The sequence below is a fragment of the Dromaius novaehollandiae genome, chromosome 1 (genome assembly GCF_036370855.1).
Source record: "Dromaius novaehollandiae isolate bDroNov1 chromosome 1, bDroNov1.hap1, whole genome shotgun sequence".
In the NCBI taxonomy this organism is placed as follows: Eukaryota; Metazoa; Chordata; class Aves; order Casuariiformes; family Dromaiidae; genus Dromaius; species Dromaius novaehollandiae.
The window spans coordinates 37,237,246-37,362,106 of record NC_088098.1 but is presented as its reverse complement, the minus strand read 5'-3'; the positions used below and the strand labels follow the sequence as shown (position 1 = coordinate 37,362,106).

Here is a 124,861-nt window from a genome sequence, read left to right as displayed (position 1 = left end):
TTAATGTACTTTAATTGATGTTTTAAACATATGAAAGTATCCTCCTTAGTAATTCTAGATTTCAGTCTTTGCAGCTACACATGGGTCATTCTTGACTACCAGCATGATTGTAAAGTCTCCTAAATTTGATTAAGCCTCAAAATAGATTTTGATACCTTTGATATGTACTATCTGATATTCTCACCTACTCACCTCACAGAAAAATATTTTAGAATCACTTTAAGGTTTTTTTTCCTCAATGCATTGGTGCTATTTTAAATGTGTCTCTGCCAGTAAAGCCTATCTTGCTTAGTAGTACTGATCCCATTGGCACGCATCTCAGAAGGAATAAAAGCATTATAGCTAGTCAGGTTTTGAATTACTTATGTAACATTTAATTATGTTGTATGCTGCAGAGGAGCATTGTAGAGGACGGCCATGGCTAGAGGTGGCTGCTACATTCTTGTGAGAAAAGTGTTAACCCGACCGCTCACTTCCAACTCTGAGCTCAAAAGGAGTTACATGACTGCGATGTCTTGAGTGAAAATCCTCACTCAAAACAGGAAGATTTCAGCCCTGTTGGTCTAAGATTCTCAATCACAGAACCATATTATTTAATGTAACTTGTTCATAAAATAAGCCCAGAGCACTGGGCAGCAAAGGTTAAACCATCAAAACATCCCAATAGAAAACTCATTCATACAGCAGACAACAAGTAATTACAGAGGTAGTATCCCTTTCCAATATGACCAATGACTGAAAAGAAGATTTCAGCTTTTAGTTCATTTGAATTCCTTTATTCCTTAGAGAAGAAAATTAATTAACCACATTTTGATCACAATTATCCTCCTTGAGATTCTGGAACTGCGATAAGTGGATGACCTACGTCTCGTTTGTTCTCTTTAAAACTTAACTTTTGATGTGGGATGGGGGCAATGAACCATTTTTGCCACTATATAGCTTTAAGGCTTTTCACAAAATAAAATTTAACTGACAATAAAGGAAGCGTGTTCCTAATTAAAATAATATTGATTCAGCATATGGTATTTTGCCTTTGGTTCTCACTTTTTATTAGCAAAGTTGTCACTTTTCTCTTTAGTGCCACCTTGTGGGTCAGCCAGTTATAAAAACATACTGGTCTCTTCCAGCTGTACTAAAAATAGTCAGGATCTGGCATTCAGAAAGTCGTGGTGGGGGGGAGGTTTTAAGGGAAAAAAAAAACAAAAACAAAAACAAAAAAAAACCCTCACAATAATGAACAGAGAAAATGTTTGCTATACATTTATAATAGGTATGCAAGAAGACAGAACAATCTTTGGAAATGAAAGTAATGGCATCTACACACACACACACACACAAAAAATCAATGTTCATTTACAGGATAATCATCAAACTTATCTTGGAAAACATAAGTGGCAAGCTCTGGCTTGTGTGACTTTTGCCAGAAGAAAAATGCTCCTGCATCTTAGTGCCATTAGTTTTCAACAGCCTTCCATGAGAAGTGAAGCTAGGTGATTGTAAACTCCCACTAATCCCACTTTCAGAAAAGATGAATGATCAGATTCAGCATCACAGGACGCTTACTTGTGAAAGTCAGGCTGGATTTGTACACGGCAGCTTCAGATTCTGCTGAAGATAAAGCACAGAGAGTTAAAAATATATATAAAAAATTAACAGCATTGGGGGACATACGTACTGCAAAGAATGTTCAAATCGAGACTTGGCTGGAGTAGTGTCACAAGACTTGTTCTCTAACACAGCACTATAATGCAGCTGCCACCTAACCCTGCACAACCGAGCAAATGTGTCCTCAGACGTTAACGGGAGGAGCTGTGGACAGTGGAATTATGTTCAGTTTGTCTTCTTGAAAGGAGTAGGGAGAATGCTTCCGATGTTTCTAATTTTTAAATAACCCTCTTTTTTACTTTTATTAATGCCAGCTGCAAGAAGGCAATTTTTTGTATGTTTCAACCCCCCCCAACAACATAACATCATCTTTATTTTATTCCACATACACATTGAAAGCAACAAGCCATTCTAAGCTTTCAAGTTCTGTTTTAGCTAGCCAGATCCCTTGTGTTCTCTCTTATTAAATACAGATTTTTAGAGGGAAATAAGTAATCCCAGGAAGTCTCTTCAGCTAAATCAAGTAGCCCTATATCAGATAGCCTTGATGGTGAGAAGAGGGGTCATTTTAAATGGTAGCTCTTAAGTTTTACTAAAATTGGACTTCATCCTTACGACATGTAATCAGAGTGTGCGAGAGAGAATATAAGGCAGAAGAAAATGTGGTTTGCCATGGTCAGATCTAGCTATTATTTAGATGGAAGGAGACAGGGGAGCTGCACAGGATCATGTGCCACACCAGAAGCTGAAGTTCAGTGAAGTTCAGTGAGATTTCCCAAAGATGTACAGCCTGGTAAACTCCCCTGCATCTTCACCCTACCACCAAGTCCATGCCTGCAGTTTGTCTGGGTCTTGGCTAAGTTCAAATAGCATAAGTTCAGCTCAAGCAAACAGAATAAAGTAGGAAAGATGGTCTAACGGGCAGCTCATTAGTCTGGGCTGCAAACAACTCTGTGGCTGACTCCCCAGCACAGCCACAGCCTTCTCCCGTAACCTTGGTATTCCCACTCCCCATTTGCTAGTTTTATCCCTCCAGACAGTGATGTCTTTGAGGAAAAGAGCTGTTAAGGTGTTCAGATGCCACACGCCATAGAAGTACCAAAATAGCAGCGGCTGCCGTAGCTGGTCACACTAAGGTTTGCTTTGAGCTGACCGGCTGCCCGCTCCAAAGCATGGTTGGACAAACTTTTCTCTCCTGAAAAGACCAGACATGAAAATGTGGCTGCAATCAGGTTGAGGGAAGGAAGGCACACAAATGAGAGAGCCTGAACCCTGTGTCCATGTCTCAGCAGCTGCCGAGGATACCACTATTGCAGCATTAGAGTGGGGAAATACTGTTGCAGAGGTAAACCCTTAAACCTGCAGAGGTACCTAAGCTAGCTGATACCAAAACTTAATAAAGATATATCAGCCATGAGAAGGTCCAGAACCAAATAGTTTGCTGAGAGACAGCCATCTCCTCATGGCACTGTTGTGCAGCGGTTATCCTTATCACACCTTCCCCACGTTTCCCCCCCAAACCTTCACGTAGCCCAGACTATGTGCATATTTCCTAGCATCAAAATACATGCACTAGCAATCTGCCCCTCTGAAAGTTGTACTTACTGTACCAAGGAGTAGCCACGTTCTTAAAAATGGGCTTTGTTTTTTTAAGCCTGTAAAATTCTCAAACACTGCAAAAGCATCAACTACAGTTTAAGTGGGGAGAATAAGTGCAATGGCACAGTGCAAACACACTGAGGACAAACAGCAACATGATATCCAAGACTGCAACCGTTGTTCATACAATAAGTCCTCATGTTGTTTTTTCTGAAGTAATTAACAGAACAGGGCTCCAATTTCTGCTAGGGATTTTTAGCCTCTGCTGCTGTAGGAATAACGTACATGTACCAAAAGCTGCGCTTCTGCTAGACCCGGCTCCCTACCAACTAATCCAGCTGCACCAGCCTCAGCCCTCCCTGGGCAGCAGCCTGGGCAGCTAACACACAGCTGTGGGCATGGCTACCGGCTCTCTAAATCTGGCTGGTAACTTAGGGCAGAACCGCTGGCTTTCCACATTTCCAGGTTTGTAGGAATCCAACCATCCTGCCTGCTCCGCTTTGCAGAGAGACATTTCCTGAAGTACCTCCTTTCCTGGAGAAATTACCTAGTTTGCTTTTGAAAACTTACATACCTAAGTAATATTACATGTCCAGGTTTTTGTTCCCACTTGAAATGAGAGGTCTCCAGAGCACAGAAAATTCCAATTTTAACACTGTACTTAACCTGAAGTTTCCCAGACTACAACATAGAGAAGATGGACAGTGTCACCCTGCTTCAATAAATATCAGAGCCTTTCCTTTGCAACACTTTTAGTTACACCAAATGGTAAATATCTGTACACCTACACAGCATAGCACCACCTGGAAGAGCTGTGATCCAGCTGGGTTGAAGGGGATTAGCTGCTTTAAATACCATGCTGCTCAGGCTGCTCCAGCATGTTTTTCAGCAAAATCAACTGAGGCCAAGTGCCACACAGGTGCTACACCATGCTGCCATTAGCACTAGCCTCAGGGTCCCCACGCAGCGCCGAGCCGTGCTGCACAGATGAACCCCAGCCAGTTTTCTGCAAAAGCCTGTTGCACAAAGTCTTCAAACCAAGCATCCCCATCCCATGCAGCCTTGTCCACCCACATGCCTTGGGAGGGCCAGTCCCCATGTTTTCCTCCCCAGTTGCTTTTTGCACAGCTCCTGTCCGCCCGCATGGCTGCAGCCTCCCCCTGGCAGCCCGCAGCCGCAGCACCAGCTGCCCCGGCAGCATCTCTGACGGCTGCTGGCTCAGGTCTGCAGCTCGTTCTCGGCGAGGTGGGTGATTAAAGCCGCACGCTAACCCTCCCGGCGACGTGGACAGGCACGGCGTGCTCGCTGCACCCCTGTAATTAAGAGCAGCAGCAGCACGAGGGTATCGTCCCACATGCAGACCAGCACCAAGCAGCCCAGGTGCCGGTGGGTTTTGCAGACACGTCTTTACTAACAGCGGGGGGGGCGAGGTTTTGGACCCAGCTCTTTTTATGAATATCCTTTTGCGCTGCCCTCCTCCCCAAACCTGACGCTTTCTGCTCCAGCCGCTTCATCCTGCTTTAACTCCCCTGTCAATCCCCAGGCGTCTCGCCTCGGTTTTAGTCTCTGTTCCTCGGGCTCCTCATCACAGCATCAGTCTCCTGGAACACTTTCCTGCTGAAAATCACGGCGTGACATTTACAAAGAAGATTTTTATATGAGATTTCCGATAAGGTGTCAGAGCTCACCGTGAGGGTCTAATCTTCGTACAAGTAAAATTTTGCAAAACAAAGATTGTTTTTGTAGTTTTGATTCTGGAATGCATCACAGCAGAGGACGGTTTAAAAATCAGCAGAAAACACCACTCAGTTGTAAAGCTTCTCAGAATTAACTTTCTCAAAAAAATATTTTTAAGGCTGACAAATCATGCACAAGGCCTTTTCCCAAAGGAGAATTTTTCTTGGATTCATTTAGCAATTGAAGGTTGTGTCATATGTCACTGGAAAGGTAATTTTTCCTAGTTTATGAAAAATGCCTTGAATTTGACTTTGCTGTCACAAGGGAATAATGATATCTATACAGGTAATAAACTGGCACACAGAGATTGTTGTTGGTAGCTTTGCAAGAAGTATTCACCTTAATAAAGGATGATACGAAGTAACAGGGTGAATTAATATCAAATATGTAATTTATTTATACAGTGCCTACCTGACTCAGGTTTCCAGCATTTTTAATATTCTTTTAAAAATTAATAGTTAAGGCATAACAAACACAAGATCATTTTAGAGGAGCTAACGTACAGCTCTGTAAACACAGTTAGTGATGACTATTAATGTTCTCTTTTGTCTTTCAGATAGAAAATCAAAGCTATTTAGATTAAAGGATGTGTATAAAATCAATGTATGTTGATAAGGTGTGCACATTAATGATAATGTTTGCAAATATTCTTTGTAACTTGTGTATATAATCTTCTCTTTCTGCATAGACAGCCACATTAGCTGGGATTGTGTGAGGAGCTCCTTAAATTATTTTTTCCTTTATTTTCTTTAACTTATTAATTTTTAAGCCTGCATAGCAGAAGTTTAGGGGAGGCAGTAGCTATGCAGGTGCCACGGCAGTGTGATTAGACGGGTAGGATGTACCTATACAGCACATTTGGCGTGGACTGCGGCCAGGACTTGAGCCCAGGAAGCCTCCCGGCTCGCAGTGGCGTGTCCGAATTCGAACATGGATGGGCAGGCACTGCCGCAGGGCTGCCACAGGCCGGGTGCTCCCCTGCCGCAGGCTGGGTGCTCGCTATGCCGAAAATGGGTACATTAGAGCACAAACGCAGGCTGAGGCTCAGCCCAAATGCACAGTGAAGGCTTAACTCTAGCTTAGGAGTTGACTATCAAAAACCTGTATAATGTACTGCATGTGTAACCTTGGTTAATGACAGCTGCATTAGAGATTTAACAATCTAAAAAGAAGGAAGAAGAAACTGGTGATTTTTTTTTTTTAATATCACTCCATTCAGCGTGTCTACACTTGCACCCACATAGTCTATTTAAAGCTAGTTAGAGAATTAACCATGCAACCACTATTGTTTTCATATGGAGTTGTCTAGCTAAACCTTGTAGCTGCCTCTAAAAGCCTCAGCCTCAGTATTTGTCATGTTTAGCTGTGGTCTCTGCTCTATCCTGACATAAAACTTCCCGCACTCTGACTTGCAAGCAGATCACTCAGTAGAGGCCAGGGACCTACTTCTCATGTAGAGTAACTGTCCCCAGGACCCCTCTATGAACCTGGAAGGGATGGAAATAAAGCGAGAAGTCCTCCTGCCCATGGTAAGCCATCGGGTCAGAAGGAACCTTAACTGTCCTAAGTGTCCATCCTGAGAAATCATGTTGACAGAATCAAAACGGAGGACATACAAGGTTAATTGCTCAAGGATTTGAGCTTTGTTGGCTCCTAGCAGTGACCCCATAGCATGTAATTACCAGGGCTATACATAGACCGGTGATAGGGCTGTAGCTCTCCAGAGCAGGAGCATCCCAGCAGGTTAGGGGGAGGGCTTCAGCCACCACATTTAGAAGCTAAACACATCACATACCCTTATTTACATTAAGAACCTGATTTTTCAGCTTCTGCATGGGCAGAGGCCCCTTTTACTTCAAAGGAAATGTTTCCCAAATAAAAACTATCAGAATGGATCTACTGGAAAGCCTTTTTCATAGGAATAATTCTACCTCAAGGAAACCATGAAAGGTCTATTTATCTGTGGTCTTATGTAGGCAACCATTACTGAAAATATCTGAAATACAGTATGCATTTTTCTGTGGGATATTCAGAAACAACGAGCTGCCTTCCAATGTCATCAACAAAGTTTGAAAATTTTATTTCTGGGATAACCAAGAATGCTCTGTTGTCTCCCAGACTTGAGCCTGGATTCACCAGCGAAATACGGCATCTTACTTGAAAAGATACCACTTTAAAAGATACAGTTTGACAGGAAAGTTGAATTGGCCTTTCTTTCCTTGGCAAGGTGCCTAATGAGGTACCGAAGAAAGGGATACACCTGTTTAGAAGCCAGCTGAGCCAAAAGACTTTTTGCAGAAATAGAAGGGGATGCTCAATAAGAACGAGAACTTGAATCTTTATTGTCAGGAACTTGACTGTGTGCCAGGAACCGGGGCACCACGGGAAAGTCACAGCTGCATAAGCAATGCCAGATCTAATGCATACCACAGACTGCAGTTTATTTTATTGTTATCTTCTCATATTATCTCCAAAAACTGAAGATAAACATAACAGTCATAATCTAAAAGAGTATTTCACCCAGTGCCAAGTACTGAAAATGTAATGATGTAAATGATTTCTTGCTCAATAACAATTAATTAAGGAAATTACGCAAAAAGATATCTTCTCAGGCAGAATATGATCAACACAGTGAAAACCAAGCATCCTTTTGGAGGCATCCTGTTGACAGTAATCCTGAACACCACAGCTTACTGTGTAAGACTTGTCATTTACACAAAAGTCTCTGTATTCAGTTGCAGATTTGTCCATCATGTGTTAATACGTATCCCTATGGCAGACTTAAAAGTTCAAAATCAGTTTGAGCTTTACCAGTGGCTTCAAAAGGAGCGGTCATGCACACAACTTTATACACATACAGATAATGACGTTTAAGGTGGGCGCAGATGCACGCATCACACATATACTTTAAATATTTTATTAAAAAAGAATTAAGCAAAAATATTAACTATTATGTCCATTTTCCCAAGACTGCAGAGAACAGGTTAAAGTGAAAACAAAATCATTATGTGTCTTTCTTCACAAACCAGGACATGATAAACATTATACAACATCATAAAACTCTCTGTGGGCAAAGCAAATGCATGAAACTGTTGTAATGATAATTGTATTTAGCATTCAGTTACAATTTGTGTGCTTCTTACTCTGAGTACAAAGTATAAATGGATTTTCTGGGGAGGAGGAGGAAGAAGGGAGAGTCAGACTGTGTTGGATTTAGTATATATAAAGCATTTAATATAAAGTGATTCCAGTCCTGACCGAGACATCTGGGAGCTACTATATGCATGAATATAAATTAATAATACTAAGCAAAAAAGAAGCAAACCAGTGGTAATATTCACTTTTCTCTTCATGAATTGAAGTATTTCCTCTCCTGCACCTTTGTATTTGGTCCTTCATACATTTTTTCTGACTGAGCGGATTATCCATTTCCATTAATTTTCTAATTTTATCTGTCAAATATACTCTCCAATTTCCTTAACTTTTTAATAAGACAATCTACATGAAAATACATCTCACTGGAAATCGCTTCTGGAGGATGCTATAATAAATGCTTGCCAGGCATATTACGTGAAAATGGCTTTGTTTATTTCTCAGTGTAAACCGTCACAATTAAGATATTACAAATTAGAAGGTAATTCATGTCCTGTGCTCCCTGAGTTCCTGCGAAGGAGCTCTTACCCAACTCTGTGTAACTCTTTAGTTCCCCCTAAACACAGTATCTGTCATTTTTTTCCTGAAGCAAGCTATTATATATTGACCACAGAAAAAAAATTTACATGACAAGTATTTCCCCCTCCCCCAACAGGGTTGAACTTTATTAGTCTTTGCTGATGGTCTTCTCGAAAGGATGAGGAATGTGTGATCAGCAACTGCTCTAAGGAAACTAGACAGCAGTTTTGATATTTAACCAAATTGCACAAGATACCCTCTACCTCCGTGAGCAGGTTTCCCATTGGTGCTTTTTCCATTAGCTGTCACCATCCCGGACACGTGAGCCAGCCATCGATTAGCGTCTCGAAAGGGCTAGCTGAAGAGTTTAGGATGGACAACTTCTGAATTGAGCTGGTTTGGAAATCCAAAACAAGGGTTACACAATTCATACAGAGTGCAGCAGTAATGAGCTGCAGAGTGCCAGAAGCTGGGCTGAGCCACCCTTGAACACTGGAAGGGGCAAGTGACGCCAGCTAAGGCTTTCTGTAGAGCTAGCTAGTCCCAAACTTTCTTGGGCTAGAAGAGACTTCTTATAAGCAGATTGCCATAATGTTCCACTGGGGATTAGTTTTGTAGGTTTGGTCTTAATTACGGGAGGAGAAGGGTGTGAATCATGCAACTGGACCAGGTGAGCTGGGCCAGGAAGTCAGCTAGCTCGGTATTTAGTCTCATCAATAAGGAGCAAAGGACAAAACTGTCCTCAGCAAGACCAGCTCCCAGGGCAGGTGTTGGCAAAATGAACAACATCCTATGGAGAGCAAATACTGCTCATTAGAGCAGTCTGCCAAAGTTTTATGTGCCTCTGACACCGACAAAACATGTGGACTTCGCTCTACCTCTGTGACTCCAATCCACTGAGCTGGAAAAAAAAATGATAGTAAGCTTATTTTACTCCCTTGGGGAATTCTCAGAAGAAAAGTCCAGCTATATTGGCATCCTTTAAAAATAATACTTTGGTGTTATAAACTACTTCAGGAACCTGAAGATTTGAGCCAAATCCGATATTATGAAGACTTCTACAACACCCACACCCACCTACCCTTTTCTCTGCTTGATATAGTGACTGCAAAGCAGCGTAGGAAGATAGAAATAACTGCTATTTATTTTGCTCACTCTTAATTGAATGAACTTTTCTTTTTTTTCTCTCTCTTTCAAGTAAGTCTGTTATGATTCTGAGATATGATAGGCTACTTTTACACTTCAAACGATCTTACTAGTTCATTTTTTTCCCCTTGGTAATATATATTACACAAGTAATGTGCATCACAATAGCAGGCAATTCTCTGTTTCTTTACTAGGTTAAAGAATGATACACATTTTCAATTTTTTTTCAATGAATGTTAGAAAATGACAGCTATATTTGTTTTTTACCATGTAAAATGAATGATAATGGTTCACCAGCTGGTTTATTTGTTTTTCCTCTATTCACACTATGCTATTTTAGTTGTAAAATAGTGGTATTGGGGAACCTGCTGTTTTAGCTTTAAAGAACTATGCTTTTCTATAACAAATCCTTTTCCTTTGAAATTTTAAAATATATAAATAAATAATGATAACATCTAAGAGGAAACTTTTACAAGGGGCTTGAATCAATGGATGGTTATCCTAACTATTCCTTATAGAGCTCCAAGAGTGACAATACAGAGATGAGATGCTCTGCAGGGCTGACAGGATTACAAAGAAGTTGCTCATCATTCTGCACATAAGTAGAGACAATTAAAAGGAGCTAAATGTGTTTCTTTTATTTTTAAGAAATGGCTTAGAATTGCCCACAGTTCTCTGTCATTGCCTTAATTGTGGTCAAAATGGTCTAAAAGGTTTCAGTTGTTAAAGAAAAAAAATCTAAGTAACATTTTAAGCCAGCTGTACTATATAATAACCTGTGGGGTGAGAAAAGAGGGCATGACAAGACTGAGGAGGGACATTACAGTTACTTGCCAAAAACTCTCCCTGCATAAACAGTTGTGTTTCTGCTTTTCATATCACAAAACCAAAAGTTACTTTTCTTCAGCAGTTGCCTCAGAATAGGCTTTGATGTCAAAGAAGGTAAAATAACTCAGCCTAAGGTCAAAACCATGTATTTGTCGTGATATTGTTACTGTCAGCTTAGCAATGTTATTGTCTCTGTGGCAATAGCTCTCTGATCTGGATATCCAAAAGGGAATTTAAGTGCAGTCTAAGCACTTACTTAAACTCAGACCTGTGATGCTGAAAGCCTGGCTGTCACAGGTATCTTCCTGAAGAATATTCAGACCTGTATCTCCCAAAATAAATTATAACATAGCACTCTCTCCTTGAATATGGAGATGTGGCTTTGAATTCCCCAGAAAGCAAAGAGGGTTGAATCTGTTTCGCACATCTTGGCTGAAGGCTTTACCCACTCAGGTGTGAAATGCAGGGCAGTCCTTCTGTTTTTTAAGAAAAAAATGATTGAAAGAGAGGTGTGATACAAGACACATACCATTTGGACTCTCCTGTCCTCCAAATTTCTTTACTAGCTAGCTCCACATTCTGACCTGTTTCTTATGCTGTCTCTTGTAGATTTGGAGCTTTTGCCCTTTTTTTGTCATGGAGGAACCTGAGCATCTATCCAAAGCATTTGTGTGCATTGACATTTGCAAAGGTGGAAGGATTAGCTGTTGTGTATTAGGTTCTCAGAAATTCCCGGTCCAATGATGGTATTTTTTTCCTTTCCTGTTTACCACTTAGCACAAAGTTGTTACGCATAAATTTATGCCAATTCCTTAGCATTTACATGAATTAAAATTTGGTCAACAGCACTGATCACTGTTTACCAGCAAAGTTTTCATTAGTCTTCCCCCTTTTCAGCTGACAATAGTTCAGCTTAAAAAAGTGAAGTCAGCTCTATGCTCAGTACTGAATATGAAGGATAGTCTGAACAACAAACTCAGACTGGATTTCTCGAACATTGAATTTCAGGCTCAAATGGAAATTCTAGCTAAAGAAATAAAAGCATAGGGATTACTCTGTAAGTCTGAGGTCACAGCAATAGTGTTTAAGTGATGGTGTAAACATAAGAAGTCATGTATTAACATGCAAAAAGTATACTATTAGAAGTAAGAGATGCTCTGAAAAATATACCTGCCACTGAAACATCATGTTTCACTGTTTAAAATATGGTTTCTAGCCTATAAAGTAACTTTTTAGAACTTGTATAATAAAGGTTCCACATTCACATTTCACATATTGACAACTGTCAGATCAGATCTGCTAAAGTCATGAAGAAAACTTATCTTTTGCTAATGGGCAATCCTGCAAAGTCAGTCTTGGAACAAAAAGCTGGCTTCTTCTGACTTAATGCATCAGCAGTGATAAGAGCACTGCAGTGTGAACTCAGGCAGCTTTTCTGCGGGCAAAGCATGAATCAGAGCAACTCTTGCTCACACTTCCATGGTGATGGTGGCTCTTCAGAGGTAACAGAATGAAAAAGTAGTAAATACGTATTTTAGTTGGGAGTCATCATTTATGACTGAATACACAAGCAGAGAAGGTCAGCAACTTACGTTATTCCGTTTGTTCAAAGCGATCTTTCACAACACAGACAAAACGTTTAAAGATTTGCTAGAGCACTCATATAGCTCTAAGCCTGCTTATTCAGATAAGCACTTCTGCTAGAAAAGCCAGACCTGCACCATGGAGGGCAGGACTGCAGCGAGAAGGGACAGAGCACAGGGGCAGCCTATCTGACACAGGTCAACAACTATGGCCACATGTCTCCAGATCCTACCTCCCCAACGCCAACTCACAGGGGCTTCCCCATTTCAGATGTCTTCTCCTCTCCTGAAGTCTTAGCAAGTCATTTAGGGCAGCTGAGGCTTTGGAAACAGGCTTCCTATAGGCCCTATGATGTGCAGGGCCTGGCAGGACTGAAAGGCACAGCTGGCATCCAAGAAGAAGCATCTTGGCAGATGCTGAAAACTTTTTAGGATACCACAGTGAAAACCACCAGCCCGTTCTGCTGTAGTGCAAAAGGCAAGACCTGTCTGTGAGAAAGCAAACTCCACAGGTTTCAGCTTCCACTGCTCTTGTTTTCTTCAGTCAAATAACCAAATTCAACCGAGAGCAGATCTGAGCTAAACAACAGCTGATTCTCAGAGTCTGATTCTCATAAATGTTTAAGGACACTTTGTACCACTCTGCCAGCATAAAGAGGCCCTGTAGACTTAGTAAACTATTTCTGCATCCGCTGTAATGCTTCTGATATTACTTGTGTGGTGTAAAGCAGCATTCATATAAATAAGAAACCCTAAAATACAGACTTTCCCTAAAATACTGAAAATTTCTATAGAGAAAAAAGAAAGTACTTAACAATGATACCCTCCTACAAAATAATTCCACAGCTATGCAATTACCTTATCACTTACTATAAAAAATAGTACCACAGTTGTATCAGTAATTAGTAAGTCTAAGCATGAGTAAAATATATTAGAGCAAAGAGTCATTAGTATGCGTGTCTTGTGCAAAGGTTCGCCTGAGTTTGGTGAAGCAGGGGAATGGGTTTCATCTTCAATCAATTTAAAGATTATGGGGGTTTTGCCTACTTTAATTCTTAAGTAAGAGACAGTGAACAGTGGTGAAAGCAGTAAAGTTAACTACACACTGGGAGAAGCACATCCCTAGTAACAATCTTCTTTTATGCTTCCAACTTTCTAGGACATGTTGCCTGCACAGGGGGCACAGAGGTTTTTTTTTTTTTTTTTTGCTGGGGAGCAGCAGGAAAACCTCCATCAGCCATTATCAATAGTAAAGCCTACACTATGGCTTGACGGGTAGGATTCTCACGGAAATAATGGCTGTCAGTCGAGAAATATGTGCTAGAACCTGTGCTCGCAAAAACACTTTTTCACAGTCATAGGCTGGATTCCAGTTTCCTCAGGGACAGGCATAAAGAGGGAATGAAATGGGATACGCAAAGGGCCAGATTCTCAGTTACGCCGAGACCACTTTTGACCTTGCCAGAGCAAAAAAAAGGGCATTAAAAGGAGTGCCAATTTGGCACTTATCCCATTCGGGTCTCCCGTATGTTACCAAAGCAGAGTAAGAAGTATTTAAGGGAGTATTGCCCAGACCTGCCAGTGCTGCTCTGCCTCCACAGCCTCTGCAGAGGGTGTAGGGGCTGCCCCGAAGCCCGGATCCTGCACCGGACTGCCGGGGGGGGAGCAGCCTGCTTCTCCCACGGACCGCGAGCAGGGGCTCGGGGCGATCAGCCGTGGCGGGCAGGAGCTCACGTCTGGGAGCACCCTTAATCTGAACGGATGGACCTGAAACCACAGAATTAAGAGACCGGAGAATCAGATTCGAGATCTAAATTCCAGTCACGCTCCCAGTCCAAATTAGCCATAGCGGCTACTACACACATGTAATAATTGAAGAAGAGGCTGCAAAATATAAAGGTGTGTGATTTTTATATGTGCCATTTTAAAAGCCAGCGATAGTCACACACTGAGGAAAATGCTGCATTTTATGAGTCATCAGCCCCCTTTATGAGATACATTTTGGACTATATATCACTGTTTTGCCAGGGAATGTATTTCAACAAGATTAATTAGCTAATGTTTGTAAAACATTTTGAAACTAGCAAGCACCATATAAAAGTGAACTATTATTATTGTTATTTATTATAAGAGAGATGCAAATCCTCTCTAAATGTTGACTAAAGCCTTGCAATTTTTATGGTCACAACTTTGTCAAAAAGATTTTTATCTTCCTAGCAGCAATGTGCTACCAAAGATGTTGAGCCTTAAATCAACAGCTGTTATACCTCAAGCAAGTTATGAATTTTCCTTGATTTACAGCAGTTGGGTTTTTTTATTTCTCTTGTTAGGGGAATGGAGAGAGAAGTGTGTGTTCATGCAAACAAGTAACATAAGGCCAAGGGTTCTTCAAAAAAACAGCCACATGAGCTCATAGCGAGGCTGTTCAGTCCACTTCTAGGCACTCAGTGACTGACCTGCTTTTCATCACACAGAGGAGCTAGCATTTCCCGCCGAGCACACCAGGAGCTGCTCAAGCAGCGTGCAGCCCCCACCAATGGGTCACTAATTTACTCTCTAATTTTGGATGGAGGATCCTCCGTTCAGAGACACACTGGTTTGCTTTTGTTTGGTTTTTTTTCTGTCTCTAGCTACCTGTTTGTTTGTTTTAGATCCGGGCCCATCATCCAGGGAGAACTGTGCAAATCCTGAGAGAGTCTCGATTATTCAGTTGAGTCCTGGAAGGGAGAGGGCCCCTCCTCCAGGTGTCCCTGGGGCCCACCAATTATCCCACAGCGTGAGAACCCCTCACACCTTTCCAAATCCGGGGGACTTGCATTTTTATACCCTCTTAAAGTGATGCAAACAATGGCACCACGTAAAAGGCGAGGAGGAATCTAACCCCACGGGTACATTACCTTGGATTTGAATACGAACAGGATTAGGACCCTCCTTCTTTCAGATTCTTCTTTGCAGTGTTATCACGGGCAATATGTTGGCTGGAAACTGAGGCCGCTTGCCTGAACAACAACTTTTCTCTCCACGAATGCTATGGGAAATGCAGCTGGAGAAAAACAGAGGATGAAATCTGTGGTGTTCATCCATTAAGGTCACAGGGAGAGGCGTTCTGAGAAATGCTGACTCTCTTGTAGGGGAGTTTGGAACATTTTCCACACGTGTGCAAACTATACTTGCGAATATGCACCAAGGAATGTATATACTTGAACTGGGGAAGTCTGAAAACACTGGATTTTATGTATCTATCTGCAATGTGGCATTGTTTTCAAGGCAATCACACATGTTCTTTTCTATCCTGGCTGTTTTTCTATATAGCAAACATTTCTGGCCAGCAGTTCACTTTAAGGACATAAGCGGAGAACTCATCCAGATTATTACTATAAAAGGTGTGTTCATTGAGAGTGCCACATCTGTTCCGAAAGCCAGCCAATTCCACCATCTTATCAGACAGTGAAATATGTATTTTCTCCTTTTCGGACATCCAGCGTTGGGAGGCTGTGTACAGCCCTCCCTTCCTCTGCCTGCCCTCACAACGCATGGGCCCATCAGGTCCCAGCAAGGAGCACAGCCCTGCACCATAGGGAATTTATCCTTCACAGACTCATGCTCCCCTGGATCCCAACCCAAAGCTCAGCAAATCTTAATAAGGCCTCCACCCTGATGCAAGTTACAGTTACATATGGCAGGTTATTGCAATGATTATTTTGGGCCAGATCCTGGCCATTTCTTCATGTGGCTGACCCCAGCTAAGCGCAGGTATAGGACAGAGCAGAAGAAGTTTGAAAACCTCCTGGAGTGTCCATAAGGCTCTATAATGTCGTGGAGCAAGCAGCTGTCCTTTGTGGGGGAAAGGAAAGTGGCAGTAATAGACACTGCAATCTCGTGGGGATCCCGCTTGCTTCAACCACCCCACACTACAAACTCCTCACCCACAGAGGTCCCTTCTACAGATTCCCAGATTTGGTCCCTAAACAAGCTTCAAAGCATACATACAATAAATGTGTACTTCAAAACTGTATTCCCATACATACTTCACCTGCCTATCGTAGCACTTGTATTTCAGGACAGATATATTATTTTTCTTAAAATAGGCACCTTTTAATTAAATCCTGCAGTAAATAATGATATTCATGCTCCATGGTTGTCAAATATTTCATTAAAATCAAACTAAAATAAATACTTTTTTTTAAATGTTGTATTTTTTTCTGAGCTTGCATTTAAGTCCACAGCCATACAGACAGTCATGAATATTTCTCTCTGACATGTATTTGGCTGAGAGGGTAATATTTTGCTCTGAGTGTTTCCCACTAAACATTGTGACAAAGTTATGTTGATGCTGCACTGCAATTGGATGTTTAAACTGAAATTTAAAAACTGCTTGAACATGCATATCTTTATGATTCACTAGATCGTGCCGTGAAAGCCTCTGTATCTCAGTTAGTATTCTGTTGAATTCACAGCTACCTTAAATTTGTAGACACTGCTATCTTAGCAGGAGAATCACCCATTACATTGAGATGATTGAGGAACTATTTCTGGGTTTTACAGAGATTAACAGGACTTTACTTCCCACTATTGGAAATGCTTCTGCAACATGCTGTGCATTGACAACTGAATAAGACTGACAGACACAAGAAATTGCCATGTCCCATCAGATGTTCATTGGATTTTTACAAGTAAACGACTTCTCAGAAAGCTGCTGGGTAATGCTGTATTGAAGTAGTTACTGTGAGTACCAGAAAAGAGTGTTAACCAAGCAATCTGTGTATGCGCAGAGTATTGGTTCTGGGAGCTCTAAGGGAATGCAGCCACTCCAATATGTCTTAAGAGCCAGAGCATGCAGTTCCCACCCCAAAAATCCAGCCGTGCAGGGTAGTGTCAGGTCACGGCTTCCTTTCCTCTGTATTCCCATCACCTCATTCAAGTTTATGGTAGTTTAAAAAATGGGAATGAGTTTGGTAGACTCAAAACCTAGACTCTGAAGGCAGACTCTTGTCTTATATCATCAGATATTCTGTATTTAACACCGCAGTCATGTGGGGATTAGAAGAAAGGTTTGCTGCACTGGACAGGCATGCATGGTTAATTCATCTGTGAAGACAGCCTCTCTCACTGAATCCAGTCTTGTCAAATGTGCACTGAACGAGTCCTTGTACCATCAGTGCACATCTCTTCTTTCTTCTTGCTACATGCTTAATGCATCTCAGCAGGGCCTTGTAGGAGGAAGAATACAAGCAAGAATCACAATAACATCTTTAAAAACCTTCTTTAAATAATTCTAAAAACACTAGTGCTGTACATAAGTAGTACCTGCACATGATGTGTCATGCGGTCGGGATTCTTGATCTGTATCTGCTGCAGAGAAGTCTTACACTGAAGGCACCAGCTCTTCTTCCAAAGAGCTTGTGGGACTCTGAGCAGAGACACTGGCCCAAATCAAGATGATCCTGGCACCCTCTCCTCCCTAATCACATGACTTCCCATTAACCCTGGGCTTGGAGGTTGGTTTATTGCACTCACAGACATGGGCCCCAGCAGCCTGCTTAGATTCACACCTGCCTGTGCAGTTCTTTCCTCCTCGTTGCTCCTGATCTCCAGCATCAGCACCGATACCCGATTGGAGCACAGGGAAGGGAAAGCAGGGAAGAGTCCCTGTGCCTCACCTCACTGTTCCTCCTGGACCTTGGAGGGGTCAGGGTACATTTTGTACAAGGAGAAGATGAGAGAGCTGGATTTATTCAGCCTTAGGAAGAGACTGCTAAACGTGGATCTTCTTGCTTTCTTCGGCTACCTAATAGAGAGTGTATAGCGAGGACTGAGACAGACTCTTCCCAGGGAAAGGATGAGAAGCAAGAGGTACAAGTGGCAACACAGGAAATCTCAATTAGAGATTAAGACAAAAATTTTCACCATAAGGGCAGTCAAGCATTGGACCAGGTTGCCCAGAGAGGTTATGGCATAGGTACTCAAAAGTTATACCATCAACAGAGGTACTCAAAGCTTAACTGGACAAGGTCCTGAGCAATCTGATTTCAGTGAACCTGCTTTGAACTAGGGCCTGGAGCAGATGACCTCCAGAAGTCCCTTCCTCACTCCATGAGTCTACAATTCTACGATTACAGGTGACTTAGCTGCAGCAAATAGCAGTTTCTTAAGTGCCTTTCTCTTATTTCAATTCAGAAGTCAGCCTAACCCCCCGGTTCAACTCTGACCATCAAGGGCACTGAGCTAAGGAGTGGTGTTGCATGTGGTGAAGAGCTTGAATAATTTAAACAGGTTTCAAGCCCCAAATTGGAGTTCTGACCTGGGTTTAATATCTGATGAGGACGTGCCTCACCAAGCACGCTGCGCTTGTGCTGATAAAGGTTTGCATGCATTTATGCTACAGCTATCTATCTATCAAAAGAGTTATGTGGCAATTTAATGCTTTATGGCAAGTGGCTGATAGCAAATGAAGCAATCAAAAACCACCAAATATTCTGCTAGGCAGTAGCAGGGAAGAGGTACACGGGTCCTGTGTATCATTATCCCCTTCACTGATTTTTGGGGTGTTCTTTCTACCGTTTCTGTCTTCACAGCACAAACACACTCCTCTTCCTACTATTTACTTGTTTAGATATCATTGCACTGTCACAGCACTTGACTCTAACAAAATTAGAAAAGCAACCTTGTTCCTATGAATGACACGGCACTAGTACAACCTCCTTCTGCCGAGAAAACTGACCTTACTTCCTATTCTTGTGATCTGAAACTCAGCAAAGCATGCAGAGACAAGTCATTGTTTCCTTTCAATGGCACACCACTGGAACAAAAGACCAAGCATTCATTATGCTTAGTAGCAAATGCACCTATCCATGATGAAATAAACAGCAATTTACTCAATAAATTGCACAGATTAATGGAAAACCTCAAAACAAATGTGAGTGGTCTTGGTGGGGAAACAAAAATTGAGAAATCATATTGCCTTTGGCTACTTTAAATCAATCAGCATCAGTTGAAAAATATATGCAAATATCATTTAAGTAAATTCATCCTTCTCCACTAAAATCTGTCAGTCACAACAACAATGAACATGACTGGTCAACTAAATTTTGAATTCTGAGTACATTTTGTACTAATTATAGTATTTTATTATGTCATCAAGTGAAGGAAAACTGTCAATGTTCTCAATAATTGTGTACACAATAAATGCCTTGGAGATTGTTGCCATGAGTATTATCTGTCAAGCAAATAACAGTGCCTCAATTATTGTTTTCTTTCAGCAAATATAGAATCAACCCACAAAGAGTGACAGCGGAACAACACTGGCACCCTTATAACTCTGTAACACTGCCAAGGAATTATATAGCCAAATACCCAGATGGTGTGAATCAACAGAGCTCTACTGACTTCTCTAGAAGTAGCCCGCTTTAGACCATCTGAAGACCTGGTCCATGGAAATTACCAGTAGCTCTTCCAGTCAGTACACGGATATGGCGTTGCCCGCTGCAGTTTCGGTGTTCCAGGCGCTCCCAGTCTTAGCACAGGTCTCTCTCCAATCTGATGTTTTCCGTGCCAGCATGAACCATAACACACTGAAACACTCTCGGCTGCCATGTGGGAAAAAAATAGTCAGTCTCCAGACTAGAGAAAAGATTAGTACCAGAAATACGCAAAAAAAAAAAAAAAAAAGAAACCTGAAGGTGAATAAAATGATCCTTTTTTTTTTTCTATTAAAACTAGTATCTCTTAATTTCTAAACCACGTGTCAAGACTTTCTGGACATGAAACAGCTCTGCTACTATGTTTTATTCAATCAAGATTTCAGAGAAAAAAAATATTGTGGCTTTCACATTTACTGCAAGAAAGCAACATGCACTTTAAACCACGCTATAGGATGTTTTTTCTGACACTCTGTCTCAGTTTTCTCCTTCAGAATTTCTCTCCTTTAAGTATCTGGGAAAGGAATTTCAGATTTCAGCCCCTTAATATTATCTGGTTTGGGGATTCTAGTTCAGAAGTTGATTGCTGTGCATTTATTGCAAGAAATGGACTAAGAAGGGAACAGCATTCAAGAAAAAAGTGCAGCTTCCTGATTTCTGCAGATCTATACAGACATATACCTTTATCCTCATTTATGAGGACTGCTAGTAGCCCTGATATGGCTTTAAATTCCATACATTTTTAGGATCTTTTTGGCTCTCTTATATGCATGATAACTTCTTTCACAAAGTATTCATTTTTGATCAAGTTTTACTTGTGAAGAGAGATGTGCTTCTAAAAGCAGGATCCTCTTTTTTCAGTAAATTCCTCTATCTATCTTCTGCGTATGTAGATTATTGTAGAATAAGTTAGCTTTAACAGAGTGACTCCCTACTGAAATATGTTCATAAAAGGAAAAGTGCTGGCCCCTTTCCTGCTGTCAGCTGTAATAGGATTTTATGAATGCCTGGTGAATCTGATGCCCACACATTCGACAAATTTGTGAGATGCCTTTGAAATATTCTGTCTGAGTAACTATCAGTATCTTAAAGAACCACTGTTGTCTATTTCAGCAGCTTTCTGTCATGTTATAATTAATGAATTTTTGTGCTGATTAATTTTTTCTGTATTCATTAAAATGATACAATCAAGTCATTTGGGCCAAATACCTAATAACAGTTTTTTGTTAGGGAGTATGGTCTTTAATTTTCTTACTACTGAATAATCACAGGGGGAAAAAAATCAAATAAGAGGTTGTTTACCTGAAAAATTGCCCAGAATAGCTATTTCACTTGAAATTTATATCCTTCCTTAATCCTAAATAACTTCCAAAAGTCTTAATTTAGGGAGAAGGTAAACAATGGAATTATGCCTATGTAACTTTGTTTGTGTGTACGACCTATTTGGGTCTATTTTGGACCCCTAATGATGTATTTAAATTTCTGACCTTAAACAATTCAAGAGAAACCAGCAGAAACAAGAGCCAAGGATGGACGGCTGGGGACCAGCTCTGTGGAAAAGGCCCTGGGGATCCTAGTGGGCAGTGAGCCGGCAGCGTGCCCTGGCCATGGTGAAGGCCAACAGCATCTTGGGCTGCATGAACAGGAGCAGGGCAAGTAGACTGAGGGAAAAGATCATTCCCTTTGTCCAGCACCTGTTAGACCATATCTAGAATACTGCTTCTGCTTTGGGGCCCCCCAGCACAGGAAAGGCATCCATAAACCGAAATAAGTTCAGCGGAGGGCCACCACAATGGTCAGTGCTGGAGCACTTGCCCTGTGAGGAGAAGCTGAGGGAGCTGGGCTTGTTCAGCCTGTAGAAGGGACAACTTCCGGGGGGGACCTGACAGCAGCCCGCCAGTACCTACAAGGAGGTCATCAGGGAGATGGAGCCAGTCTCTTTGCAGTGGTGCATGGCAGGAGGATGAGACAATGGGCATAAGCTGAGACAAGAGAGGTTCAGAGTAGTTATAAAAACCTTTTCCCCATGAGGACAGCCGAGCAGGTTGCCCAGAGTAGTTGTGAAGTCTCTATCCTCGGAAGTTTTGAAGACCTCATTGTGGATCTGTATCCCTGAGCGACCTGGTCAGACCTCACAGCTGACCTTGCTTTGGGCTAGACACCTCCTGAGGTACCTTCCAGCCTGAATTATCCTGTAATCCTATATGCATCAGCAAGGAAATACACTACATAATATAATCCTTTTGTGACTGGGGCAATATTAAGTCAATGATGCCCTTCTATCCCATAAGACATGTATTGTTGTTTTAACTCTTACAGGCATATCATAAAGCATATTTAGATAGATCTTGGAAATAAACTGAAAAATTCATCATTTTTTGATTGTGAAAGTTACAAAACATGAGCCCAGCATATCTGAGAAAGATGAAATATTGCTTCACTAACATGATGATTTGTGCCAGAGCAAGAGTTTGGTTGTGGAAGAACCTCACAGAATTTCATACATGCTTTCACTTAGTGGTCCATCTACAGCTAAATACCTCATCCAAACATAGAGAACATATAGAAACACAGAGAACATGAATTAAGTATGGATACCTCGGATATTTAGACTGTAAATTTCAGGTACAGAAATTTTGGCACAATGGGATCATTGTTTCTTGATTGCATTTTTAAAGAATTATCACCAAACATATATTAATTATTAATTATTAATTATTAGCATTCTGTGATATTGCTACTAATTATTATTAGCTGATCAGAATCTGAACTTTTTAGCTGTCCCTTACCAGAACCATGGGAAGAACCCTGAACCTCAACTTCACCAACTAAAGAGAAAATATGCAGATCTATGTAACCATAGTGTAAGACCATCCCATTACTCTCCCTACAAAATCATGAAGTACAAGCTATTGGAAGCCAAGATACATGTGTTAGCTAATATTAGCAGTTTCATTTCTCAGAAAAAAAGTTTGAAAAAAATGTAAAAATACCTTATCCTGAAGCGACAAAAAAAAACCCAATTTGTAATAAAAAACAGTCTTCTCAGGTTCTGGACATGTCAAAAATAGTCAGATGCTCAGCATTCCCAGCCCTAACTGCTAATGGGATAAATCTAAAACCACTTTGTTGATTAATTAACTTATCCATGCTTTTCAAAATTAAGAAATCAAATAAAGATAAACATGTAATTTTCTTTTCTTCCATGCTTCAGCTCCCAAAACTGCTAAGAGCAGGTATGCTACAAACAGCCTCAAATGATATAAAAGGTACAGTGGATAAATACAGACAGAAAGATATCATTTAAATACTGTTTTCTATTTGTTTAAAAAAAGAAGAAGGAAATGTGAATGCAGAGGTATAAAACAGAAGGTGAATAGAGCTTTGTCCCAGAGATGTGTGACCACAGAAATCTCGCTGAAATTATTTCTGGATGGATAAGGAGCAAAGTACTGATGGCACCCTCCAGAGCCCACTTACTAACTCACAAATGGTGCTTCCTCTGCCATTCACTTCCAGGATAAACATATAAAGTCACCTGCCTCCCCAAATCCCGACAGTCTTAGGGTCTCCTTGCCCTGAAGAGACTCAGGCCAATACTGCTGCAGGAGTCCTGACCAGCGAGTCTGCAGGGATGTGGGCAAAGGAATAGGGGAGCTGAGCCACCCTCAGCCAAAAAGGGAGAGCTGCGGTACTGAATGGGCGAGGTAAGCATTTCACGTCAGCATCTGGGAGCTGGATACTCAAAAAGTAGCCATGCGGTGCCCAGCTTTTAAACATCTAAGTCCCTGAGTAGTCATGCCCACTACTGATAAGTAATACATATCCTACTGCTTACATTTTGTACTTAAATCACAGAGATCCTAATGTGGCACACGAGAGTTCAAATGATGCACTGCATTTTCTGAGGGACCAGAAAGGAAGGGGAATTACGGGGACAAAGTATCTGATCATACATTAATAGATATTCAAACAGAATTGGTTTAAATGTGAAAATCTAGCTGAAGAAATCTTTACCCACTTAATTTGGAGAGGATGTTGATAAGTGTTGTCAGTTTATTCTGCAGGGTCCCGTTGGCCATTTCTTCTCTTCCCCAGAAGCCTCCATTAACCAGTGGTGGTCCTCAAAGCATCTCCCTACTTTAGGGAGATCCCGTTGCTATTAAAGGCATCTTCCTGTCTAACACGCAGAGGACAAATCTGAGGCATGGTTTTGTTTGCCTGAAGCTGAGACTGCTTTTTTTTCAGTGTAAGATAAAGATACAACTATTTCACATCAGTAGTCACTATAGGGAACAGAAATTAGTTCAGATTCCTTTGGGAATTGTCTAAACCTAAGCCTATCAGCCGCAGGGTATTTGGACATCCTAGCTTAAAGCAGCCTTGGGATTTCATGTGGTTTATAAAGTTAGGTAACTTGAGAGCACTTGTGGAATCAGGGTAGCCTAAAACACTTATTCTTTCCTCCCTCTGACATCTGTTAGTGTGGACAGTACTCAGTCTGTTTCAGAACTGTGCACAGATTTGCAACAATATTTGTGGTTTTCAAAGAAATGGCATTAAAAATGATGCTCAGAAACAGTTTTACCTCTTGTCACATATAAAAGGTAACATAAAATTATAGGATTAATACCTAATGTGAAATTGTACCTGCATTATCTGCTTGTAAAAGAAATCAGGTCCTCCAACTATTTCATTATGGGGTCTCATCAAAAGACCTACCACCCAGTGTGAATTGACTCCCTAAATCTGTCCATGGAGGCAGCTTCAATCTGCGGCTGAAGTAACACCCTAACACCCCGCTGTCTGGGTAGATCCCTTAGTCCAGAGCCTCGCTACCATTTCTCTTTGCTTTTTCGTAGTGATCGTGCTCCAAGACCTCACTGCACTGGTAACCACAAGCGCAGAAAAGCAACAGAGAGCACTGTATAGGATGACAGAAAGCTGGATGCAGACAGGATAGCAGAAAGAAATGAATCTGATAGGCACGGGCTCAGCGTGCCAGCAGCTCAGCCGCAGTTTCTGCAGGCATGGCATGCCCTGGACACCAAGCTGACACCTAAAAGGAGAGTGATGCTGCCGCTTGGGAGATTTCTGACTCCCCAGCTGGGCTGGTTGTGAGACGGGCTCTCACAGCTCACACTAGCACTGTGCTAGGTCTGGAGAGAAGCAGGATTGCAGGCACCAACAGGGAAATGCCCGGTGAGCAAAGGGGCGGTTGAGCAGACATTTTGGGAGAGAAGGTAAGGGAGGTCCCAGATCATCACTAGATTTAGGCATCTATTTCTACACAAGTCCTTTTGCGGCTCTAGCCTGTGACTGCCTGAGTGAGTGATCTGTAGCACATTCTTGATGTCATTAATGATTAGATGGGCTTGTGCCAAGTTAATGCATTTGTCAGCCACTGGGTACTACTGTCTTCTTAGAAAGCTGGAAAAAATGCAAACAAACAGTCTCCATGTATGACATTTTTATAGTTTATCACAGCATTATCGTAATAGCTGAAATAATACTAAGAAAAATAAGGAAGAACCTTAGTACATCTGCTCAGTTTCTGTTTGTGCATCCAATTATGAGAACAATATTCCTGAAATGGAAAACTGTCACCGACAGGTACATCACTGTGCACTGGAGGCAGCGACCTCCAGTCCATGTGGATGGTTGCTGTGCCACAGCAATGGCAGGTGGCCCAAGACCTTACAGTCCTTGACCTGCCATATGGGACTCATTCATATGCTCAAGCCCTTGGCTGAATAGGGTCAGATTATTCAGAAAATGGCATGATCAAGCCCTACAGAAATCAATGTCCAAATCACCTTTACCAGCCGTCCTTCTTCACCCACTTCTTCACAGAAAGACGGTCACTCCATAAGTGAATCGACACCTCTTCTCTTTCCATCAATGAACATAACATACAGGCAGAATTTCACATAGGTAATGTGCTTCATGCCATTCCCTTAATAAGTGCAGACCACTTAATTGGAGAGTTTAAAGGGTCAAGTAATTGAAGTGAGTTTATCAAAGTAAAGGCACAGAAATTTCAATTAATGATGCTTGGCATCATACGAATTGCTCCTTTTCTGAAATACATACTAAAAAGTGTCTTCAAAGGAATTATTTGACAGTTTCATTTTATACATTTCTGTAATTATAGCCCCTAGACTTATCTCTCAACCTGCTTTATTTCCATTCACAAAAAAAGGTTGTAGAGCTTTTATTTTCTGCAGAGAAACAGAGTTTATATTTCAGTTTATTCTGACAGAACAAGAATCAGGACATGTCTAGTAAACAGTACAAAAGAGCCTTGGTTTTTGTCTGGGGAGGGGAGGAAGTTCCACTTCCTAAGCAGTGACAGTTATAGACCACACAAATATATTGACTCTGGAGACATTATAGAGTGTACATCTTACTTGTCAGATACAGGTAACTGCCTGCTTCTTCATGCACACATAAATCTTAAAATGTTCACTTTTAGCAAAAGAAAATAATCTTGCTTACAGCGCAGGTGGGTTGTGGTAGCCTAAAGTAATCTGCAAAGCAGAAAACGTCTCAGTATTAAGTCTTTCATTATCCCGTGTATGTGCACAGTTTACAATATGGACTAAATGCAGAAATATTTATTATAGTTTTATAATTGTACTTTTAGTATTTGGTTCACTGACATGAGGTTTAGAAGCTGTCCTTGTTTCTCAGTATTGCATTTAATAAAATGTACTCTCAAGTACAATACTGAGATCAAATAATGCTGAATGATCTGAGATGTTCAGACACTTGTGTCTGGCTCTCTGTACGCTACACAAAATTGCCAGAGTGTATTTACAAGACAGAAAGAGAGCATCTCAAAGGAGCTACTCTCACATTTTCTAACAACACTGCAGATTTGTTACAAGCTGAAACCTTCCATGCTTGATACTTTTTGAAGAATTGTAAAAATAAGCAAACAAGTTTAGTAATGACAAATGTTGCCTTCCAAATTCCAGTCATATTTGTTCTTGGTTACAGTGATTTCTACCAAAAAAAACCCCACAAACCTTTTGGAGTTATTTAGACACTTATCATTTTTAAGACTTAGAAATAAAGACTGGAATAAAGCCAGTCACTTGAATTGTGGAGATGTCCATTCCAAGTATATCTTTTATAGTGATCACTGCTGACTTGTCGTCAAGATCTATTGGCCTTCTCTAGTTTCTTTACTGCTGAAAAATAATTCTATTTTTCTGTACTTATCCTGATCCTTTTATAAGCTTTCTGCTTTTGTTTGCAGTATTATTTAACTTGTTCTCTTAAATAAATCTAGAGGAATCTTGGCCTCAAAATCACAATGACAATTTTATCTCCTTTATCATCTTTTCAGCTGGAATATATGCTTTCAGACCCAGTGAGTCAAATTCCCAAGTTTCCTATGACACATTGAACCATAAGTTCTTGATGAATTTCTTTGCTGGTAAGTTAAAAAAAAAAAAAAAAAAAAAAAAAAAAAAAAAAAACCTTTAATGTACTCTGTCTGATAGGTATTCAGAGAATAGTGAGTGTGTGTGCTTACTCAACTCAGAACCAGTCTAAAAAGGGAACGTGAAACGCATTAAGCGGTTTCCAGTCTTTATATCTGAGTCGGACGGCTCCTGATTAATGACCAGTTGCCAAAAGGCCTCTGCTTTTGCACTTGCAAAATGACAGTGAGTAGGTAGGTGTCTAAGCATCTGACTGCTGCTGCAATAGAAGGAATGACTGCCTTCGAATCCAAGTTCTAAATCACTAAACAGTTAAGTCCTGAAAACATTCAATGAATGAGAAAAAGCATGAGTACATGGCAAGCAGACACTGTGGCAGAGCATTGATGCAGATTGAGATTCCTGCAATGTAGATTCCATTTGAATGTTTAAAAATGAGACATTTCAAATTTGTTGTAAGACAAATCCATGCTTGGAAATTGCTGTTTGCCAAATACAAAGCGTACCTTCAGCCTCTGCCTAGATTTTCTTTTAAATTAATGGAATACATTAAGAAAAAGAGAAAAAGAAATAAATTCTTAGAGGCAAAAAACAGTGCATCCAGAATGCTCTTAAAATTTAAAGATAACACACAAAAACAAAATCACAGAAATTGTAGCAGGGCACAACAGCAGAAACTCAGAACTCATCTTAGAAAAATTTATCAAACATGGTATCTCCTTCCACACAAATGTATCCGCTCCTCCTGAGAGGTGTCCTGTGTCACTAATCTGGACCACCTTGTTCAGCAGTATCAGTGAAGGAGACATCCTCTTTGACAAGCCAGCTGCACTCTTGACAACACTGCATCAATGAACATAATTTCCTCAATCTACTTTAAACATTTTTATACCCGTATTTATATTTGGGCACCGCACAGAGAATGCAAACGAACGATTCCTCCGTGGGGAGGTGCTGAGACTTGCATACATCAGCTTGTAGGTCTGGAAGAGCATGCTGGAGACAGCGCTCACAGATCTCCTGCCAGACCTTCCAGCAAACAGTGTCAGGCGTGCGGCTGCTGGTCTCCTTAGCCTGTGGATACTCATCTGAGGTTGATCTTCCACAACGGCAGGAATGCAGTGGCTGATAAGGTGTGCGTTTGTCCGTGCCGTAACCCTGCAGGATGTCCAACCAGCGCTGAGGCAGCCTTCAGGACCAGCCCCCTTGTGCATGGCAAATGCAGCCCCAGGTACAGTGAAACCTCTCGCCAGGGCATGTGGGATTTCATATGCTCACAAATGCCCAGCCAGGCTGTATCAGGCTGTTCACAAGGTGCTTATAGAGAGTACAGTGTGCTCACCCATGCCCACCAAAGGCTGTAAAAGCACAACCGTCTAGGCTTATCCACACAGCCATGCCCGCATCTTCCTGACCCAGCTCACTACTGACTCCTGGCTCCCCTGTGCTTTCAGGATTAGGAAGGCTTCTCCTGGTCAGATTTTGCACTGGAGGTTTCAAAAACTGAAAATGTGGGAGGTGATATCAGTGGGGAGGGGGGGGGGTGAAGAGTGGACATTCATACTGATGAAATTTTATAATATTATTGCATTTTGTTCCACACTCCAAAATGCTCTGATTTTATTGGAGGGCTCTGGGCATGAAGCAGCAACAGATACAAAACATCTTACCTTTGATATATTTGTTAAACAAGATCTGTTTGGGATATTGTCCACAACCCAGAAAAATCTCCAAAGATTTCTGAAGAGCAAACGGAGACACTCTGGAGTTTTTAAGGTCCTTTGAGGCAGAAATAAGGTGCAACCTGGCGTATGACAGTGGAGCCCAATGATTAGGCCACTGCAAGAGGAACAACTTGGGTTTCACAGGCTGCTTACACTTTTCACTTTACCCAATCTTTGCATGAAATGTAGTCTGCTACCCCCCATCTTCCATGCAAGTAGGTGGGGAATAGCAGTCAGGTAACACATCAAAGTTGGAACACTATCAAAAAGGCACATACAGATTTTTCTCTTCCTTCAAAAATTTGCAAACCCAGGCAATGACAACGTCTCCCCAGGAGGTTATGAAACAGACTACAGCCATTAGCACAACTTGAATAGACTCCAGGTAAGTTTGGGATAAACAAAAAATACAGATTTGGACCCAAAGAGAGAAAATAGGCAGCAGGAGTTCAGGTGCAAAGAGATATGAAGAAAGGGAGTTCAGCTACGACGATCCAAAGGTACACCACCCGCCGTGCCTCACTTCTACATGGAGATCGACCCACAGCAGCTGCTATCCTTTTCTCTGGCTACAGCTGACTACTTATAACAGTTCGTTATAATAATTCCCTGCTGCTCCACATGGATTTTATCAGCTTTTATATTTTCCTCCAAAACATCACTTTTAATTCATCTGTTTCACTAACATTACGATTTGCAGCAAGCGGTTTAGTTTTGATCTTGGGATTTCTTACAGTCTTAACTCCTCATGCTTCCCCAAATATAGATTTAGTTCTACAATTAAATAAATACATAAGGAGTTCAGCATGTGGTCTGGGGATCATATTGCCACAAGACTATATTTAAAGACAACAAGTAATCACAGAAATCGTCTTTTCCCTTTGAAACAAATTATTTTCTCAGTGCTTTTCAACACAGCAAAGATCTAGCACACTGTACTTTTTTATTTAACATGAATAAGGAATATCCAAACAACGTGATCTGCCTATGTTAACTATGCTTTTTAACAACATATGATTTTAGAGGGCATTTTCATCCCTTCCTTCTCTCCTGTATTTTTTAACAGTCACGTTTAAGACTAGCACCAACTTTACTTCAGTAATAGACAGATACCTCTACTTACTACATTGGTAAGTAAATGAGAGTTCCACTGAGTGGTAGGAAATTGATGTGAAATACCATCTGACATGTTTATAGCAGCATTTAATTATTTAATCAATTTAATAACAGAATATTTAAACCAGCACCACAGAAATCACTGGGCATAACCAATTCAGTCTATAAATCAGACATTTTGCTCTTCTATTTTCATTCTTCAATTACATTCTAAAAACTAATCAGCAACACTTGATGAGAATGTAGGATGTAGACAGGCTATAATATGTGAAGCAATCAGATCTTCACAAGAAAATTAATTTATACAGCCACTGTTACTCTCAAACTCACACATTCAGATTTGCACACACAACCAAGCAAACAGCTCTAAGAGTATTGCTAATTGTGATTATGGCCAAATGTCATAAAACACATTTCACAAAATTCAAGGTAGTAATATCTGTGCTCATTCTCTTATCTTTTTTTTTTTTAATTTTCTTTGGCATTATCTTTGTGAAATCTTCAGGTAGGCTTTTGTTTGTTTTTGTTCTTGATTTGTGCACAAAATAATTGTCTTGTATGCCAGTATTGTTACTGAGTTTATCTGAACTTCATTAAAACCCTCTGTTAATCTTTGAATTGAATAGAATGCAAGTCAAAATGACTAATGGTGATTCTCATGAGACACAATGAGACACTTCAGTGCAAAAAGTAATAATAATAAAACTTTTAAAGAATATTCCATCAAAACTAAATTTCTCCCATTATATATCCTCATTTCAACAGGCTAAAATTCTTACTTTCAGAAAAGCAAGCAATTCTGGCACTGGAAAACCCTGTTATGTGTTACGATCACCTCTCTGTGTTTATCAGGTGTTGCCTTTCTGAAGCCTCCAGATGCTTTCTCATGCTCATGGTAGCTGCTCCTCACAGCTCCCTCCAGCACTAGCAGGAGTCGGGGACTCTTGCAAGTGGACTGGACCTCCTGGAGCAGAAATCAGTCTGGCAGACACTGGCCCGGAAACTGGGGTTGGGAGAGTTCAGGCAGCCTAGAAGAAAGCCTTTTCCAAAAAGGGAAACTGTAATTGAAGCTTTTTTTCAGAGAGCCATTAAAATCGGCATATGAAAGACAATATTACATACAAGGCACCCTATGCTGTCCTTGGCACTTCAGGACACACACTTAATGAGCTGAATTAGGAGTTGAAGGATTGTCTGGATTACTTAAATTTTAGTGAGAACTTCAGGAGCGGAGTGCTTCTTGAGTAACTGCTTTGGGCTGGCTCTCTCAGAAGTTTAATATGAGGAGCTGCAGAACAGCTGTTCAGTGTGGAATTAGGCAGGAATACTTAAATCTCTGTATCCTAAATAAGAACTAGATTTCTCCTTTGCATGGCCTTGCTACATTGAAGCAGGGAGGGGGTGGTCACAGCGGTATAAACTCACTCCAGTACATCAGAAACTGCTGGACTGAAGCACTCACAGCACACCTGAATATAAAAGAATTGTCTGGCTAAGGCTGGGAGCAGTCATTTGCATGCATGAACCATACGGCCACTGCTCCAGGTAAAAAGAGAAAACAGTTATACCAGGAAGGACATTGCATCAACCATCCAGACCCCCTCTGCCTCACCAGGTAAGAGCAGGGTCCAGGCTCAGCTCTCCTCAGACCTGCCCACCAGAGAGGGCAGGAGGGTGACCCCGGGGTGGTGGAAAGTGTAACCTCCAGCGGTGCCCACAGCGGTGCTTGAGTGTTCACTCTCAGTACAAAGACTAAGAACTCGCAAGGCTACGGCCCGGAGAAAAGGTCTGCATGCCGTTGTGTGGGGAGCAGAGGTGCCTGACGCACGCATGCCCCCAACTCCCTCCTGTAACTCGTCCACGTTGCACAACTTCCACCCCTGCAGGGACTCCAGGAGAGCAGGACTCAGGGGGTTTCGGATGCCCACCAACACAAGATCCTCCACATTCTGCTTTTGAATGCTGGCCTAGTCCCCTGGCTCACCAAAACATGTCTCATCTTCAATTTATCATTGCTGTACAAAAGTGAAGGAAGCATTTACCTTGCAATCGGCTGATTGAAAAACAAAAAGCCACATCATTCATCAATTTTGTATTTTGTATTCCAGCATAGCTTGAATTGCAAGAAATCCAATTACCCAGACACTTCTGTGGCTGTCTTTATTGGAGTATATCTCTCTGACTTCCTATTTGCCATTAAGAAAAAGAAAATGGAGGGACACACTAATATTCTGTGAGTACAAGGAAAAAAGGTAAGAAACAAAGTTACTAGCACTCCCGTGAAGCAACAAGTGCAGCAACAAATCATTCTCAACAGATGTGAGAAAAATGCAGCTTCTTTCCATAAATATGTCTATACAAGTTACATACAATAAAGTGGGAAGGAGAATAAACGAATAGATGCGTTGCCAGAAAAGTCGTGTAAAGAGCACAACTGTCTGGCAGGCACTGGTAAATGACATTCGGCAGCACGGTCATTATTACCAGAGCTCAGCAAGATGCCCTGCCTTCCGTGCTCACGCGCCTCCCATTTTGGCTGGTATTATTGACATTTCCAAAGCAGTCAGAGGTATAGATAAAGCCTGGCTAGTAGATAGGTCCCGTTCCAAGAAATACCTGCTTTGCCGAGCATTTTCTCTCAGCGGGCATTTCCAGCAAGGCCTTCTCAGCATCAAACATTGCTCTCCCATCATTTGGCGGCCAGTAGTTCATTGTCCTCCACAGGACAACGCAAGGCCCCTGTGTTCAGTGTCAGGGAAAAAAGGACAGAAGTCTCTTGTAATACCAGCCAGATCACATCTATCCTTGTGGCTATGTTGTAATACATGTAGATTATTTGTTAAGAGGTAATCAGTTTTTATAACCACATTTATAACAAGTGTTGAAGCACCTACAGCAGAGAATCAAGACCGCTTTTTTCATTTTATGAGTGTGCAAATGAAAAGGAATACATTTGGAATTTGAATTTACAATCTCTGCAATAAAGTTATTTTGTTTTTAGTTTTGGCTAAGCTCAAAAGAGGATGCAGCACAGCCAACCTAACTTACTAAAAAACTTCTCCACTTAATTAATGACAAGCAGAATGGCTGCAAGTGATAAATCATCCAAAGCCAGGAATGCAGACTGAAGTCTGACATGGTGTCTCTGCTTCACACCATTAAGCTTTTTGTCACAGCTTTGGGGGTTAGAGGCAGAGCATCAGTCTTAGCTTTAAAACAGGAAATATGTCTCATCCTTAGCATTGTTTCAGTTTAGCCTTTATATTTAACTGTAGATTACGATTACCCTTCTTATGCAGAGAGTTTATTACAGTTTTCATTTTCTCTTGTTTACATTTTTGTATCAATTCTTTCCTACCAATCTGCAATTTAGATGCTGCTCAATGACACTAATGTTAATGGCATATATTACGCTTCTGTTCCACAACAATGCATGTTTTTTAAAAACATAAAGTGCCCATTTTGCAGATGCTCTGACAGTCTCATACTCTTATCCCTGCCTCCACTCTGCAGTAATATGAAACCCTGACTTATCCATAAGGGATGACAAGAGACCAAAAATATGTAAATGATTTCCATCCAAAGTCTCCTGTCACTACCTCACAGCTCAGAGGAGAGGTGGTTATCCACAGTCCTGTCGATGCAAGCAAACAGCATCCAAAGACCTAAACAAAACAAAACTGCCAAACGTGGAAGAGCAGATGTCGCCAAGAGGAATTATTCGCCAACTTATCATTAGGGAACTGTCCAGTGTCATGATGCCGTTAGAGATCGCAGCCGGATTGCAGAGCAGATAAGCTGCAGACAGCATATCTATCTTGGCAGCTTAACATTCAAGCAAAACCAGGTGGGGAGTGCTGCCATGTTTTCAAGAATAAAGACATTCAGATCCTCCTCACTCAACCTGCATTGAGTGTTTTTCTTAAAGGGGCCAATGAAAATACACAGCTGCCAATCCCACTGCCTTTTATACACTAGAGTAGAGCTTTGTCAGGCACACACAAAGCTTTTCTGAGAATTTGAGGAAGTCATTTCAGGAAAGATCTTCATTTCATGGAATTTTTTTAAATCTCCACATGAGGCCAATACAAAGGGTCTACCCAGTGCTTGCTACAGACAACAGCGGGAGCAAACGTTGCTCTATCAGACTACTAATAACAGGAGAGCTTCTGTTGTTCTGACTGCAGACCTACCAGTTTGGATCTGGTCATTCTGAGGAAGTTTTCAGAGCCTGTTCCAAGGAAAATGGATGCTTACCTTTACTGTTCTTTATCTGGAAAAGTAAATTCTTGCCTTCTCAAACCAGAGTGGTCAAAACTTCTTGTTGAGCTTTTTGTTCCTTCACAGAAACTTGAGTTTCCAGATAAGCTCATGGAGAAGGGCACAAGAGGGAGATGTTGAGGGCTGTTATGAGGAGAGATGTGCCAATAGTTTTGTTAAAAAGTTTTTCATCAGAAACTTAAACTCCTAAAAATTGAAATATTTTGTATACAAGCCATTAAAATAAAAAAAAATCCATCCTTCTGCCCATTCCTTTCACAATCTCTCTCTTTTTTGTCACATCTTTTCAATACAGGCTACACAGACCCCTCCACTTCTTCCCTCCTGATGCTCATCAGAATAAGCAGGTGCACTAGAGACAGACTCATCCCTTGGGAGAGCAGGTGGGATTCAGTTTTCCTACTGCTGAATCTGAGAAACAAAAAGTTTGCTTTATGCCATTTGCACATGTCACAACTAACTAACAGGGGTAATTTGGCTAATATTAGTAATTTAGTCTCTTAGAAATATGAAAAATTTCTTCCCCCATGAGGGAAACCAGTGGAATCCATCAGCGGTCCAACCTGTGAAGTATAATAACACTGTGGGGAAAGTGGTACAGAGTGTATGCACTGACCAAAGGCTTGGTCTCATCTCTCAGGAATGAAATAAAAGACCCGTGCTGTGCCCACACTGACCATGTCAGGCAGGAGAAATACTATTTACTGGTTTATTGTTTTGGTTGCAGATCTTCCAAAACGTTGCTCAAAGTACGAACAGCAGCCCACATGCATTCATAAAAGGCTTGACTCAGTTTCTGTCTTTGCAACTGTCTGCAGCTTCAAAGCACTAAACTACTGATTTTACAGTAGTTTTACTTTGCACTAAATTGGCCCCCTTCATCCACCCAAATCTCTTCTTCTTTTTTTGTTATTAGTTTTGAGTTTTATGAAGCCCATTACAGGAAATAATTAAAGGGATCCTATTTTAAGGTTATTCTGGATATAAGTAACTGGCAGATTTTTATTTCTTTCTAAATACAACTCAATTCCTCCCCCTATAACAGCGGTAAAAATTTTTACTGCCCCGCATTTTTTCAACACTCCATTTTTTCTTACAAAACTGGCAAAGGCAAAGACAGGAAAGTGATATAATCTGGTCCGCCCACCACAGCAAGATATAAACACTTGATTGTGTCCTACAGCCAGGGCTATTTTAAGCTTTAACTATATGAGTCGTCCTTGCTCATTAGCCATATACTACTGAAGTGCAACAAAAGTAAGTGATTCATTGCTGACACATGGCATTTCATGAGCAGTCATTAATTAGCAAAGTAGCACTTGGATATAAATTGGTGAAGAGCATCAGCAAATGGAACCTTAATCAGGGTCTCCCTTAACCCTTCTCTTCTTACCAGCCTCAATGGCTTTCAAAGCGGCTTCCCGTTGAAACGCAGCACTTCCCCACAACAGCAGAGCATTCCCTGTCAGCATCTCCAGGCGGGTAAAGCAGAACTACTCCAATGTTGAACCTGGATCTATGCTGATTTACACCAGCCAGAGGGGGAAAAAATACCGCCCAGGAATTTCTTTCCTGAAATGCAGAAGATGAAATTTGTCCCTAGTCAGAGAGCCTGCAAAAGGCCTTTGAATCACTTAAGTTTGCGCGCTGAGGTGGAAGTATTGCACTGTGTCAGCATGTTCCATGCACTTCTCTGTTGCTCCCAAATACATCTGAAGACTGGCAAACACTTTCGTTCCACAACACTTAATGTATTTGCAATTTTGACATAAAGTGCATTCAGTTCAATTGGAGGGAATAAGTAGAAGGCTTCATAATCCACTACAGCTTTGGTTCAAGGCATAAAAGCAAGAGCACAAGAAGAGGACGACAAAGCTTTGTAGTCCCTTCCTGGCTGGTAAATTAGGCATTTATCCACATGCCAGATTACAACACTAAAGAATGTCATTTACTTGAAAGCACTACCCTTTATAGGTATATTTTCAGAGAACTTCATAAATTCATGCAGTGATTTCCATGTATTGCTGTAGTGCAACTACCCTTCGTAGGAGACACATTTACAGGAGTTACGTAAAACCTATGCTGCTTTCAGCATAGGCTGATTACATATTCAGGATATATTTGTGGATTCCTAGCGCTGCTGGCTATTAAACCAAAGGAGTATAAGAATCAAATTCTCTTTTGAAAGTTACTGTTATTTTTCTCAGCTGGAGTATCAATTTAGCATTTTAGGGGAACTGCTTTCCTTTTAGAGTGAAGCTGTGAAGAGAAATTTCACTGGTAGGTGACTGAGAGCCATTTATTCATCATGCAGCAGCTATGTGAAGTTCTATCATAGACAGAGTTGTTAGACAGCAGATCCAGACTACCCCCTTCTTCGAATGGCCCTACAGGCTCTGCAGGAACACACCTGAAATATTACACCTACTTCACTCGTGAAGATATTTTAGAGAAAACTTACGCTATAGAAAGTCTCGGGGAGATTGTTAAGAGGAGTCATGTGAGGAGATGGCATTCCTTTGAAAGAAACTAGAAGTTCCCCTAAAACAACAACAAACAGGAGAGAGCTTCTAATTTGAGTAGGGACTTCTGATGATTCCCATCCTGAGCCTACCTATATATACTACAGTATTATTCTAGACTCACAGGGGAAAGCAGAAAATCTTTACAGATGTCGCAGAAATATATTAAGTCCACAGAGAAAGAAAACTTGTATTTGTTATTTAAGAAATGACAATTGTAATGTTAGGGTTGCAAATGCAACCCTGCATGATGAGGCATATATAACAGAAATACTCAAACAGGGACACGTAATAAACAACAGCTAAGAGGTTAGGCCAGCGAGAGCCCTGCGTACAGGTCAGGGGAGAAGGCCAAGCCTCGCCTGACAAGAAGCACTGCAAGGTAGGGTCAGAGGTGGTGAGATTTAGCTCCATTAGCTAGACCAATCCAGATGCAAAGCAAGGCTTAGCATTCAGCATGCCACGTGGGTATTTTTTTAATTAACTGGCCCTGCCTGCAGGTCTCCAGGGTTCTATAAGGAAACACAAAACCTTTACCCTCAGGAAACCAGTTAAGGTCTTGTTCCTAACACTGCCATCAGGTGGCTGCGTGAGGCCCTTCGTAGCCTTCTTGGTGGAGGGCAGGGTAGTTTCAAGGCAGCTTCACAAAGACAGCTGCTAACCGCACAACTGTAGGCACTGATCGGAAATCTCAAGGCTGAGGCCAACAATCTAATAAACGCAAAGAAAAACACTTCGCCTTTAATGCTGGCTCAACTGAGAATAAAGGTGAAGTTTTTTTGTACTGCTGGGCATGGATTCAAATTGAGCTTTCTCCCACTGTTACTTTTCTTTCCTGAATCGCGTCACAGTGCGACTGTTCTTCCACGGATCAAGAGAACACACTGGCCTCCACTGCTAACTCACCACGATCCCTTGCAAAAGCCAAAGCTAAATTAATTAATTCATTAATTCATTAATCCATTCCACATTAAATAAAAATAATTAATTCCACATTAAATAAAACAAATACATTGCCACTTGATATAGTCTGAGAGGCACTGAAGGCATGAATAAAGGAAGTGATCATTAGTCTTACTGCTAAAAAAGACCAGAGGTATCATCAGGTCACTAACTATTTAGACACAGTAATAAACAATATAGCATTCAGTAGACATCGTACTAGATCCATTCTAAAGTTTGCACTGAAATTTTAACTAACAGCTAATTTAAACCACTGTGTTTTCTGCACAGGACATAGTGTAGCCTTTTTAAATTAATAGCAGTTATGCTGTATACTGAGTAAAATTTCATGCATGTACATCACAAAGTCTATTAGTCTATGAATGCATCATTTAAGATCATCCTCAGAACAGCTCTAAGAATGTTTATACCATTCAGATAAGCAAACCAATTACAAATTTTTAGAGGTAACACCTGACTTTAGTATATGGGTTTATTCTAAATCATACTGGTAGATAATATTTGCATTTTGTTCTATTTTATTTATTTCTGTGACATAAGAAGAGACATTTTATAAAATAAAGACCAGTGAAATTCAGTACTGTTCACTGCTGATTTTTTTCCACAGAAAGTGTAATCAATCTGTGATTAAGACTAAGCATAGATCACAGTTCAAAAGGTATTCTTCTGCGAGTATGTAAGGATGTTTTGCTGAACATACATAAGGAGGAGATGTCAAATATCCTGCCATAAGGTTACGCCAATCTCTATTTGAGACTCAGATGAAACGTCATGTAGAAGCCAAGTCCCACACCTGTTTGCTGCAGAATTTCTGTGCTTTCTTTTGAAGGATCAGCTGCAGTTCAACATAGGAGACCGGAGACAGGACTACGGGAATGTCAAGTCTGCTCCAGTGCTTTTATGGCTCTGTGAAAATCCTTAACGAAAAGCTTCCATAAGCACATTGGCTTATCCTGTCATAAACTAGTCTTCAAACATATGCACACACTAAACCTCAAACATCCTTCTATTCTGTCCTGGTTGCTTGCTAGCCCGTTCTGGCAAAGGCATGGAAGGATAGTCCTGTATTTAATGATCTACCAGAGAACTTCAGCTCCATTCCTGTTTCTGTTGCAAACATCGCATGTGACCTTAGGGAACTCATTTACTCTGTCTGTGCTTCCGTTCCATATCTTTGAGACTGGAACACAACATCCCACACCAACATCTGGGGACTATAGCCACTTAAATGCTGCATATATTATGCATATAAACAAGAAACAGGGAATGTGTAGATATGAGTTTGTATGTGGTTTCAGTTAATAATGAATTATTCATTGCTTTAAAAACATGGTGTGTTTTAATAAAACACAAGAAGTGTAAGTTTTAGGTAAAGCAGGGTATGTGAATATGATCACCTTTTTTCCTTGTTCTTCTTGCATGGTAAATTTATCACTTTAAGATTCAGTCATCGGTATGATTAAATACTGTAAGTTGTAAAGCTAAGCATTGCAACGTTATTTTTCTTTCTTGACTTTTGCACAGCAATAGTACTGCTGCATTAAAAGGTAATATGTTGAAATGGCCATTAGTGTGATAGTATGATTGAGCTACAACAGCAGTGTGCTAATGCTTGGAGGTGATTTTAGCAAGAGGCCTGAATGCAGCCTTGATTTAGGATTTCTTTGCATTTTAGGGTTGTGTTTTTGTCACGAAATATACTTGGGCAGCCTTTTCTCTCCGGTAAATGTGTGTGGTCTGTGTGTCTGTCTGCAGCAGTTAGATCATAGCTGAGCAGGTCACCAGTGATCTAGCTCTCTGTCAGAAGTCCTACTGAAGGCAGTAACTCACAGGGAGTCTGCTTCTCAGAAGATCAAGTAAAACTAAGAGGAAAGCTGCCTGTATCTAAACATGGCATATATCAAAATGCGTAAGCCATTATGGCCACACTCCTGAAGTTTGTTGATAATAAATAAAAACAGACAGATAGATAAATATCTCTGGAACAGTCACACTCTGATTTCAAGAAAAACAGCTGTAAAGGACAATTTTTTTTACAAAACAATGCTTTGAAAGGTATGAACACGCACACCTATGCTGAAAACCTATGCCAAACTTCTTGCATTTCTTGACGACATGGCTTCTGCCATGTGGAAGGTAATATGATGCATTAGCTCTGCCCTCAGCCCTGTCTCGAACATGGTGAACTATGCAGTTACTCAGCCTAACTGACCCAGAAGTTACAGCATGTAGGCAAGAAGATTGAAAATATGAAACAGGATGAAATCCCAGCATGGGAAAAACTGTGCAAAGAAAGAGTTCTGTCTCTGGCATGTTCCTAACAGCTACATCTTAGCTAAGGATTGTGAATTTTAAAAGGAGAAGCACAGCTACTATGTAATCAAATCAGAGGAAACCCAGAAGAAAGAAAATATGACACCAGCCCTGTTACATTATAGAGATATCTATTTTATTCCTCTGAAGGAAAGCTGGAGTCTCTCAATGCATAAAGTATTTTTTAACTCTCTTAGAGACAACTGATTTTGATTATACAGAGCTCTCCTGGGCATATGTATTGTTTCTCTTCTTTATTTTTGATGTTTATATTCTTATTTTCATCTATGATATAGGAACTAATGTTCTGAGAAGCCAGACTTGCCACCGAGGGTCTATATATTTACTGGCCATATCCCAAGAAACTAGCATATATTCCCCCAGTCTCATATTTAAGAGAAAATGAGCATGTGTTGTAATTCATTTGCCCATTTTGGCTCTTTCTTGTTTGCTTATTTTTATGACATTGTTTTGTTAAAAGAAAAAAAAGGTAACTACACACTTCCAGCACTAAATTATCTGCTATCCATTTGCATCTACATTGTATAGCTACAAATATGTCTTCCTCTTCCTTTTGGGTTTCAGATTTTATCTTCGCATAACATCTGTACATTCTGAATTCAAGATATAACATGACCTTTATTTCCCAAGTCTGCTGTGACCTCTGGGATAGAACCAACAAACTTTTCTTCATGAAAGCAAATTCTGATGCTAATAGGCCTGGATATACCAATTGGATGAATATACCAATTGGATGACTCACGTAAGTGAAGTGAAAAGAAGTAGCGCTCAATCAGGCTCATTTTATGAGTTCACAAAGAAAAAGCTTAAAACCAAAACTGTACACATGCAAATGAGCACAATCAACAGATTAGATTCCATGTTTCAGGAAATGTCTGGATCCGACTATCCATAAGACATGATAGTCTGTAAAATTAACAAACCCGTAGATCCACTGACAAGTACTGACCACTGTTCCACAAAAAAAGTGACTGATGTTCATCAGAACATTTACAAAATTTATTGGCTAATCCTTACAATTTCAAAACAGATGCTAAATCTTTACCCAATACTCTGAATTCCATAATCCAGGACATTATAAATCTGGATCAGCTGGCTATTTTAAAACATAAAGGGGAACAATGGTATGTCAAAGTGTTATTTTCCAGTGATAAGAGAGTAGGAAAATATAATAGCAGGATGAATGGGCTGTGTGGGAAGAAGATACAACACATTGAGCCAGCTGCCCCATCAATGCTAAAAATGCAGGGCATCAAATTTAAAGAAGAGGCAGCAGAAAAAAAACATCGTAAAGGATTTAAATGGTACAGTCCAGAAGCCATTTCATTAATGGTTTTGAATTTTCCACATTTCCTTTTGCCAAAGGTTATGACTTTAAAAAAAAAATCAAAATCATTTATGAAGCCATTATTAAAGCATTTCACTTCTTGAAAACTGCTTTTCATGGGTATCTTTTTTTTTTTTTATTAGAGCATAAATATGCCAATACAATTTCATTAAAGGCATAATGAAAGACATTACCAGCAACAGTAGGAAATGGGTTCATTGAAAATCTGCAAAATGAGAACTGTCGGTATTCCTCTGGCTTTCCTGATACCACTTCAGGCTTTGGACTAGTTTCTCAAGGGAAAAAGCAGATAAAATGAATAAATGAGTTCCCCCCTAGCTATATGATAAGTCTATTACATGGCTCTACGACTATGTGCTTTCTAGGAATGGACAAGGCACGTGGCAAAGCTGAAGGCACCTACCTCTTCTGATTTAGACTGGGTAGAACTCAAGCCAAAAAAAGGGCTCCGATTTTGGGCAGCCTCTTGGTACCTTCCTCCTTCCCTGGCGCTGCTCTTTAAGGGGTGGTCACAGAGGCACTTATGCGAAGGCGAGGAGCGCACCAGGGTAGGGTCCTGGAGTCAGCGAAGGAAAGGGGGTTAATGTGGGACAGCGGACTTGAAACACTGCCTGGGGAGGTTGCTGCTCTGCCCGCTGGAGAGGCAGAGCTGCACGGAACTCCCTGCTCTGCCTGCTGCGCCCTGGGGTGCTCTTCAGGACCACTCCGCGCCTGGCCTGTTTCTCCTGCTCTCTCCCTGAGGATCCGCTGCTGGCCATGAGCAGAGACTAGATATCTGGCCGTTCTTAATGTCTTATGACCCTGTGACTCAGGAAGGCAGATTTTATTTTTTCTGCCTCTGAATCCAGAATCCACAGGGTGCAGCAAAAGCGGCACAGAATTGTAACTCCGGAGAACGCGTTTAAAATCACCGCTGTGGAATCTACCACATTTCAGAGGTCTTGTTTTGATCAAAACGGTCTTTAATTCTTGACAAACTACCTCCTCCTCTGAACATACTCCTTCTCCCTACTTCTGCAAAGTCCTGAGGAGGAACCATTCTAAGATTTTCAACCATGATGAATAAAACTACAGTAGGGGTACACTTGTTATTACCAACAGAAGAAAATGAGAGGAGAAGAATGGAACACATATTAGTTCACTATTCCCTTAGAAAAAATAGCTCCAGCCTGTCTCCCCCATATAGATTATTACCTCAAGGATTGTCTTCATTAAAGAATACTCCAAGTGTAAACAAGGAAGCCTGTATTTCTTCAACACTGAAAAGCACATTTTGTCTGTGCTCTGTAGAAAGGTTTAGCTGAATTCTTCATCAGAAGCCCACTTGTAACCTAAGGAAAATCAAGCAAGAAAGAAAACAGCAGACAAACAAACAAAATGTCTTTCTGCCGTCTTTCACACTGTACTTTTTATTTATCACTCACCAGATTTTTAAAACTTACCGTATGATTGCACCACAAAAAGCCATGCAGAACTAAAATTTTGTAACATTAGAGATACATAGCTCCAAAAAAGGCTCATGAAGAAAAATGTTTTTACAGCATTTTCTGAAAATCCACATAATTGGATAGCTTCTGCAGCAGGGCTGCATCTTTCCCTGCTGGGACTGCACAGACATCTTCCAGCAAGGAATTACTTAGTGCCTGGCAGTGGGACTAGCAATATTCTCTCCCTGTGTCATCATCATGACTGAGATTGGACACGGCACTGGTGTTGACACGTCTCAGATTTGAACTCCTACAGACTGCAGGCAGGCAGTTTTTGTGTTTGAATTCATTCATGGAAAGTGCATTTTGGGATGGTTTAGGGTTTCCTTTATGAAAGTTTTCTATTACCACTTACCATGAAATATACAGGCATTGCCTCAGCGCTGGCCAGACTGTTAAAGAATTGACTGTTCTTTTTCCTCAGTCTTAAAAGTAGACCTATTTTCCAGAGCTTTTCTGGTCACATGCAGACAGGCTATTAAATGAAACTGGAGTGTCGACCTGTAGAGCAACCAAAGAGAGAAATTGTGCATTTAGACTGGGAATTCTTGAAAGAGACTTCAGAATTGTTAGAAAATGGTATTGAAACAGAGCTTAGTCAAAAAATACTGCCTCGTTGAGCCTGAAATGTGTCACTCAGTGCATCTCAAGCTTTTGTGTAATGCAAGACAGCCCTCTGAGATTACTATTCCTGACTCTGGCACATCTGCCCCAGGCTGGAGATGCTGGAAGCTGTGTGGTCCCTAGCCCTGAGCCAGGCTGCCAGTGGACCCACCCCAGAGTCCCGTCTGGTGCAAGTTGCCAGCAGCTGCTCAGAGAAATTGGCATTCCTGTCCATTTCCACCAGAGGTAGCCGCAACGGTGACAAGAGCATCAGTCTCACTGAACTGAAGTGCCCTGTCCTGGGAGTTTCTCATTTGCCAGAAATTTCAAAAACAGAAGAATGCTTCTACCCCAAATAACACTGAAATCAAACCTGAAAAGGGGGGGCAAGGAGGTATTACTTCATATTATGGAAACTTTTCTTTTAGGTCAGCTCTTCTCCAGAGTGACAAATGATTCCACAAGTACCTGTGGTTTGACAACGTACCCTTTGCCTGGCCCAGAAAGTGCCGCACTGTCTTTCAGTTCCACCTTGCTTCCCTCCTCCAGGGACCTGGCCGCCTCATGAGCTTCCAGCATGTCATAAAATCAGTCTTAGCTATTCTGAATTAGTTTGGACATAACGCATTTCAATTAAACAAGGCTTCAAATAATGTATTTCAAACCATAGCCATCGAACACTGCAATGAGTGAAAATGGCTGGGAAGAATGATGGAAATCTATTGGGGGAATTTCTCCTGCAAGGTAAATCAACAGAAGGAAGGCCGTTAGACACTTTTACACTGCATAATCAGTTAGCACTGCTAGGATCCCCTGATGAGGGCAGGCATTTAGTGGGTGCTGCAGTTGAGATCATTCCTCATCACCTACAACAGCTGCAACAGCCTCTTGCTGGCAGCAGGTTCCTGTAACCCAAGGGGAACACAGTGGACACAAGAGGAAGAGCAGCAGCAGATTACGAAATCACGGTGCGTAGAGCTCCTGCCCTCTCCCCAGGGTCTGACAGCCACCAGTGAAAGCTCCCTCCCCACAACCAGAAGATGCAGTTAATAATCTCCAAGTCCCTGTCCCACTGATGAGAGGGCTCTTTTGGAAGCAGGCACCCAAAGCCTAACCTTGATCTAAGGACCATCCATGGATTTTAGATGAAACAACCATTGGGTAAAACAGCAATAGTCAGAGAGGGGAACAACCGGGTGATGCTAGCAGGGAATCCCCAGCAGCCCTCTCCCTTCCCGACACATCTCCCTCCTGAAATGCAGCATAACAAGGCATCACTCCACTGCTGGCTCCTTATTTCAATGCCAGCTTCCAGTCCCTTTGGCCCCCAGGCTTCTCCCCAGTGGCCTCCCCAGGGGGGTCTCTCCTGCTATCTCACCCCTTGCTCCTGGTTTCTCTGGGAGCAGAAGAAGCCACTCACAATGGACATATGCATCCTGAGTCCACAGGAGAAGTATCTGCATGCAACACCACAGCCTGAGATTTCAAAGCAGAAGTTTTTTCTGCATCAGAGGTGAAGCAAAGCTTTGGAGGCTTTTCGTGGTGCAAGATCCCCCACTAACTGCGAAGTGAGGGATGAGTGGGAGCTAGGTCCAAGTCTTTCACCAACATAAGCCAAAACGAAACCTCCGCCAAAATATTCCAGATCCATGATATCATTTACCCATATTTGAAAACTACTCACACTTCACGGCATTTGACCCATGTCTCTCTTTACAACAGAGACTTTCCTTCTTTCACATCAATACATTTTACTTTGTCAGTGTTCTGTTGTCAGTAAGGACATTGCTTCAAGCTGTTATGAAACACATTCGTAAAACATATGTCCCATACATAAACATGTATAAATACAGTGGGACTAAAAGCTGCCCTATTATATTAATACTGTTGAAAACACACACGTATCTATACATACTCTGTGTGTGTGTGTGTGTGTGTGTGTGTGTGTGTGTGTGTGTGTGTGTGTGTGTTGTCTGTGTAGCTGATTGATACAGCTAGAGTATGGGCAAAACCCAGGCTGCTGCTGTCCACTGCTGCAAAACTCCCTGTGGATTCAACTTAAATAGAACTTCATTTTTTATATAACAGCAGATTTATAGGTATTCTAGCTGAGATTTTGAAGGTCACGAAGAGAATTTGGCATCCAAATTCCATACGCAACTTCAAAAATTTTTGCTTTGCCTTTGCAAATGTATGTGTGTGTAGTCAGCTGCACTAATGAGTTGTCATATACAACTGCAGCTTGCTATCAAATTATCATTTATTAGCATGTACACATTTGTATGTACCTTATTTATGGAGATGTTTTCCCAAGAAGCCCATTACTGGGTGTAAATGTACACCTCCCTTCCTGGCACTTTAGCCCTCATCTTGTTGTACCTGTTATACACTCCCTCAGAAAAAAAAAGAATTATAGCCTTTTCCCAGATTTCCCCTGGAGCAATATCCAAAATATACTGTTCATTTTATCCCTCATGAAATCTTGAAATAAAACAAGCAAACCCCTCAGATGAACTCTCCAGGCCAAGCGGATTTAGCTAAATTTGCCACAGTCCTTTGTGGAGCTGCTGTTCCAGGGAAAGCAGCAGGTCTTGATCCTGGGCTCTAACAGATGGCCCCAACAATCTGACAGTAATCGCATCTGACATGTGTTGTTTCAATGATCTCTCTAACTCTCGGAGAAGTATGCAAGCATTGCATACCGTGTGCTGCTTCAGATTGTTATTTTTGGCATGCTTCTGATGGCATATGTTACGATGAACCATTCACAACATCTTACATTTTCATCATAAAATAAAGGGAGAAAAAAAAACAGAATAAGTCCAGATTATCATTTACCTTGTTCCCAAGGTAACGTGCTCTTTGCATATGGGCCAATTTCACAGAAATAAAAACTCAAACTGCATTTTGAGCTGTATTTCAGGAAGTGGAGTCCAGGGGATAGTGGAGAGAGACAAGTTGATGGAAATATTTATGGCCTGGCTCTCAGAGTGCTTCACTGCGACACATAATCAGAGTTTTCCACAATATGCATTAAATGGTGACAGTCTACAATCTGAGTGGCACCTGGTGATTAGGTACAGCAGCTAGCTCTGACATGTGGAATCAGAAGGGACTGAGAGTTTCTTTAAGGAGGAGCTTTCCTGCTAATTGCAGAGGTAATGAGTAGTTCCCCCTTCAACCCCAGAGGAATTTTTTTTAAGGAACTTGTTATTTTACCCATTGCCAGGTTTAACAAAACAGGATTTCAGGCAGTGCAATGCTTTCAACTGCAAGAAGCAAAATCTAGTTAAAGCAGAAACATCAATGATTTTCACTGAGTGCAAGTCATAGAAATGTCTTAGCATCATAAACTACCGTTGATTGCTTTTTTCACAAACAAGCTGCTGCCAAATAGAAGACAGAAAGCAACAGGGAAACCCATCTCAGCTGCTTTCCTCCTCAATTTGTAGTTACACCCCCTACCATTTTTCCCCTTAAAAGCTTATCTAGCTCCTCATAAAATTATTTATTGTTATTGCTATGCTAGGTTGTTCATTCAGCCAGTGAAGGACAGACTCTGACAGCACTCACGCCCTACCCCGCAGGCCCTCCTTACCTCTCCTTGACTTCAACTGATGCCTTTTCCTCCGGCGTCTCACCTAGAGACAGAGAAGCAGGAGCTCTCACGTATCCGCCATTGCCCCTTCAGCATTTCTCTGTCTTTTTAATCACCTCTTCTCCAAAGAAGCAGGGACTCTAGTTAGTGAATCTAATGGGGGCCTTAAGTGGTGAGGTGTGAAAAGGCTACAGCACTGAAAGAGAGGTGAAAAAAATCACATTTTGGGGTTATGTTTAAAAGAAGAAAGCCAAACATGTTCCAGCATACCTTTGAATTTTCCTCTGCAACATGGAGGGGAACCTTGGTTCATCAGAGTTTGTAACAAAGGTGTCTAAGCTTGAACACACAAAACTACAGTATTCACACCTGCAACATTGGAGAAAAGACATTGCAGGAGTAATAACCACCAAAACTGGCCACATCTCTTTCACCCTGACCTCAGCCCATGAGAGGGGCTTAGAAAAAAATGGAACTGAGAATGGAGAGTCCCATCCACACGATGGGGAGAAGAACGGCTGACTACAGCATCCTGAAAACCCGCTGGGGAAAGGTAGGGGGAAAGCAGGGGACAGCAGAGCAGATGAGGTCTTCCGCAAAAGCACCTGAGTGGGGAAGGACCCAGCGTGATGGCGCGGAAGCCATAAGCAAACTTAGGCTCTTTTGCTAAAGGGCAGACAGCACAAGACTTGAACTTTCACCTCCACCCCACCGTAACACATTTAGGGAGAGACAAAGTCAATGCCTATGCCGACATCTCCACTTAGCAGCTCTCAGGATATTTATACATATCCATTCACACCTCTCTCTAAGACAGCTCGGATTACTAAAGCAGGACAGGAGGCAACCAGCCTACTTTGGAGGAAAGAAAAAGGGGAAGCTTTCCAGCTTCAGCAGCAGTGGGACAGGTGGAGGGGCTGCCTTCAGGGGAGGTTGCTAAGGACAAGTCGGGCAGACCTCCAGTGTCTGCTGGCAGGGAGCTGAGTCCAAGAAGCCTTGGAAGCGCCCCAAACCCCCAGGCACCCCCCCACCCCACTGCCCCAGGCAGTGCCTGCAGGGGTGCTTCCAGGCAAGGCCAGCGACCGACCCTGCACCTGAGCATGACCAGCACTCAGGAAGGGGCCAGAGCTGCTCTTCAGTCCCTTGAGAGGTCCAGTCCCATAGTCCGCATGCAGAGGACAGCTAATGCAACGTGACAGGCTTAGTCCCCTCCGTGCAGCGCAGCAGGACAGCAGCAGCCAGCCCTGGGGACGTGGGCTGCTGTCTGGCTGGCAGAATATGAAGAGGGGCAGTGTCAAAATTATAGAGAGGGAGCAGAGCTCCTTCAGGCACTGTTTTCCCCGAGGGATTTCGCAGTCTCCCTTCCTGTGTGCCTGATCCCAGGCCATATCTGTCCCCATTCCCCACCACTGCTGGGGCACTGGGAAGGGGGTTGCACATGCCCTCCTGTACCACCCGGTGTTGTACCTCTCCGGTGCCTTGTCTTGAGTTTGAACGCCGTAAGAAAGTGGTTTTTCGACTACAGCATCTCCCCTGGCTAGAACTGAAGTGCAGTTGGCTACTTCTCCCCATCCCAGCTCCATCTGTCAGAGGTCTAGGCTATCTCGCTAGATCTAATGTGTATTCATATCTATGTACAGAAGGGTATATGCACTCCTTGTGCCTTTCAGCATCATTACATTCTTCTCACAGACCTTTTTGCACTTATCATTTGGCAACCCTCATTTGCCTGTTGCCAGGAATTTGCCCCTTCCCCTCGAAACACACACAGCGCCTCTACCATAAATTTCAAATAATCTGAGAGTATGTTTTTCAAAATCTACATCCTATCTCAGTCACTAATAAGTGACTAATATAATAAGTCACTAATAAGGTAAAAGAGGCCACATTTTGCAAAGTATTCCATTTGCAGTGCACAGTAAAACTCAGTGGAAAAAGCCAAAATCTACCTGTAATTCTAACTCACAGAGTAAAAAAATGAGGGGATTTAGGACAGTCTCTTGAACTACACAGCCACTATCTTATCTGTGGCAAATGTGCACTGCTTGCAGTTCAGAGATGTCCTTTATGGAGCAACCTAAACTTTTAGGTTTCATTTGTTAAGTGTTTTATTTATCACAGCAAGTGTTCTTAAGAGAAAACATTTTCATCTTCAGGACCAGTGTAGTTTGTTTTCTTTCTTCTTCCTTCTTTTTCTTTTCTTTCTACAACATCTCTCTTCTTTTCTTTGCCTTTCCTTCCCTGCATGTCCCAGCACAGCAACCCCTTCCAAACCTTCAGATAAAACACTCAGCAATAAAACAAGTAGCACTGACATTGGGTGAAACCAAGGAGTGTGAAGGTGGCACTTCATTGAGATGAACGGGGTGGAAAGGTTCACACTTTTCTGCTAAGGCTATCTGCAGACTCAGACAGACAACATTAGGCTAATTACATGGTGGGAAGATTTTCTTGGCAAACAAAAGGGTTAGAAATTCACTCATTTTAACAAAAGCTTAGATTTGGTACTCTATGACTCAGTCATGCCAGTCTTGTTATTTCATCAAATAGCTTGGATCTTGGACACAGGGAAGATATTTTACATGCAATTACATGGAAAAACTGCACTTTAAGCTAAATTAACTTTTCCACATAGCTCCTATCCATGTTCTCATCTTTACAAGTTAGTATTCATTTAAGAGCAGTTCTAGTCTGAGAATTATCTCTGCAAAAAATAGCATGGTCAGAATCCATAGCTACAATTTCTCCACAGACTTCCAGATCAACTCACTTCAATTTAAAAGTCAAAAAAAAAAAAAATCATTTCTTTTTCCCAGACTGCTTGTCCTGCAAATTCATCCTGGAATCTAAAATTCAAAAAACACTATTTTAGCATTGGTTTTCCGCTATCTCAGGAATCATAACTGATAAGGATCTAAAATGTATTCAGGAGTTTTAACTGTCTTAGAGAAAAGAGGTGAAATCAAACTATGTTTCTCCCTACCAGTAAGGCTTCATCTTGTACCCTCCAGTTTATGATGCAAAGAGCCATAATTTGGGGGAGAGACGAGCCTTTCCTCACCACAGAGTGGTGACTGGGAAACCTCCGGGAGATGCTGGGCTCCACTCTCAGGCAGGAGACGGCACTGATCTAAATTGTCTTACACCTTTGGTGAGTTCTGCACCCAGCTGGATCCTGTATTTTGGGGCAAGAGGGAGGGAACTTTCCCTGTCTGTGTAGTAAAAGCAACAGATCACATGCTTCTAATTTTGTGAAATTAGTCCTCCAGGTTCCAACAGAGAACACCAACTCGATCATAGCTTTCAGAAGACTTGCTCAGGGAAATACCTAATTGGAAATCAGAGTCAGACTATTCCTGACAATGGTACCTTTGGGTTTTTACAGAGATCTAGGCACTGGGAAATGCCAGAGTCAAACACTGCTGCACTTTAAGAGTTCAAATATCTCTAGGGGGTAAGCAGTAAAGGAGCTGGCATTTTCCATGCTTTTGGACTTAGGTGTCTACACTTTGCCTAAATTACACTTTCAGTCCCTATATCTTGGCACTGACCCTTAGATTCAGGGAAAGATTTGATGGAGACATGGATGCTACCATCTGGCTACCACTTTAACTAATTCTTGCAAGGACAGAATATTGACAGCCTGACATCGTATCTGATACTGGTGACAGTAAGGTCAACAGTAAGTACCTCTCCATCCCATAATGAGACTAATATTTTACTCAGTGCCTGGTGAAGGCTAGCAAGCAGGCAAGATTAGGCTGGTGGAAGATGAAACTATTATTGGGAGAAGCAATCAAGGAACATTAAAAACAACCTTTGGATAGAAGGAGCATTACTGTGGTTTGCAACCTGAAGGTCTAGTTTGATGCCCAGCCAGCACCTGACAATCATGTAGCTGCATTAGCTAGCATGGGGTCTCTCAACACCAGCTGGTCAAGAGCTTGCAAAAGACTGTCCATCACATTTATTACCTCCTGATTACTCTATTTACAACACGCTCTACCCAGGGAGTCCCCTGGAATCCCCTGGACAAGCTGGGGCTGAATGCAGCAATTTGTTCTGTGCAGGCTCCTACTGTGAGCACAAGCCCTGGGCGCTCAAGGATCTGCACTGGTGAGCTGTTAGTTTTCACCTATAATTACCAAAATGGCTTGGGATCTGCTTGTCTGAGACACACTTGTCTCCCCAGGTGATCAGACTGTCACAGTGGCACTCAGGGGATGAGCACACGCTGTTGCCTTGCCAATTTAAGGAAGAGAAGGAGCTGCTTGCAATGATTTTGCTGAAGAAGCCTCTAAGCTTTGAGATATTTACCTTTAACAGAAAGGTAAAAATCTCTGGAACTTCTTGACTTTTCCAAGTACTCCATAAAATCTAACAAAGCTTTTGCATTGATGATCGCAGAGGTAAAGAGAGGGCATACAATCAGTATTTGAGAATAGGAGAGATTATTGTTCATCTACCTTTCGCTATTCTTCACTTCCGTTTGTATATAAAAAGGACACCTCTGGATTATGCACCCAAATCATCAAAAATGAGGGGCTGTATCTTTTTGGAGAACTTTAAGGAAAAGAGAGGGGAGGACGGGAATGCAGGTCACCAGTAGAAACAAATCAAATGAATGTCAAGATTTGCACTGGCAAAGAAGGGAGTTTGCATTTCAGACTGGGCCATAAGAGCCCTCTGCATTTTCAATTAACAAAAAAACTAATGATCTACTATTTCCAAACAACCCACCTGCACTATTCAGATCAAACACCCAAGCTATCAGCACTGTGAGAACAAAAAATGTAGCCTGAGTTTAATTTTAATTTGGTTCATTTTTCTTTTGGAAAGCATCACATCATCTTAGCTTCAGGTTCCCTTTGCTGAACTCTCTACTTGATTTACATTCATGTGCCACTATAACTGCTATCAAATTTGCTCACACCATCTCCTTGTAGACCCTGAGAGCTGAGCATAGCAAGTTAATGTTGGTATTTTAATGCCTTGAGAAAGAGAATTAAAAGCTGTTCTCTTGGCACCAAATTAACCCCTAGTTTGTTTGAATATAAAGTACATGGCAAAGGGTGAATCCCTCCAGCCTTATCAGATGGGTGAAACACTGCCCAAACATACAGGGACAGAGATAACCAGGTATTTACATAAAAACGTGGGAATACAGAACAAGGTGGAAGAATGGGCTGAATGATGGAGTACAAGCATACCCACCACCTATGGGCAATTACTATTCAACAGGAATGGTCACATTTGTCCTGTGTAATGGATGAACAGCAGATTAACTGACCATGTTTTGAAACTGATTTGGGAACAGATCCTTGAAATTAGGTGAAGTCTGCATAATGAGGTCAAAGAGACTGAGAATATGAGTTTATCTGCTCCAGATAAGAATTTTCTGAAGTCATACTTCAACCACAAAGCCAGCACCCTCAGACCAGCGCAGAGTAACTTGGTCTGGATTCTTGCATTTGACACCTAAAGAGCTGAGAAAGTTCTTCTGATGCTTGTCCACAGTGGGATGATCTACACAGGATTTCTTAGCTGAGCTGCAGGGGCTGTTAGACTCTGACTCAGTCTGCAGAGACTGAGCACCTCAGAAATGTTGAATTCTGATAGGAAGAAGCCAGAAACAGGCTTACAGCACTAAGTTGAATGAGCTACAAGTTGCTGCCTTCTCTTGCAAAATTGTATTCCTCCATGCATAAGTTTGTTTTAATGCTTTAGTCCACTTATGGGAGATTAGAAGAGAACTTAGACTCTCAGTTAGGAACAAAGCTCAGTGATTAATGCCTCAAATGTAATTAAGCAACAGCATGAAAGATGGTTCATACAAGAAAACATCAAGCAGACACAGTTGTGGGTCCTACCACAGAAATTAGATGTGATCTGCAGTATTATCCACATCTGGCTTAGAAGGAGACGGCAAAGCTTCCGATGGCATTATTATTACAACAAATCAGCATTTGTGAAATATACTGACCATAGAACTACAGAATGGTTGAGTTTGGAAGGGATCTGTGGAGATCTGCTCAAAGCCAGGTCAACTACAGCAGGTTGCTTAGGATTATCTCCAGTCAGGTTTTGAGTATCTCCAAGGATGGAGCTACTCTCTATCCAGCCAGCCACCGAATCACAGCTCTTACCTATGCAGGGTCAGCGAGTGCTGTGCTGAAGTCTGGGGGAGTCCACCTGAGAGGGGAGGACAGAAGGAAAGCCCCAGTGCCGCCCTCTGCACGAATGTAAAACCCTGCCTCTCTTCCTCTTTCCTTCCTAACCAGACTAGATGGAGTGCTAAAACCACACTCATCCTTTGTGCAAATATTGCTGTACTCGATGGTTTCAGGATACCAAAATTGGAAGAGCTTCAATCACCCATCACTAGCCTGCACAGAGGTAAAGGGCCCAGCTTGAACAGGCTAAATTTCTGCTGCAGGCTACCTGCGCATCTCTCAGACTGCAGCCAGCCTGTAGCAGTGCGTCTTCCCACTCTGTAACTGATGTGCAGAGCGGTTTCTGCCCTAACATGCCAGTGCGGCAAATATCTGCCTGGCCTTGCCTGGAGAGAATGACTCATCTCCAAGGACTTCTACCAGGAGAGACCCCATGTGTGCAGCAAAATGATTAAAACTGCTTATTATTGTCAGTGGTTTCCTTGGGTTAATAACTCCCTCCTTAATACAGTGGATGTAATTTTTTTCTACATTATATAAATAATGTCTGTCTACTTATCTATTGAAGTCCCTATCTGGCCCCTCATCACCATCCTTTCTGTGCTGTAATTTTAACATTATTAATGGTTATCCATCCTCTGTGAAGTAAAGTAATCTTGACTATACCAGTTAATCAATACTTGGACAAATGAACTGAGCTTTTCCCTGGGCTAGGACAAGTAATTGTAATTATGAGATGTGATCAGCTGGTGAAGTACAATTACTAATAGATGCATCTGGCAGAAAAGTGAAGTTTTAAATATCTATCAAAAGACTGTTGTTTCACAGAGACAGTATTTCTTTAAGTCTAGTTAAGCACTTGTCTAAAACCATTAGCTTTAGCTAACCAGTATCATCCTTCGGAGGAATGACAAGTGAGAGTCTAATGGACTGAACATGGAGAACCCTTGCTGGCACCATTGTCCATCTGTCCATCTGAGCACTGAGCAGAAGGCACTGCATTCGCAACAAGGTCACAGAGTATCAAAGGGAAAACATCAGAAGGCAGAGTGGATAAGGACCTAAGAAAACACTATCAGATTGTAATTTACTACAAGTCTTGAACATTTCGCGGCATCTGCTAGTCAGTATGGGTTAGTTACGTAATCCTTGCTCTGCTTTCTGCATGAGAACCTCACATGCAACTTTACAGAACCTTGGGTAGCAACTAGACATAGGAGACCACAGAAAAATCTGCCTGGAAAATAATCTGGCCTCTTTTTAATTTACACATACATACATACACACACACACTGAAAAAATAAAATTTCAACGGTATTATTGCCTAACTGAGGAGCCAAACACAAGATTAATTACAGCAAATGGTAATTTAAACACAGAAGGGAAGGAGGGCAACAAGATATCCACTTGTTTGTTTGTTTTAATCTTCTTTAAAAATCTAGGAGACGTTAGGGCTTGTTTTGGGCATTACAGATCCCAGCATTGGGAAATACCAGATAGCGAAGGACATGTGCAGGCTGAATGCACTTAGTCAAATGTGTGAAAGCAGATGTATTGTCTGTCATCTTACCACAAAACATTTTTCAGAAATCAGCAAGAAATAAAGGTACTTTCTGTAGTAGCAAATATGAAGCTATCTTCTGAAAGGGAAATACGAGTTACCTTTCATTATGTTGTAGTGCCCTAGGCAACTGAAAATACAGATGCAATAGAGAATCACTGGGAATAAATGCTGTCTAAGAGAGTGAGAGAGAGTGCCAGGGAGACTGGACCTGGAGCAGTCATTCTCTTGAACGCGGTGCTGCTGGAAAGGGAACATTTCCACTGGCACCACTTGCTTACCAACAGAGAGGAAACATTTTTTCCCAGTTTGGTTTCCTTTAAATTCCTGAGTTTCTACTTTCTACTGAGTGTAACAGAATGAAACCACAGAGAAAGCAGCTGTAGCTCCCTTACAACAACGGCTATGTGCAAATTCTGCCCCAGATTTATTTTAAGACAGCATGGGGGCCACTGTGATCTACACTTGTTAGCTCAAAGAGTTACCAAATTGCAAAGGATCATCACAGCATGGTCATCCTTTTGGCAGATCCCTCCTGCTCCTCCATACACCATTTATTTCAGGAACACCCAAAACAGCAGGCTTCACAGACTACAGTCAAGGTTTGCCTGAAGCTCACTAAGGTCAGAAGGATATGGAGCGAGATCCATCTGACCAAATGCAGACACCTATACTGTGGGCAGCTACATCTGAGCTAACTACCCAGAGCTAACTTTCTGGAGAGAAGCACTCATGGGTTATATTTTGTTTCATCCTAAAGTAAACATTCAATAGGTCGAATTTGTCCCGAATATCCTGTATTTACTTCTGTATTCCCAAGAATATGCTGCACTTCTCTGTTTTACAGATCTCTCAAGGAGCAGATTAATTGTACCACTGCAAATCCCAGGCAGGAAGACAGTACACCTGGCTTGCCCAGCAAACCCAGGGCCAGTCTACTGCTTCCAGAAAGAGCACCAGTAAAATCATCCAGAGACCTCAGCAGAAATTTCACTGAGCAGCTTCCTCTATACCAGTGTCTTTGAGGGAGGTAGTACTGCAATTGGCTATCTTTCCTGTTACACATGGAGGGTTCTTCTCCTGTGTACAGGAAGAGGTACTGATAGCTCAGGATTTATAAGGAGCTAACAGGAAAGGCATTTTTCATGTTAGCATCCTACACACGCTATCACTGGGTCACTCCAACTCTCCTCTTACTGATGTTCCTAAAACTCTCTCCTCTACCAAAGTATGCTAGGCTGTTTTTTGTCTACCCTTCTGTCCCCCTTTTGTTATACTCTATAGGAAAAAAGGCAAAAACTCTCTCTGCAGAGTTCCCCTTAGTGTCAACAGGAACTGTGGGCAGGTAGAAGGCAGAAAGCGGCCAGCAGGTGCTGTGAAATTCATGCTCTGCTTTCGTTCTATGACTGATGAGTCCCACTCCCAGCAAGACAGGCCCCTTCCCTTGCCCACCTTGTGTTCTGAGCAACATCTTATATTTCAGCATCCACGCCAACTGCTGTTGCTGCCATCAGTTTAAATGGACTGAAAGCAATTTTAGCATTAACTTTATACTTGTTGTTTATGGTGAGCATAATGGGTACACTCAGATTCTTCCATGAACTGACAGTCTCATCACTACCTAGCACACGTTGCCACAACAGGTAATTGCTGCTACTGATTTCTAGTTTTTCTGTATTTTACCTACATAATTTGAAATAAGACTCGTAAATCCTCAACTACGTAAGGTGCTGCCCTTAATAATACATTCCATTGTAGCCATCTCCTTCTTCCACCCAAGCCATTGCCTCTCACTGGACTTTAAAAACTCTAGTAAATTTATACAGTATATACTTTGGGACAGGGATTACCCTTTTACAACATATTTGTCCTGAATCTCCTACCAAGTGGCCTTGATAAGCTCTAATGTATCACAAAGAGCCAATATTAACAAGTGGTTAATTGCACTCTCCTGGAAGGACATTCCCAGAGTTTTCCTCATTCAAGCACTTTGATCCCGTTAGCAAAAGTGTATGCAGCCAGGGCAGGCCCACAAACATTTCCAGATTAAAAAATGAAACTCCTTATAGTCCAAGGGATTCCTATGCTCAATAAAACTGGGGTTAAAGGCAGAGAAATGTCATCCTGTCTTGTAAAGCAGCTTAGCACATTTACCAAATGCCTCTGGGAGAAGCATCCCGTTTTCATCAGAGCTTTATGTGGCCAATTCAGCTGTAACAGTTCTAGCTACTTTACCATTGACAATTTGACAAGGGAATTCAACCAGGAAATGTTTTGTGAATTCTCTTCACAAACCTGGACAGGGAAAACATTAAATAGAAATTGAAAATTGAGTTCCATTGGCATTTTTTCCTTCAGGCCTATTTTCCCAGGAAATTTAACTTCACTTTTAGAGGGGTGTTCCAATAATTCACTGGAAAGATAACACTTGCTGCATATCCCCTCCTTTCAGCCTTAAACAGCCAGGATTTATACAGTTATTTTTATTCTTTTCAGATACTTCAGCCTTGCCTGTTTATAAAATGTAAGAAGTAGACAGATAATTGTACTATTTCACTAGTAAACAGGGAGCTGAATATGAAACTGAGCTCAGAATTGGAAACCCTGTCAGAGTGTTGGTGAATCATTGTATGAAACAAATTGTTCACTTTCTGTTCAGTCCATTAGCTACAAGGATGGAAAGAATTGCTCTCACAACGCATAATGCTGCAATTTCCTATATTCACTTAGCACTTCTCCTTCCCCTTCTGCAAATCAGAGGCATTACATTTGAGATTTAATTCACTCCCTCTAACCAGGTTCTCATTTCCAACTCAGACAAACCCAAGCTATTGCTTTGTGAAAACGCAACAGCTTTTACATAGCATTCATGAATACAGTGCTCTCCCTCTCCTTTGGAAATAAGGTAATGGCAGGAAAACACAGAATTATATAGAGCTCTCTGTGCCTATTCAGCTGAAAACAGCCTCTGTTTTGATTCTCCTGAGTTTTTTGAGAGATGACGTATCAAAGCTGAATTCACACGAACCCCATGTCATTAGTATGCCTGATTGTGTGCTCAGGTTGCAATGAGAAAATCAATACTTGCCTCCAGTTACCACACAGTTGCCCATGCCTTGTCCTCATGCTTTCAAGAAGTCTGTGTGATCCTTTGACATTTTTAATAGTCCCCAAGTACCAGGCTTCCTAAGCAAGCTATTTAAAGTAATTCTGTCTCTGAAATAGGGCAAGGAATACTTTTTTATTACAACCGAGAGCCCTAACTATCCTGGAGCACTTCACTTCAGCAACAAGACAAAGCATATTATCCTGGAAAGAACTGTGTGTAACCACAGTATTTGACTCATGAGACTGCCACTAGGCTGCCTCTCTCTGCATGGCGAGTCCTGGGTGGAAATAGCCCTGGTGTATGCAACAGTGAGAGCTCAAACATCAGTCTTGATCCACTGTTTGCTGCCACTGGTCTCAGAGAGTGGAGATTGCTAGACCGGACAGCTGAGAATGACCAGCTCCACAGTTCCTGCAGGATGACTGCAATGGGAGGGAGGTCCGGAAAAGATGGTCCTACTGTCTGTGTGGTACTTACAGGCATGATGCTCTGCTTTTTTTTTTTTTTTTCTTCCAAGCAGAAGCCAGGTATAAGAAGGAAGGGTATGAAAGGAGAGCTATGAAATAAAATACTCGGCACTCTCCTACTTCTCTGTACTTCCTTTCCTGCATACCTGCCAGCATATGCAATTAATCCAGCTACACAAACACCGGCAGACAAATCCTGAGGAGCTGCTCTGCAAAAAGCAAGCCACAGAAGTGAGACAAACAGTGGTTATTTGAGGCTACAGGGATGCTACAAGAGCTCTCCTCTGGGACCATGGTCATTTCTTAACTTCTGCCCCATCACATAATATAGCTCAAAAGATTTTTCCCTTGGCTGTATTAACTGTGTTGACCAACACTGTGAGAAAGCAATGAGACACCAGAAAAGATCAGACTTTGTTGCCTCGGCATTTTCTTTTGTGCACAGCATTTTTATTCTAGAAATAATGTTGCAAAAGAGGCTTTTAAAAAATGTCTGCAAATGAAATAAGAAGCAGGCCTTGCAGGCCAGACTCACAGCTATAGCTTCTGCTCTAGCAGACATGGATCTGTTTCAGAAAAGAGAGGCTGAAGTGAGATGTGGAGGTAAAATGTAGTCCTTTTTAGTCCCGCAACTATGAAATCTATTTCAAGCTAGTTCTAATTGAACTGATGGGCACTGGCGATCAGATGCCTCTTGGAACATGTGCTGTTCTTGCAGCAGTAGAGGTTTTGACTCCTCAGTACTCCTCTGATGCAAGAAGCTTGCTCCTTCATAACTTTACCTATGATATCAATCAGATGTTATCATCAAAAGGGAATTCAACCAAATTTATCCTCCCAAACAAATTTTGCTAAGGTGGCAAATCCATTGTGTGCATAACTTAAACTCATTTACCAGTAATCGGCCTCATTAACATCTCTGAATTTAGCAATTTCCTACAAGGCAGGATGCAGCAGAAGGGTAGCATTTCAGGTGTATTCCTCAATTGTCAAACCCTTGGAAAAGACCGTGTCGCTTTTTCAGCATTCCTCTGGTTCCATGCAAAGTAGCAAGAGTGGGTAGAGTGTGCGGTGGCAACAAGAAAAGCTTGAGGCAAAAAGGTGCCAGAACATCAACCATTCCATAATTAATAATCCGCATTATAACCATCATGGAAAAATAAAAATAAAATAGTAACACAGTTCAAAAGGTATTTTGAAAAAGAAACAGAAAACAAATGTGATTTAATATGGAATAAAAGTGATTTGATTTGTGCCATGCTGGTCTCAAGTCAACCACTTTGTCTCCTGTGGGGGAGCAGAGCTGTTTGGCTCTGGAGCGCTTTATTGTTGCTCTGTTATCAGGATCGTATTCATGCTGGATCTCTTGCAGAGGCCAGTGATGTAGGCGTATTTGGTTTGTGTTTCAGGCCATGTGCCAGTTGAACAGGGACTGAAATCCACCTCCTGCAGCTTTGCAAACTTAATTGTTTTCTTCTAAAGTTGGACTGTGGCAACAGCTGCTTTTTCCTCATTATTTTTTCTGAACATTTGAAATTTATGACTACATTAAAAAATGTCCATCTGAATATCCATCACCACTTGCACTTTAAAGCACATGACTATGTAACTGATTTCACATTATTCCACCTGAACTGTCCACTCCAGGCCAAATCTCAAGAAGATGTCACCACTTATTTTTAGTTTCATCTTAACATCTCAGCTGCTGGCAAAGAAATATGAATTCTTATTCTAAGGTGTTGGAGGACCTTTTTAAAGTGAAGACAGTTGTGAAATGATCTGAATAGGCATTATTGAATTCTGATTGTTTTGTATTTACCTACCATTTCTCCACATACCAGATACAAAATGAAACAATGCAAAATTCATGCAGCATTTCAACTTGGGAGAACATGATTTAATCTCCAAGCTCAGTTAATTTATAGGAAATTGCCAATAAGGATGCCAAGGACATCTCTACAGCCCTCACTATATCAACTAGAGGCATTCCTTACTAATAAATATTTGCAAGTATAACCAAAACATCTCTCTCAGCTCCACGTCTCAAATGTACTTTAAAGCCCAGAAGAGGAATCTGTCACTGTTGACCTGTTCTTCACTGAGAAGGCAGGAATTTGTGAAATATCTCCAGAGATTAAGTGATTGATACCACAGAGCACAGCCATTATATAACAACACCAGAATTACTCCCCTTGGCAATACAACCTCTTAACAGGAGGGATAAAACAAAATCAAACAAAGGGAACTGGGGAGCAGCTCCTGAAACAAAACCAAATTATTTTGAAATATGATAATGATTTCTACAGAGATTGAAGGGAATCTGCTGTATTTCTGAAAAGGTATAGACGTTTTCCTGCTGAAACAAGAAGAAAAGTGACCTGGACGGAGAAAAAGCTGATTTCCTAAATGAACAAGCATTGCATCAATCTTTATCTGGTCCTTGAAGTGATACCTGGATGGGACAGCAGGTGTGGTTCCCAAGATCCCTGGCCAGCTACAATGGGGAGCTGAACCAAAGCTCCCTTCTGGAGCATAAAAGAGGGTTTCTTTCCCTTGGAACCAGAGGGAGTTAGGGAGAATAGACTGCTCTGTGCCTGGATGTCACCAAGATATGAGGCTGACGTGTGGCTTGAGCACTCACTCAGGCTCTGGAGCTTGAAAGAACTCCAGGTTCTCCAGACTGTAGAAGGGAGCACAGCTTTCCTGAAGGCCAAAACACTGGCTCAGATAGGATGAAATATATTGAAATATAGGATTTCAATTTTGTTTATAATGTCAAGCAGCTTTAAACCTTGTTTACAAAAAGGACAAATGCTGGTTGCTCACTGTCAGTCTCCAGCTTTTGGGTAGCTGTAACAAGCAGGTAAGTTACACACAGGGTTCTCTCAGATATAAGGCCTATGAACTTAAAGCTCAACCTAAAATAGAGCAGTGTAGTCAATATTTAAGGCTACACTCAGACTATGGATAATTTTCATTCCCTAAGGGGAGATGGAAAGATGAAGAGCCACTCTTTAGGGTTTGTCAAAGACCAAAAGAACAGGCAGAGGTACAGGTGCTGGAGGAAGGCACCACCGTGATGGCTGATCACAAGTACTGCTTTTACAAGCTGGCTTGAGCCCATGGCGAATCCTTTTTTGGCAGCTGGTATAAGGGACTTCAAGATGTTGTATAGCCTGTTCCCTGGACTCACGACAGTACCAACTGCGCTAACACCATTCTGGAGAGAGATTTGTCTAAACTGTTCTCTAAAATATGACAGTCTCTACTGTCTCCCTAGGCAATCTACTCTCCAGTTTCACTGTCCTCGCTGTTACATAACAATCCTCCCTTCCTGCAATTTTAGTCCATTACTTCTTGAGGCTGGAGAACAGCTTGTTCCTTCTGTTTTGCAGCTATTTCTAGGTGTTTGAAAATGGTTATCATGTCTCCCCTCAGCCTTCTCTTCTCCAAACTAAGCAATCCCAGCTCACCAGTTCATCAGGCAGAAGCCAAGCTGCTGCTGGCTGGTGATAGCTTTCAGTAACTGCTGACTGGGCTGGATTTATACCAGCAGCCCTACATGTGAAAGCTTCCACCAGGTTTAGCTCTCTGAGCCAGGCTCTCCTTTCAAAGACGTGAAAATTTTTCTGTGATCCATTACAGGACATTGGTAAATGGACATTACAGTACAGTAAATTTCTAGAATGTACTCCATCGCAATAGGATATCATAACTAGAGGAAAGAAAAAGACACCTTATTTCTTGAAAGTTTGTTGAAAGACTAAACTTAAAACAGACTTCTAAACAGGTCTCAAGAAGCAGAGAGAGAAAACACAATATATTGTGTTAACACTGTCTCCACTTCATCCTCTACCAAATAAATGAAATGAAATGCAGGAACCATGTCTTGGTTTGCAAATGAAACTCGGTATTTGTATTTGCTGCAATGTTTCAGAGTGCTGTTTTTCATTTTAGACTTTGCATGGTAGTAAACACTGCAATGCTTTACATTCATTAAGCTTGGGCCCATTTACTCGGTGCAGGCAAAGCAAGGGCATATATCTCAGACCCATAAAACATCGGTTCAGAATTACACAGGAAATAAATGAGCCTAAGCCAGAAGTCCAATTTCCAGAGTCCAGCTCACTAAAGCTAAACAAGCACCTTAGATAAATATGGTCTGTTTTAAATGAAACGTTAGTGTAATTTGATAACTGTCAATAATTCCCTCATTATGCCTAAATGAGCTTGTCATCCAAGGAGATTGCTGCATGGCTGATCTTAATTTGCTAATAAAAACTGCAGAGAAGAATTTCAGCTAAGTTGGAACTATTTGATTCATAAAAGTGCAGCAGTGCACTTTTTAAAGCATTCTTTCTGAGTCCTGGCTCCTGACTGGCTGAAGCCCAAAACAAGTTTGCTCTGTTAGCCTGTAAGAACGCAGCTTCACTATATAAGAACAATGAGCAATTTTCTCTCTAAATCACTATTATTCCTTAGCCCATTATATTTAATTTATTTTTAATCATGTTGTATAATAGAAATAAAATCATTGGATTAAGCATATATCTAGCAGCAGGAGCCCATTATCCTTTGACAATGTTCTGTTTCATTGACATTATATCTTCATTGTAGACAGTTTCCTTGCCATCATTAGTCCTAAAATGACTATTGGATTGCAAGGGTTTCTCCCTAATCCATAATAAGATTTACTTGTTAACAGTACGAAACAAAACAAAGATATGCTTCTATTGTTTTACTGCTGTGGAATCCTTATTTCAAGCTATTCAGAAAAAGAGAATAAATCCAGATAATGTAAGTATTAAAAGCTTTCCTGTGTAATTCTGATTCAAGGGAAAACTCAGTAATTTTGTAAGCTTTGTATCTTTGTTTCTCTTTGTGACTTTATTTTACTTAAGTAAGCAATAGTACTCCATCAGTTCTTGAACCAAGTAAGATCTACTATTCTTTGTGCAATGATTTTTCAGACTAGATACAGCAAATCTTGGTAAAGTCCATTTTCTCCAGAAGGAGCTACAAGAGGTTTATTAGACTCCATGGGAAGAAAGAGGAAGAAACTTCTATACCAAGGTTGCCAGCAACTCTTCTGTGATAAGTGCTAGTTAACGGAGTAAACACTAACATCAGGAAGTTAAAAAAACTCTTTCAGCATGCTGATCCCCACGGGATAATTCAACAGCTCTTCATTTGTACCAAGGGCAGTCACAGTTAAATCTAAAACTAGATTTTCCACACTGTATTAACGGCAGCATTAGAATGCAGCAGGGACCATCTACAGAAAAGAGCGTTTCCTGTTATCTCATAGTTATCTTTGAGGAGGTGGCAGATTTCCCTATGAAAATTACCCTTACAGATTGCCTCTTATTTAAGGATGTGCTGATACTATCAGGTGGTGCTCTTTTTATGTTGAAACTGCTAGCAACACTTTGGAGTATCTGCATAACTATTTCAGCTGGGAGAACAGCTTCAATAGATATCTATTTTCCACACATGTAGACAAGCTATGACACTTTCACCCATACTGACAGGATCTGCATAAGTCATGTGGTTTCCATTAACAAGGGTCCCTACAATATAGTCAACTCTCTATTATCTGGACTAATAGGAGAATGGAATAATCCAGATAAAGGAAAGACATGCATAATTACTGCTTCCAGATAAGAGCTAGCTCAAATATTTCTGCACTACACTCCCCAGACAGAGCTCGTACTTCTGTCAGAGCTCGCTAACTCAGAGTTTATTAACACAGGCATTACCTGCACCCATCTGGCACAAGCTAGGCAGCTTGGGTGTCTACATGATTTAATCACCCCACAAGTAATCTACTGACTGATAATCATCTTGGCTATAATTAAATAACAACTTCCATATTCACCCTTTTATATGTGCTGATACTGATAAAGTGTAGACCCAGTCATGCATGCTCATGTCAAGGTTGAACGTGGCATAACAAAGAAAGGCAAATTATGCATGAAATGCAAGAGGAGTACCCTCAAAAGACAAGTGATACGAAAAGGCATACAATGATGTAGAAGGGCTTTATGTTCACATCTAACAACCTGGAGTAACAAAAGCATTTCCACTCTTATTCCCAGACAAATGCTGTGGAGTAAGCATACTCAGGATTATCACAGGTCAGAGGTACTATACATATGAACTAGAGCTACCCTTTCTGCAGGAATTGCCAGAGGTTTTATATTGTTTTGCAATTACTCATCCACTTTGAATATTTGTCAGTTGTGAGTCTCTCAATCTGTAATTTCCATAGACCTTCTAATGCTGATACATAGCCTTCCTGATCTTAGCATTGTATGTTGTATATAACATTGTATATAGTATTGTATAACATTGTATGTAAATTGTATTGCTCAATCACAAGAAACTCTCAGTTCTGTTACAGATGTATGGCAAAACATTGCCTTTACCACTGTAGAAAGAAATACAGATTCTCTTACAAAGAAAATGGAAAATTCTGCAAATATTTTTTCTGGACTCTTATGGGAGGAAAGGGTTTACAAAGAAATAAACTCAGACTCTTAATGAAATAAGCAACACCATTTCTTATATATTACATTGAAGCAAATCATCTCCTTAAGGAAACAAAACCATTGCCAGGCAAGTTTTTAATCGTGTACTTGTACATGACATTGTGTTGAGGAATTGCTGGTTATATACTGCCACATTCCATGTTGCGTTTATGAATTAGCATTGCCTTAGTTTGTTTGCACATTACAATTAGACAGAGCTACATAATGACGCAAGCCACAGGCCAAGCTGTAAAGGGAAAATTGATGCATTTGAAAAGTTAGCCATACCATGTGATGTTACTAGACCGGCTACAGAAAGAGCAGCAGACAGTAAGTCACAGTACCACAAATGTCAAATTCCTAAATATCTGTTCATTTTGCTTAAAGCATCACATACAGTGTTTAGATCGCTCCGGAGATCCTGAACAACATTTTCTATACTCCTGGTATCTTTCAGAATCTCAATGCTCTGTGTGTACGGATTGAAATACACAGAAAAGGGACGATTGATTGATTTGGCAAAGTCCCTGAAAGAAAAAAGAAAATTAATACCTCTTTTTTCTACCACTAAAGAAGAGAAAATTAGATTTTGGAGTCAAGGGAAATAATTTACCTCATCTTCTCTTTGGCTTCTTCAAAACTTTCTGAAACAAAGTAAGCTTCCTGAAAAGTGGTGATAAGGCATTCTTGCAAACAGGTTGTCTTTGGATCAAATGTTTTCACGTTGGCCTTGTCGGAGAGAGCATGCTGCAAAATACATTACAATATCTTTCAAACCGTATTTTGATATCCCTTAGTATCTATACAGTTGCATACAGCTTTTATTTCGTTGTGCTGTATGTCTGACGTTAGTTGGTAGCCTCATTTGTTTAACACACAGTGATCTTTCAGTGTGAATAGAATAAATCACTTGCTACTTAAGAAATCTTTTTTTCAGACACTGTCATTTTTTCCCCAAAATAATTATTAAAAAAATCAAGAGCAGATTAGAAAGGTACCTGCCATGCAGGCATCTAGACCTACATCTTCAGCTGGAAAAAAGTCATAAAATAACCATTCCTGAAAAATGATCTACACAACTACAAATATGTATGTCCCCAAAATATCACTTAACTGTCAGAATTGATGATCATCTTGGTAGAGCAACTGAGTGTGACCAAACCATTCACATAATCTGTGCATCACATTTTCAGGCCAAATTCAAATGCTATTTTCCTGACATTGAGTTTAAGAGTGAAACTATGTATCTGAAAATCCATTAAACAATGCCTATGGATTGTGTGCTGATGAAATGTATTACCCTTCTACCACATTCACCCGAACAATAATGCTCCGTATAATACAGTAAGGAAAAAAGAACTAAATAAGCTGGCACAGATATGTACAGAGTAGATGTTAGGAAGACAAGGAATCAAGTATTGCTACCCAGAGAAGAGATTTTGGATTAGCCTTACTCTTTATGTGACTGGCATAAGCCGCTAAAAAGGACACAGAGGTCTCAAAGCTAAAAACTAAGCACTGAGACATTTTACAACAAAATCTTTTTCTAGCTCCCCCTTCCACTCGGAGTTTATGGTACTTGTATTAGTTTTTGGATCTACCTTAACCTTTAGAGCACAGGTATTTTCATTCTCAGTGCTCTGACAGAAGTACAACCATAGAAAGTGAGCGTATTTAAGTCCACTTCCTTTAGTCCCCTAATATCTATCCATATCAAGGATGTGTGTGAGAAGCATGGAGAAATGACATGGGGGGAGCAGATCCCTGAGATATGAAGGTGCCTCTTATTTCTTTATTTTCTTTTTGGGTGGACATTCTTTGGAGCAGAGCAGTACCTTTAGGCATTCGCCCCATCTTTTATCTGAGTTGTTCATTCCTAAATCTCTGTGAAAGACTCTGAAAATATCACACCAGCTCTCAACCTGCAGTCTCCAAATAACACAACATAAAACTGGAACAAGAATCTCTTCTTCCCACTTTATCTCTCTCCAAAAATAAATACATGAAAAATTAATACATGGAAACTTAAAATGTTGGGGAATTAACTTCCTTCAGTACATGTAACTGTTCCTTTTCACTAAGTTGACTGTTTCTAGATACCTATCAGTTAAACAGGTTTAAAAGCAAAACATTCAAAAAATGGCCTATCTTAACCAGCATCCTCTTACAAATGGACTGCAGAACAGGCTCACCTTATCTGGTCCCCATCTATATCTTTGTTGCCATCATCTCCTTGCAGAGCCCTAATGTGCTTGAGTGCCTGTAAATTTAGGCATTTACCTCCTTCCATTGAACTGAATTTGCTTTTCTTGACTGGGAATTATAATAGGTTTCCTGGGAGGTTAACCATGGATAAAAACATCTGCTTTTAAGGTGACTTTTTACTTCCAGGTGGGGCCTGATGCCTCAAGTGTCTAAAGCACTAAGTTTTAAAACTCTGAAAGGATTCAGGAAAGCCCTGTGCAGGGAATCAACAGAATGCTCCTGACGAAGCTTTCTGTGGAACTGAATCAGTAGCTTACTAAGTCTGGCTCATGAACCCTTTTCTGTATGCGACAGCTTCAAAAGAAAGGGTGAGGTTGTTCTCCTCTCCTCTTCTCCTCCACTCATAAATGGCTTCTGATGGTACAAGCCCACTCCTTGAACAGAAGGAGGGGACTGAAAGCTAGAGAGTTGAGAAGAGGATTGAGCCTGTGGCTCCCACTTCATGAACAAGTGCTGTAATCACTGAGCCTGTTCATAAAAGGGGAGAGTTTAAAGGGAAGCAGAAAGATAATTCTTTGTTATATCACACTGGATGTGCTCTGAGAAAGCACTTCCAGTTATTCTTCTCAGCTTCTCAGTTTAGTTTACACCTGAGCAGAGCTGCTGCCTCACAGCAACTCTGCAGAGAATGGGATGTGCAGACACCAGGCAAGAGCACGCCTTCAGAGTTAGGTGACACCCAATCAGTTACTCTTAGCATCACAGTTTGGGACTGAAGTGCCTAAATTCTGCTGAACTCCCACCTGAGATGCTTATATCCCTCCTTGGATACAGCTTCTGGGCTTAGATCAATTAGGCATTACAATGGTGACCACTGCAATGCTAAGTATCTTTGCAAGATGGAGGTTTGAAATTGTGCAGCCTGGCATCCGTTAAGTGCACTACTGAGTTGATATGGTGACACCAGCAATGCCAGGATTCAGCATCAAGGCTGTAGCCAAATGTTCAGAGAGACCATAAACTCTCTAGTTTGAACTAGGATGGTCAGGACACTGACCCAAAGCAGAACTAGAGTGTTTTTCAGAAACATCACAGTGCTATGAAATGTTAGTCCTTGGGTACTGTAGGGGCATTGTGAAGTAAAGAATATCAAAGAAAAGCTTTGTCTGCTCAGTCCAAAAGCTGTTAAGCTCAGATCTGTATTTTTTTTTTAACAAACGCTATTCACTTATGTTTTGTTTGGATGTGTATCTTTACTGAACTCAAATGCGTAAATATCTAATATGGATTTCTCCCTCCTAAACCTCTTTACTCATCCACCTTCATGAGATGTCAAGGCTAATGTTCATATGGATCACAGTTTTCAGTCAAATAGAACATCTCACCATCTTGTGGAGTTAGGGTAATAACCGTCTTTAATAGTCCATTTACATAAGTTTCAATGCCTGTGCTAACACAGTTTAAGCAACAAGAGCTTGGAGTGAAACTTCCAAACTGATCTTCACTGATTCCCAGGAAAAGCAGTAATATTGGACAATGGGACAGCTCAAGAAAAAGACAATCCCCATTTAAAAATTGCTTTAAAAAAGCAAAACCTTCAGTTAGCAGGTGGGAAACCTGAGATGAGTTATAAATACTGCACTCTCTGGGGAGAACAGGGGTGTGGGCAGAATAAGAACACAGGTGAGAAATTGCCTGTATGCCAGTAGTGATTTTATTGCCTTGCTATTCTGTTGGAGAATTCAAGAGTCTTGAAAAAATATGCTCTTAAATGGCTTTCTGCTTATCTCTAACATAAGATATTTCCAGATTTGTGAGCTGATGCTACCACAAATTTTGCATGTTATCAGTGTAACTTTATATATTGTTTAGAGAAATAGGAAGAGACTCTCCAGTTAAAAGGAGCAGCAAAATGAGCATCTAGCACCATGAGTTTTCTCCATCGTCTTCATCCTCTTCAGAAAACAAACCCAAAACTTGTATTTGAATCCATTGCCTTATCTTTTTGGTTATAAAAAGGGATAGGCTAATCTTGCTTATTCTTAACATCAAATATCATTAAAACAAGACATGACTGGATATTGTATTTGATTTAAAAAGGAATACAAAAAATTTTGAAGTCTGACTCTCTGCTAAATATAGAAGCATGTAACAGGGACATATGATTTGATCTACAGCCACCTGAAGTTGACAGGAAGGCTCCTTTAATGAAAGGGTTCAAGAGAGCACCATATAAAGTAAATGGATTAAAGTTTCCAAAGACATTTGGACTGCCTTTCAGAAATAATTTTAGTAATTGAAATGTACATTATTTCTACCTTATCTCTAAGCCCCAAATATATACTGTGTAAGAGCGTTAGCTAGAGTTAACCTGACTATATTAGGGAGAATATTTTATAACTACTTACTATATTATTCCTTCCCCACCAGGCTTCATTTTTAATCTTATCCTTCTCCTTACTTTGTTGTGCTTTCTGCACTTTGTTTGATGCTTCCACAGCATGCACATCAGGATTTGTATCTTTCAGTACCTGAAATTCTAACTCTAAATACCGAGTGGGGAAAAAAACTTCAAGGAAATCCTATACTAATAGGCTGGTCACTTTATTTCCCTAGCTTTTAGTTCTCCATTGATAAAGCTGTTGGCCAGATTTGCAGGGTGGAGTAGTGTAACATAGAAATAGGGATGACTGAACAAGCCATTCACTCATCTAAAAGGCCCAAATACTGCTGGCTACTTCCACCCTGCATATAATGCTACTCAGTTATTTCTAGGTGTTATATGTAAAACTGGGCACTGTTTTGTTTCCTGTGAATACTGTGACACTGAAAAGAGAATTGATGTGGAGGGCAACTGAAGAAAGAGCTTTTCTTCTTGCTGACAAAAGCATAGTAATATCAAATGTCTGTAAAGTCAGGGCAAAAAAAATCAAGACTGAAACAAGATCTACCTTCCTAGTGTTAAGGATAAATAAATATTTGAATGGTTTCACAGAGGACACTGTGGCCCCACCATCACTGTTATCTTAAGAATAGCAGTAGTTATTTCTGAAAGGACTTTTGCTCTGTCTCCTATGAGAATTACAGGGGTGGTACATATGGGGGTCAGACTTCATGGTCATGCAATCCAAGTTCCCTATTCATCCCCATTCATCACAGAAATAGCTGGTATTGTTCTCATAATGTTCAGAGCAATTGCTGCTTCCCATTAGCATCTCTGTTACAATCAGGATATTGATATCATCAGGATCTCAACTACAGACTACTACATTAGCATTATCTTTCAGACACCTGCAGGTCAAAGAAGAAATTTTCCCTCCCAATGGGTGCTAGGAGATAAGGGCAGAAATAAGAAAGGTTGCTTTCCAGTAAAACATCAGAAACTGGCAATGGCTAGACACAAGATAGGAGACGTTGTGTCTCTACTGGTTGTGCACCAGTGTTATGAGGTGCCCAGATGCACCTGGCTGATGTATTTTGTTTCCATGAAGCACACTGACTGTCAGATTTGTGGTCTAGAAAGAGCTTCTACTTGGTCAGATTAGCAGAAACTTCAGTAATTTTGGCGGAGGAGGATTCCTTACCTTCTTTTCTACTCTGGAGCACAGAGCTTCCACAAAGACCAGTGGCCATTTTTCACCTTATCAATTCCTTCACAGAGACTACGGGTACTTGTAGTATGGTGCTGTTCTGTGCCTGCAGCACACAAGTGCTTAATCTCTCAAGAACTGAAATGTTTTAGTCTAACTTAAGTCCCTGTGCTCAGTACATGCAAGGTCTGGGTGAAATTTAATAGTCTGTGATATACAAGAGGTGAAACCAGATGATCTAATAGTCCCTTCTGGCTTAACATCTATGAAATATATATGTATGTAAGAGAAGCATATAATATTATTGATTTATGGCAAAATTATTATGATATATGGTCTTACCTTTGAAGCAGATCAATATAGCACATTAATGTGCACATTATATAATTTTTATTGTTGCTTTTCAAAAGGATTATGCTTTGTCTTTATACCCTGGGATTATTGCTGAGTGAAGAAATCAGATTTGGGATCACAGCTAAGATTGCTGTGTGGGAACAAAATATGCATACTTGATAAGAATAATGTGTTTGTTTGTGACATGGATGGTATAAGATTTATTAGGTTGTTGAGTATTCATTTCCTTGCTTTTATGCCTTTAGATTTTGTAAATGACATAATAGGCATTTTCAGGGTCATCGCTTAACAACTGTAACTGTTAGTTCAAATGAAAGGCCTGGGTCCCTGCTGAACCATGCACAGACTTTGGGGCTCAGCATTGAATGTTGTTGGGACAGAAGAAAACAAGTGAGACATGTTCATGTCATTGTGTTTAACCATCTTTGCACTTTGGGGACAAAATATTGCCAGGCTGTTACAGCAAAATGCTTCTGTGGCTGAAGTATGTACTCAATTGAGAAAAACTGTAATGCAATCAAAGAAAAGATATCCGAGAAAGTCCTTTTCTGTGACCTTTTTCCCACTACTTCTTTTAATTCCCTTCTGCAAGCTTACTAATAAAAGCATAGCAATTTGACTAATGAGCTTCAGCCTGAACGTTCTCAATTAAAGGTGAAACAAACACCAAAAAGAGACTGAGATACTACTGATAAAGTGCTAAGTGGAGCTGGTTACACAGATATATAGCAGATTTACTGCAAAACAGTTTGTAAACACTATTCTATATATGCTTTCTGAACCCAAATGTTTAAATGAAAAGCCACCAAGAGCTCATTTGGGTCCCAGAACATAGTATTCCTTCATCTCCTTCCCCTTCCCTCCTATCTTGCCAACAGAGATGCACTACTTCTCAAAATATTACACTTGTGGCAAAATACCTTTGCTTGTTTCTTATATTCTTCAGGCAGAAAAAGAGGCACAGAATATTCCACTACAACTACTAACTCAATGCACTTTTGTCTTTTTAAGAATAGAGCTCTATGTACTGTTACTTAGGCATACACTTTAAGTTTAGCATGAGCTTAGATGCATGCCTGCATTTTAAATATGATTAATCTACTGAATCAGTATCTTCATAAATACTGTTCTATACCTAATCCACTGAAATACACTGGATTATCCACAAAAAAAATCAGGTCTTATTTCAAAACAAATTTTTGCCTATATTCAGAATAAGTGTTTTTCTTCTAAACAAAGTATCCAGAATCTAGGACATCAAAATCACCTTACCTACTAGAATCTATGAGTTTTAAGATTAAGAGGCCTCCATTCACAAAAAATGCAAGCATCTCATAGGGTACTTACTTTTTAAAATTCAAATAGAAATAAGTTTTGTAATTTATAGCTGCTGTGGTATTTCAGTCCTTACAAATCCATTTCATGCTTCAGGTGCCAGCTGATTTTTCAAAATTCAAAGTTTTCAGGTCAATATCATATTTTAAAAGTAAGGTTTTTATCTTGAGAACTATTTTAATAGTTATTCAAAAATCAAACTATTTACATCCTACTATTATTTTGTTATGATTAAAAGTAAATTGTTTCTGCTTAAAGGGCATATCAACCCACATACCTTTAGTTCTCCAATAGAAGACAGAAGTCCTGCCCCGTAAGCACGTAGTTGTCCTTCTTGCTTGCAAAGGCCAAATTCAATAGTAAAAAAATAGCACTGTAAAACATATAGGTATAGAGTTACATACATTGCAGTTGCAAACAAGCACTTGAGCAATGACAACTGGTTCCATATTCACTTGATTGCCCTACTTCTCCAGAATTTCATGTTTTTTAAATAAATTCAGATGAAGGATGTTATTACTGCTAAGTATTTTAAATGCCATGTTCTTCAGTAAAGGAGGTTTGCACAAACAATGTGAGATTCTGCTTTTTGCTTGGCACCTGCAGAGTTCACAAGAACAGCCAGCTAGGAACAGACAAGCAAGGTCATTTAGGTGTCCAAGGTGCAGATAGTAATCTGCAGAGATTTTTGAAACCTTCTGAAATAGATGATATGCCTTAAAAGAAAATCCTACACAGTCCTTGTCTGCCTCTCTAGGAACCTCTGAAGATGTGCAACTCAGTTCAGAGCACTCAACTGTAAGCAGATGGTGATGTTGCTTTGAGTTTGGCATGTGTTTAAGTGCCAGCATAGCAGTACTGCATTGAACTTTGCTGTATTCAACTAATGAAGTTAAATGTTAGGGGACCTTGAGCAGCACAGTTATTCCAGTATCCACTAAATGCAAAAGCAAAGATGACAACCATTTCTGTTCCTATGTTACTCAACTTTTGTTATGACACATTAAGATTGTTTTTGTTAGATCAAACAGATCAGATTAAGCCAGTAACTATTTCTACACATAAAGCTTTTAGGAAGCTAATTTCTGACTTCTACAAAAATATCACATGTATATTTATGTTTATTACATTATCTGACAATTTCAGTATTTGTGCAAAGGGACATAACTCCACTGAAATTAAGAGCTGTATGTCTTCACATGAAATATGAATTTAGACTACAGTTTCAATTAAGTATGGAACAGCTACTGTGGGTGAAGCTTATATGTGCTTTTAGGATAAGCAACCCAGAATTTGATACTTAGTCTGAAGTTTTTCTGAATATCTTGAGAACTTTATTTTGTTTTTGCCATTTCCACCTTCTCCTAAAACTTCCACTCTTTTAGGCTGAGTATCAGACTAAATGCAAAAGAATAGAAATTAACAGCTCTTTAAAGTTCAGCAAATGTTTAGAAATTGAGAACTAATTAATTTTTCTTTCTCATAAATAAGTTCCTGTAGGGCCACTGATTTATGCAGCATGGCACTATGTAGAAATGTGTGATAAAAAAGAATGAAAACATGAACTTTGTGTCTGATCCAAACCTGCTGAAGTCAACTGGGAAGAAGGGAAGATTCCAATGACTTTAGACGTTTTGAGTCAGGTTCCACTATAGGAGTCAAAGGCACAGATATCCACAGGAGGAGGTGAAAGCACAGGATTGTCAAATAAGAGATTGAAGTTCTACCTCTGACCTTGCCATTAACTTGCATAAGTCAAGCTGGGATAATTTTTTTTATTAGGTGCAAGCAGCTGATGTCACCAATTAGAGGAAAACCAAGGCAACTGGTTTCCAAAAAAGCTGTCTCAGGAACTTTAGCCAGATACGCAAATGACACAGAAGTCTAACGTAGGACTTGAATGAAGCTGAGACACCTACCACTAAGAAGAGTACAAACTTAGCTTTCCTGCCTAAACATTTTGACAGAAAAACCTTTAAGGGAGATATACTCCTGGTTCTGTACATGCCGCCACCATCAAAAAACAGCTCAGCTTTATGCCTAAATCCTACTAGCCACTTTGAACTAGCCCCCTCCCTCTCCACTCTCCTAGAAGGATGGAACTAATAGATATGCTCTGAACACAAACAACCTGACAGACATACAACAGGACTGGGCTGCTCATAAAACCTGGGGATCACAGTCATTTTCATTCTTGAAATGAACAAACTGCTAAAACGGGGAATCTGGTGTTTGCCTATCATAGAAGATCTGTAAGAGTGGCCATATGATGTAGGATACCTTTACTCTAGACGTCCCTCAGCTTGAGGAAGATCAAACCAATGCCATGCTGTTCCCAGGAGAATGTTCCATTCAGCATTTAAAGCCAGTGGAGGGAAGCAAGAAAAACACCCTCTACTTCTCTGAAGATGTGCACTAACACGGAAAGGAGAGGTAAAAGGGAGAGAGCTAACACTAGCACGAGAGAGCTGTCTCTGCAGCCCAGAGGTAGGGTGTTCACAAGAGAGATGGAGACCTGGATTTCACTTCACCTTGGTGGATAAACCGGGGATAGAGAGATCTTTCTACTAATGTTGCAAGAATTACTACTATTATTATAATAAACAGGATTCATATTTATAAGCATATACTTGCTGATGAGAAACTACCTTTAGCATTGGTAAAGACTTGCATTCTCAGTATAACTAATTTAAATAAAATACATACAAAATGACCAGACGGTAAAACACACGTCTGCCTACTACTAACTTGCAGTATTAAGCTACAGTCTTCAGAAAAGCCCTTCAAATGAAAAGTTGATTTTTTGATAAATTTACTGTATGCAACAACTACAATATCTGTATTTTAAGAGAACTCTACTTAGCTAAGAAAACGAGATAGCTCACCCAATGCTGCCATCTTCAGATCATTAGTCAGTAATACATGATTTCCCCCTCACACGCACATACATACACACACGCACAGAAGGCCTGGTGCATTATGAGGCTCAGCAGGCTGTGGAAAACTATTCTTTCAAGTCTACATGCACTGAAGCATATTGATAAGGAGCTTAAATATTAACTATATAGAGCCACATTTTATAGGCTAGAGGCATAAATACCTGCTATGTGTCTCTCTGTATGGTAAATTACAGTAACTGTAGTATTCTATATTATATACAGGATAAGTGCCACTGCAGTTGGAATGACTGAATGAAGACATGCTATTCAGAAGAAAAAAATTAAAAGCCTTTTCTGAAGGTAAATAGCTGATTATTACATGTAGGGTGGTAAATACAGGCAAAATTGGGGAATGCAGGCTCTCATGTTCTGATTTTCAATCTTTGACCTGTCTCTGGCTACTAGGTAGCCTAAAACCTTCTGCTCCTATTTACCACATCATAATACGCAACGTAAAGAAACATAAATACATTAGAAATGCATTAGTGGCCATTAAGAAGCGCCAGGACTATGCTAAATACAACAATGTTGTCAGCTTTTTCACGGTACGCTCTTTCAAGAACTCGTCTCTGCTTCCCCTTCTTTTTAGCTCTTCTCACCCTTAAAAAAAGATTATGATTATACAGGGGAACAAATGAAGTCTTGATGCCTCCATTCACTGTATATATCTACAGCAGCAATGAAAACAATACTGTTGAATGCTCCACAGTAGCTCTCAGCTAGCAAAGAGACATATTCCTAAGTAGTTGATGAGATCCAGTTCTCACTGAAATCGACAGGAACAATACTATTCAAATCTATGGATAGTAAATCAAAGTGTAAAATACAGGACAGAGAAAAAGAAAGTTTAACGTCTTAAAACATGGAGACAGCAGCTTCCTGTGGAAATGACCATTTCAAATAGCAAGCCACAAGAACAGCAGGATGATGCGAAGTAGTAGAAAAGGTATCTTTCCACACTGTATTAATTTAGTGGTTCTTGAAAAGTGTTCTACTAAAATGCCTTTTTGTTACTCAAATCAGCAAAATAAGAAGGGGTATCAAAGGACCAAAATGAAAGGATTTAAAATAATTTTTAAGCAAGAGACACTGGTATAATGATCAAGACTGTGTCAGGAGCACAAGACGGCGGGATATGATTCTAGTATATTTCTCTTATCTAGCTGAGGTACATGAAAGATAATTTACAGTCATTCTCATGAAACACTGTCTACATGGGTTCAGAAATGATTAAATAGATGGATCCATGGAAGAAAAACCCATTAAGGACTCTTAAACACAAATATACGAGATATACGAGATGTCTGCCTCCAAAGTCCCCCAGTCACTGGTACCTAAAGCAGTATACTAGAAAATATCACCATTCTATAGTTTTAGTCCTACACTGTCCTCCAGGAATCTGCAGTTTGCCATTGTGAGAAAGAAGGTACTGGGGTAGTTGGTCTGACCCAGCATACATGCTATTATGAGAAGAGTCAGATCACTGATCATGCCCCAGCAAACTCCAAGCCTATTCTCCAGGGTAAACAAGATGTCCCTTCTTCATGTTCAGGCACTGTCTTGCATTATAAACTGGACTATCAAAAAAAAAAAACCAAAAACAAAAACAAAAAAACAAACAAAAAAAGTATTCAAGCATATTTAGAAATTTTTCAAAGACAGGAAAATGGCCTGATGAGCTCAATTCTCTTCATCAGATTGGTTTATAAGCCTTTGAACTTTGAACTCACTCCTAATACCATTTTGCAGTTGGTAACTTCCTTCTTCAGATCTATGCAAAGAGCTGGTTCAAGGTTTTGGGTGACAACACTGCAGACTCAATACTTCAAAAAGGGTCTGTGCAAGTCTGTAAAAAGGGTTTTCATCCCATTCCCTTTTGCAGTTTTTCTGATGGTATAGCTTAGGCACTGATATTTGTGTTCACTCGGCAATTTTCAGCATGATGTATAACATGAGATTTCATCTGTTCTCTATAACCACTTTATAAACACATTTTGAGGATGAATCCTGAAAACACTGACCATATCAAAAGCTGATTCACTTGCACTCTCTGTCACAAGGCGGAAGAAGGAGGGACTGGGCAGCTGCATAACTACAACCATATCATGTGGACAGGAATATTCACCAGGAACCACTAGCAGGATGGGAGTACAGCCCCAAGCTGACATACTACAGTAGCAGGAACAATTACTTTATGAATAAATGAATAAATGAATAAAATTAGTTCCAAGAAAGACAATAAAATTACTGATGCATGTAAATACTTGCAAAACCAGGGCCACAGAAATATCCATAAAGAAACGTCTTTAAATTCTATTAGATTTTTTCCAAGAATATTTGAATGGACTGTTCCTAATTCAGATGTGTGCAACATGTTCAAAAATATGCAAAGATTAATTTCTTTTACTTTAGAGGAGGAGGAGAGCTTTGATATGTTAGCTTTAAAATTACTGACCTAGAGACTAAATCTCTCATACAGTTGTAATTTTTTTGTAACAAGACAGTTATAAACAACAAAAAAGACTATAAAAAACCTTTTATTGTTATTTAATCCTAAGAATTAATGAACTAAAGGTGTTTTTTTCCCCTGTAAAGTCATTCAAATTCCAAACAAATGTTGTCTCAAAGATATCTGTGATTTTGTGCTTTCTTTCTTATTCAGACCTGGCAGAAATAAATTTATGAATAATTGGGCATTTTTTTCAATCTCAAAGATATCAATAGCCACCAAAAAAAGCTGCTGGCATTTCATATTTGACTGAATTATTCAAAATTCACAGTCTGTTGAGTAGTATCAGGAATCACCCACTACAAGAAACAGATATAACACAGGTTACCCAGGCAACTAGCCAATACAGCCCAGTGCTGGGAGTCCAAACATCAAATGCCAGCTATTTGACAGCTATTCATGCGGGAACCTTATTGCATAGAAACGCAGGGAGATTTTTGAACAACAAATAAATCTAATGATGAGCTTGTGAATAGTTCAAAAGCAGAAAAGAAGTAAAATTCAATAGATAAGTCTTTCATTATAGATGATTCACCTGCCCTCCACAAAGGGAGTGACCCTATTCACAGCCAACAGTATTTCCAAATAAGAAAACAAAGTTTAATTTTAAGAGTTGCCTTCTTTAAGTATTTTGTTTAGTTTACCACTTCGAAGCATACTTAGACTTACTGAAATTAGATTTCCTTCAGAGATTTCAAAGTAAATATCTTTAACAATGTTCTCCTTTTTCTCCTCATCTGACTGCTTGGCATTCAGACCTTTCACTAAAGGTGAATGCTTGGAACAAAATCTTTTTTATAAACAGAAGCGTGAGTAGATGTGCTGCTGCTTGTTAGAGCACTCTGAGGTAGAAGCACACCAGCCTTCACATTTCTGTTGACAGCCGCAGCACACAGTACCACTGCATGCAAATTCCCCTAATGCAGAAGCTTGACATGTTCAGAGAAAGCATGCAGTTCAATGAGCACAGTGGGGCTTCACCTCTTGTGAGTACTTTGAAACAGTATGTTTCTTTTTTCAGGAGCTTCTGGAGAAAATCTCATAAAGCTAACCGAAGTAAAATGATCATCCTGAGTTTGCAAAGAAGGAGAAACCATAGCTCAAAGAACACAGACTGAACAGCACTATCAATAAGGAGTTAATTCTACTACTGGAGACCCTATCCAACACAAGACAACATGTATCACAGCTGCCTATCTTGCAGATGCAATCCATCCTCTGGAATAAGAATGGGAGAAGTCTTCTGCTACTACCCGTGTGTCTCTTGAGGGACTGTGTCTTCCTTCTGTCCATTCTCACATAAAGAAGGCCCTCCTGACACTCTGAGGAGAGGGCAGAAAGGAAGATGGAGCTCTTCTGGGACCTTCTTGCTACTGACCCTCCAAAAGAAGTTAGTTCTCACAGAATGAGAGACATGTATGAATTACTCCTGGATAATCTTAAATCAGGCTTGCTCTGCACAAAGATGATATCTATCTATCCCTCTCACTCCATCTCAGTTGAAAAGCTTGAAGATCCTTATTGTGTAATTGTCTCCAGCTGCAAGATCAGGAATCTCAACACTTAGCAGCCTGTTACACAGAAAGACTTCCTGCTTGTTTTCCATCAAGGCAACAATTCCCCACCTCCAAAACTAAATGGTCACACAGAAGGTAGCAAAGGTCACTCCCGTAACAGCACAGGTATTCATCTTCCTTCATACAGAAAGAAAAAGAACTCCTTATTTTTTCTTTCAACATAATTAACTAATAGTGCTGCAACTTAATATGTAGCTAAGGAGAAGAGACCATTGAAAGAATTCTATGAACCGCTTCTTAGATCATTTGTTAAACACCAGGTGTTGAAGCCTTAATGCTTTACCCTTCCTATTGCGCTTCCCTGTCATTTGACTCTTCTCTTGAACAACTTCTAAAACCTGGGGTTTTAAGGTTTATTAATTTCATATGGAGTTATTAAGAACAAATGATGTGCAATAATGAACCATTCCCTTTCCAATTTATTTTACAATGTGCAACATGAATTCATGTTCAGCGCTCCCTACAGTAGCTGGAGGGAACATTTGCTCATTTCTTTTTCAAGCTGTTGCTTCAAATTTCAGCTGTCTAGAGCTTTCACACAGTTAACTCAAGAGGCAGAGTCAGGTCTTTTGATGTGTTTGCTAGGACTCCAAAAGATGGGATTCTCTGAATGTCAAGCTAAAAAGAAAAAAAGAAGTTGGGTAAACATATGTCACTGCTGTCCATCCACACTCTTCAGTCTATGCTGCCTCATGTGACACACTTGACCCACCATTATCCTTTGCAATTCACAGGCTGTAAGTAGGCAATGTCTTTAGGGCACTGCCATCTCTGTTTCCCAAGTATTTGAGCTGCTAGTGCATCAAACGAGGACTTTGTGATAACCAAACCTATCAAAGCAAGAACATCCCTGATCGTATGTGGTATGTCGGCGTGGGCTTGCACCCCAGAGTGCTCCCTTAGCATTCTGACTTACACTGCAGCTTGGACAGTACAACTCCTCTAGCAGAAAGCAGGGACCCAAACACTGAAAAGGTTGGCATGGCCCAAGTCAGGGCAGAATTTAGAACATTTGATGGAGAGTCATCGATCCTAGGATTGCTGTCCAATTCTGAATGGCAATGCTTATAGAATAGCTAGAGAATGGACAAGGGCAACTTAAGACACTTTTCTCCCTATTGACATTCAGAGCCAATGTCTCCACAAAGCCTAGACCAGTCCCCAAGACCTGCTTCCCACAATTACCAGACCTCAGGACTGATCCAAAATAGTTCCCCCCTCTCTAAACAGGCCTACTCCCACCCTCCAGCACACACCCTGAAAAGGAGACTCAGAAGAAAGAGCATAAGATTGGCACACTCCCTGAACTATTAAGAAAGGCCCTTTAGACAGGGAACAGTCCATCCTTTTTTACATACTGGAATGTTGTAACTGAACTGCCCAAGGGGAAAACTGACGCCAGAGTCTCCTCTGCTTTTCCCAAGAAAAGCTCTCCATAGACTGGTAAGATAAATCTACAGATTCATAAGGAGCAAAGCTGCAGCAACTACAGTACAGACAATCCTCATATTATAAACAGAGTTTACTCAATCACTGCCCTAAGTCAGGCCCACCTAATTGCCCGGTCAATTACTGCATATGGCAATTGTACTGCAGGGAGTGAGGCAGAAGAGTTGCTGAGCCTGCTGAGTGCCTCCTGTAACACTTTAGCTGAGGAGGGGAGTAGGAGGTTCTTGAGTACATGATCTGCAGCATAAGTCCTAATTTATCTGCTAATGAGGAGAAACCACATCCTCACAAAGGGGAGTAGCCTTTAGGGATTGGAAAAATTTCAGAACATTTGCAAGCTCTGAAACCGTGAAGGCAGAAACAGACTGAGGACATGGTGACACACTATACCTGGCCAATGCGCTCTTTAAACTTCCAATTCAAGGAAAAACATGCAGTCATATCCATTTGAATACTGATTTTTAAGAAGCAAAAAAAGGGAGGACTTCATTCCAAGAATAACAGCATCCACACCAATTTTCTAAACATTAAAAAATATTAACTTCTTGCATCTATTTAATGAAAACTTATTTAATAATTGGATAGTTAAGACTTATTTTCAACTGCATTTGAACTCAATTATTTTAATCACCTAAATGTAAAGGGACTCCCAAAACATTTTGTGGCTCTTGATGCATTTACTTAACCTGTCTTGAAAAAAAAAAAAAAACAGTAGGCAGCAGCACAAAAGTGTAAGTTCTGTTCATTTCAAGCTGAAGGACAGATGAAAAGTAAATCAGGGAATTTTAGATATCTGTTATTTGTACTACTTAAAATATATCCAAACTGAAGATGTTTTTCACAGCCCCAAACAAATTTTTTCAAGCATAGTTGAGCATCTGAGCATCTCCTTGTATCTCAATGATTTTCAGCAGTGAGGACATGTAAAAAGAATCTATCATACATACAGATTACTCGTGTGAGTCAGCACTGGATTACCTTCCAGAGGTCTGTAATCACACCGCAAATGATACAAATATGTACTCAGCAAGTTCCTCATTGCATAGACAAAAATCCAAGCAATTTAGAAGTGATTGTGGTCTAGGAGTGACTTACCAAATGCAAAAGTCACTCTGAAATGATCATTAATGATCAAACACCCACTAATATATAACACTTCTGTCCTCAAATATGGCCTAATAATATGCACCTGTTCATAAGCTAACAAATTTCTTCAAAGTTGAACAGTTAATCCTATAAAGGTCTTTACATTCTAGAAATGTAAAATGTCTCATTAAACCATAATTTTAGACACTTCTATATAGCCAAATTATATATTTGTAACCATTATGGCTTACCAATTCAAGGTAGTGAGGAAAAAATCTTTAGAAGGAAAATACCTTTTATTGGAAAAGAAGGATAATCCGAGAGTACCCACTCCTTCCCTCATGTCTTTAAAAAGCTCTGAGACAAAACTGCTTTATCTAGCAATATTAGTAGACATGATATTTATGAATGCTACAGCGGTGATCTGCAGATAGCTCTCTATAATATATAAAATATAAAGCTAACACTCACAAATTGAAACAAAGTTATCTTGTCAAAACTAATGCTTTCTCTGATGCAAAACCAAAATCCCCAACCAAGCCTGAACCTAAAGAACAGACTGATTTTTTTTCCAGACTATGCCTGAAATTGAGCCATCATTTTGATGATCTGTTGATTTTGCACAACAACAGTTTGCAGTCACAGCTGGAATCAAGCCAAAGAGAACCAAAATTATCTGATGCAAGGCCCTTCACCATAAAGTTTTCTCAGCTTCAACAATGCACTCAGATTTAGAGGAAAGATTGCTGTGGTCCAATTGACATTTGCTTTAACTTTCCAAAATCATAAAAAAATCAAAAAAGCCTTTATATAATAGCATCAGAAGACCTGCCAGCTCTAAGAAGTAGCTAACAGAATCTGTCATATGCTGTACCATGTGAGTTTGGTTTGAAAGGCATGGAGAGAGAGATACTTGCAAAGTCACATGTGTTCTCTGGAGTTGATTTTTTTCCCTGCAGAAACCCATATTCCCAAATAACAGTTTTTGGCAAATAAAGGATTAACATTAATTTTGCAGCAATGAATTCTATTTTCATTTGCATGTGTACAACTATAAAGACTTTAAGGAGATTGCATACATGGAAATGAAGGCAGAATGTAGCCCCCAGACCTAAACTCACTGAAAGCAATGGCAAACCTCCCCTTGGCTTTCTGTGGTGTCAGGATTGGCCCTATAAATATATAATTAAGCTATACATACAAATTTGTTATGGCAGATCACCCAAAAATATGTCAATTAAAAATTTATGAGAGCATATTCCATCCAGCACTTTGATGCCACTTGATAGAAAGACAACAACAGACACAAGAACCACTTCAAAAGCTGTAGCACTAAGTAATTAAGCCCTAGGCATAGTTAGCTCTTTATGAACATCAGCCATATTTTGTCTCACTTCCATACTTTTATCTATGCATACAAAGAGGATACCCAGGAACGTGCTGGGTGAGAAACTCAGACTGAACCCATGTGACATGTTTAGTCCACGAGACAGTTTTTAAAGCAATTTAGATTAATGCACAGTTGTGAATACTAAGTTAGGATATTTTCAGCTGTGCGCAGACATGAATTTTTAGACTCCTTCCATATGATGATGATGATTTTGGGCATATGCATATCAGATAGAAGTATGATTGTTCTTTCTGGAAGCAAAATTATTTACTGAAATAATGCAGACCAGAAAAAGATGAGTATGTGGTTTCAGAACTTTTCTCTTTACACATAATTAGCTTGGTTTCTGCTTGAAAACAGAATCTCCTGGAATTCTTCTCAAGATGGACCCACCACCCCCAGAAAGGAGGGCTGGGTGTGTAAGCCTGCATATACAGATGCACTGTGCAGTGCAGCAGGGTGCAAATATTCCTGAGCTAGAGGAATCTGAAGCTCCACACGTCCTAGCCAGGGAACAAGGTAGCTGTATTCACGCGGGGCTGTGCCTGAGTTGAACCCTGCCAAGAGAGTTCATTGTGGTCTACCCCATATGCAGTCACTGAAACTCTCTTTCCACAGCACTCCTCAGGCTGCTCTGGCTCCATGAAGAGCATGGATAACGCTAATCCCCTTCTCTCTGCACGCACCTTTTCTCATTCCTAAGTGAGAATAAGACATCAGTGAAATGAGTTGCCATGTGCCAAATTCCTTCACTTCCCCATGTACCTGTGTGCTGCTACTGAAAGATCTCCCATCAGTTGCACAAATGACTCAAATAACGACCACCCTACGTCACAGAATCTTACAGATTTACATAAACAGGCATAATACAAAAAGCAAGGACACTGCCTTATAAAATTTACTTTGTAAATTTGCTTTGACAGCTATATACTCCTTTGAGAATACTTTTTAATGTAATGTGGGATGTACTATAGTATACAAATAAAGCCTTAATAGCATGAGACCTCCACAGCTGAGCTGTATATCCATATGCTTTACAAGCAAGTTTTACGTTATGTGTTATCACCAAAGCAAAACTTAGAAGCGTAACAACGTCACTATGAACCATATCTACACAGAACCTAGGATTATCTCTCTCCTTCAACATATATGAGGGCACAAGGGGAGTCAGGAAGAACAGCAGCAATATACTCAGAACCTTTCTCTGCTGCTTTTTTCCTGTTTTCTTAATTTAAACCTTTATTTCTGTAACTTGTGTGCTTTTTTTGTAGGTATCACCTGAAGCATCTCTGAACATCCATGCAACTGTTGTTCATTGGATGCTTTTCCCCGAGTCCTTTTTTGTACCAGCTATATACGGTCTATAAAAGAGAATGTTTAACCCTTTTCATTAGTGTATCTCCTAGTCTAGCTCAAAAGAAAAAATGAATATGCAAAAAATCCCTATCAAGATTCACAGACTCCTTCCACCTATTCTTCAACTTATCTCAGCTGGACCCAACAATGAAATGGTAGACGCTTGTTACTTCTGTGCATTCCTATCTTCTACAAATTCTTCCTGGGCTATTTTTTTGAGGATCACTTTTCTTACCGGTGTGGCAGAATGCACATTCAGAATGCAAGCTACTGAACTACTAGCAAAGATTACTATTGCAAAATCTGCAATTTCTTAATGAAAATGGAGTTGTTTCTGAAAATAAACAAACATAATTAAACTGCCAGTACTGTACGAAACTCGCACAGTTCTCTTGTTAACCTGCATGTCAAAATGTATTACTTGCATGTATGCAAATATGCATTTGCAGTACAATAACTTCCTGGATTATGATTTTCGGAAACGTAACACTGTTAAGAAACAGAAATAATTCCAGTGTCTGGTTGTAATTTTTCATTAGAAGCTTTTTCAACATCTCTAACTACTACGGGTTTGATTTTCACAAACTGAAAACTGTTTAAAAGGAGATAAATTATTTCTACAGTGATATTTCTAATTCCTCCCCTGCTCCCAATTAAGTCAAATTAGTCCTCTCTTACATCTGCCTTCCTCTTTACACAGCTGGGCCCAGCTACACAAACATATAAACATGTTCCAAAACATCATTGTTTCTAGTTATTTGTGGGTGCAAAATTTTGCCTGGTAGAGCAACCTGAGATCCCTCAAGAAGCAAGTCACTGACCTGAGCTACTGCTAGAATGCAGCACTGAGAGTCCTACTATGCATCCTCGTAACAACAGATGAACTTTTGCTCACACTCTTGAGTGGCATAGTAAGAAGTGTGAATATTTCCAGATGTAGCACAACTCCTATGCTGACCTTCGAAACTAGTTAGGAGGTTTGTCTTTAAAGACATTCTGCAAATCAGTATTTTATATCATCTCTCTACAAATAATAAAAGTCAATTGCAACAGCAGTGGTCTAATTCCCCGTCTTTGTTCCAGTGACTGACACAAGATTTCTCCGCTATCTAAGTTACTTCTCTTCCCCTCACACAATGTGCAGAAGCAGAATCACCCTTTTGGACCTTCTGCTGATCAGAAGCTGCAGAAACCCATATCCTTGAATAGCAATGTTTATCAATGAAGATGAATCCTTCTCCCCACCTGCTCCTGTACACAGCCTATTTCCCCCATTCCTAAGCAGCAAACCATGACAGCTCGACAACATCACGGCACTTCTGCCATACAAGTGTGAGAAGAGTTTAGCCTTTAAGAGATATACGCTCCCACTTCTATCACAAATACACTCAAAACAGGCTGCAATCTTAGCGCTGCTCTTTACCAAAAGTCACATTTAGGGTTGGAATAGCTTGCTAATCCCACTCCCCACCTGCTGATCCAGATATTCTCATTCTTTTTCTTTTCCCATTCTAATGCAAAGTGGAAAAGGTTCAGAGAAGAAATATAGCATGATCAAAGTTACAGAGCATCTTCCATATGAGGAACAACCAAGTAAACTAGTGCTTTTCAATCCAGAAAAAGAGACAATAAGGAGGGGAAATAAACCAATTTATAAATTCATGATAACACAGAGAAAAGTGTGTAGAGATGAACTGCTCATTCTCTCTTCAAATACAAAACTAAGGGGTATCAGAAAAAGCTAGAAGGAATCAAGTTCAAAACAAAAGAAGATCGCTTCTCAGACAGTGAATTGTTGAGCCATGGAACTCTTTGCCAAAGAATATTGCAGGTACTAAAAATTTACATGTCTTCAAAGATAAACAACTTTCACTGAAGAGAAATCCGCTTAGGGTTACTAAGTATATTGTAAATACTAAGTACCACATTAGGAAAGAATCAGATATGCTCACTCTGTCCTTACATGGTTCCTAAGCAGGTACTTATGACCACAGCTGGAAACAAGGCACCAGCCATTTGGCCTGACGTGTACAGCAGCTCACATGTAATCCAAATCTAGAAACAGACTGTCCTCATCCAGAACAAGGGCCTCAGCAAACTTTCACAGTTCCCATACAAACACTGAGCAATCGCTCTCATCTCATCAGCAGAAGCCTTTAAATTCTCCTTGCACTACCTATGGAGCACTAGCTTATTTTGAAATAGTGCAGGAGTTGTTTGTATCTGAGCAACAGAACTAGATAGGCATTGCTGCTACCACTTTGTTCTTGTGCCTTGCACCTCTGACATGATGACCATGATAATGCATTCCTAGGAAATACCACTTATGATAAAATATTAAATACTGGTCCCTGGAATCCACAAGTTTTTTTCCCCCTTTAATCTCATTCTGTGATATATGTGCTGTCTTTTCTGCTCACCTATTCGATTATGCATACTGTAGGATGGACTTGACATCATGGGCTTCAACCGGTTTATCAAAACGGACTGCCGCAATCAGTGCTTGCAAACTGGGTTCCATTATCTGTTACATATTTTTTTAGAGCGTTATGCAGAGCAAACCCACAAGTTAGAGCATGCTTTTAGAGCACCAGTTGAGTGTGGTCAGAAACACCTCAGCAATCAAAGGAAAAACATTTAGATTCATAACAAGCTTGAATTGCATTTAGAAAACCTCATCATATGCAATTCCTCCAAATTCAGAAGCAATCAACTATCACAGTTTCCCGCATAGGCTAGCAAAAACAGGACAAATTGCTTGATTTCTATTGCCCTGCGCAAAATACCAGAATAAACATTACCAGGAGAGAGGAAAAGGTGACAATTTTTCAGATCTGGAGGGCTGAAGGCTTAAATGTAACTTCCAGTAAGAAACAATTGGAAAACAATTAGTGGGAATAATTAGTCCCTAATGGTCAAATACCTAGGTGGAATGATTTGGTGATAAACTGCATACAAACCAGACATTGCCCTAACCTCCTCTTTTCTGAAGCATCACCAGTTAGTTTGCCCCATTTAATTTTATATACACACCCTATACTTACTGCCTTGCAAAGGGACAGCCTAAGCAGCTCTGACAGAAATCAGCAGAGGCTGGGAGTCATTCCTGCCATTAGCAAGAGAGACAGGACCCCACTTACCAACTTGCAGCCCTACAAAGACCACTGCTCTTTGGCTCTCAAGTCCACAAATTACAAGGTGATATTGAAATATAAACCAAGGTATACTTTTTGGACAATTTTCCCGACAAAACCTTGCCTTATGTGCTCTTAAGTGTGGTGTAAATCACATATTATATTAATTAGTTGAAGAACTTCATGTCAAGTCATCCCCACAGCGCATAGTTTGATAGGTAGGCAGAAAAGACAGCTTTTATTCTAGTATTATTTGAAAGTAGAAAAACCAGGCACCTTCAGAAAACCAAACCAAAATATCAACCCAAAAGCCTTTTTAGAAAATCAGAGTAGCACAAGACATCATGATCATGATAATAGTTAGCACCCCAGACATATAAGCCCAATGTATTTCCTCAATTAGTAACTGCATTGTACCATAATACAAGCAACAAAATGGACTGTGTAATTATTTTCTCTTGTTCCAGTAATTTATATCTCAGTCACTTGTTTTCTGCATCTTCTCTCTTTCTTGAGAAGGTCTCCTACTACCCTCAAACATTGTAAAGGGAACAGCATCTCTCAGAAAACACTGTAAAGATAGTCTTTTAGCTCTTCCAATATTCCATTTCTCATGGAAAGAATGCTTATGTCAAAGAGGAAAAGAAGGCACTTCCTTCCCCTTGCTCCTGACTACCAGACTCATACACCAAGGTGAGGTGAGCTCATATCCTGCTTCTCAGCCCTCTCCCCCTACAGCTCTGCTTTCTCCCCCCAGCTGGCCAGCACTAGGGTCTCTGCAATGCTCTCCCACTTACGTCTGTGCCCTCCGTGGGGTTGCACAGATGTGACTAATTGCAACTTAGCAAACAAATCTGGTCTGCCCAGGGGCCAGACTCCAGCTTGCCCTGCATCCACTGTGTGAGCTCAGCAGAGACAAAAACATCAGCAGGTTTCCTTTACAGCTCAGGACTGAATGCACACAACGAGCAGATCTATTGAGGCAGATACACAGTAGCTTTTGAAAGCAGAATCGAGCAAAAGATTAGGAAGTCACCTGTAATAATTCTTCTTCCCTCTCTAGTCTGAATTCCTAAGAGGTGTTTTCCTCTCTTCCTAAAGCCATTGTCATCTCTGTAATGGCTCAGCTGTTAATGTCACTATCTTTTTAAACAGGTCAGGATAATGGGATGCTTGTTCGGGGCATATTGCCGCAAGCTCATTAATATGCATGTTCTGTCAGTTCATTTGTTTCTATATTTACTTTGAAGTTGCCTAGCTGGAAGCTGCATTGGTTTTCTTTGTTAGACTCTTGGCTGGCATTTTTCAGCTCACTGGGTCTCCATGTTCTTTACCTAGGTGGAAATGCGACAGAATCCTGCAAAAACCAGTTAATAGCAACTCAGCTACCATTTGATGCCCAGCTGAATGAATTCCTTGGCCTCCTCAGCCTCACTGCTTAGAGACATTTGTTCCACTTGCCCTCAAGTTAGTTTTGTTGACATAACAAGTTTTAGGGCCAGTAACATCTCTGTATTTGTCAAGTACCTGCCTCAGGGGAGTCTAGACCCTCGTTGTGCCTCTATGCAAAACAACATCTGGGTTACTGTAAGGCTCTCTCTAAACGTCTCTTCCACCTGAAAGAGCTATTTCCAGCATGGGAGGAGAAATCGAATTTGACTCAGATATCAAATTCTCAGGGTGTTAAGGGAAAGTGATTCAGCTGTCTTGTTTTATTTTTGACTTTATGATTCAGGAACAGTTCATTGTTCAGATGACAGAGTCAGTCATAATTGGCATTTTTGTGAAGGGAGGGGTGAAAGCATTTATATAATGTTCAGAGGTCACTTTATATTAACATCTCTCCCCAAATAGAGCAGTCCCAACATTGTCCTCTGCAAGAGGCTCGTGTCATTTAAGGGTCTTTTGGAGTGAAAGACTTGGACATATTGTTTTCCTCAAAATACCTACAGGAATAGTCTGTTAGCTAGTTCTTCTCTGGAGGCTGCAGGTCATGACAAGGTAGGTCTGCTTCCCACCAAGTCCCTTCCTAGCAAATATGAAAACAGACACAACACCTTTCATGATTTCTACACAGAAACAACACTTTCCTCTCAGCAAACAGCCATTAGAAAGCCAAGCAACACATCCTGAAACATGTGAGAGGAAGTGGCCATGAGCAAGACATCAAGTCTGTTTGATTAAACAGAGGCCTTTTTGTTTAAATGAATTGGTGGGCTCTTCTGGAGGGCTATAGAGGAAAAAAAAAAAGAAGTAAATGAACAGGTACAGAGCAGAGTAGAACTCATTCTTCAGCAGATGGGACTCTAACTCACTGCTAAGCTAGTGCATCAATACTATGACAGTGTAATGGATCTTGTTTTGAATTTGCCTTCAATACTGGGAAAAAGTTATTTGCAACCCTTAAAATCACCACTGCAGTTCTCATATGTAGGAAAGCAATAACATCCTGGTAACCAATTCTTCTGCTGGATCTCACAGGATTTTTCAATCAGTGTAAATATTTAAATATTGAGTTGCTTTTTAAATATAACCTTGTTTATGATATTATTTGCAGTATTAGTTTAAACAGGATACACAGAATGAAGCATAGAGTAAGTTAAAACAAAACAACTGAACAGAGCAAGCAGTATAGATCAGAGGTCACCAATCTATGTGATGATGCAAAGGACAGAAGATGAGCTGTGTGAAATGGCAATACAGCAGGGCTGACAGGTGGGCAGAAGCTGGGAGTCCTGGCAGCTTGACAGGGTCCTTCAGTGGAACCTGAGAGTCCCTGACACAACAGGCAAGAAAGCTCCAGTTGGGTGGTTAGTAGCATCTAACATCTTCAATATGCAGCCTCATGCTGTTCTCACTGACTTTCTACTCCCGTATGTTTCGTTTGATGAAACACAAAATCCAGCTCACAACCACTGGCTAGATTTATTGCTGCATGGCCTTTGTTTATATATTCTCCAAGAGAAGCAGGATCAAGGGTGCAACATCTCAAAATCCAGCACACGCTACAATACAATGAGCATCTGCAAAACAGATAAGTGAGTACTGAAATAGCAGTGCTATGAGCCAAAGTGGCTTCCTGTGGAGGAGTTTAGAGTGTAGAGCTGAGAGCACACACCAAAGATGTTTTCTTCCAAAAGTACCTCAGTTACTTGTTTTCAGCACCCTGAAGTAGACAAAATCCATCTCAACAACCCTTGGGAATTGGATGGCTACAGCACATAAATAGTTAAACTGACTACCTGAAGACTGGTGTGTTCAGCTTTGCTCTTATTAAAGACACTGAAGAAATGCCTAAAGCTCTGTGACTGTCACATCACAGTCATCTGCAACCTGAAAATTAAGTCAGACCTGGTAAGACAATGTATGGCACTTCATTAACTGAAGAGGAAGACAGGGATAACAGAAAGCATGCCAAAAAAGATTTTTGACTCACAGTGGCTAACTTCTGAACATCTTCATCAGATGCTCCCAGTGAAGCAAGTCCTATCTCTTGTGAAAACTGGGCAAATTTGGGATCAGCAAGTAGAGGTACGTGTCCCAAGAGTTCATGGCATGTATCCCTAGGAGAATGGAAATGAGAAGAACATCATTATAGAAATAAATCTAAACATTCCATAATCAATTTAACATAAGCCGTTTTACATGGTTTGACCTTACTTTAAAAGTCTTACATCTTTTTTGCAGTACAGCTGTTCTTCCCTGTATACAATTCTATAGAAACACATTTGTTTCTATTAAATGGGTTATATGTCACTTAACCCCACCTATTCCATGACTTTCCCATCATTTCCAGATTGACTGGGAAGGCCTGATCACTGCTGTCTTCCAGGCTTTGTCCATGAAGACTGAACTGCCCAAAGGAAAGTAAGCTGTCTCACAAGTACAATTTTCAGCGATTCTCTCCACGTGAACCAAGTTCAAAATCCAACAAACACACTCTTCCTCTTCTCCATTCCCCACTCTGCACTTGGATACAGCTCCATAACCATAAATACTGCCTTAAATTTCTGATATGCAGATGACAAAATGTAAAAGGTATCTGTGTGCTTCATTTCTAGTTTAATCCCAACTTCCTACTGTAATTATTAGTTACTTGTGTTATGCAGTACAGTTTTCACCAAGCAGATTTCAGAAAAAGTAAAGAACCTGGATCATTTCAGAAGGAAGTGCCTGGTATCTTAGTAATGAAAACTATCTACTGTCCACACCTGTGCGTGCATTATTAGCCACAACAAAGTGCAAATGTAAGTCTATAAAACAAACAAACAAACAGAAGCGCACATGCATCATCTACAAAAAGCTCTCAAACAATTCTGAAAGTTTCCCTATATTTGCTCACAGAAAATAATGGACTTGGTAGTAACTTTCACTTTAAAAATCTGATCTGACATTTCCTTTGCTTTTGTCTTTCCAAAGACATTTCTCTCTCTCTTTTTTTTTTAAGCTGTAAACAAAAGTTTTAAAGGCAGGGAGAAAACATCAAGTTTTCTGCCTTCTACCCAAAATCATCCAAATTGTCTTTTACAAAGTATTTTTGTTCTAAAAGACAAAGAATCTGACACTTCAGATAAATTATGAACAGAAAAACAACTTGCTATATAATTTAATGCCTCCTATTATCACCCACTACTCTTCACCAAGAAATCTGCGCCAACTGTTTCTAGGTAGATAGTAATTCCTGACCGCATGCAAAAGAGCATTAGCATTTTTGGCAATCCTAATTCGCCTCACCAAAAGTTTATCAAATACAGTTGCAGTATTGTACAGTTACATACAAGTCTCTCTTCCCAGCCCAGATGGCCTCACTGACAGGAGCTTACCAACATTTGCTCATATTAAATTCACACCTCTCAGTGAGACAGGCACAGCTCTGAAGTTGTGCATGGTATGTTTGAATTAAGCACACGTATGACTAATACACTCTACAGTAGAGAGGAATTACCAAATCTAATTTTTCTTGTGTTTATATAGCAATCTTTCCTAGATGTAGGCACTCCCCAAAGCAGCTGACAAGTTACACAAGGACTTCTGGGTAACATGATTGAACAAACATTTTTCATGGAGGTTGACTTGAGACAGTTGTAGCAACATAGACTGTGCACTCAAATTCACTGTGCACTAGTCAACATCTATGTTGACTAACTAGAAATGTTAACTAACATTTCTAGTCAACATCTATGAAGCATGTTTGATATTTACACCTGGCCAGAAACAATGAGATATTATAGTGACATTAGGAAAAGTATTTTTATCTGTTTTCCACTGGTAAAGCTTGTCCCTCTTTCTGAAAGTAAGATCTTCCTTCCCTTGTTGCTGTATCACTGCATGTTCCTTCAGAGCACGGCAACTGCCTGAACTCTTCTTTCCTGTTTTTCTTCAAAAATAGCTGGCAAGAAGTCTTTTATGATCTCTACACCCCTTTGCTCAAAGATGCTCTTAGTCTAGCAAGATGACCAAAGTTCCCTATCAGAGGACCCATACCTTCGTACTCCCTTCCTAACTGGAGCTCAGCTGTAAAAAATTGGCTTGCTCTGCATCCACCTCTTTGTTCAGGAGATGGTTTGCACCACTCGAGTGGATAATAATCAAAGGTTATGACTCTTCTTTATTAATCCGGTTCCAGTCACAACAATCTCTTCCATCACCTCCTGGAAGATTTAGCTCACTAATGACACAAAGGACAGTAGGGAAATTGAGTCTGCAGTCTGGTAGATACACTCAGAAAATTCCCAGTACCAAACAGAATTCACTAGATGAACCCAATTCCCCTGACCATCACCTTCCAACACAGAAATGGGCCACAAAGCTACTCAGTGCAGAGCTTTAACTCCACTTCCCATCCTCACTGGAGAAATCAACACTGGTTGCTGTCTGAACGCTTTACCTATGCCGCACTGCAACAATGCAGATATATTTAAGGTCACTTTATACCAGTAGTTCAGATGAGCATAAAGAAGATATAGTGGGACCGACTTCAAGTTCCTGGCTTCACATAAGCATACTTGGCTTCAGGCAGGCTTCTACAGCTGCATCACTATTATTGATATCTGAGGTAGCGTCTACATCTATATCCACTTGTGCTGCAGTCATAACTCCCAGAAACACATAGAGCAAAGATGGGGTATTCCTAGGTCTGCACTGGGACACAGGCTCTTGGCATCACTTCCACCCATGCACACAGAAGAGAACAGACAAAGGCTTGTCCTATTGACTTGTCTATCTTAGCAAGGAGAGGAGGATGAGCAGGCAGAAGATATTTCTCTTCTGTCTTTAGCTTACTGTTTTTTCTATAAAAGCTAGAAATAGTAATATTTTGAATGTGTAGTTATAGAGAGGTGACTTTGAAATAAAAAGTAAATGAACAACAAACTTCCAGACAGAACCAGCACTGGGGATTGTCACAGAAGTCTCTTAGATTTTCCTGCCAGTCTGGCCCTTTATAGATAGTCTAAACAACATAATTCTTTGCTTAACTACCAGGCTTGATTCTTTTGTTTTATTTTATTCAGAAAATAATTAAGTTCCTTTAATTTATTCACACACATTGCTCAAAGAAAATAAGATTTTCGTAATGCATTTTTCACAGCAAAAGATTTTTTTTGTTGTAAATTAGTTAGTAGAACAGAGGAAATCTATGTAGTTCTGTGAATGTAGTAGAAACATAATGAAACCCAGGAAGAAATGTTTTTAAATGCATATAGTAGCGATAGAGATCAAGCAAAGTGAACTCCCTAATTGTATCCAGCTCTATAGTCTGGGTGTTAAGTCTGATGGAAAGCCCATTGAAGTCAATGAGAGTCTTTTTATCAGGTTTATATCACTGAAATGCAACATTCACGGATCCAGGACCTGTAGCAAACCTCATTATGTCACCATACATAAGCTAACAGATCTCAAGGCATTGCAGCTACTACAGAGGATGAAGAAATGCCCCCACTCAAGTCAGTGATAGTTTTGCCATTGACTACAACAAAGCCAGGATTTCACCCTGCATTTCTGGCAATGCTTACTAGATGCAATATATTAGGAAAAATCACACACAATTTAAAAGGGCTTTTCAAAAATTTCCTATTGTGTTCATTGTAGCGAGCATACATTATTTCATTTATGTAATTTTTGAACAAGTTGGTCTGTGGGAAGAGAGCAACGTTATTAGAGAATGACAACATAATTTCTGTATTAGTCATATTTAGAACTGTTAAGACCATAATCTTCATTTTTAAGTTCAGTCCAAATAAGGAACAAGAATCTTCATTTTAATTCAACCACTATTACTATACAGTGACTTGTAATACACCATGACCAGAAAGGTTATTAAAAAAAAAAAAAAAAAAGAGTTGCAGCTATTACTAAACATCAGCTATGATACACTGCATAATTCTGAGTGTAAGCAGTATCCTGAAAAATAGAGGCCACAAATACATGAATCAATGAACCATACAACATCAGCAAAAGCATACACACACTTGATTGTTTCCTGGAACATGTTCCTTCCTTTGTTTCTGTTGGTGTTATATACCTAAATCCCTTATCAATACATGGAAATATTGCCCTAGTTTATATTAAGTTAATGAATGTCATCATCCCTCTGCTGAGCATCAGCAGGTGCTGCAAACTGGGACATTGGCTTCCCACTAGAGAGAGAATTATTAGTGCAAAGCCTGGTACTTCTTAAGTATAATTTCTTTAGCTAAAATATCTACAGATCTCTTCAGACAGACCAGAAGAGGTCCAACATCACACTTCCAAACACTTTTTTCAGGATTCTACATTTTAGCAATTTTGCCTAATAATTGGTGAGATTAAAGTTCTAATTACAGAGATGACAGGAGTGAATTCCTTCAGTGACTGCAACCAGTTTCCCAACAGAAACAATGCATTACAAAAACAGCCTCACAACACTTCAGCAAAGACTTTGCCTTGCTCACACGCTGAAGAAAAAAGTAGATATGTGTATAACAGCACCACCTGGTGACTCCTGCTAGAATAATATGTTAAAGCATTGTTGGAAACAGCTTAATATGCAGTTCCGTTCAACCTTTTATATCCAAAAATGTTATTGCATATTTTCTACAGTCTATTCATGAAATCAAAGTAAGGTATGTGTCCAAATGTTTACAGGATTGGAGCTGAATATATATGTATGTGTATATATATGTATATATATGTGTGTACACATATATGCATATAAAATATATAAACCCTTTTTGTGAATTTTGGCAAAAATAAAACACACCAAAATAGCACTAGCTGAATAAACAGCAGCTACCATTTCATGCTGATGGTCTGATGACTGATTCACTGCATAAACACCACTCCTGTGGTTTACAAGATCAGCAGATGCCTTTGGTGAAAATACCTCCATACTACCTGACTGTCATGTATTGTTCCGTTATTATTGTACAGAGCACACCCCATATAACACAAGGCAAAGAACAAAACTGCTTGGATTTTTTCCCACTTTTCATCAAGAGCCCAAATGCCAAAATATTTCATCCAAAACTTGAAATATTCTGTTTTGGAAAAGCTACAATGCAGTCCCATGAAAGTCGTAGTTAAATGTTTCTTATTTCCATTATGTTCTATATCACAGGCTTCATATCTAACATCCTCTTTGGGCAAGACAGTACCTCATGACTTGCTTGTGTTGTATCATGGGAAACAAATAGAGTTCAGCTAGTGAATGTGGCCCAAAAGAGAATGGAGACTTAAGAAGACCAAACTATAATTCTGAAAGCAATTTTTTTTAAGGAATTCAGGTTTTCTTTGTTTTGTTTTTTAATTTATTTCCCCACCAGTAATTAAGATTTTAGACACTTTTTCAAAATGTTTATTGTAGAATGGGGGAAAACCCATTTTCCACTGAAAAACAACTCAGAATTTTTTGACCCATCATATAAATAACAGTCATTTAAGTATAAAGTCCAAGAAAAAGCTTTTGGATGAAATTCTGGCCCCATCAAAGCGAAGGGTTTTGTCACTGACTTCAGTGTAAATAGATTTCTGCCTTTGTGGGAAGGCACCTCTTCTCAATATTAGCAAGTACAATTGGGTCTTTAAAGAATCCAGTGAGCATATTTTTTAATAATGAAGCTAGTACAGAAACTTACGGTTCTGGTGTGTAGAGAGGATCTGAGCCATGTCGTATATACTGAGTACAGTGAAAAACTCTATATGCTAGTCCAGCTAAAAAATCTCGGGGAGACAGGTATCCAGCAACTGGTCTCACTGTGAAGCCAGACCTTTCTGAAGTGAAGGAGATAATGAAAGACCATATTATGACCATATTAAGTATCTCTATATCAATTTCTGAGGACAGGTAATGATCTGCAGTTAATTATTCAATCAGAAGCATGACACCAAAAATAGATCTTCTTGGCTGAAGATGACCATACGTAATTTTCACCTACTATGAGTACAAGAACTGTTCAGCATTGCTAGCATATGTTTAGTAAAAACAGCTGGAGGTAATTAAAAGGTTTTTTTTTAATAACTTCATCTAGAAAAGAAGGTAAGGGTATGCATAAGTGATGCTCTCAAATCACCAAGTATCTGACTTTCACATCTAGTACCAAACAGGAGAGAAGTTTCCAAAACAAGATGACTTCTGTAAAAATATTGCAAACTAAGAGAACAGAATAGGATTAAACCAAATATGTCATAAGTTTTACAGACAAAATACTGCCCTGTGACAGTAAAATACTGACTTTTGTATTTGAGATTCTCATTTAAATATATAACAAAGTATCCCTTTGTCAGATTAGTCCCAGTAGGGAATTACTTCAGACTCAGTGACTTTGAAAAGGACATTTCTCTCCCAAATTCATTCTTTACTCCTTCAGGTATTTACAGGAAAATGCTCCAAGTTTCTCCCCCACAGACTGTTGTATTTAGTCTGAAAACATACTTCTGAAAGAAGTAAGATTTTTTTTTAGCTTCTAGTTAGGGAAAAAGAATCTATATACTTTGGCATCGTTCCTTAGAGACCAGAATATAACATATGAGGGACCCAGAAGGACACAACCAAACTCAAAGAGTTGTAAGTAAATGCAGGTGATCATAAACAAGAATTAAGGATAAAGCAGGGAATGCAGAAAGCAAACCTTTCATTACAAATTGTGTGTGTTTTTTAGTTAAAAATTTTCGATGCACATTCAGGACAAAAAATTTTGCCAGTTTTTTTCATAACACTAGGAGTATAAATATCTTTTTTTCCCACACATACATATTCATAATATTTTAGTTCTGAGCTCCTGGAATTTGTCCAAGAGGATTAAGGCACAAGTGCATGCATTGGAAAGGACCCTTGGGGAGAAGAAGCAATCTGAACGCTGACAGCTTGCCTCTCCAGGGTTAAAACCAGCAGGTTCATGTCTGCCACTTCTCCTTCCTTATGAAATAAAGTTTGACTACATATGAGAAGGAAGGGCGCTTTTGCATTTTCAAACTTGAATAGGTAATATCCTGATCCCTTAAAAATGACATGAAAGAAAAGTGCCAGATCAGCTATGGAGTGCCATTGAGATTTTTTTCAACATACAAATACAATAAACAGCTTCATGATGTTTTGGGCACTTAGGAAAGCCTCATGTTTAGTAAGGGCACACTTTATGTACAACAACGTGCCAAACCTGCTCTCTTTTAAAAATTTCATTATCTACATATTTTATTCCTCCTTTTAACTGTCTGGATATTTGTTATCTAGACATTTATTCCTCCTTTTAACTGTCTGGATATTTGGGAGACGCACACTATGGTAATTGGAAGAGCAGAACTAGTTTGGTTCTTTCTTTTGATCATACTGAAAAACTTTTCTCCTTGTGCAGGATAATATCATGTGATATGTGACTGGCTGCATAATTCCTCTCGCCTCCATACTACATACATGCGACTATCTATCTCAACTGAACAAATTCTTTCCCATGGATAACATTAAAAAAAAAAAAAAGGCACTTTGGTCTAAACCAAAGCCCACTGGCAATACTGGGAGTCCTTTTCTTCTATGCACTTTGTATTTATTAATAATGGAAAAGAGTGTTTTCATGAAACCATATCTATTGATGAACCAAAATGTCTTACCTTTCAGAAAAATAGAAACATCTTCCAGTTGAGGCACATTATCCTCTCTATATCCACAGTACTTGGTCAGCAGAGGAAAGTTTTTTAAATATTCACGACAAGCATGGGTGGGATAAAGTTTACTGAGTTCCCTAAATACCACCCCCCATGTTTTAATTTCTTCAGCTGTGTACTCCACTCTGGGAATGGGTTGACCACTGTAAAAAATAAAATAATACAAAAATATATTTGAACACAACCAGATTCTAGACTGACCTTAGATGGAAAAATATCTATAAAAAGTGTTATTTAAATAAAGACCAATGAGCCTACTAAAACTGATTATTAAAATTTAAAAAAATAACTATATGCTTTTTCCTAGAATTTCCTCTTGATGATATCTATATTGTATAATTACATTTATTTCCTAAGAATTTAATTTATTTCTCATTAAAAAACAAGATTATTTCTTAATTTTTGTACATATAGTAGAAAGATGGACTTCTCATATCATACAGTGTTTTTATATCAGAGTAATATTTCTGTTTGTTACCACTGGTGCCTTTGCAAACAAGCAGCTCCAGATCCTGCTGCACTCTGAGATGCATATTCAATAAAACCATCTGTAGTCCTGTGCATTCTTTAAAATACAAAATATTATGCACAGAGCATCATTACCTAGCATTTTACAAAGTGAATATTAGGTAATTACATAGATGTTTACAATGTCTGGATCCAATTAAAAATACGTATTTATTGTTCAAACTCCTGTTTAAATTTGAAGATACGTTCAGAACCCCAGAAAGGGATTAACAGGATTCTGCTCTGCTGCCGCAGGGGTGGCAACTCCGACACTCCCAGCTCACTGCTGCAGCTTCTTCCCCCAGCTCCTCAGGCCCAGACACCAGACTCAGGCAGCTGGGCTGCTGAACAGGGTTTGGGGCCCAGGGGGAGCCCAGAGCAGCAGGAGAGCTGCAGCTTGTCGCTGAGCGGCGTCTCCTTCCCAGCTATCACCCAGTTCGTCCTCCTACCTCCATCATATGACGCAAAGAGAATGAACCCTTATGTCACATGTAATTGCAGTCCCTATATGCATGTGAGAAGAGCCTCTGCCCTACCTAAATTTGTGGTTGTCCCCTTGTCTTTACTGAGAACTATTTAAACCCCTTGCCTTTCACTATATCAAAGTATTTTGATCCATGGAAGTATCTGTCAGTCAAAGGCTACTTTGTATGAAGTACTCATGCTTGTTAAATATTCACTGAACATTCAATACATTAAATCTTCTTGTTCCCCTTCAGCCATTCTTTTGCAGTCATGACAAGAATTGCAACACATAAGCGAAGCATTTCTCACCAACAGAAGCTGCAGTGGGTCTATCTGCATTGTGTGGTGGAAGTCAAACCTTCTTATCTTGTACTTGTCTTCATCTCTACACTCTATCAACCTTAAGTTGCCTGTCTGTTTGTGGAAAGCATAACACAGCTATTCTAAATTATATTATACACAAGTGGACACCGGGCAGCTGTCCCACTCACATGGGGCTGCCAAAACACTGTGCAGTAGCCATGTCCCTTTTCCTTAGACCTGACCTCTTCTATGGATATTGCCAGTATGGGTCAGCACAGGCCCAGGAAAGCTGAAGAAATCTGTGCACCAGTGGGAAAATTCAACTTACTATTTAGCCTGCTGCTAGAAAGGTATAAACAAGAGGAGGCATCTGAAGCTCATTCACTGTTCACCAGCAGGTATATAACCTAATTATTGTTTCAATTAATTCACTTGGTACTGAAATAAGGTTCAACAGGCATGTATTCCTTAACAGAACTTATGCCTAGGAAAGCTGATCTTATTTCCAGCCCACCATGATATTGCTTTCTTTATCCAGAAGATCAAGAGAGCCAGACTTCAGAGGGGACCCATACCATTCTCACTCAGCTCTACAAAACGCCATTTCCTCCTACTCAAAGTTAGACCCACCCTGTGCTCAAACATCCAGTAATTCACATGAATGGACAGCCTGCATATCCAGTGTTCTTTCAACTGAATAAGATGACTCTCCAGGCTAACCTACCTTGAATTTTTATTTCCCCTTATTAAAATAGGATCTTTCCATTTCGCCATGATCATGAGTTACCAAGTCATATTATAAATTCCCTCTGCAAACCTTGTACTTCTCCTCCTGCTTTAATCTTCACAACACTTTTGCAATCCCTAATCAGTCTCAAAGGACTAATTAGCAAGATAACACATTTTCACTAACTTTAAGATAGAAGCTAAGCTGAAGCAGGGAGGAACATTTATTTTTTGGTCCACTTATTTCATACAGTGAATTTTCATTGCTGTACTTTATTAACATCTCTTTGCCTTTAACACCTAGCACTAGCAAATCCCCGATTCTCCAGGTTCACTTCTAAGTGTTTTTCTCTCTCACTCCCTCTCCCTTTCCCCCCTACTGAGGCCTCTTTATGTGCAACCAAAGCGGAATGTCTACTGCTATAGGACAACAGGAATTCATAAAGGAAACACCAATCAGGGATTTTTGTACTCAACAATTTTTGACAGAGCTAATTCTTTGTAGGCAAATCTCTTCATTATTGTTTTAAGGAACTGAGATTTTTTTTAACACTGGAAAATGAAAAGGAGAAACACATCAAACCTCAGTTAATGACGAGGTAGGTCACTTACCTAGGATGCAAGAAACAGAGGTTCAAGAGAATGCTCTGAATTTAGTCTCCAAGGGAAGCAGTCTTTATAACATAGAATTGTTAGCTACACTGGGGTGAAGTGCTCTCAACACTTCCTGCCAAAACTGCTCTTTTTTGTATAAATAAATAAATAGTCATTAGACCAGAAAAGAGTCTGACAAGACTACAGTGTAGTGTCAAGACACTCAAATTAATTCTGAATTCACTGACATGGGTGGCAGAAACAGTTTAGCTGTAGAAGCACAGTCCTCCATGAGCTAATTTACCTTTCTTCCATGAGGCTTAGACTGAGCTCCAGGTTGCTAAAGGTCTGTCTCCACAGAGCAGACAGATGTACTTAGACAGAGACCGGCTGCCCAGCAGGTACAGCACTCCAGTGGGGTTAAGATAATTAGTTCTAACTTCAGCAGACCTGAGAAGTAAGAATGAGATGCTGCCACATCTCAATAACTGCTACAGTTACTGGCCTATCAGCTGTTTAGTGATCCCTAACTAAAAAGTATTTAAACTATCTTGATTTTGTTCTTCTGATAATAAGGGAAAAAGTTCAAAGTCTTTTAGATGTTTGAAAGCATCAGTGGGACAAGGGGAGTATTTTCTGAGCAGCTTTACTGAAGTACAAGATCTGGCCATCAAATAACCTGTTTTGCCTTCTTTGCTTTTTGTAATTTGCCTGCAAAAATGGTTGTTGAGCCTCCAAAATCTAAAGAAGCAAAAGAATTTTTCCTTCCTTTTTGTTGTATCTGTTTTTCTGGGAATATATAGGATTACTCTAAGTGATTTTGTGAAAAGAGGTTTTTCACTGGTTCCTGGGGGCGTGGGAGGGATCTTTGGGGTAGAAGACCAGCAACTGCTTAGTGAGCCAGCAGCATGATCTTTCCAGTAGTTAGGCAGCTTAGCGGGGAAGAGGGAGGAAGATGCTTCCAGCAACTTAGCAGCTGTGAAATACATGGCACTACTGTTACTGTTATGGGTAAATGGAGTATGATCTGAGTTTACTGAAGGAGTTCTAGAAGGGCATACAGTCTGCCCTCATCCACAGGTATCTGCTTGACATTTTATACTACAGTAAAAGCGAGTCAAGAAGAAGAACTATCTCAACCAGTTGAAAACAAACAAACACAAAAAAAGCCTGTCTCTGGCCGTTTTTCAAATGTAAGTGAACTTAGGACTTACCCAGTCAGCAGAGGGAGCAAACTGAGAGCCTAGGAAGTTTCTGCAGCAGCCACCAGCCTGCCCCAGCAGGCAGAAGCTCAGTGTGCTGGATGAATGTCAGGAGCACCCAGCTAAACAAATGCCACCAAGGGGCAAAAGGGGAGCCTATGCTAGCACTTAGTAATCTATTAGATTGGTAATATCATAACGATACAAATGGACAACAGTAAAGGAAGAAGAAATCAGGATAATACGGTCACAATGCACAGTTTATCTTCCTGTCTGCAAAGCCTTCCACAGCCCATGTATTAGCTTCATATTAAAGAACAGAAAAGCAGAATCAGAAAATCTTTAAAAAACTGTTTTTGAGTTGCTTCCTGCCAAGATGTGCCTTTTATGAAGGGTGAAAAAAATGTTGTCTTTTATATTTTATAAACAACGTAGGTAGAAATCTCAAAAGAGAAAAATGAAAAATCTGAAAAAGTATGGTAAGATTGAAAAGAACATGAAATTAGTATGTTCTTTCCCTTGAGAATGAGGGCTTGGGCCTGTTACAAATAAAATTAAGAGTATGACTGGAGTTAGTTGAATGCTTATGTGACAAGAAAATTATAACACAGTAGGTATTTGTAGGTAGTGCAGAAATTTTCCTAACTTCCAGGGATGGTAACAAATTGGAAATACTGGCTTGATCTGGAAAGATGAAATTCAATGAGAAAAATATGTGCATTGTATTTTTGCTCAGACACCAGCACCAATAACTACAGAAAAATCCACTGACTGAATTCTGAGAAGTTTAGAGCTGTATTGGCAAAATTAACAAAAGGCATTTTGCAATATACAGTGTATTCAGAAAACCAAAAGAAAATAATAATTTCCTTCTCTAGTGAGTTTGTCTAACTATAGCTTTCCTAGTTTTGGATCAAATCCTAGGATCTTATGAGTTCTTTCTTAAAGTCAGTGATACTTCTCCTCATGAAAGAATGAACAAAAATCAAATTAGAATTGCAGGCTTCAGCCTGAAAGTTGAGACCCTGAAAGTCTACTGGCTCTGTGGAAACTACCGAGGTACAGAAAAAAAAAAAGCAAACATATATGTCATGGGGACAGCTAATTCTCCCAAGCCCTCTGGAATAAAAAAAAATCTCTAAATCACAATTGTACCATGATACAAACTCAAGGATTTTTCACAAAACACCACATATAAGCAGCATCCAGGGTTTCCAGACTTTATCTGAGTGCACAGCATGCCCTAATGCCAAAGAAATTCCTTTAGTCACAGTCTATACTGAGGTTAGGATTGTACGAGTCATCTACTCTCTTCAGTAATCAGAAATCATCCTAGTAGTAAAACGAGAAGTAATAATTCTTCTTTGTCATGGATTCAAATGTTGTTCCTTACCTTGTGTGGCCTGTATAGAAGGAGATTTTCCTCCCTTCTCCCTTGTTTCTCTGTCTGTGTGTGTCACATTAGCAGTATCCTGTGCAACAGCATATTGTTGCTCCTACCCCAAGAAGCTCACCCTTAGGCAACAGGTGGTTTCTGGGGCTCTGAACATCCTCAGGACTAGACTCATGTCCTGGTCCAACTTTGGCAGGTAGGAATGTGATTCATTTAATAATTGTAACAAAAGGGAAGCTTGTCTGAACAGTGGGAAGCACATGCTGCGCTCTATTTACAACGCTTTTTTCTGGGTGCCATTCCAGGTATGTATAACAGTTCTCCTCACAATGGGCACAATTTTCTTTGTCTCAAGTAGCAAGTAACAGTTTGGTGTTCTGTGACCAGACTCTAGCACATGTAGGGACACCGGATATGTACGATTCTGTGGTACATCAGTTTGTCATTAAGACTTTGTATTTTGCATTTGCAAAACAGTTTCTTAAGTTTAATGAGCTATGAAAGAAATGCTTAAAAGGTAGCACTTACCTTCCAAACTCTTTACTTGCCTGTATTGAATTTGTAACAGGATTGCAAGCATCAAGTTTGTCAATTATAGCCTACACTAAATCGGTCAAAGTTTAAAGGCTTACTTTGTCTGCTGCAAAACTTCATTCTATAGAATGAAGCACAGCGTAAATTCTAACTAGTCAGCAGCACAGGGAAAAATTATAACAGTACTTACTATTTATAGCTCATGGCGACATCCACAAAGTATTTTCTTCTCTGTCGATAGACGTTGTCTTTGAATCCCTTAAGCAAGAAAGAGGAGATTAATTTATAATAAAGACAGAAAATTAGCTGCAAGAACTGGAAAATAAATCATTAAAGTGTTTATTTAGTGCCTAATTATATTGTATTCTGATTAACATCATCTACTGGACTGTGAGAGAAAATAAGTCAGTGCTTTTTTCTGCCACAGGAGTATTTTCAAGGTAGGCTTGTGCACAGGTACAGCCAGTCATCCAAAATGTTGAAACACAGGAATTTTTTTGTTGCCATTCATCTCACTCAGATGTTCCTTGACCTGAATGGAGAGCTACATGCAGTCACAAAGCAGAATAATTGACATATCCTTAATACATCTTTCATCACTAGAAAACTCAAGTGCCCAAAGTTCAGAAACAACTCATTCTGAAGATGCTACTTCGGCAATTGCCATCTTAACTAACACATCAGGGACTGAACCATCAGCCTTTGGCAGTAAATATGCACATTGCTCCAATCTGAGTTACAGAGGCAAGGCTCTGCCTCATGAGCCGCAGCAGGCTCATACCCTTTCCATATTAACTACAAAGGAGCTGTACAACATACACACACACACCCCAGTCACTTACAACCCCGTCACTTACAACCCCGTCAGCTATTCAAAACTAAAACAAGATCTCTTCTATACCTATAAAAGATTTAGACACTTCAGGTTTGGGGCTGCAAAAGAGCTATCTATTTTCAAGACAGGACTGCCAATCTCCTGAAGATAAAAAGGGTAAACGGTTAAGTAAGTTTCACACTTAATAGCCCAGAAAGTGCATTTAAGTCTCCCTTAGTCGCAAATGGAAAGTAAAACACATTCTCCCCTTACTGCTCACACGCACAAACACAAACCATTGACGGGAATGAAAAGATGATGTCTTTTGATTCAAAAGGTTTGCCTAAACTTTAGGAAATTCCGAGAGGCATTGTAACTGCCCTGTAACAGAAGTTGTGCTGCTGGAGCAGACTAAAGGAGAATATAAAAAGACTGCAGAAAACCTTCAAGCCTCCACTCTCATACAGGGAAGCAAAGGTCTTATAACATCCTCCAGATACTAGATGACCTTTTTCCTTCCTTGGCATCCATCTGGCTATGGACTTTTGTCCATACCTATAATGAGATCAGCTGCTTCATAATCTCTAGGTTCCTCAAACATTTGCCTTATTGGACCCTGCGTTATTGTGGCCTGCTTTAAATGGGGCATAGCACTTCCCCTGTGAAACACTAGAGAAGAGTCCAGAATGACAATGACAAGTTACAATGAATGCTGCCTACATGTAAAAGCTTTTTGACAGGCAAAAAGTCCCTGAAATTTGGGGAAGTCTCCTTGTCTGCTTAATACCTTTTGACATAAGCACTGAATTACTCAGCTGCAGACCATTCACTAGACCAAACAGGATGGGAGGCAGCGCAGGTGATTTAAAAGTCTGTCGTATGTAATGAAATTGAGTCTGGAACCATTAACCAGTATGGAGTGAGTTAGAAGCTAAGGTGGTGCTATGCTGGTTCTATAAGAAGATAATTCTTTGGCCCTCTGGCATCTCCATACCACCACTAAGGAACAGAGCAGGCACCAGAACTAGGCTCTGGAAGGCCAATCACAGTTTTTATAGTTTTTCCCCATCTTTAATACCTAGTATGCTGCATAGGATAACAAACGGTGTGTAAATTATGTTTATAAGAGTTCCCCCAAGTGTAAAATATATATTCACATAATGCAAATGTCTTTTTTCATTGTCTATAAAACTGAAAGCAGATTTTCAGCAGAGCACTCAAGTAGTTAATGAAGGCACCAGCTCAGAACATAAAACAGTATCAAATTGCCCGTCACAATCATCAACTCAAGGCTAGAATGAGTTGCCATTAAGACTGAAATGTCATTGTTTGAACCAAATTACTGTTAATGGTTGAAGGTAATCAACAGTCTTCCATTCTGAGAAAATGCTAGGTAAATCCTAGTTTGTCATCAAGAAGTACACATCAGAAACCAGGATCCAGGCACGTGCTCCCCTAACTGCAGGCCCACACTGTGGGAAGGGCTCACACAGGCTAGAGGTGGCTGGGAACCAAGTACAGCACTTATGTTTTTCATGACCAATATAGCAGGCAGGTGTCAGCAGGGACAGGGAAGTGGGGCTCCCAAGAGACATCATGATGGCTGGCATAAGATGTCAGTTTGCCTGTGTGTGCACAGGAGTGTCTGTGCGTGAGCCCCTGCCATGGCAGCTACAGAAGCTGTGGAGTGGTTAGGACAGAAGGCAACAGTTTGACTGCTATTTCTGCACTACACACTGAGTCCTAAACGCAGGGCCAGCAGGAGTACTTGCCTCTCCTCAGCCAAGACAGTCACCAGGAAAGAATCTGCACCGGCATTGTCATATCATGGTACAACATGGATACATTACTAAAGAGTACCTTACACTGAAGTGATCTTTCTGGAGTCAGTTACAATATCTTTAGGGCTGTTTTTCACTGTCTTGGGCAATACCAAAAAAAAAAAAAAAAGTGTGACAAAAAACAGAGGAGACTATCACCTACAGCTGCAGTTTAATCTTTTTCTATTACAAGATAGTCCTATGGTCAGGTTATCTTAGTTCACTGCTTGCTACTTTCTTCTGGAAGTTCCGTACAATACCCGTTTAACCCAACTTCTTTTACTTTGGAGTAGGAGTGAATACAATTAGTCACCATGAGTAACTTTCAGCCAAGGGGTTCCAAAGTGGAAACTTTGATTCGTAAGAAGCAAAAATGTTCTAACACAAATTCTTGCAATCATCTGCCATCTAAAGACTCGAAGGTTAAGCATTAACAGGGATAAGCCAAGAGAAAGCCAAAAAAAAAAAAAAAAAAAAAAGAAAAACTTTCTTTTTTTGCCTTTTGCTTTGAGTACATCAGCATTACTGTGGCATATGGCTTGTGAGGAATGCAGACTTGCCTCCTGTCGTTGAAGTCAGAAAACAATGCAAGACACCTTGGCATCTGCTGCATTCAGGCAGAAACAGGATCATGTTGCACTGTTTTATTTTGTAATTATATCTCCTGAGTGCTCAGAAAGTCTTCCCTCATTCTTTCTTCTCTGACACTTATACTGATATCAGTTCTTATCTCTACTTGTGACAGTACCTAAGGTTACATTGATCCAAATTCTTCAGAGTCTGAAAGCTTCTATCAACCAGCTAATTAAAAACAAATAAGTGGAAGCAGTACAAAAGGGAACAAAGTTGCTCAATAGTGAGTAAGTTTTGCAGAGGACCTCCTTTTTTGTGCATGCCATTATACAAAAAAAACTAATTCACTGAAAACACTAAAGAGAACTTACAAAAGTTTGCACCTTCTGAAAACCATGTACTCAAAAAAAGTACTCAAAATCAGCAGTCAACAGACTTCTTATCTGACTGACTAATAAATCTGAACAAATTATCTACAATACAGTTTTACATTACACTTACAGGGTGATCTGCATCCAGCTCAGATCCATACATCAAAACTCTCTGTGAGCATTTGTCTAATTCAGATATCTTCCGGGGGAACCAAGGGACACAGTCGAGATCTGTAGAAGACAGAACGCGAGCTGAATATACTGGAGAGTATTACTGAGATACCTATGCAAAATGTTTGTCAGTGTCTAAACTTAGTGATGTAAAAGCAGCCTTGCCTTCCTCATCAGTCCAGATGTTTTCCGGTGGATTAAGAGATACAATGTTAGTTTGAAACTTGAGCAGTTGGATTAGTTCATTAAATTCTTTCTTACTGCAGTCACAGTCCACAAAAATTTCTACCTCCGAATTCCTTCGCTTGGATTTTCTTGATTCAATATGAACCATACTCACATGTTTCTCCTGGGGAAAGATGAAATAATGGATGAAATACAGACATTTCATCTAGAACAGTAATATTGACTGCATGTTCCTCAAGAAAGTTTTCCCCAGTTATTAAAAGAAGTTTTCAGTAAAAGTACTTGTATATACCTACTCAGTTAATTAGTGTTGCTTAATAAATATTAAAGACAAAAAATTCTGTACAGTGAATGTAAAAATAACTTTCTTCATTAAGTAAATATAATAGTATTAACTGAAGATTTAATTTTATTTACCAAGGCAAAGGACGATATTACATTCTAATCATTAAAAAGAAAAGAGTTGTTTTGCTATAAATATGAAATGCAATTTTATTAGGCAATGTGCATGATCATAATGTTAATTTAACTGAATTTTAATGTGTTTAAGTAAATAGACACTATTAAAAATGTATTACTTTAGTATCTTTTGCAAACACTTGAGGGAGAAAATATTTCTGTGAGGATAATTATATTTCAGTCCTCATCCACCTTTCTTTCACTAATTCTGAATGACCAGAAGTGATAATAGTAATAAAATGAATATCTAGTTCAATTTATTATAATTACCCCATCAGAACTAAGTTACACAAAAAACATGGATGTGAGAATAGTTTTATCATGAAAATTTTCCTATGGGTTTCTTCCCCACCACAATTACCAGTCTCTTAAGAGTGTCATACAAGAGACAACCATAATGTGTTAAAGCTAACCTGATCTAGTGTTGTAAGTCTTGCTTTAAACAGGAAGTGAGACTAGATGATTGCTTTCAACCAACACTTCTATTGATTCTTTGATTTTACCTTTTTTCCCCCCAGCCACAAACCCTCTGTTACATTTGACAACTTATCCCTCCACCTACTCAGCAATGCCAATAAAATATTTTTTGACTTCTCATATGGGGAGAAGCCTGTGCTTATATTTCCACTCGCCTGCCATATTTTGTATAAATGTCTGTTCCAGTTGAAAGTCCCCTGCGGTACAGCCAACCAGCACTCTGCTTTTACACCTCTGGATCTCTGCAGTACATAATTCTTCCACCGGCTGTCTCCGTAAGACATGTATAAGGTAAATATCCTTAGCTAACTCATTCACATAACAAATTCAAAGAAGGAAAATCCTCCACTTTGTACACGCTATTTGTAGATTATCAGATTAAAAAAAAAAACAAGCAGAATCATCCTGATGACCTATTCCTGAACAACATAGGCCCAGGATGCCCCTACACATTCTCAGCTGGCAAAGAGCTAACAATTTTTACATTCTCTTGGAAAGCAGGAAAAGTAGGTTTGATCTCCCACAGGCTGAGTAGAGTACAAAAACCTGCTCCCCCCTTACAGTGTCTGAATTGCTAGGTTAATATATGAATGGAGATGATAGCCTGGTAACATGCTCCGGCCACGTTTTAAAAGACCAGACTGAATTACGCACTTGTTCCCAAAAAGGGAGGGTTGATGTGTAAGACCAGGATTTCAAGGATGAACCCATTCAGGCATTTAAGCCAGAGCTGCAGTTAGATACTTAACCCTTGGAGAGAAGCAGTGCTGCAAACACACCTCCTTCTGCAATTCCTATCAGCTTATTAGGCATCCCCTGTTTCTGGCAAACATGCTGGCTCTTGGCAATCTTCCTCCTGAAGGTCTAACTCACCAGTTCCATGGCTAGGGAACCTAGGTATCTACATCAGCTTTAGGAACCTGGTCCCTGCACCAGCTCCTGGAAATAGGAATGGGGACGGACAGTGCCTCCACTCTTCGGGGGTTTGGCTTTACAAGTGGAACCCAAACCACCTCCTAACTTCCTCCTTATTACATTGCACAGACTGAAAAGCCTAAGACTTTCATCATACTACAATGCTTTAATTATCCTTAGACATGCCTCTAGGCTCTCTCCAATTTATTAGTAAGGTCCTCCAGTTCACATGCAATGATGGTTGAGTGCATATCTGACTGCATTTACAGGAATTACCAGCTTTCACCCCCAAAGTATATCCAATGGCACTCAAAGTCCCTGCCCTGCAACTAATAGCAGATAAGCAGTCTACAGCATTAGCAGCCTGACTGAAAACTACTGATTGCATGGGGACCTACATGTGAATAACACTTCACAGCTTATGCTCTAGTTAAACACACAAAAACCTGACACAGCAAAGCACTTACAGGTGCATTCAACTTTATGACCAAACACTGTTTTGGGGCAAGGCTGCCGTCATGATCTGGTTTTGAGCAGCTAACTTTGATATTCTGAATTGCTCTCTGAAAATGCCTCCTCCCACTGTGGTCGTACGGAGAACTTCGGCTCTAATTTAAGGTGTTGAGGATCACACTTTGGGGATCTTTAGATGAATGGTATGAACATCAGCATCACTGTCAAACTTGATTCCAGAAAACTCCTCCTGAGCTCAAAAAGCTATGCTGAATGGTCCATAAAATCTGAAGTTACACTCTACAGAAATGAATAAAAATAACTGCACTCCATTCCTTTAGTCAAGGTCCATTAATTTAGACCAACAAACAATCTGATCTCAGTATCTTCCCTCAGTCCAGTCACTGTAATGATTTGTAAGGTTTACCTGGAAGAGTCGGAGAGCTTTCACCAATCCACCAACTTCATTCTTCAAAGAAAACACCACAGCTGTCTTCCCACCTTCAGAAACAGATTCACTTTTCCCACTTCCCTTATTCCCTTTCTTTTCCTCATTTTTCCCAGAACTTGATCTGTTTAGCTACAAATAGATAAAGAATAGCATTATTTCAGATGCGAAAGGACATTTCTCAAAATTAAATCACACTACACAAAGAGATTTTTGTCAGAAAATAGCTGAACAGAACTCATTCAGACTTTAAAAGGTAGTTCATTTACTTCAAATTAGTATCATAGGTCAAATGCAGCTGTTAGAGGTAGTTGCATCAGAGATCAATCCATTAAAAAAGCACAAGGAAATACAATATGAATGCATGGGATACAAATATAATGACATTATTAAGGCTATGCTATTATTAGTAATAAACCTGGACTGAATGGAGATGGCCTGAATTACTGCAAAACCACTATTTGAAGTGGTGCTATTCTCATTTGTACCAGCCAATTTACAATGATTTATACTGGTCTGTATTTTTGTATTATCTATTAAATTAAAAACATAAAGTTTATGTTCTCTGTTGTACTACAGTTAATGTTGCCATGTAATGTCATTTTTCCTGAGGAAATAAAACCTGTTGCTTTTATAAATTAGGACAGAAATAAAAGCTTAGACTTCATCTCCCTTAGGAGATGAGCTGGCTGATGAACTCTTGGGGGAAAAAAAAAAATCACAACATCCCTGGTAAATCCTACAACCATCTCTCAATTTGGGGCATGAAGACTTTGCTTCATGCCAAATTTCAGGTAGTATTTTCAAAAAAAATGCATTTTTATCAGCTTAAGTCTTGTTGAGATGCCAACAGTACAGTGAGTCGGCCTTTATAGACAGTTTTGATAACACTGACCAAGATTTTCAAAAAAAAGCTGGCATTTTCCAATACCAAGGTTGAGACTCCTAGAGAAGTAAAATCTCCAGTGAGGCTGCTAACTGTTCCTTTGAAAAAAATGTATCACCATGATAAGGGCACTAAAAAATATGAAAATAGAAATCAAGAATCATATAGAACTATTTCACATGGATTAGACTGTTCTTCGGCAGTTGTTAAGGAGCAATGAAAGGGAAAAAAACCACCAAAAATGGACTGAGTTTTCAAACAGGTCTCACAACACCTGATGAAAGCCAACTTAAATCTCTAGTCTCATTTTTTCATTATGGATAGGAGTGCCAAGGCAGGTTATCTCACTTGCATAATGTCTGTAGACCTGTGACAATTCACTTCAGCAGTGTCTCCCAGCACTTCTAGAAGAGATTTTAAAAGATTTCATCAAGTGCTCCATCACCCAGCAAAAAAACGGTAAGTCTGATTCCTTTTCAAACTGGATCATCTAAAACAGATTTTTTTAAAACAAATACCCCTCACAGTCACTGATGAAATATCTGCATCACACCCGTCTCAGTGCATCCACTTCCAGTTTGGCATGCCAAATTGGCTTACGTTTTTACTCTGTCTTAGTCCACTCTGAAATACCTCTCTCCTCCGGAAAAAGAGCCTACAGTTCTCAAGTCAGCTCCCACTGTATATTCTGAGATATTTTTTAAGGCACAAGAACGCAGGGAATTAGAAAGAGGACTAGTTGAAACGAGACACTTTTTGATAAGTGTCAGCTTATCAAAAAGCCACCCTGTAAAACAGTACAGATGAAACTAGACATGCTTAAACTAGTTACTCAGCAGGCTAAAAAGCCTGTGGTCTCTTCTTAGGCTACACAGAAACAATCCAGACAAACAAGTACGTCTGTGGATGGATTTATGAAGGGTATCAAGCACTTTTACTTTTTAGTGACTGGGCTTATATAATTGTGCTTGGGAGGCGGTTTGCTTAGGGATGGGTTTGGGGAAGGTTGCTTTTGTTAGTTTTAACTTCAATAATATTTGGGATTTAGCTGAGCAAGTTTGCACATATATCAAAGGACACAAGCTCCACACGAAGCGAGTTTTTACAGCATCTGTGATATCTGCGATTTTTCACTGTGTGCTGCTTTCTGGAAGCTGCGTACAAAGAAGAGAGTATTACTGAGTATCTGAGAATCTCAATACTCATCGATTCTTGCGGGAAACAAGAGCACTTGGCACCTCCCAGCAGCACCTCACGGCTTCCCTAATACTGTCCATCAGGCAACATCTGAAGTGATGACCCCAAGCCGCTCTCAGGCATATGAAAACTAGATTGACTAATTGTTATGAGCCCAGCAGAAGAGGCTGTGATACTGCAAGAACTCAAGTGTTATCAGCCATACTGGTTAGCACACTTCATGATTAAATAACGATTAGCAAATCAGCTTTCGTAATGATAATGAATTATCCGGAGCAAGTACAAGTACTCAGGAACGGCAGAAAGCTCAGTGAAGAAAAGTAACTCAAAAACAGACAGTAAAACAAATACACCCCATTCAGTTCAGTATTACCACTAGAAATAAAGCATGCACAAGCAGGCGTAGTGCACATTTCACTGTAATGACGAGGGACCAGTTCACAGCCGATATAAACCGGCATCTTCTATTGATTCTACTCAAATTATTTCAATCTGCACCCACTACGGATCTGGCACCAAACTTTACAGGAGGTAAAATTTTCATAATTGTAAACATGCAACATATTCAAACCGGATTATCAGCACTCATTAACATTCTCAGCTGTTATGAATGCAAGTTTAGGGACGCTTTCGGGGCAGGGGCGCGGCGCAGCGCCCGCCGCGCCGCTCCCCCGCGCCCAACGGCCGGCGCACGGCGAGGCGCCCCGCTGCCCGCCCTGCCTACTTACGGCGAGGCCGCGGTGCTCCTCCGGCGGCGCCGAGTCCAGCGAGAAGCCCCTGCGCGCCCAGTACTTACTGGCGAACATCATCATGGCGGGCTGCATGGGGCCGGGCGGGCGGGCGGAGCGGGCCGGGCAGCGCTCTGCCAGCGCCGCCGCCCGCCGCCTCCTTTTATACGCCCCTGCGGGGACTGATGGAAACCTGATTAGGGGGGCACTCGCCGGCGGCTGACGAGAGCCGCGATCAGCGCTTACCTCAGCCACCACCTGCGCGCCGCGGGACAGGCGGGCGGGCTTCCCCCTCTCCCCCCCCGCCCCGCGGCGGGCCGCGCGGCGACGCCATCGCCCGGCGGCAGCCGAGGGCCGTTGGCGCTAAACGCGGCGCTCCGCACCGAGGGGCGGCAGCGGGCACCCTGCGCCGCAGCCGCGGAGACGCCGCGGGCAGCCCGGCAAAAGAACCTAAACTTGCCTGTTTGGGGGGCCTGAGGCCCTAAACCTGCTGTTTTTCTCCTCTTTATATTTGCCCGACTGCACAGGCACCCCTGGCGCTTCGCCTTTGCGGTGCCAGCGAAAGCCCCGCCGGTAGGGGTAAGGCCCAGGCAGGGCTCGGCCCGGTGCCCTGCGAGGACCCTGCCAAAACCACCCCAGGACATCCAGGGGGCCAGGGCTGGCCCCAGGGGACCCACGGGGAGAAAGGGGCCCAGGGGCAACAGAGACAGAGACGTGAAGGAAGGTGGCAGAGTTTCCATACAGAGAAGTCCTAAGGAGTTTTTCTTCCACATGAGCTTTGCTGTGAGGAATTCTTTCATGTAGAAACTCATCTTCTATTTTGGAAAGAGCTCTTCTGTGAAAAGCAAAGTATTAAGGGATAGGAAATGTGTCTTGTCCTGAAAGACTTGGTAAAGCTCATTTATTAAAGGGTGATAGTACTCCACTGAAAGAGACTCCTTAATTGGAGGAAGCTCTTTAATAAGACTGCTATGGCTGCAGTTTCTACCTGTGGTAGATGAGGGCCAGAGTCTAACCCTAATACACTTCTAACCACAGCATCAGTAAAGCAGTTAATCTTCTATGAATGCAAAACAGGCCCGTAGGCTTCTTGGAGGTCTTTTCCTATTTATATATAACTTCACTTGTCACTGAAATAGTCATGTCTCTGGGGTAAAGATAATTTTTCTTTTCCAGTAGCACAAAGACAGACAAGCTTACTACTTAATTTCAGACTACGATAAGCTTGGAAATCTTAAGTGAGCAGATGGTAATTGCTCAAACAATAATTTGACTGCACTGTTAAGGTCTCAGTCTCAAAAATCTACTTGTGAAATTGTTTTAGGATTTCTTAATTTCTTTTATTGTAACAGGCATTTTGTCACTTACCATTGTCAGTTTCTCTTCCTATTCTTTTTTTCTTCTGCACTTTCCACATTTTCCAAAGCTTTCCTATAACAACAACCCTTTGAATAAATAAGTTACCTTATACAGTGTAGAACTGAAGAATTGATAGCACTGCTGCACTAAATTTCATTCAAATGCATGTATGTTTTTCTGTTCCAAGACACAAGCAGGGGAAATGGTCACTGCTTCCCCTTCCAAATCACCAGCGATGCTTTTTTCCTGCAGCCTCCCTGGACAGGAGCAACCTAGCTCAGTGTGATGACTGACATCAAAGCCTTAACTGGTACATATACAGATCACATAGTCTGAAAGTTAAAATCAGATCAACTGAAGCTGGAACACCGAGCACAGAGCTGCACAAGGCAAGTAGCAGGACATATCACTCATAGTCCTAAATTTCATGTCACATGTCTAACTCTGAACTGCAGATCACCTCCATTCACAACTTCAATGTCTCTAGACTTTCTAGAGTCAGCTTCTTATAACCAGTGATTACATATCTGCATCATCACAGAGTTCTTTTTATTCTTAAAAAGAGACCAACAGAGAAGCACTTACTAAGAAGAGACCAGCACAGAAGCTTATAGTCTAAACCTGTCCTTGTCCATCAGGTGATTCCTTTCTTAAAATGGAAGGTTTGGACTGGTTCATAGCCACCTCAATATGTGGGAGGCCTGCAGCAAACCTTTTAACCTCACTTTTCCAGAGTTTCCCTATGTCTAAAAAAAGGGTAACAATTCTTTCTTCTGCTTGACAATAAGATTCTAATGTCTGTTAGTTGTTCTACCTGCTCCTGTAACCTAAGTCATTTTTGTAATGCTAAACACAAAGTTTTACTTCATTTTTACAGTTGGGGGAAAGCAGTTTACATGCATTAGTTAATTCTCACATCTTAAGTTACCAAGAGATATCCTCTGTCATGTTTGTTCATTATTTTTAATAATGGAAAAGTCAGGTTCTTTGGACTTTGATATTCCTGCCTGCTATCCAAGATACCTACGTGCAGTGTCTGCAATTGCACAATTTATGAAAGCGAGATTGCTCAGCACTCTCTGAATACTCCATTGACTAAAACAAGCTCATCTGAGCAGATTTTTCTTCTATTGGCATGATAGCGCATGATTTTATCTGCTGTTAGACATTAGTTCTTTGGCTGGGACATCACACAAATCAAAGACGACCCTGCTATCTAGTAGCCTTGCTATCTTTCACGGCTCTGTTTGGTAACTAGAGTGTGGCAAAGGTTTTCCATCTCTCATAACCTTTTCAGGATGACTCATGAATACAAAACAGATAGAGGTACATTATGACAGCATGTGCTATAAAACAGGCAGGGAAGACTCAAATGATTCAACTATTTTAACAGTCCTGCCTGCCAATGAATCCCACAAAAAGACAACCTCTCCCTGGAGAGAAATTTGTTCTTTTTTAGCTTCTATTTTATAGGTGGACTTTTCCATATCAAGGCCAGATTGAAGGACACACATTTATGGGAAAAAATATTTATTGTTTGTTCTAACTATGTGATAACAGAGTTGGCATATTGCTCTGGAAATATTGCTAAATTACAGATTTTCTTTAGAGTTCAGAATTAATTCTCTTTTTGTTCACAGTACCACATATGTAACATACAAATAAGCACTTAAAATCCCTGGCCAAAAAAATGGAACTTATTTCACTTTAGAGGATACAGTTAATGTTGAGAGTAAGAAATAAAAGCAAGTTGATCTCTGTGTGCTAGAAAGATGCATTTATTTATAAAAGGCATCATGTTGCCTATGATCAGAAATAAAGTAACTCTTTAAGATCTTCTTAGTTTACATATACATATATTTTATCTTCACCTTACCATGAGAGAACAGTCACAGTTGTCTGAATGCCTAAGCTGTCCACTTTTTAAGCTTAGTAACTGTAGAATTCAAGTGGAAATTTAACTCAGACTGAAGCTTTCAATGTTTCAGTCATTTTCCCCCTTAGAGATACTGTTTGTCCATTTCATTTCAGCATAGTTTTCCTTAAAACCAGTATTTGCAGTATATCACATAGTTTGATGACGTGTACTAGTAACCTTAAGTCTTTTCATTGGTTTTAACATGAGGATAAAATTCATAGTGCAGAGTAACTAGTGTACACAAACAACCTGAATTTACATCTGCTCTGCCAGATTACCACCAGTTCTTTGTATACAGCCTTGTTATAGCAAGAAGGAGAACTTTCAAGTCAGATTGTGGCAGAAAGAGAAAGCAAGTGAAGCTATGAAAAAAGTATGAAAGAAGCATAAACAAAGGTGGACTTCACAAGGACCCAAAATGAAAATAATGACATTGTTCAATATAAGGTCAAAAAGAGCAAGGAGAACAGATGCAAGATATGTTGACACATGCAGAAAACAGAAGTCCTAACACATAACTAAATCAAAGTTTATCTGGTAAAACAAGGACTTTGTGAAATAATTCACAGCTAGGCTAACAGACATGGCTTCTTCAACAAGGAAAGGCAGACGTACAGTCTGTTCCCAGATTATCAAGCACGCACATATCAACTCTGAAGTCCACTTCCCTGAGTGAGATAGGTCTGCTGAAAAATCTGTGATGAGAACATGGATGCATAGATTTTTAAGTCATGGAGATATGGGAAGCAGACTTTCAAGCAGCCAGCAAAATCATCAGAAATTCTAATAGCAGTGAGGGGGTTTTAATCAACCAACAGCTGCTGGGAAAGGAATCCCAAACAAAGACTGCCTTGGCAGTACTTGGAAGACACCAGTGGTAGATTTTGAAAGGGGCTTTGGAAAAAAACAAAGGGAAGACTCTTCTACATTTTATCTGAGCCAACAGTGAGGAACTGGTTGAAAATGTTCTGCAGAAGGTAGGCTGAGTGAGACTGAATGTAAAATTGGCCATGATTGAATTCATGGTCTTCAGCAAAAGAAGGGTCAGAGGAAAAAACAGAAGCTGACAGATTTCGGAAAAAGAGGCTTAATAAATTCAGAGTTATTACAGCCTACAAGGGAAGGAAACCTAGTGCAGAAAGACAGGATTATAGATATGGCCATTGCTTAAGGAAAAATTTAGAGTCTCATCTATGAACTACTCCCCTATAGAGGAAAGCTAGGAAGTGTGGTCTCCTGATACACTTTTACTAGTATCATAAATCATTAGTCTGTCATTACCTTCAATCCAAAAAAGTAGTGTACAGGAGATGAGCTACTAAATACAAACTAAATACAGAATACTAAATACAAGAAGTGCAACACATGAACATAGAGACAAAAATTAGGCTGTGACACAAAATTCAAAGTAATTAGTATAGTACATTAAAAGGAAACCTTTCTAGAAATACAGCAGTAGTGAGAAGAATCAAGGTAAGTGTTAGACCACTACTGAATGGGAGGAAAGTACTGACTGGACAGAAAAAACTTAGATGGCCTAAATATTTGATTTTTTTCATCATTTTTTGCTAAAAGAATCAACCGTGACCAGAGATTTATCATAATTAATAGCAGGGATGAGAAGTAATATCTCAGCATTTAATAAGATAAATCAGTGTTGGAGAATACTTGGGATGAGTCAGACCTTTACAAATGACTTGGCACATAGGCCAAGCTCACAGAGTAGGCTTATTAAATCTCAGCTATCAACAGTTATTAAAAACTCAGAGGATGGACACATGACAAAAGACTAGGAAAAGGCTAAAGTGCTGTCCATCTTCATGAAGATATTGGGAGGAGGAAGGGCTGAAGAATTACAGATCAGTCTAATTTTTCTCTCTTTTTTTTTTTTTTTTTTGAGAAAACAGTAGTACAGATAAATTATTTGTAAGCACCTAGAAGATAACAGATGATTAAACAGGCAAGATGGATTTGTCAAGAACAAATGGAGTCCAGCAAATCTCATTTCCTCTTATGACAGACCAAGGCAAAACAATACATGTCATACATCTTGATGGTAGTATTAGTCATGGTGTCTCATAATGTTTTCACAACACAGATAAGGAAACAGAGTCCAGGTGAAACTAACAGACTGGTGGAAGAGGTGGGTTCAGCATTAAGTGGAATGGAAGGGCATACAAAACTGGAGACCCACAGGTACCATTCAGTAATAACCTAAATGACAGTACAGAGATCACCCTTGAATTTTCAGACTGTATCTACCTGAGAGATGCTCCGAGGGTTACAAAAATTCAGATTGGTCTTAAACAAAACAAAACAAAACAAAAAAAAGGCGGGGGGGGATGCTACTCAAAGATGACCAACTGCACAATTACAAGAGAAGAGGAAGTCAAGTCTTGTATCACATAAGTCAGAGGTTACAGAAGATAACTAGTTAAATATGATCATTCAGTCTACCAAGGAAGAAGAAAAAAACATTTGAAATGTTTGCATAATAACCTGCCAAGCTAAAGTTATCCTTCACTTCTATTCAACCCGGAGATGATTGCACCCAGGCTGCTATGTCCAGTTTACATCTCAATGTTACAAAAAGATATGGACCATCTTTTGTCCTGAGAACATCAATGGGAAAGCTCAGAAAGGTGGCCTGTATGAAGAAAGCTATCCTAATTATGCTTGTTTGGCTTCAGCAAGAGTAAGTCATGCAAGGATAAAACTAACCAGGTACACAGAAGATTGCTGGATGGGGGGGGGGGGGGGGGGGGGGGAAAGCACTTTCCTTGTCAGCAGTAGAGAGCAGAAGAGTTCTCTGCTTAAAAAAACCATTAAGAAGTATTCATGTCTAGACATTAGCAAATGCCTTCCAATGGTAAGAACCCCAAGGCCCTGAAATAGTTGCCTGCGGAGGTTGTGGACTCCACATTATTGGAAGCCTTTAAGAACAGATCAAACATCTAGCAGAAGTGAGATCTGCCTGGCAAATGTAGCAGTCTATCTATTTTTATTTTCAGAAGTTTTAAAAAGTGTCTTCCAGTATTACAAACCTATGATTTTAACAAAGTTGCTGTATGTATATACTCAGGAATATGCAAAACACCTACAGAATGTATACAGTTGTAGGTATTAATTTAAAAAGGAAACTGCTACCTTGTGCTGCAGTTTCATTATTAGTTAAAACCAGCATAAACCAGCACTTCCAGTGAAAAACACTGTCTCTTCCATCCCCCCATTGTTACTTACGCAGCATTTCATCTTCTCTTCTGTACTGATAGACAGCTGTTAGTGGAAGAGTATGGTGAAGAGAGGTGAGGTATAACTGACTGGCTAAAAAAATGAAAAATGGTTACCTCTAAAAGGTATCAGTTCCTTTATGTAGTTCACCGTATGCCTGCATAGAATGATTACACCAACACAAAAGAGGTAGTGGCACTGAGCAGAGAACAAGAAACTGGGACTATCACTTTTGGTAGTAGTTGCACTGTTTTCCTGCTTGAGGAATTATGTCTTTGAACCCAAATATCTGTACCTGAAAGACTTTCTTGGTCTCCTGTCTTAGTTACCTTAACAGTAACACCAGAATAGCATGTGCAATCTCTCAAGGACCAATGCCCAGAGCTAGCATGCACCTATGGAATCTAAAGGACACCCAGACCAATTCACGTACCCTAAGTGCTTTCATAAAGTCTCTGGTGTTTCATCTCAGTGAGTTATAACTGTCAACCGATCAACTGAATGCAAGTTACCTGTATGTAATATAACCATTTTTGTATCAGGCCTAAATGGACACTTACAAAAAAAAAAAAAAAAAAATCTCATCTTCAGTAGGAAAGATCAATTTATTTCTAGCATGAGATCAACCATCATCAAGAACAGCTGTTACCACACACAGTAGTCAAGTGACCAGCCACCTCCTGAGCTGCTAGCCTGTGCAAAAATTTAAATTCTCCACAATGGGACTCTGCAGGTAGTAGTTAATAAGATACATACATATATATATATATATATATATATATATATATATATATATATATATATATATATATATATACACACACACACACACATACACATATATACATACATATATATATAAATATATATATAAAAACAGTCTAAGAACTAACTAGTCTGTGAAGGTGGGGTGCATGTAGCCTGTATAATCAAAATATAAATTATAATCCAATATCTCCAAAAAATAACCTATCTCGATTTCATTTAATTTGAATTACCTGAACAGTTTGAAATATGTATTTGATGGGATGAGGAAAGAAGTGACTTCCTACAGTTTGTTTTGGTTTGCAACTCATCAGAAAATTCAATCTCTGCCAAAGACCTAGTGATTGAATATGAAAATATAACACACGTTTTCAAAAAAAACCCATGCAAACAAACAAAAAAAGCTTAGAGTTTAAGAACCCACACTTAAATGAAAAATGAAATTTGAGCTTAATTTAAAATTGAGGCCTCCGCTGCAGTAACACTTACTTGAGTAACAGATATCATCAAGTCCCAGTGAACATGAAGCACAATTCCTTTTTTCTCCTAACCCTATTAAGAGGCATTTGAAGGTGTCTCTAAATCAAATATAATTGCACACACATATGAAATCAGTCTATTAAGTGCTCAGTTATGTATCCATGCCTCTTACCACCTTATCAATGCTTATGTATGGTCATAGGAACTATTTAGTTAGATACAGATATATAATTGCAGGCACAGGTTAGGACTTCCTACTTTACTCTCACCATACACATCGCATCCTAGAATAGCTCAGTTCCTCCTACATGAACAAGTACCGATTTTTTTCGGCCATGATTCTTTTATGTAGATGTGGCACCAGCCACTGTCTAGAAGTGTTCAAAAACAGTCACTAGAGTTGAAAAATAATTTAAGGTACCTACTCAGCCACAGATAAAACCATCTTACCAGCCACTTTTCTACAGCCCATGAACCAAACCTTAGCAACCTCAAGTTCCATCTCTACAAGAATACTAACTAAAAAAAGAGACTGAGAGCTAGTACATTTCTAAAACAAAATGGTTATTTACAGACACATTTGTCAGTGGTTTCTCAGATGCACTTTAAAAGTTTCACCAGCCTCATTAGCACTCTCCTTTCTGCAGTCTAACAAGGAACAGTCTGAGGAAACATTGATCATTGCCTACAAAAACACAGGCCTGAACTTGGTATGGCTTCATCTGCATCACACTGGAAAACACATGAGTAGTACTAGTGGTTCCAGAACTTCTGTTCATGGTCCAAATTCTGAATGCCAAATCATTTACAGTGAGATCTATTTCAAAGTTTAGGCAGAAGGCTCATAGCAGAGCATTAGTTTAGAAAAAGGGAGAAAAAGTGTCCCAAACTTACTTTGAGCTAAAATATTACCTCAAAAGTGAAAGCTACAGAAACACTTTTTTTACTGCTTTCTGAAGCTTTGATTCAGTGCCTCAGACGACATTTGAAAGTCGCAGGGAAACTTACTCCTCAGTGCCTTGCTGATTGGGGGGGGAGGGGGGAGGCGGGGGAGGGTGCAAAGAATTTCATAGAGTAATATGCGAGGGGAAAAAATAGAGGAGAATAATTGAGTAGGCAATATCAGCCTCTTAAAACACCCAGAGCAAAAATGCTAACAGCTGGTAAAAAAAGATACTATTACCAAGAAAACTGGTCTTGAACATTAACACCTTCATTTTAATTAAGCTATAGCTCAAAAAAAAAAAAAAGCTAACACAGTCAACATCACAGTATTTCAACACCTGGCTCTTAAAGCAATCAAGACCTGGTGCGTGCGTGCGTATCTGCTTTACATTCTTTAGAGAGATTACCCATGGCAAATACAAACAAAACCTCCACACTTGAAATGGTTTTGAAGGCCACTGGCTACCATGCTTGCTGGGTACAAATACAATGATTACAGAGGAACAGTATAGACACACAAATGTATTCAATATAACTGAAATGTTAAAATGTTTACTATATACAGTTTAGTATAGTGTCATTTTTTTTTAAACTTCCCAGTATCAAAGCCATTCCATGAACATTCAGTAATCCAAACAATCAGCCAAAGCTGCTTTTCTCTTTTCTGTAAGCTATCCTCTTCCCACCAAACAAAAGCAAGAACCCTTAAGAAAACATTTTCAAAACAAATAAAATTGCCTGAACATGCAAAATGGTAAAAATCTATTAAGGAGAGACCTAGATGGGTATAAGTTTTACCTTGGAACAGTTACTATTAAAATGCTGCTAAGATTGACAAGTATAAAGTTTTAAATAACCCTGCTCACTCCCCCGAGATAATTATCTTCAAGTCAAGCATTACAGAAAAAAATAGGTCTACAGGAACTAATCAAGATGTTGCTTCTTGTATACCTTTGACAACTCTACCCAAAAAGAAATTCAGAGTTCTCATTTTTTAATTCTAAACAATCCAAGTTTTTCAAGTGTGAAAAATACATCCAGGACCCCCAACCCATGGCATTTTTCAACCATCATGATCTTGATTAAGGACTTTCACAGTATTTGTGGTCTCAGCTTAGACTACATCTGTCCTTAACAAACAGTAGAGGAGGAAGAGGTTCCTCATGATTGCAACGTGTTACAAGGCTGCCTATCAGCAGAGAAGGAAGGAAACTACAGATAAAGAACACTGCAAGGGGCATTTGCTCTTATCACTCTTGGAAAGCAAAGCAAGCCTACCCACTCCAAACCTTCCAGAGCAGCTCCTCACTGCTAATTCAAGAGCAACCTTCTCATCCTTGACATCTGAGTGGTTAATACAAGTAGTTACATCCCAAATGTGAAAGGCAAAATTTACTTTTTAAAAAAGACTGCTAGCATTTCTTATCAGCCACACCTGCAATTCAAAGAAATGACAGAACACCAAAGAGATATGCTTTTCCTAAAAATCTGAATATTCATGCTTAGCCAGTTATTAACATCTTGAAGAAAGTCATAATATGACACTTTTGTACACCTTTGAGGAATCACAGACTTCATATGCTGCATAAGTAAGAACCATGCACAGTTAATCCTGGCAGACTTGCCAATTATATTTCTCAATTTTAGACATTTTCCTTCTTCTTTCCAGAGTTTCATTTTAACACAGTTTTTGACGAAAACATTTTAAAAGTACACTTCAAAGTCAAAGTGAACCAAGGTACTTGCTCTAAAAATACTGAAACTAACTTGCTTATTTTATTTGAACCCAAATGTTGATTATATAAATTCTAATGACTTTATGCTATGTAAAATGAACTGCCAAGAAACACAGTGCTCAACAGGAAACAAAGGCACAATGCTTCACCGTAATTTCCTGAACAGGAAATGAAATGCTGTAGATACGCTGAGCTGTGAAACCTTGACATTCACTGAGTAAGATTGTTTCTTATTACCTGATAGAGAGATAGCATACTAAAGATATTAAAAACAAAATCTATACTGATTC

At 40.1% G+C, this 124,861-nt stretch overlaps 1 protein-coding gene across 7 annotated transcripts; it reads right to left on the bottom strand.

The window, feature by feature from the left end:
• Positions 1–16,918: 16,918 nt before the first annotated feature.
• TPH2 (tryptophan hydroxylase 2) lies at positions 16,919–114,531 on the bottom strand. 7 transcript variants are annotated; one of them, XR_010388410.1, is made up of 19 exons: positions 114,138–114,531; positions 111,306–111,458; positions 108,554–108,737; positions 108,348–108,448; positions 104,830–104,897; positions 98,862–99,058; positions 96,893–97,028; positions 91,216–91,342; positions 72,617–72,712; positions 65,469–65,602; positions 47,016–47,211; positions 43,170–43,315; positions 42,522–42,658; positions 41,731–41,883; positions 35,554–35,732; positions 34,137–34,283; positions 32,496–32,618; positions 19,612–31,894; positions 16,919–17,380 (listed from the first exon to the last, which is right to left on the bottom strand). XR_010388410.1 is itself a non-coding variant. In XM_064509142.1 (12 exons), exons 2-12 carry the CDS (start codon positions 114,231–114,233, stop codon positions 65,208–65,210), a joined length of 1,467 nt encoding a protein of 488 aa, XP_064365212.1. In that variant the 5' UTR covers positions 114,234–114,319; positions 114,384–114,402; the 3' UTR covers positions 64,348–65,207. The 7 variants fall into 7 exon arrangements, 2 of the variants coding, with proteins under 2 accessions (XP_064365212.1, XP_025956085.1); XR_010388413.1 differs by lacking the exon at positions 16,919–17,380 and having other exon boundaries at positions 19,023–19,756; XR_010388411.1 differs by lacking the exons at positions 16,919–17,380; positions 35,554–35,732 and having other exon boundaries at positions 20,107–31,894.
• Positions 114,532–124,861: the final 10,330 nt, after the last annotated feature.

Excerpts from the sequence above, each read along its gene's own strand:
- TPH2 (XM_026100300.2), bottom strand. The coding sequence starts at position 114,233 with ATGCAGCCCGCCATGATGATGTTCGCCAGTAAGTACTGGGCGCGCAGG. Across the intron at positions 72,713-91,215 it reads ATGTTCAGAAGTTAGCCACT|TGCTATTTTTTTACTATTGA; the intron begins GTGAGTCAAAAA and ends TATGTTTTACAG. Across the intron at positions 65,383-65,468 it reads GAAGCCAAAGAGAAGATGAG|GGACTTTGCCAAATCAATCA; the intron begins GTAAATTATTTC and ends TTTTTCTTTCAG.